Genomic DNA, 140272 nt, shown 5'->3' on the forward strand with positions numbered 1-140272 from the left:
TGTGGCTGTCTTTCAGTATTTCTCGAAATGCGTTACATTGCTCTGGCAGTCCGGGGGAATGTGACGAGTCAGTAACATGCTTGCCGTTCCGACTGTTTTCTCACGGGAAAACCGCCCCGCAAACTAAGCAGGCGTTTAGAGCACATGTGTGACTTCTCCTTATGTAAGGGCCGTCCGTTTTCCCGCACGGAAAAAATGAGCCAGTGTAAAGCTATGATACATTTCGGAGGGGGTTTGTGCAAATATCACAGCAAAGATATAATTTCCTCTATAAGATTATTAGTGCTATCATGAGAAATCAACACGCCTATCATCTTTGGGCTCAATTAACGTCTCTAAATACATGATTAAAATCTTCTTTTGCTTCATATTTCACGACTTTTTCCAATATAATGGGGAGAAAATAAAATTAATTTGATGTTTTCAATGTCCTGGACACATTTTGTACACATCGGTGTTTCTGGGGCTGTTTAGCTGTATAAAACATAAAAGAAATATCAACTTGTAACACACATTTGCTTTAGTTGCTGAAGTTGGATGACACTGAGGAACTAGAACATATTTATAGTAAAAAAAAAAAAAAAAAACTTCCATCTGCTTTAGGGCTTTAACATGATTCCCACAAGAACATTGATTTAAGGAGCTATTTAGCGAGTAGACCAGAAACATAAAGTGCCTGACTGATTAACATGGATAAGATTTTTCATTAGTCATCTTCTGGAGCAATTACTGGAGTCAAATGGACCCAACTGATAAAAAACAAAAAAAAAAGTAAAATGTAAACAATGTAAATTCGAAGGTAACAGGAGGATTAACGTAGCTATTAAGTAGCCTACAGAAGTACGTCACCACAGGCACCACCAATAGAACTAGTATAATATTATGCCCAGACTATAATAACGTGCTCGGACTAGAGAATAACTTGTTAACAGTAGTAGCCAACACTACTAGCCTACTAGCTACTACTACTACTACTACTACTACTGATGATGATAATAATAATAATAATAATAATAATAATAATAATAATAATAATAATAGAAGAAGAAGAAGAAGGAAAGGTAGTTAAATGGCCAAAATGAAGCCTAACCATAGCAGCTCCCTATAAGGTTTCTGCAGAGTATGTTTGAGGGACTTCCAGGAGGAGAAGGATGGAAGTGTCAGACCTGCATGCTGCTCTAAGAAAATATGATCCATCTGTTTATGAAGCCAAGAATATCTGAGAACGCGCACCCGCACGCACACACACTTGTGCAATCGACTGCAGAGTGGCATTTCACAAAGGCCCATATACAGTGCATACTATCATGTAGTGTTGTTGACACGCTACCTGGTCTGAATAGGGTGGTTATTATCTGGAGCAGCGGCTGTACAGGCACGGTCTTTACTAAGGGAATTACAACTATACCGGTCAACTCTTTTAATTTTTAAGTCTTTTTTCTTTAATTTTCATAATTGTTTAATTGTAGAGCAAAGTGCATTGTATTTGATTATATGAATTGTGTTAAGTAAATAAAGTTAGCCGTTTTTCTCTATTTAGTCTATTGTTCGTGAATATAAAGGACATTTTGTATCTGTTTTGTAACAATGGTTTTAGATCTTAAGGTCTCTCTCCCTCTCCCTCTCCCTCCCTCTCTCACCAACACACAGGCACACGCACACACTCGGGGCAGGGGGAATATGTGGGCGTGGTTTGGAGCGAGAGCACGCGTGTCACTCCAGCGGAGTCAGCTGCTGGCACGCGCCCCGGGTGTCTGCGGGACCCGGTGACGTGAAGAGGAGCGCAGCAGACCTTTCCAGCACTGTGTGAGTGTGTGTGCGTCTCCTGCTGCTCTCTTACCAAAATGCATTTTCTGTCACCGAGTCAGCACGCGCAACTTTTGCCTCGTTTAACCCCATCATGTAGCGTGCACTGAACGAAACGGCATCAACGGGACATTTTTTGCGGTTTGCGGTTGAGGAGCGCGCGACGGGCTGATCTGCGGGGTCCTGTGACCGGAGCGGAGCGGCGATCATGCTCCGGCCGTGGGCTGCGCACTGGATTACAGCTGTGCTGCTCTGTCGGGCGGTGGCACAATACTCCAGCGACCAGTGCAGCTGGCGAGGAAGGTAGGAGGATTAATCTGAACAAAAGGTTCTGACTTTCTGCTCAGTGATTTGACAAGAAGGATGGCCAAGGCAGGGCAAAACTAAGCCCCAAACTAAATGATAGGCCATACTATAATGTGTAGTATAGGTGACACAGAATCCGATTGAGTCGCCCTAAACTACTGAGATAAAATCCCTGTAGGAAGAGTTTAGCTTAATTAGTTGGTTTTTCAGTGGGAAATGTACAGCCGACGGAATTTTTCATATTCCCGCGTTCCTGTGTTTCACATATTTGGATTAAAAGACGGAGATTATCTACTTAAGATCTATGAAACGAAAGTTATGTTTGCTTATGTCTCTCTCTCTCTCTCTCTCTCTCTCTCTCTCTCTCTCTCTCTCTCTCTCTCTCTCTCTCTATGCGTGTGCGCGTGTGTGTGTGTATGTGTGTCAAAGAAGGAAAGAAAAAGGGAGGGAGTCTTTGAACTCCAGTCTGTTGTCCATTAGTCGGGATTTCAGATGCCTCAAAGGAGTAATTAGACCCTGCAATGATTTAATAGATTTAATTTAATCCACAGCAGAGAGAGGGGCATCCGGAGGTCAGGGCGTCATGCTGTGCTCAGCACCAACAAGTTCACTTTTTCCTCTGTTTTGAAACTTAGTGCACAGTTGATGGCGATCTGCTGCTTTTACTCGCACCACACATTTTCCTTGTTCCATATTGTGAAGTATTTTGAAATATTGGTTTTGAAAAGTGATCAGTAAATAAAGTTTATTAGCCTATATATTGTTATTATTGTTGCCATGTTTATATTATTTGGCCAGTGATAGGTTAATTGGTTATGGTGACTAATTATTGAGGTTGAAGTCAGATCTGAGTAAGCCAGTGAGGCCCCTCAATAGATTCTATATGAATAATCTTCTCTCAGCCTTGCAGCCCAGTGTGTTTCAAGTCAATAGGAGGAATCCACCATTTGATAAGTGACCACCGCTCTCATAAAATAACTCAGCCTTGTAACAAATGATAGCACTTAGTGAAGACAAGGGCTTAACTTAAATCCTTGATTGCATTTAAGTTAACTTGCTCCTTTATATTTCAGAGATGGCAAGGTTATGATAATTGCTTTTAACGTTTTGGAAATGCATTCCATGCACTCATGATCACATGGACACCACTCCTCCAGTTCCTGTTTTAAGTAAATAACAGCCACATGGCCGCCTTTGATCACTCTGTCTAAATCCTCGAGTCATAAAAATGAAATCCTGTACTTCGCACTTGGTGTTGTAAAGTTTAACGGCGTCAAACTTCTAACAACTTAATAATAAGTTCCTGGTGTGGAGGTATTCACATCAAAGATAAGCCCCCATATCAGTCTAAGTCACAGCTTTGCTGGGAGACAGCTGCACCAGAGTTTCTCTTCGAGAAAAAGTACACACATGCTTCGTGAATAGTTGTATTTTATTTATTGTCCATAATTAAAGTGACTGAAGAAACTGAGTCTTGTATCATAAATTCCTTTCTGTGCTGTTACTTATTTCGTAATAGGTGATATGTCTATTGGATGATGCACAGGAATATTATCAAGTCACTCAGAGCCTGACACCTTGTACCCTTTACTATTAATTGTTTTTTTTTTTTTTTTATTTTAAATGCAACTCCTTGAGGGAGACCTTTAAGGTTAAGAGTGCCATTGAAATACCTAAAATGTAAAATGTTAAAGCAATGTTTGCAACAGCCAACAAACAAGAGTTTTCCTCTCTTCTCATCTTTTCTGCAGTGGTCTGAGTCATGAGTCCCATCGTCGAGACGTGGAGCAGGTCTACCTGCGTTGCTCCCAGGGCTCCCTGGAGTGGCTCTATCCCACAGGGGCCATTATTGTCAACCTGCGGCCAAACATAGAGCCCACATCAGGACGCATGCCAGACCTCCACGCCTGCATCAAGCCCCACACAGAATCCCAGGTTGGTCACATAACTGATATTAACAAATAAACTCCAGCCTTCAGCTCATCTGTTCAGCCTGGGTGAATTGTGCTGTTGTGCTATATATATTATATGTTGATTATTGACAGTGGCGTGCACAGGATTTTTGAAGGGCAGGGGTGAAAATGAAAAAAGGGCACTCTCCCCAGGGGGGTCCGGGGGCATGCTCCCCCGGGAGAAAATTTGAGCGCGACAATTTCAACCAAGAGAGCACTTTAGCGCTGTGTTTTCAACCAAGAGGGCATTTTAGCGTAGCATTTTCAACCAAGAGGGCAATTTAGCCCATCAGTTTCAACTAGGAGGGCATTTTAGCGCTGCGTTTTCATCCAAAAAAAAGGGCACTTTAATGCGCAATTTTCAACCAGGAGGGCAGCCCCCCCCTGCTCCCCCCCTTGTGCACGCCACTGATTATTGAAGTACCAGGGCTTAACAAGGCACTTGTTGCCCCTCCTTGTCCAGGGGGCCCTGGTGTATCTGGAGCAGGCTGGGGATCTGATGCTGCTGTTGGGAGAGAAGGAGCAGGCTCAGGGCATGGTGCAGTGCTTCAGCCTGGCAGAGGGGGCGCTCTTTGTGGAGGCAGTTTCACAGACTGACATCAGCAGGAGGATCACAGCTTTCCAATATGAGCTGGTGCCCAGCCAGGGGCCCGGGGCACACATGTACCCATACCTGCACCCCGGCATAGGTATGATGATTTTATGCACATTTGAAATGTTTTGTTAAAGGTATAGTTCACTCATTTTGAAATATGTGATATTTTTATATTTCCACCCTCTATAAGTTGTAGGGCAGTTTTGATGCTATCCTCTCATCTTTCTTGCCATGCTGGATACTGGCTGGAAAGCCCTAGTGCTAACTATTACCCTCCTGCCATTAGGTAGAGTCCTCACTTTACTAGATTTATATTAGTAAATATAAATGTACTGGTTTACAAGACAGTATTTGTGGACATTTAAAAGCTTTCATTTTTAGATCAAGATCAAGTTTAGATGCCTTTAAGTCTTATTTTGTGGTTAATATGAGCTAGAATAAATATCAGAGCATAGTCACCACAGACATGTCAACTATAATTTATAAAAATAAACTATAATTTATAAAAATATCAACATTGTGCATCTAGTAATTATATGTGGATTTTCTGTTCAGATGTTACTTGAAACTGCTGTTAAACCTTGTTTGAGTGGATTTAGGCAGTTATTTTGAAAGAAAAACCAGCTGGGGGGATATCTAAACAATGACAAGATGCTATTAGTTAGTGTTAGAGCCATCCAGCCTGTGTCCAGCACGGCAAGAGCGAGCCCCACCCTCCCCAGATGGGCGAACTGCCCCTTTAAAGGCAACATTAGCTCCATTCCACATAGACAAAAACACAACACTCTGTCTAATTTATTTGTTTTCTGTGTTTGACCCATGTGTTATGTTTAGGGCAGTGGTCATGTAAGCTAACATGAGGTGACAGACAGACAGAGAAACAGCTCATTGAGAGGGATGAATGTCACCTCCCTGTCATATTAAGCTCTTCACACATGACTCAGGCCTTTGTGTTCCTGGCACAAAGTCAGGCGGATAAAGAACGACTACCAGGGAATGAGCTTGGTTTAAAAAAAAAAAAAAAAGGCTCTCCACACATTTCTCTTTCACACCCTTGTTTCTCTGTCTCACCTACATGCTCCCCTTCTCTGACACTTTCTGCACCCCCGCTTCCTCGCTCCCACACTTTCTTGTCTGGATCAGACTTATGAAAACAAGCAGGCCAATCAAAAGGTTATGTTGGGGTCAAGCACTGGGGTCGACCAATAAGCTCTCAGCTGTCAATCAAGACGGGGCACTTTGGGTCGCCCACCCGTGTCTGGCAGGACACGGGGAGAGGTAGCAGAGAGGAAGACTGCAGCTGGTTCATAATGAGACAGAAGCGAGATACCAAGGGAGGGTTAGGGTCTGTCTGTCTGCATCTGGGCGTTTGATAGCTGTTTTTATAGCTGACTGGGTCAAAGGGGTAATTCTTTGATTACCTCTCTCCCCCCCACACCTGCTGTCCTCATTCACTCTCCCTCTCCTGCTCTCTTTTTTACGCCTCTTTCTCTCACAAACACGTTCAGGAAGGGACTGAGGGTCAAACAAGGCCGAGGGAGATAACTAACACTGAGGAAGGAAAATGGATTGAGAAAATAAGCACTGCACTGAAGTTTGTGAAGTTGCCAAAGTATTTAACAATGCATGTCAGTGGGTCTCATGGTGTTTTCTTTTCATGTTTTTCCGCTCTCAGTTGCCTGTAAACCATGTTCAGATGAAGAGGTCCTCATGGCTGTGTGTACCAGTGACTTTGGTAAATAAACACAACCATGCAAAAGCACACTTTAACTCACCCTTACTGATTATCAGTGAAGCATAGTTGATTTTTATTTTGCCAATTTATTTTATATCCTCCTTGATTTCTCTCTTTCTCTGTTTGTCCGGATCTCCTCAGTGGGGAGTGGCTTCATTCGAGGAGCAGAGGCGTCCTCCTCCTCCTCCTCATCCTCTCCAGCATCAGGTATTAAGGACCACTCCTCTGTTGTGGTGACCCTGCGCCGGCTGTTCCGCCAGAAGAGCGGGGTGTTCGCCTGGGCTGGAGCCAGAGTTAGGGGCTGGTCTGGACGGGTCAATATGCCCCTGCAGTGCGGCGTGCATCCTGGAGGAGATGAGTACCTGTTGACAGGCCCGGTCCATTTCGGCGAAGCCTGGCTGGGTTGCGCACCGCGCTACAAGGACTTCCTGAAGCTCTACACGGCAGCACAGGAAACAGGAACAAACCCCTGTCAAGTGGACACAGACTGAGAGATCTCTGATCCCACCGTGCTGCTGGGTAGGAAGAGGTGGAGCACTTCTCAATAAAACACTGAAGGAGATGCAGAGAGGAACAGGATGAACACTGGCGGATTCACCGACATGGATTAACTTTGCAGACTCTTAGCCATGACAGGCAGTTAGTTGGGAGGGCCCTTTGTAATATTGTGCCTGTACGTTTGATGCCCTTATTGTTATTGTTGCCTATAGCAGCAGAAGAGACATGTCCCCCCTAAACTCTCTTGGTCTTAAAAGTACTCATTTGATTGTGCTTGTGAAGTGTGCCTGTAAATGTGATGGCGTTTGACTTGGGTGGCTGAATGAGGAGCTTTAATGCTGTGCCTATCTGGCTCATGTTTATATTTTTACAAATGTGTATGAAATGCTCGTGTGATCATTCTTGAAATGAAAGTTTGCTTTGTAAAAAGCTTTTTTTTTGGTAAAATTTAGAAGCCTTCTGACAGAAGTGTACAGTATGAAGCTCTGTGAGTCCTTGTGTATGAGTGAGTGAGTGTGTGTGTGTGTGTGTGTGTGTGTGTGTGTGTGTGTGCATGTGTGCCTGTTTTTTTTTTTTGTTTTTTTTTTTGGCTGATGAGTTGTAAATGGTCTTTGTTTTTGCAGATAATAAAAAGCTGTCCTGGAGCCTGCATTTCTATGTGATTCCTCTCACTTTCCCCATCTCTCTCTGTGAATGTGCTGTTATGTACTGCACCTCATGAGATGGGAACGCCACATTATGAATTGGTAACTAACTTGCATGTGTGTATGCCACATTTACCACACAGTGGCCTAGTGTGGGTTATGGTGGTGCAGATAGCTGGAAATGACTGACCAACAGGGGAAGTGAATTGTGAAAATAAAGCATTTGCTCAATAGAAAAGTAATAAGCCAGACTGCGGATTTGTTGCGACTGCAAACAAATTGATATTATTCACAAAATAAGCCAAAAGAAAAACCTTTATGAGTGTTCAATGGCCGTTGGTTGGCAGGAAGGCAGCAGTGCGTCAGTGCTGGCGTCGATGCCCCTGTGGAGAAGAACTTTGAGAAGCCATTTCTTCCGCGCCAGGTTGTGTTGTCACATGGTGTGTAAGAGTGTGTGTGTGCATTTAAGAGCGAGAGAGAAGGAGGAGGACAGCAACAAGCAACTTTATTTCTCAACATAGCCAACCAGGTCGACAGCCAACATTGTATCCCTGGGTTTTTAAAAAGTAGTGTGGGAGTATGCATGTGGGTGTGTTTGTGTGTGTCTGTGTGTGTGTCCATGGTGTTGTATGTGTGTGTGTGTGTGTGTGTGTGTGTGTGTGGATTTCTGCTCTCCCACAATACTGATCCCATCTCATTTAAAAACAGGCCCTCTTTCACACAGCTGAGGAAGAACAGTTTGGTACAATTTTATAATCAAAAATAAACCAAAAACGTAAACCTTGTCATCTCTGAGCACAATATTATCAACATATATTACTGTAACACTTATCAGATAAACATTAAACATGTTCACACCTGAAAACATAGAGGATTGGATGGATGGATGGATAGACGAGAGCATTACAGTGTAAAGGACGGAAAGTTGAAAGGGGAGGTGGATGTGTGGATGACCTCAGAGGGGTGTCTGTGCACTTCTCCTCCCCAGAGCTGTCAGCAGTTGTGTGCTTTCCCTCTTTCCTCAGGAAGAACAAGAATGGGTGGAATGTCCCCTCCCACACACACACACACACATCTACACCCAACAGCAGACAAACCACATGTGTACAATGGTATAGTGAGTATTAAGTCACTGATTCTCTATTTGTGAAAAGCAGTAGAGCAGTGCAGGTGTGTGACATGTGTGTTAGAGCCAAGAGCTGCGTTGTTTACCTCCCAGTGGAATGGGTGGAGGGGTGGGAGGGTGTCTGAGAAATAATTAGTATGATTGAAAACACAACTTTAAGAACATCTGAGAACATGTTTTCTTGGTTTGCTTACTTAATTGTTTGATTTATTACTGAACTGACCTGAACTAAACTGAATTGAATTCAATTGAACTGAACTCAATTCCGTTCAGTTCAATTCAATTCAATGAGAAAGACAAGGGGAGAAAGTAAGTAAGAAGCAGAGAGAGAAGTTACACATACCTTAGAGGTTTAAGATACTGGGGGCCCTAAGGACTTGAGAGGGTCACCTATATATAACGTTGTCCCCCCTTCACACAAACACACACACACACACACACACACACATGCGCACACACACCATCATTCTTTTTGTGTGTGTGCGTTTGTCTTGGGCTGTAGTTTGAGAAGACCACAACACACGCGTCCTGCACACCGCCAACATGCAAACAGGCCACACAGCAGAAACTCAACCTCCCCCAGCAATACCCGACAGCCCTTGGCAACCCTCCCTGGCAACAGCCCAAGTCCTCTTGGCATCCTCGCTAATTTGGGACACACTTATCCCTCCACACAGGGGCCTTAATGTTAACCTTTCAGTGTGAGAGTGTGTAAGATGTGGAAACAGTTTGTGCTGCAGTATGCAAGAGGCACAGCTGAGCAGTCAGCTGGAGGAGAGGGAATGGCTGAGCTCAGGGAAAACACACACACACACACACACACACACACATACATACACATACATGCATACACATGTACATGCCGACCTACTGGTATTTTATACTGCAACTGCCATGGTTGGGGCAAATGTGCTTTAAAGACAGGCACAATATTTAGGTACTATCTGTCTCAGTGTTGTTCTGGGAATAAGGAACTGAAAAAGTTGACACACAGACACAGACTGAAATGTCCTAACCCTAACAGCTTGTAATGGAAATAAAGGCTAAATTTTGCTTACAAATGAGCTATATATGAGCAACAAGTGAGGTAACATGCATGCAGCTGACAGTATTTGTACTATCTGACACTTTTTTAGTTTCAGTTCATCTTGAAGAAGTCAAATACTTGTGGTAGCAGCCGTTGAAAAGTTGGTTTCACTTCATTTCAGCTCAGTAATTCATTGTCCCAGGAGGAGAAATTCAGCTTGCAGCAAAGTACAATAACACGATACAAGCCAATCACACTAAAAGCAGCTGCAGAAATGCAGTGAGAATCAATATAAATACATCAGTGCCACTTTACAATAAAACCAGCCAAATAAAGGGTTCATGAATGGCTTATAATTAGGTTATTAATTAGGTTGCAAACACCTCATTCATAAACAACATACATCGTTCATAAACAGTTATAAACAAGGTATAACACAGTTTTCATACAATGATGTAGACTCACTATTTGGCAAGATCACGTAAAGTAAGCTAATCAAATCGAGGTTTGACAGAATAGATGCAGTGCAGCAGCAACTTGATCTTGCCAAATAGTGAGCCTGCATTGATGTATGATACTTGTCTTGTAGCTTATTTACAACTCTTTTCTTTTTTTTTTTTTTTTTTTTTAGCAATTTCTAAACTATTCACAATCTAATTAATAACATATTTATAAGCCATTCATAAACCCATTATAAGGCTAGTCATATCATGATGTGCTACTAGTGCATCAAATAGATCTATAACTTCAATTCAATAAAAATCCATACAATAAGCAAGAATGAATACCGGTCCTAATACTAGCATATTCAAACACAAATCAGAGGTGCTATCACTTATATAGTGTGCAAAATAAGCATATTGATTGCATGTTGTTTGGAAGTCTCTAAAAAAGTACATCAGCTCATACACATTAGTTCTGTGAGTTCATGTCTCTTGGACGAAGCTGTTGGTCTAATGGTAGATGTTTGGGTCAGGGGTCTGTCCTCCTCTATACGGTGTGAAAGGTGATTATTGAGGAAACTGCCATCAGGCTCCATATGAGGTTACTGAATAAGACACATGGATGGAAAGAGCGCCCCTCAGTGGCAGTGGCACAGGCAGCATTTGAGAAAACAAAGTGTATGAGCATTTTTCTGAACAATAATGACCCACCGTTATTTTATATGCTTCATCTCTTCATCAGCACTGATCGCCGACTGTTTAACATGCCTCAAGGCAAGAATCGCAAAAGCTCCTCCTGACTCAATATCCATTCTAGGTTTTTATGTCATGTTTCCAACACAGTTTAATAATCCAGTCCAGTGAGCTAACCTCTCCCTGGAACAAATCCCATCAATATTTCAGATGCACAACAGTGTCTGACACATAAAATTGTAAATCCAGTGCACATTCCAGTCAGTTTCCAGGAGGCTGCATAAATCATCTAACTGTAGTCTGTGACTTGTAGTATTTCTTCACTTTTATTCAAATTTGAAAGCAATTCTGTAAACACTTCAGGCAAGTATTACTTTTGCACTTGGCTGGGGGTGTCTCTGCACTCGCTAATCAAATCAAACACCATGTGAAGAGTGTTTATTTGTCAGTATGTGTAGAAACCATAATCCTAGATTATGCAAAAGAAGAAATAGCCAATCTATGGTTTCGCTTGAGCACACACACACACACACACACACACATACAGAGAGAGAGAGAGAGAGAGAGAGAGAGAGAGAGAGAGAGATGACGCCCAAACCAGAATTAATTTAAATAAGAGGAAGTCTGAGTGGTGTCAACTATTTTGAACTCTCTGTTGTAGTGTCTCTGTTAATCTGAAATGTATGAAGATGTGGAGCCTGCAGAAAACACTGTTCATCCTCTGCAGTAAGTTCTTTTGATGAGCTAGTTCTACAACAATTTCATTACATAGCTATAACAAACTAACATTAATGTCTATATGATAAGATACAAATCTTATATCACTGAAAAGCAGATTTGCAAATTTCCCCCATCTCTGAGTTTTACATATTTATACCTGCACAATTTTACACTGCTAAACTCAAAACTCAGATTTCAACATTATGTTCAACTTGTGTTTTAGATTTCTTGTCTTTTCCTTGTAGTTGCTCTGAAATATTCACCAAATGCAGCAAGCGTGATCCACGTATTTGGATATGAGGGGAGAGAAGCTGAAGTTTCCTGCCGTTATGACGCAGGATATGAGTCTTACTCCAAGTACCTGTGCAGAGGAGAGTGTGACTACACAGACGTTCTCATTGAGACTGGACAAACTAAGAAGGGCAGATACTCATTCTCTGACGACAAAAACAAGAGAATCTTCATCGTGACCATCTCTGACCTCAACTATAAGGACGGTGGGAAATACTGGTGCGGGGTGACAAGGACTGGCAAAGATCTCTACAAAGAAGTGAAACTGCAAGTGGTCTCAGGTAAGGAAATACAAAACCAAAGATAAGATAAGATAAGATAAGATATTAAGATAAGATAAGATATTCCTTTATTAGTCCCACGGTGGGGAAATTTCACGCATCACAGCAGCAAAGTGGATAGCAAGATACGAAGCACAATTTACACAATAAACAGTATATACAGATAACAGTACCAAAGAGCAATATAAACACTGTAAACAAGGAATGTAGAAAAAGAAAGAAAGAAAGAAAGAAAGAAAGAAAGAAAGAAAGAAAGAAAGAAAGAAAGAAAGAAAGAAAACATTCTTTGGTTGGTGTCAGCAGTGTTAACTTTCATATAATATCTATTACAGAAATGTTGTGACTTACCCAAAGTAATTCTATCATATTTCTGTCATTTACATATTCTGTATTGTTTTATGTTGCAAAATTTTGTTGTGATTCAAGCCTTTGTTACATTGTACGTCCCATGACTGAATTGAACCATTTATCAAGTGGCATTTTTTAAAGACGTTCTGCCATATTTTAATCTTCTCTCATCACTATCCTCAAATCAAGCATCTCCTTGTGAATATGTAATGAAATACATATTGCTTTTTAAATGCAATACAGCATACATCAAGGTCACTTCAGTCTCCCACTGTATTTTAGATCAACTTTAACTAAAGAAACAGTTTGAGATGTATGGTAACATCATTTGAAACATTTTAAACCTGACTTATGTACTACTAAATGATGTGTCCATTTATAGCCAAAAGTTTATTGACAAAGCACATGGAGGGTGTGGTGTTTGATTTCAATGTATTTCAGCTGTGAGTTTCTTCTCTAATTTCTCTGTGGTCATTCTCAGATTGAGGAAGAAACCGTATGGCGAATTCTTTCATTTCTCTTTCTGCAGAAATGAAAATTTATTTTTTCGTAGTTCTTGCATTCGCAGAATACCAAACACAACACGTCATTTTTCAGTTGGCACTGCTGTTAATAAAATTGATTCATCTGTCTCTCCACACTTCACTATACTCGAAAGAATCGCATTTTTGAGGCATCTGCACAGAGTTACACAAAATGCTGATATCAATAAGGAAAGCAGCAAAATCTTTTTTTTTTTTTTAAAGGTCATGATTAAGTGGAAAAGCAATAATAACTTTAACTCAATGAATTATTCAATATGTAGCAGAATATCTTAAAAACCTACATTATGGTGAGACAGATGTATCGCAGTGTGCACTTCACAGTTTCACAGCGTAGGTTTTATGCACAAACCAAAACGGTGACCAACTAGCCGCACACCCACTGCAACATGGTAACTAAGTTTTAAATGTGTAATAAATGAAAATTAAAATAAAAACAAAATTTAAAAAAAAATATATTGTACTATATTGCATTTTTGGCTAAAAAATTGTCCTTACAATGCTACGTTTTCCATGAGCAGGTCCAAATAATTGATGAGAATGGGAAATGTGGACTTCAAAAATTTAGGTTTCAATTCTTTTTATTTTTCTTAACTTTATTTAAGTGTTATTTAAGTGTTCAGTAAGTCATGTTTTTGGTAAGGTTAGGAGTATGTCTTAATAACACATTAGTTTATCAGCACTAGCATCTTATTGGTCTATTAGGAAAATGTATCACAAGTTTTACATTTCATAATAATCCTTTTCAGCTCTTTATTACACACACACACACACACACACACACACACACACTACTTATGTTGTCTCTTTCAGATTCATTGACATTGAAAATTTTGAGGTCTTTTTTGTTTTTATGTTTATTATTGTTATTATTTATTTAATGATTGATTGATGTATTGATTGACTGTAATCACTCATAGACTGTGGGCAAAGAGGTGTTCAAACATTAAAACAATTTATAAACATGAAAATTGGACAAAGCTCCTAAAATTGCTTATTTTCATGTGAACAAATGGTGTCAGTTTTGCCATTTTTCCAGATATTCTGTAGCTCTTGTCTCTGACTCTCTCTGGTGTTTGGTGTTTTATTGGCAGACATGTGCTGCGGTGAAGTCTCCACAGCCCAGGGTGAAGAAGGAAGTCCCATGTCCATCAGCTGTCCGTATCCTCCTGAGCACCAGCACAACCTCAAGTACCTGTGCAGAGGAAAAAGGCCCTCCACCTGCCTGCGACAGGCGGTCATCACCTCTAACAACAGCTCCAGAGGACGATTCAGCATCCATGATGACAAGGTGGCAGGAAACTTCACAGTGACCATCTCCAGGTTGACTCCAAATGACTCTGGCTCGTACCTGTGTGGTGTTCATATTACCAACGGTCTGGATGTGTTCTCTGCTGTTGAGCTGGAAGTCAAAGGTGAGATTTCACAGTAAAAGAGCTGCTTTACTGCTCACAGTAATGGTGTCATGCTGTGGGATTTTCCCTGATGAAGTCATAGTTTCTGCAGAACAGAAAGTCTGACTAGTGCAGGAAATCTGTCTCAGTTTGTCAAAAGCTTTTCACTGTACTGCGCTGTACATTTCAGGACCCTCTTCAGACCTCAGTTTCAGTTCTTACACATCAGAAAAAATGTCATTGTTCCTCTGACCACAAGGCCTCGGGTGTCAGGTCTTTGTCTAAAGTTTAAGGTTTAGTTCAACTTCACCTCAGACAAAACAGACCAGGCAACTTTCTTTAAACATCAAGCATTATCACAGGCGAGGCATAACATTGCCAGCTGTGTATGACATTTGCTTATCTGTATATAAGTTACAGACTGGATGTGACAAGAAAGGAACAGCGGTTCAATATCAGATTTATTCCCTACCATAAAATAATTAAAACAAATAAACAGAAGTTAAAAAGTCTTTTAACTTCAGTTCAAATTGTTTAGTTTCAGTGATTCAAGCTGAAGTGGTGGTCTGGTTTCAAATGGGCTTGCTTACTCTTTTTTTTTTTTTTTTTTTTGACAACTGGAAATCAATCACTTGTAGCCGTTGTGTTGTGTGTGCTTTAATCCCATAAATAACGTGCAAGTTGAATGACAACTGACAGTGTCAGTCTTTTCCCCCAACAGCCTCTTCTCAGCAGACCAGCAGCATTTCTCCCTTTGTGACACGCAACATCTCTTCACAAACAACACAAACAACAGGCACGTCTGGGTCATCTGTCAACACAATGTGTGTGTGTGTGTGTGTGTGTGTGTGTGTGTGTGTGTGTTTGGGTTGTGTTATATCTCACCTCAGTAATGTGTTCTCAGCTCTGCTGCTGTCTTGGCTGCTGCATGCTGATGTGTGAAGTGTGAGCTACTCATGTCGGCTTTTTTGAGCCACATCGTTTATTTTCTGCTCTGTTTGCACTTCCAGACGCTCTACACGTGAACTCTGTCGTTGTCATTGTGCCTGTCGGCCTGGCTGGAGGCCTGATACTTACAATAGTGATACTTACCATTGTTTGCAAGCGGAAACGTGGCAAAATACAAGGTATGTTTTTCTTACAGCATGTGCACACACACACATACATGTGTATACATACACAGGTGCATCTCAAACAATTAGAATATCATTGAAAATATCATTTTTTCTGTAATTTAATTCAAAGAGTGGAACTTTAATGTGAAATATTTCAAGCCTTTTCTGTTTGAATTTTGATGATTACAGCTTACAGTTCAAAAAATTCAGTATCTCAAAATATTAGAATATTGCATAAAACCAATCAAAAAAGGATGTGAAATACAGAAATGTTGACCTTCTGAAAAGTATGTTCATTTATGCACTCAACACTTGGGGGTCCTCTTGCATTAGTGACTGCATCAGTGTGACACAGAGGCTGATAGTGGCCGTCAGCTCGTCACATACACACATACACATTTACACACACACACACACACACACACACACACACACACAAACACACACACTCAAAGATGCTATCTGTTGTGCTATGGTGTGAACTTGTATTGTTTCAGATACTGGACTGAGCATGAACACAAACACAAGCAAGACCGCCAAGGTAAGAGGAGTGATGGATCCACACGCATCACTTTTATAGACATATTAATTAATTAATTAATTAATTAATTCTAAGTTATTCTAGATGTAACAGAATTGCTAATCAGCTGTTTGCAAGATGTTACCCTTCACAAGATCTTCTTTGCCGCTGTGCTCTCTCATGTCTGATAATTAATTTTGTTGATTTTGTTATTAATTCCTCTTTTGAGATCAATAAGATTCGGGCAGATGTGGCATGCACAGAGCTGGGCTCCTCCAAGCTGCAAAGCGGATTCCAGCACAATGATAATTCAGACGACGAAGAGCCGGATTACCAAAACCTGGGTGTCGAGGACGACATCTACTGCAATCAAGTTGTCATTGAAAAGCAGAAAGTCAGGAGACACTGAGAGGTTTTCAGATCTGCGGGGGCCAGTTTTATCTCCGGGAGGAGCTAACCAACACACTCTCCTGGGTTGCTGTGGTTTTTAAACAACACTCCCACTGTCTCATTGTAAAATACTTGAACTTTGAGCCAATTTACACACATTCTTTTTATTATTACCACCAGGTGTATTTTGCATTTTAAGGCATATTCATTCATTTTGCTCTGGACATCCAGGGGATCCTCTCATGTTAAAAGCATTACAGTCCTGAACTGTTAGCTATAACTATAATTATGATTTATTTTTACACTGTGGCTTTCACCTTCACACTGCTTATTACTAGTTACTTGCAGTGTTGATGATTTGAGATGAGAGTAGATAATCCTTTGTTAGTCCCACAACTGGAAATTTGCAGTGTTACAGCACAACAGCAAGCAGCATCATTGAAAAAAAACATCAAAAATAAGATAAAAAAAAAAAAAAAACATCAAAAGCAAGACATAATAAATCAGTGAGTAAGCAAATAAACAAAACAAAACAAAACAAAACAAAAACAAGATATTGTAAATGAGTAACCCTGCTGAATGGCTAGGTTCACATTATTGCACACTGTAAATATTGATATTGTACAGTTAATACATTGATATTGCAGAAATAGGCGACAGTGGTATATGTGAAGTGGCTGAATTGTAGCACTGATAATGAATAGTACATACATAAACTAACTATAGGGTTAAATTCACATTGTTGCACATAGGAGGTATCGATATTGCACTGTTTATACATTTATACTGTATTGCAATTAGAATGAATGTATTTTGTAAACCATATGCTTACAGAGCACTCTCAGTATTACAGCAGTACAACAGGTACTGTTTTGGCTCGGCTTGAAAATCGGTGTGAGAAATCTAGCAGTTTATCTTCACAGGACATCATTTCCCACTGTCTGTTGAATCCACACAGCCGGTGGGTGGATTTTAATCAGAATGCAGCCGGGGCATATGGTGAACATCAGGTGTGTGAGTGTAGCAGGATCCATACACAGAGACAGTGTGTGATGCATGTAGTCTGTGTCAGTTTAACACTTCTCGTCCAGCTGATCTCCATCTTTGTGATCATGTGGTTTCCACCTCAAACGTGACTCTGACCTCGGTCCAAATGGGCCTGTCTACAACCTCAATGTTGTTGTCCAACTCAGTGAGTCAAATAAATGCTGTAAAACTTTGTACTGAAATACACCAGGATGATAGAGCACCAAAAATGTGAGGCCGCTATATTTCAGATAAAACACAGAATTTAAAGTGCTGAGGACCCCTTTCAGTTTTTTACCATCATCTCCTACAATGACTGTGGTCAGACTTACAGTAACGCTGACCGCCTCTCTGTCCCAGGAGAATTGTGGGTAAAGGTATATTTACCGTTGGATAGAAAACCTCCACAGTCTAGGTGGTAAAATAAACTCTGAAGACATAAAACAAAGAAAGAAAAGCAGCATGTGGGTTTGTAACAGATGAGTGTTTTATATATGAAACCTCTAGATTTTGCCTAATTGAAGGAAAGGGAAGCTGGGAGAGGGTTACATAAAACCGCGGTCATAAAACCTCAGAAAATCCTCCCATCCTGTCGCAGTTAAAACAGGAAGCAGGAGTTTCTGCAATGTGACTCTGCCTCTGAATCGTCTGAGCCGTGAAGCACTAAAAGATTACACTAATTACATTTTCAAACTTCATGAGGTCATTCCCAACACACATCGTCTTGACATGAGGTGTACGTGAGCAGTCAGAGGGGAATGCAGGGCTTCATACAGCCCCACTGTCTGCATGAATATCTGTTTCTGATTGTGGAAATTTCCAAACCAACATTGAAGCAGCAAACCCAAACTTGATTATTAACTTAGCAAAAACAAAATTGTTGTAATTATTTTCCAGCAGTTGACACGAGCACCAACACTGAGCTAGATATGTAGATATGCCCAGGATTTAATCTGTTTTTTTTTTGTTTGTTTGTTTGTTTGATTGTTTGTTTTTTTGTTTTGTTTTGTTTTTTTTGTTGTTGTTGTTGTTGTTGTTTTTGGAAATTCATTATGTGTATGTTGTGGTTCAAACTTTACAACTTTTCAAAGCATATCACTCCCCAAATTAATTGATCTCAGTAACACACACACACACACACACACACACACACACACACACCTTGTCATGGAATATCATTTAAGCTGTCGATAAGACTTTGTACATCATCAAATTTATGTTTTGTTTTTTTTTTTTGTCTCTTTAAATATTATGTGAAGCATTTTGAGTTGCCTTGTTTTTGAAATGTGCAATACAAATAAACTTGCCTTGCCTTAACTGTCTCAACAATTCAGCTCTGTCCAAAGTGAAGTCATCAGCAGCAACAGCAGAAGCATTTTTTTTTTTTTTTTTTTTAATTTCCTGCCACCACTTGAGAAGTGGGGAGTTTGCATGTTTCTCCAGGGTTGTTGTCCTTCAGATGCTCGTGTCCTCCCACAGGCCAAAGACATGCAACTAGTGATGTCCAGGATGCTTCCCTGGAGCCTAGTGCATGCTGGGATAGGCCCCACAACCCCACATTTTTTTTTTTTTTTTTTTTTTTTTTTTACAGAATATGTGCAATTGCATATACTGACTATTTCAATATTACATATGATCATTTGGGTGACTTACATTTCAGTTTTAGATAATAAAATCTTTACTACACATTCAAACATAGGTATTATTACAGCAATGCAACTTCATGTAATACATTGAACAGCAGCATTATCTTCTCTTTGGACCGTGATATGACGCTCTTCCTCTCATGCTACACCAGTTTCCTTCAGCTACACCTGTTGCCTCTATCTATAATCAAATATTTATATCTGACATGTTCAGTGTGCATCAAGTCCTCCTCCTTTTTATATGACTGCCTCACACCAGACACGTTCAAATCAGCTCAACCACCACAATATCACTCTTTTGCGTTCAAATGAGATGATAAAATTTTCTTACTTAGTTCCATTTTGCCAGGATTTTTCTGGTCTGTTGCCTGCAGGCAGAATCATGATTTAAATATAGTTTTTTCTGATAAACCTATGTGTATACATTACAGTAAATGATCATGCACTATGTCTGCATGACTGACAGTATATAGAGAGAGTGCATGTGAGCTCTGCTGTCAGGTGGCCTACACATACATGTTTCCCTGGATCAAACACAGAACCACACATATTTATATCAATGCTACACAGTTCATTCTGTCTCGTGGAGCTCAACAGGAGGACCCAAATGCAGGAAACGCAGGTATGATTGCTTGAAGTGAAGACTTACTTCAAAATAAACAAAAGCAGGCGACACAAGAAAGTAGGAACTATGGAAACTGGGGAGACACAGGAGAAACCGGAAAAAGAGCCTGGGAACACCAAGAAAATAATGCCAAACGGACATACAACACAGCAAATAACACCGAACAGGTAAACACAATAGGAGCTAAAAACCCCAAAACACAAAATGCCATAAACCACGAGTCCATCAGTGAACACAAAATCCATAACACCGAATCATGACAACAAGAAAGGAACAGAGATTCAGCATCAGACTTATTCCCTGTCACACAATTATAAAAACAAATAAACTATTTAAAAAAAAAAAAACAAAAAAAAAACGGTTGTCACTTGAGTTCAAATTGTTTTCTTTCAGTGATTCAAGCTGAAGTGGTGGTCAGGCTTCATCTAGGCTTGCTTTGTCTTTATTTTATTTTATTTTATTTTATTTTATTTTGACAATTGGAAACCAATCACTTGTAGCCAGTCACTTTATTCTTCACACAAATCATGTCCAGAGTGACGACTGACAGTGTCAATCTTTTCCTCCAACAGTTTCTCTTTGGCTAACCAGCATTTCTCCCTTTTTGACACATAACATTTCCTCACAAACAATGTGTGTGTGAGTGTGTGTGTGTGTGTGTGTTTGTGTGTGCATATGTGTGCGGTGGCTTCAATATCTGATAAGCGTGAAGATTAGCTTTCAGCGTGAAAGGAAAATGTAATAATCAGATAGTGTGATAAGTCTCAGCTCTGCTGCTCTCTTAGCTGGTTGTTTTTTTTGGCTCCTCTTCCTCATTCTGCTGTTTTTCACCTCTCCCCTGCTGTTCTCACTCGCCAGCTTTGTGTCTTCAAGGAAACGTAGCATCACCCACCAGCAGACTCAGGAAATGCATTACTTTCAGTTTAACCCCCAGCAAAGTCCTCTGCCAAATTCTTCTCTTTCTTGTTACCATGTCTCTCTCAGCTTTGAGAGGAAACCCGACTGCACTGCCGAGCCCAGCTCCTCTTTGTTGATTATCAGCATCAATAAAAACATTAAACAGCCACTGTCAGTCATTTGCTCAGACCTTCTGAGAAGTCTTCAGTCAGTAATGTGGCTATATGGAAGGATTTATGATCCTTACGCATTTTTCTTACAATTACAATAAATCTTTTTTTTTAATCCTGATAAAGTTTATTCCTTGAGATAATTTTGCTTATTCTGCATCACTGTGTTAATAAAAAAAAAAATGTTGTTACAGTTGTGTTAATGGGGACAGGACACTCTTTCTTTATATGAGGTAACACTTTACAATAAGAGTACAACAATCAACGTTAGTTAAGGTTAGTTAATGCCGTAATGGTTAATTAACTGTTAGTTAATGATTATTATGGCATTTACTAATGTTAATCATATCTATAATAACCCTTAAATAACATAAAATAATACCTTATCATTAGTTAACAGTTAGTTAACTGTTACTTAATGTTTATTACCTGTTACTTAATGTTTATTACGGCATTAACTAACATTAATTGTTGTACTCTTATTGTAAAGTGTTACGAAAAATGACGTGTCTCATTTAGTTTCTGAGCTGAAGAGAGCTTTTCCTTGCAACAGTCTCTGTTATTTAATAAGGGGAAAATTATAATTGTCCATCAGCCACCAGATTGATTCAGTATTCACAGCCAAAAACAGAAGTCTCCCATGAATTCATTTCACATTTTTTTCTGAGGATTATCAGTTCAATGAGTGTATTTTTTTGGCAAACCCATTATTCTCAAAATAATCAAGAGAAATTCAGACTGATGCAACTGAGTGTTTGATTTTGCTCTGCTGGTTGGCATCCATAAGAACTATTTTAAAAGTAACCAACTAGCAAACTAAATGAAATGTCTAATTTTGCACAGAATCTTTCTTTTTTGTTGTAGTTCAGGTTCAAGTTAGATCACTGTTACAAGTCGCAAGGAGCTTCTAAAAAACGACATAAACAACTGGTCTGCCTCTTTTATTTCTCTGCATCCAGCTAAATCTGAAGCAGGTGAGGAAGCGGCTATGACAGCAAAGTGGTGGGAGGAAGGAAGCCGCAGATGTGAGATAAGCATTAGTAAAAGATAGTATGTAGTTAAACTGAAGCATTAGGACCACACCATCCCTAGAAATAAAACATCAGCTGTTGCTTGCTCAAATAAAATCACACAATAGCCGAGTGCCTCAAAGATGAGAATCACCGTGATCACCATCATATCCATCATCACAGGTATTTTATTCCTGATAATTTTCTACAGATGTTTGATAGGTTTTTTTTGTTGTTGTTGTTGTTTGTTTGTTTTTAAATCTATATGACGCCACTGATCCTGCTACATGTATTTACTGTTGATGAAGACATCAAGCCGATACACAGCTACAACAGATGTGTTATGTATTTGCATTCTTCAACTGGTAGGATGTGTGAGCTCCCTCGAGGTGAGGGCATACTCCGGACGTAAAGTCATCATCAACTGTCCGTACTCCAACACTGCTGGAGACCGACAGGAGAGAAAATGCTTTTACAAAATCTCAGAAAACGAGATGGGGTCTGAAGACAACCGGAGCATCTATAAGTCGCCGTGTCGGTTCTTGCAGACTGACGTGGAGAACAGCCTCAGGGTGACCATCAGCGCCCTGCAGAAAGAGGATGAGGGGGCTTACAGATGTGGAGTGAAAAATGCTGCCACTCAGACCAACTACACTGAAGTGAATTTACACATAAATGATGGTAAGAGGATACAACTTTAATGATAAAATAATTCAAAAGTTGAGTCAGTGAGCGATGACCTGTTTTCTGTGTTTCTGACAGGTCGATGCTGTTCAGACAAAGTTACACACACTGCTTTCACCGGAGGAAATGTAGACATAATGTGCAACTACTCAGAGGAGCACCGGGACAGCATCAAATATTTCTGCAAGGAACAAGCTCCAGTGTGTGATTTTAAAGTTGCCAGTGGAAAATGCCCCTACCAGCTAGGCAGATTCTCTCTGTCTGAGAGTAGAAACAATGATTCCTTCACCGTGACCATTAGAGAGCTGACTAAAACAGATAAGGGGTCCTACTGGTGTGGAGCAGTAACACAGACAGCTGAGGTGACTTACATCGCTCTCATCACCAAAATCATCCTCAAGGTTCAAAGTAGGTATCTTACTTGGTTTGTACCATCAGTAGAAATTTGACATATTTTCTTGTTATTGCTACGAGTCAGCATGTGTGCGCTAACACTCTGCCCCTATCGATTTTCCACATTAATTTGCAGACTGGAAAGATTACAGTTTCCAACCAATCAGATTTGATGCTGGAGAGAATGCCACTTTAGGGTGCCCATATCTAGATAAATATCAAAACAGTGAAAAGTTCTTCTGCAAATCAGAAAATCCTCATTACTGTCACCCCACCAACATTGTTGCAACAACGCATCAGAGGGATGCAGCGGGACGGTTTTCTCTGGAAGATGACTCAGCAGCGACACTTCTCAAACTCCACATCAGGAATGTGACGAAGGAGGATGCTGGCATCTACTGGTGTGGCACCAATATCAAGTGGACCCCTGAAAGTCACAAGGGATTCAACCTCACTGTAGGTGAGATGTGTGGCAAAATCAGGATATATATTCCTTGCTTCTTCCTGAAGAACACAAGAAAAAAATATTGCATGGTGTACACAGTGTTTACTTATGGTATTTAGATGTCGTCATGAATGAGGTTATGTCATGTGACCACATCTTGCTTAACTGCTCCTTCCCCCTATCAGCCATTTCCTCTCTAATACTTCTGAGAATGATCTCATGAAAGATGACTGTGACATTAAGTTAGGAAGCAGTGTTCTAGTGTCAGCACTGAAGTGACTAAAAATTGCATCCTGTTATCTCATCCTGGACCACATGAGCAATTAAAAACAAGTACCCTGCCACCCACATTTTACAAAGACCAGTGTCAGTATATTCCTTGATGCACAAGAAACCAGAAAATGATGTTTTGTTAAGATTAGTCACAGTCCCAGCTCATTCTCACCCTTTGTTTTCTCTTTGACGGCCTCCTGCCTTTTGTGATTATTTTTCTCTTCCTCTTTCCCAGATTTCTCAACAATATATTTTCTGTTTTTTTTTTTTTGTTTGTTTGTTTGTTTGTTTTTGTGAGTGTTTTTACAGTGTAATTATTTCATTTACCAATGATGAATTTTAATAATACAAAACCTATTAATTTCAGAATTGCTACCTAGAGGAAGGAACTCATCTTCTCTAACGTTATCACCTGCAGCTCACGGTAAAGTAAAGTTTGTGTTTGTGTTTGGTTAAGTTGATTTAGTAGCTGATTTAGAAAGCTCACATAGTGTAGATGGTACTGCTGTGTATCTTTAATTTATTTATTTATTTTACAGATAATAGCCGGTTCAGATGAACATGACTAAATTTCTATGACATTTCATGGTTTGTGTATGTTTCAGGCACTTTGGGTGTCATCGCTGTGCCTGTCAGTTTGGTTGTGATGCTGCTCGTGGCCGTCCTGTTTTTCAACTACAGACATCAGAAGAAAAATCATGCTAAAGGTGAGACGACACACACCCATATGCACAAAGTGCATATTTTTCCTACATATCAGTACACACATCCTCTAGAGTCATTTTATCTGCCTTACACTGAGGGGAATAAACTGCAAGGCCCTGGTCCAGTGGTTGAATTATCTCAAATAGATCACCTCTGACAAGTTTTGAAAACAGGAAGGTTGAAGTGTCAGGCTGCTCCGCTCCTCTCTACCATGTAACAATCCTGGTTCCCTTCTGTTTCTCTGATGTCTTTGTGTTTTGTTTCACAGAAATGGCTTCACCAACACACGGCTTGTATGAGGTCATTGGCAACAGGCAAGAGGTCGGCGTCCATGATGACCTGTAAATATGCAAAACCATTTGTTCTCTTCCCTTCTAATATTTCTGTTGCTCCCCCTCCAGGGCAGCCACAGAGAAAATAACTATGAGGACATACACCCCACGCAGCAAGGCGCTAGAGTTGCTTTGTCCTCTGTTTACACCAGTGCCAGTTTTCCCAGGAATGCTTCTGCCTTCACCAACATCAGTTTTCACAAAAACTCCTTAACTAGTAGTGCCACCGTCACTAACCCTGATTGTTCATCTGTTGAATATTCTACCATTGATTCAAAACAAAAGCCTGCCCACTCGCCTGTCAGTCTGCCACTTCCTTCCCCTTAAGACTCTTGCAGTACCGCAGTAGCCTGATAAATCTAGCAAAAAGAGACTTCGGTAACACTTTAATATAAGAGTACAACAACTAACGTTAGTTAACATTAGTTAATGCCGTAATGGTTAATTAACTGTTAGTTAATGATTATTATGGCATTTACTAATGTTAATAAAATCTACAATAACAATTAAATAACATATAAATTAATACCTTACCATGAACAGCATTAGTACATGATTCTTAGACACATTATTTAACATTTAGTTAACTGTTACTTAATGTTTATTACCTGTTACTTAATGTTTTTTACGGCATTAACTAATGTTAATTGTTGTACTCTTATTGTAAAGTGTTACCGAGACTTCATCATTTCATTCAAATGTCAAATTATCAGGATTAACTGATTGAAGAGCAGATGTTTGAGTCAGAACCCAAACATTTCATGATGTACAAATCTGCTTTATAATAATATTTGCATAAATGTATTTCATTTTGTGCAAAGCCGTTCTCTATAAATACAGAACAATAGACATGATTTCAACTTTGCCATCATTTTGCTAACCATCACTTAGCTCTCTGATACTCCATGACTGCTGTCCCTTTGTATAGCCCAGATTTAAATCAAGCAGTAAACAGCTGTAAATTATTTACAGCAGCAAAGTATTTACCAGAGTATGTACAAGATAATGCTTTATTTTTGTCATTTAGCCCATTTATACGGTCTAAATTTAGCCTAGATAGGACCCATGTAGACATCTTTTAAATGGCAGGGGAGTGTAAAAATACTTAGTGGGTTGATGCATGGCATTCAGTCCGTTATGACATTTTTACTTATGAAGACGGACTCTCATGCCCAGGAAATCCCCCTGTCTGATTTCCTCTCAGTTCATCTGTCTATTTATAGATACATCACATGACATCACACATTTAAATCTTAACTTTGTGGAAGAGCCCCGTGTGCATTCATCTGTAGGGGCAACGAGTTTTAAACTACGGAGAGAACAAGAATTTATAAAGTGAGTGATTTCCCTTCATGGAAACTGTTAAATGACTTATTTGCTCATCTTTTCATGTGTTTAGAAGTTTGACATGACTGTATTATTTTGTATATGTTGTTCTTGTTGTTCTTCTATGTTCATTTCTTGCATTTTTTAAAAAAATAAATATATATCAAATATCTGTGTCTTTAATACATTTGTGATTTACTTCCTCTTGAGCATGAAGCTAATTTTTGGGGTACTTTTTGTATTTTTTTTTTTTTTTAAGTCAGTCATTTTACTTTTACTTATGTATATTTTTGCTTAAGTATTGTACTTCACTAAATTTCAAATCACATCCATTACAGAGAGCAAATGATCAATCACAGATTGTGGAACCTTTCACAATTAAAGCTCAGTCAGCACAGATGAGAGAGGAATCTGATTCCATTTTGTTGGTTCTACTTTTTGTCATCTCCAAATTTCGCAATAAAAGCTGCACGATGAAAAACTGCAGATGGCCAATGGGAGCGAGGACCATTTAGACTCAACTCGTGGAATGTGGAATATGTGTAGAAAAAAGGAGGAAAATATCAGAGAGTCGGCCTGAAGAGGAGCACGTCGGGCAGATCCTCCAAAGACGATTGATTCTTTGAAATCTATTGGGAAGTCTACAGCCATGAAGTTTGGAAAGCACATGCATGTAACATGCATGTGCTTTCCAAACTTCATGGCTGAGAGCATGCACCCTGCCAACTTTTCCTCTGGCGCCAACCAACAGGCCCAACATTTGACTGGGCTCAGCATATTTTTAAAGATAGGGGCTGGATTGCCATGCAGTTTGCTGAGTGGACTTCATGCAGCTACATTCAAACACTTCTGACTTACATATTGAGGTGGGTGGAGTTTAAAGTTGCTCTGCAGCCAGCCACTCCCGAGAAACAGACGACCATCTCTACCACAACTTATGCGCTGGATTACATAACTAGGTTTTGGTCCCTTTTTGTCGGCTTGGTCCCAAACCAGCAGCTTTCATAACCCGGCCTCTTGGCGCTATTGCGTTCATTTTGGTTTCAGCAGACAAGAGAGAGCACTTGGTTGTCCTTCTAATCTGATGATCAAACAAGATAATTTCTCATTCAGAGCAAAGTTAGTTCATACTGATCTTGTCTTGTTTTGATTTATCTTATGTAATGGAGAACTTGTCCATACACATATATGGGCAGGTTTGTCTAATTTTCGTTCAGTTGTTTTCTCCAGTGACCATCAACAGCTCGTCCATCTCAGCTTGATTATCTGCCCGGCTCTTCCTCTTCCAAAAAGGACAACTGGACATCTTCCTTCCATGTGACTTTTTGTATATTTGTTCCAGTGGCATCTGTAGTGAATATTACAGAACACTGAGTACAACACTGGCAGCAGTGTTGTAACTGGATGGAGCCTTTGGGTAATTGATGCTAAGATTAAAACACAAACAAAAAACACACACTACTCCCATCCAAAAATTACAGCAGGACTATTTCAAAACAGAGGATCAAGTCTAATCCAGTGTCAGTATTTTGTCCAACAAGGATTTACATTTCCTTCTAAACATTAAAATGCCTTTTTTCTCATTTTTTTTCATTCTGTGCCACAAATAACTTCATGTTGGAATCACCATATGGGACTAAAATATTTAAATAATGTTTACAAAATAGCTCATTTGGACAAAGTTATGTAATTTGGAAAGGCAAAAGAGTTGTATTAACTCAAGTCTAACGAAAATAAAGTCTAACATTCATGTACCTGGACTGTCAATATAACGCAGATCACATACACACTGTTTTTGATCGTGACTATCGTTGTAGGCCTATTATTCATTTGTGAACGTCTGTCTATCTGTCGTCACTGACAGTTTTCTGGGTTTGATTATGAAAATAAACAATATTGTCCAAAACAGGACATTACCCAAAGCGATGCATATTTCCCAATAAAAATAAAGGTCATTTCCTTAATGAAGGACAAACTGTTGCACCTGCTAAGAGGACAAAAAAAAGATGTTTGAGGACTTGGCCAACTACAGAAATAATTTACTCCACTAGAGTGAGCTCTTGAGCCTCAACGTCTCCTGTCTGGTCACATCCCATAATCAAAGTGTTTTCCTCCACACAGGCAACATGAAATGTATTGCAAGCCTTGGAATATTTCTCCATCGTCTAATACGAATTTATGCACTCATATTAAATTGTTACAGCATGTCGTATATTTGCAGTATGCATAATGAAATGATGAGTTTTAAAGACCCATTATGCATCATTATCCCATTAGCAATCAAGGCTTTGACTATCTCTGGCTGCTGAGACCTGGGAGAGATCAGAGAGGGACATGTTGAGTCAAGCAGTGCAACCTAAAAACAAATAAGTTAAAAAAAAAAAAAAAAAAAAAAAAAGGCACAGGTCCACATAATGAAAAGCCATTACGGCTGGTTGAGATTTGAAATACATTTTTAAAATTGACATAAAGCTTTGCAAACTTAACATATTTGTTTCACAGTTCTTTGTTAGTTCTAGTTTTGACCTACTGAGGGCAAAAACATCATACTGTAGCAGAATCTTTTAAAAAATGTACGGGTACTTCATCGTTTAAGTGCAAGCCATCACTCAGCTCTCTTCGCTCAAGGATCTCGCTTCACGAGAGAAGGTGCCACGACTCTAGGCGTTATGAAACTTTGCTTTCTGCAACGAGAGAGATTTCATACAGGCAGTTCCACTCTTACTGGAGAGCACATACTCTATTTCATGACACCACTAATTGTGGGTATGCCAGTGCTGTGTGTGTGTATGTATGAGTGTGTGCGTGTGCATGTGTTTGTGTGTGTGTGCGTGTATGTACGTGCGTGAGCGTATTATTTTACCATTGCGTGGGATGGAAATGCACCTCCTCTCAGGCACTGGAGAGGAAAAGGTTATTTTTAGGTTAAGGGATACAATTAGAATTAGATTTAAGTTAAAGATAGGATAAGAGTTTGGGGAGTGAATGTACTGTAAGTTAATGTAAGCACATTGTGTGTGTGTGTGTGTGTGTGTGTGTGTGTGTGTGTGTGTGCATATATGTGTGTATATGGAAGGAGGAGAGAAAAAGGGCAGGGACAGAGTCTTTATAAAATCATGGCCTTGTGTAAGTTGAACTCACGTGTCGCTTGCAGGCAGACCATGTGAACAGCCTGGCAGAGTGAGGAGACTTTAGGAGTTTACCTGCTCCAGAGGTACCAGGGTACACAGACAGGTCAATACTGCGCTATAATGCTTATTAAGCCACCAGCGCAATGACTAATTGGTTTTCTATTGTGATTGCAGGGGAACTTAAGTAGCTGGCTCATTCATGTTGTATAGCATTTTTATAAATTGATTTCTGCAGCCTATTTTCCCTCTGCAGATTTTCTTTGATGGGTGATAGATGATCTAAAGGACAAAAGCCAAATGAAAAAAAAAAAAAAATTAAATTAAAAAGGCTCTACATGAAAGAAAATGGGAGGGGATGGAGAAAGTGGCAGATCTGAGGGAGTGACAGAGAAAGAAAGAGGGAGGGAAAAGAGGAGAATAGAGAGACAGCAGGACCAAGTCTCACTGCCTTCTTTTCCTCTAGTACTCTCTCTCCCTTCTGTTCTCCCTGTGAAGGGAAGATATTGACTCTGTAGGCTGAGATCAGCAGATCAGGTGAGTTCAACTTCACCATTTACTCTTCTCTCCACTGGATTCTTTCTTTGTCTCACCCTTTTTAGTTCCTTCCATTTTTTCCTAAATAATATGACACTATTTCATCAGCCATTTCTTCTCTACATCATTCTCCTTCACTCTGGTGTGCTGTTTTCATCTGAAAAGATACCTTTACTATAATGTGATTTTCTCATTCTCCAGATCTCGTCTCCCTCAGTTTTCCTCTTATCTCCCCAGTCTCTTCCTCTCCAACAGGGGAAACTCTTTGAAGGGATGAACCAAGGATGAATTCATCATTGCTCATTGACCACAATGTCTCTGCCAGAAGCAGACCTGATGTCGTATTTATGTGTGACAGGCATTTTTATGGTGGTGTTTATTTGCTTATGTGTCTGTTGGCTAAATGCATATAGCTTCGCTTGAGGGTTTGTGGATAGCCAAAGTTTCCGTGGGCTGGCTGGAGAGGCTACTTTTAGCGTTGGTTATTACAGTACTCTATTACCCTGACTAGTTCAGACTGAGGGCCACGTTCTCATTTTCACTGTCTCTCAACTTTCTGACTGTCCTTTAAATGGCTGGGATTTGTATGAACGATAAAAGCATCAATCAATCTTTCATTTTACTGTGGAATGTCCCATTACGGTTAGATGTGCCGTTTCTAATTATATGTCTTGTCAGGAGATGGAATGCGAGTTTCATGGTTTCGCATGATTTTGGGAGTTCTGTGGCAGCGTGAGCACATTTGTTCACAGTATTATAAAGCAAAATTTCCAAAGCACAGCTACAGTATATAAGAATAGGTAAACAGAATTCATTTGTATGAATGTATTTAAATTTAAGATAATTCCAGTGCTATTTCGCAGTGCAGAATTTACTGTCAAATACTAGAAAAGCTCTATCTCATAAAAATCCAGTGAGGTACATTACAGGATAGATTATATTTCTATGGTATTTTGTGCTGATGCATCTTCCTAGACGTTGGCTTTATTGTAAAGTGAGACTGTCTCTTTAACTCTCCAACACATTTCACTTTTTCTCTCTTGGCTACAGCTTCACCCTCTATTTTCTCTGTTCCGTTTTCTCTTTTCCTCTTTACCAAATTTGTCACCTCCACCATTCCATGTCATCCTCCTCCATACACATTAAGGCTTACTCACTCTTCAATCACATTTTTCCACAGGATGTTGGGTCACCTGTTGTGCGCGCGCTCCCCGTCCACTCTTCTCCTTCTGCTCCTTCTTTCCCCTGCCCTGCTATCGGCCCAGGAGAGGATGGTGCGTCTGGCAGGAATGGGTCGGCGCAGTGCAAGTGAAGGTCGTATAGAGGTGCTCCACAATGGAGAATGGGGCACGGTGTGTGATGATGAGGTGGATATTAACCTGGCCAATGTGCTGTGCCGTGAGCTGGGCTTCCAGCGCAGCTTGAGCTGGGCACACAGTGCCAAGTTTGGGGAAGGACATGGTATGTACGGCCATTAATATTTTGTGAAGACTTTGCTTTCAATTGCTTAATGAGTGCTGTACATGAATGAATTTTCAATTTTCAGTGAAAAACTATCTCAGTAACTTTCTAACTTATAAAACTGCTATTTTAACGATTCCATGGCTAATCACATTTCCTTACTATCAGGTGTGATCTGGTTGGACAATGTCCGTTGCAAGGGCACAGAGGTATCTGTGGCAGACTGTCGCTCCAATGGCTGGGGAATCAGTGACTGCACCCATGCTGAGGATCTGGGGGTTATTTGCAGCTCTTCGAGGAGACCTGGCTTCCCCCCAGTCTCCTTAGATCCCCCCTCACCCCCATCCTCTAGGCAACAGCCAGTCCAACAGCGAGCAAGAAACCCAGATCCCCCAGGTCCACCTGCGAGCCAAGTCTCCTCTTCATCTGCAAGGGGTCATGAGATCGCCCTCCACCGCAACCCAGCTGCGTCCCGTCGGGCCAGCAGTTCACCACAGCTCCAAGGCCATGAGATCCAAATCCTGCGACGAAATTATGGCAATCAAAGGGCCAGCCAGCAGGGCAGCCCAGCTGTGCCACAAGGGCACGAGCTACCATCCCGCCTGGCTAACAGTGCATCCTACAGGCAGAGACAGGAGGCAGAGAGGACCAGTCCACAAGCCGTGAGACGGGAGACAGACGGACAGGTGAACAGGCAGTCCCAGCCACAGCCACAGCCACAGCCTCAGCCTCAGCCTCAGCCTCAGCCACAGCCTCAGTCTCAATCTCAGCAGCGATCTGACAGGAATCGACAGCTCAGTGGGAACCATGTAGAGCCAGAGGCTAATTTCATAGACACGGGACTGGAGACTGATGCACACTACATCCAGGTAAGAATCTTTTGACTGCACATGTCCCTACACAAACTTCCCCTATCCATTACCACAGTGTCCTGATCTAGTCTCATGCCAACTTGCACAAATGTCAATCAAAAAGCCACAGGCAAGAGGGCTTGCATAATTAAAGACAAACTTAAAACCAGCCCTCGTTTGAATCCAGTTCATGTTCACCAGCAGGGCCTGACATTAAACACCATCCACCAGCTGTCGAATGGTCCCAACTCTTCAAACCTACCACTAATTCAGACCAAGAACGCTCCATGGAAATAGCAAGGAAACAGCAAGACATTTATCACTTGTGCTTGGCTTTCTAGTTTGTAATCTTGATGAGTTTACATATTTGTTTCCATTTCGTAATCATGGTGATAGTCACCCTGACACATTAAATGCACACCCTGTTTTCTGTTAGTTTCCTTCCTGGTGCCTATGGATTGTGGATGATTAGAGGGTATAATGATTACAGACATACCATTTCATCTTATCATGTTGTTGTTACCCCACTGGTATGTCGTCTGCTGACGACGTACAATTGTTGTTTCAACTAAGATGAGGTAATGTTTATCGACTCAGAGTAATCCTGTGTTAGGCTGCACAACAGAACCTCTATTGATGCAGGTTGAGGCTGGAGTAAAGACATGCTAAAGTGTAACACATCCATTTACATTCCTATGCCAGAGCATGTTTAAACCCTCTATTTAAAGATAACAAAAGACATTCACATGTAGCGATGGCTGCAGTGCTGACCGTTATATCTTTAGTGTGATAACTGCAATTCAGAGAAGATCCTATGTCCTCTGCACAGGGCTCCAACAGCGTACGACTGGAGGAGGTACGTCTACGGCCTGTGCTGTCCGGCAACCATGGCGGTCTGGTGACAGAGGGTGTGCTGGAAGTGAAGCATGCTGGGAGGTGGCGTCATGTGTGTAGCCATGGGTGGGACCTCAGCAGCAGCCGAGTTGTCTGCGGCATGTTAGGATTCCCTGCTGCAGAGCAGTTTGACCAAAACGCTTACAGGTGAGCACGTGAGAGTGGATGAGGCAGAGAGAGAGAGGAAGAAAAAAGAGAGAGAGAAAGTACGTCTGTGTGTGTGTGTGTGTGTGTGTGTGTGTGTGCGTGTGTGTGTGTGTGTGTGTGTGTGTGCACGTGCATGTGTATGAAAGGGATGGAAAAGTGTGGTGGGGTTACACATCCCTTCATGGTTTAGGTGGACCTAAGCCTGGATTGCTGTTCCTTCCCCCCCTGTAGTAGAGGTTAACCACGACGGCTGTCATTAGTGAAACCACACATGGCATGACTCCACAGTCCACTGCAGCTCTAGCCAAGCCAGGCCGTCCGCCAAGCCCGTCTGCCCCATTGGCTCAGTGGGCCTCGTCACAGCCTTTTAAAATAGTCTTGAGGAGTGTGTTATTAATGTCAGAGCCAGACTTCAAGATTATCATCATCATGGTGTGTGTCTTCATATGAAACCTCCCTTACATATCTTTTAATCTCATATAATTACGAAAGTCATAGTCAAAACTGTATGCGACAGCACTTCCTGTTGCAGAGTGGTATACAACTAAAACTCCCTTGACCTTTAATTCAACAAGCAAGCAGTTTTGGCCTCTGTCCCTCACTGTATATCTTTGTCTATACCTCAACTAAAACTTGCTATTTCCAGTCATCTGGCTGACCTTTCTCCAATTTCATCCATAAAAGCTGTTTCTTCGCTTGAGTGGTAAAAAAATACAACTTCAGGCCAACTTGTCTGTCTAACATTAGCCATAAATAACCTCTAAAGTACCAAAGACCTAACCTTCAAAGCCCTAACACACACACCATCAAAACCCCAATACCATAACCACATACACACACACACACAGACACACACTAATACATCCCTCCCTCCGCCCTCAGTGCATAACATGAAAACTTGCATAAACTACCTACATGCACACACAGAGATAAACAAACACACACACATTTGCACACATTTACACACACACACACACACACACACACATACACATAACCCTCTGTGTGACTGTCTGTCTGCCCACAGAGGTCTTTTTATGGCTTGGCTAACAGGACGACTGCACTGACCACTGCAGTGCCCTGTGCCATCTGTCTCTCCATGGCTCCAATAATTACACCTTGTGTCCTGCTCTGCTGAGCCCGGGTAGAAACGCTGAAGGCTGCTTCTCCCTCCTCAGCTGCCCTGCTCACCGTGCCACTGCCACAGCCCAGCACCAAGCAGCTCTCGCTCTGTCAGGCTCTCAAGATTTCCTCCAAGTGTGTAGTTCAGATGTGCTGACTTGGCATTGGAATGTTAAGTGCTTAATGACTTTATGAGGGGAGCAAAATTTCACAAGTCTACTGGTTTGAGTGGATGACTCCTTTAGCTTCCAACTGGCTTGCGTAAACATGACATATCTACATGTGTTGATGTGAATAGGGGTCAGCATTCAACCTAACTTGGTTACATTTTTGTACTTGTGCACTTCCGCTCAAGGGAACACTGCAATGTTTTGGGTGAAATATCCTTTTTACAACTTACCCAACTTACTGAGACAAAGTGTCTGATACCATTTTCACCTCTGGTTCTGTTCCTACGGATAGCATTTTGTGTTAGTAGCTGTCTTACTTACACAGTGTATGATGTGTATTTGAAATACACTTTTTGCAATTAAAAAGGAGAAGGAGAAGCTGAAGAAATGTAGTGGTTGAACACATTTATCCTTCAATCAGTTGCATCCATGCACTGCTGAAGGTATAGGAAGATCCAACACTAATGGTCTTCTTCTAAAATCTTGTTTGTTTTGTTTTGTTTTGTTTTGTTTTGTTTGCTTGTTTGCTTGTTTTTTATTCCAAGGCATGTATTCTCAAATGCATGATACACTGTGTAAACAAGACAGTTTTGGAGTTCACTTTGACAGAGCTAGGCTAATGACTCCTATTGACTTTAAGTCTTTATGCTAAGCTAACCCAAACATAAAAAATATGTGTGTTTGTATGTGTCTGGGAGGGCAAAATATCAGTTTTCAAATCTGGTCTTGTCGCCCCCTTCTCAAGTGGAAATTACACCCATGTTCCTAACCATATGTTTGATTTTCCATAGTACAGAGTATTATAATGTGACGTTCCCACCGGTATTTCTCACCAAATTTGTAATCGCGTTCTAAATCCATTCTAAATGGACTTCTAAGTGAACAACACTAACAAATACATCTGAGGTGTGTAGGGGAACATTGCATTCCCATGCCAAGTCTCCATGCAGCAGCTTGTTTGAAGACTGGACGCTGCCAGAGAATGTTGTTTGTTTTCTTGTCAGCCTCCACCAAACCACAAAGGAGATGAATGAAGTGGCCCTTTCTGTCCCACAGTAAACAGCTGGGGGGAGGTTTTTTTTTTCAAGTAGAAAATCTTATGTTTATTATTTGGTGCTTTATGCGATGAAATATTCTGAGGCATATATTTGTGCTAGCGACTGCCCTTTTGAAAATGTTTTCTGAGGTTGAAAGCATGACGTACCTTACACACCAGTGACAGCAGTAAACACCCATGATCAGAGGGTTTTTGTGTATGTGTGTGTGCGCGGATCCACATGATAACAGTCACGTCTCCTGGTCCTACCCAGCATGCTGGCAGTCATCTGTGCCTGGTCTTCCTTGGAGGTTGTGTCCACTGTAATTATGGTCTGCGAATGGGAAGAGCTCCTCTAATCTAGAATATTCTCTTGACTGAACCTGCTGCTTTTTCTCTGCTGTGTCAGCACTTCCTTCCTCTGGCCATGTGGCTCTTGGTGTGACTGCCTTTGTCTCTGCCTATTAAGTTGCCTTGTCTAGTATAACAGATGTTTAAATACTCCCCCACTTTGCTCGGCGTACAAAGGACAAATGCTAAAGCCATTTTCCAGCTCTCTTGTTTCATCACATCCACACTCCCCGAACTTCTTAATTGACTTTCACCCCCTGCTCCTCGTTTCTCCCCTCCTCAGTTATAGCTTTGGTTTTTTTTTTTAAAGGCCTATTTTATGCATTTTATTCCTTTGTGGCAATTATGCTAAAAAAGCCACATTCCATGGAAAGCACTTTATTATGATCCTATGAATTCTCTTTCTATGGAGAATCATGTAACTGACTGGAGAAACTGTTGTTGAGTTATTTCAGGCAGGCGGCTTTGCATTCATATAATAACAGGTTGTCTCTCCTTTCCTGTCAGTCACTCCTCTAGTCTCCACTTTGGCTCATGGTATTGTGTGGTCAGAGTTGCATAAAAAGCAGGCATCGAGCCAAAGATCCTGAGAAGTAAGACAGGGCCATAAGTCTTTCCAGGTTAGAGGGATGCAGTTGTGGTGCAGTCAGGACCTGTTTGTTGTGCCTGTGGAATGATGCTGGTATTTAGTCCGGCTCTTTCCTCCCACACAGATGAATGAGAGGGCTTCAACTCAACTGCAACCTGTGTCTCCCCATCCATCTTTCCTCCACACCCCCACAGCTCACAGAGAACCAGAGTCATGTGTGTTACGGTCATCTCTGAGTGGGGCAATTTAAATGTGTGTTAAGGTCTGAAAAGCCATGAGAACATGCTTTTCCTCGTCTCGTGAAGTTATGTGAAGCCCGTAAAAGTTGCCCAGTTCACAGAAACTGCAACCTTACATCACTCGCTCCGTGTTTCCCAGCATCCAGTCCTCAGTCGTGATGTTGGGTGACGAGGCTGGGGTTTTTAAAGAGCCTTCTTTTTTACAGAGGCAAGGCAGGGAAAGTTGATATGTACGTGCATATTTCCATGTCTGGTGTGTGTGAACCAACATGCTACTGCTCAACCGCACAGTAGACACTGCCAAGTAATTCAGGCAATTATATGGGTAAGCGTTCCCTCCTCTGTCATCCTCCCCTCTCCCCCCTCCCTGCCCTGTGAACTAACACCCCCTTATAGTCTGCCTCTCTCATTTTAATTCACCACAGAGTTATGAAACGTTTGAAACTGCCACATAAGCGTATAGATGCGCATATAGATGGGCTGACATACATGTTGATCCTCAGACGCAAAATCAAGGAGGATACATGCTCATTTGCACTCAGAGAAACACACACAAGGATGATTTACACTGGCTTTCAAATTGCAAAAGTCAAGGATCTGTTCCCACTAACAGTCTTCAGTAGTTTGAGGGAGTAATCCACCCGAAACTGTAAAAAAAAAAAAAAAATGCAAATGCACCTTGCATTTGCAGGCCCCTTTTCTTGTTTTTTGTTTTTTTGTTTTTTTTCTTGATTTTTTCCCTTCCCACAGATAACTAATAAAATGTAGAACTGCTTAAAAAACTCAACTCTCTAAAACAGCAGCTGAAAACGTTTGGTGTGTCAGTCAGAGTCAAGGAGAAATAACTACTTTTCTTTGTAGCAGCAACATTCAGCGGTCATACAGGGAGAACTTCACCGTACAAGATTAAAAGATACCATTAGAGACTAAAAGACCATAGAAAGTAGACAAGTGGCTACCGCACTTCATCACAAAATGCCTCACTGAGTATTGAGGGTGGAATTTTCACTCAAGTGTCTTGATACAAAATGATCGGTGATTTTTTTGGACCCATTGTTTCATTGAACATGAAACATTGAAACATGAAAAATCATCAGTACTATTTTTTTTTTCTCAAAGCAGGTGAAAAAATGTATTCCATTTGTTTGACGCTGTTTCCAGATTTTTTTTTTGAATTTAGTACAATTTTTTGATCATCTGTCTTATTCTACCTTGCTTCAACATCACTTGTTCCCAGAAATTCATCTTGAAACACATGAAACAACACTAGAAATGAGAGGGATTATCTCATCCTACTGGCAGAACTTTTTTTTTTTTTTTTAATTAAGACAAAACTAAACTAAATGACTGTAAAACTAAATGACTCATTAAGATAGAGATTTTGTGCAGTGTATGTGTTTCTGCCACAAAATTCTCCATAGCCTGGGTTTCCTAGTGTGGTTTTCCATTCCTTGAGTTTTCCTAACAGGCTCTCTCAGCCCCATCCTTCTCATGTGCTGCTGGGAATGAGTACAATAACCTGTGGAATACTAGGAGACCGGGGTTCTCCTGGAGAGGAAGTTTATTAGTTTGCCAAATATTTAATGCAGTATGGCTGTACAGCGAAGTCCAGTGTATTCTTGGTGATGTGACTCATTTAGTTCAGGCAGATTCATGAAGGGCATCAGTCACCCTGCACCTGCTTGTGGTTATGCTCTGTGATGCAAGTGGTCAGCTCAAGTGTGTGTGTGTGTATGTGTGTGTGTCTGTGTGTGCAAGTGGTGCATGTGCATTTGTCAATAGGCATGCATGTGTCGCAGAGGGATGCTTCCCAGACTCTGCCTGGTTTGTGAATCATGCTTTTTATTGAATTCTCCAATGTTTTCCTTCACAGTTTTAGGTTTTACTTCAGCCGCTTGCGGATTGGTGCATGTATGTGTGTGTGTGCATGCATGCGCATGTCCACATACAACCCCACTGGTGCAGGGGGCCTCATTTTGTACATACACAGTGTTTACATTTAGGATTTGATGCTACTTGAAGGTTTTATCCACGAAACTGGACACAGTTTTCAAAACTGGCAGACCTCAATAAGACTGTTAGCAGGGATTAATGTAAGGTACTTCATGTCTATTTATAGTTTTTTTTCCACATGTACATATGTCCAAAACCAGACATCCAGCGTAGACATGCAGACAAACATTAAAACAGAAATACATATGAAGGAATGTTCTAAAAAGGACATGGAAAGCTGGAGAGAAAGGGGGTTATGTGATACCTCATTGTGAATCCCTCTCTCTGTCTCTCTCTCTCTCCCTCCCATGAGGGTTGTGTTTAACCACAAAACACACACACAAAGCCACACACCCTTTTCCCGCCTGTTGTGTCTCCTTCATATTTATAGTTTTCAGCCGATTTATTTGAGGCAGACAGAACAGAAGAGTAGGTAGGGTAGGGAAAGACAAGACCGGGCAGGACAGGGACACAGGAGCAGGTGTAGACTGACTAAGGGATAAACATGTGGGGACAGCAAATAAGAGTTTGAGTGAATTTTGAACGCTAAGTGATTGTTTGCCATGTAGAGCCAAAGGCAAAAATATGTTCAGGGCTAGAGCAGCATATGTTCATATCTTATATCTTATTAAATCTGGTGTTCCTTTTTGTGTCTTTCAGGAAACAGTGGGACTCCAAGCTCGCTGATCCATCTTCCAGGTAAAATCAGCATCTTCTCTTTGGAGTGCATAATGTTAAACCTTGCATTTATAACAGCAGCCTACTCACAATCACAGTTATGGCTGTAATGATCACAAATCTCTCTTACTCATCCAGGCTGAGGACCCAGTCCAGTAAGAAGGCATACTGGGTGGAGAAGGTCCAGTGTCAGGGTGCAGAGAACTCTCTGGCCCAGTGCCAGACCCAGCTGTCCCTCCCCAGGAGTGACATCCCATGCCGTGGAGGTATGCACGCTGTGGTCCGCTGCGTCCCTGGATCCCAATTCACTCGCTCCGGCAGACCCCCTGCACCACCCGCTGTGCAGGTCAGTGTGAAGCAGTTTGTTTTTGTTTGTTTTTTTTTAAATATACAGAATGTGTGTGGAGCTTGATTGAAATGACAGATCATGCTTTCAAATAGTATATTTGGTTTAACTTCTTCTGCTGCTGTTTTTTCTCCTTCTTCTGCCATGCTGCACAGCCGAGCTTTGTTCAGTCCCACAGAACTTTATTTTAAATTCTAGGGGAGATCCTAAAGTTTCCAAACATACCAGCTGCTGAATTACAGGGAAATGTGCATAAAATGATGCACAGCACATCTAGATAGTTTCTATGTGATGTAATGAGGCATCCAGAAAACAATGGCTTCTTGGCTTTGAATATTTCACTCAATATAAGTGTGATGGTGCTTCAGTGAAGCACTACAACCAGCAGATGTACAATATATGTGCGACACTGCTGTCAGTGACAGTCAGTCTAGTGTTCAGTTCAAGGGGTTGGAGGTGTTTAGTAGCCTACTCCAACGCTGAACTTACTGTAGAGCAATAGCATCAAAATGTCGGTTAATTACAACATTAAAGGTGACTCATCCTTTCTTCCTCATCCTTCCTATGTGATCTCACCTCTCTCCTCTTCCCTCCAGCCGGTGGTGCGTCTGAAGGCAGGGCCGAGGCTGGGTGAGGGCCGCGTCGAGGTGCTGAGCGAGGGCAAGTGGGGCACTGTGTGTGACCACCTCTGGGACATCACCGCTGCCAGCGTCGTCTGCAGGGAGCTGGGCTTTGGATCGGCCAAAGAGGCCCTGACCAGAGCTCAGCTTGGACAGGGTAAGATAAGCCATCAGCTACAAAATGCACTGGTGTACCTTCCTCCAGATATAAGAGAACACATCTCACACACCTACACACACAAATGCACATTGTAATCTCAGCCTTTCTGCTGCATTTCAAAACGTCATTCAACTTTGGCTCACATGGCTCGGACGGGTCATTAATGGAGAAGTGCGTATATTTAAACCAAACTGGTCTCCTTGTCCAAATCAGATCAGATAGTTTCATTCATAAAACGATAGCCTTTGTTAGATGACTGTAATGAGGACCTGGCCACTGATCAGGAACTATAATTAGATTTGCGTTGAATGGCTGGGACTTTGGATCAGCGCCCGAGTTCACCATGCACCCGTAGCATGAGATTGGTTTGGTCAGTGATCCCTTTAGACTAAACATAGTGTCTCAGACTAAATGTCTGTTCCTAAACAGAGATGCACAGTAATCCAAGAGCTGGGCCCATGTGGACAAATAAACGCAGTGAAAATGTTTACAGCTTGGCTTCTGCTTCTGCCTGAGAAGCTGATTGTTGTGGAGTTATACCCATGACCAATTAAAAGAGTGTAAACTGTGCTGGTAGGTTCCAGCAGCCAAAGCAAGAGCATGTGTTGTTGTCAAAATAAACCTGTTGTTTGTGAAACGCTGGTGCAGCTTTGAAACCAGGAGGTCAAGCAATCAGCAGGGTGCACACTGTGGCCAGCGCAAACATCCCCCAAGATTGTGATAACTCTGTGGGCATGAGCAGAGCTGCTGAGCTGTCTAATAATAATAGATTTAAATTTAGACCCTACATTCACACACTCAATTAGCCCCTTTTTTTTGTTGCTGTACCTCAGCAGTCATTCTATAATGGCATTCATTTCCTGCCATTATCTTTCTGCCCAAGTGAGCACATAGCATGCCCTAACAGTGGTTTAATTTCCTTCACTCTGCTTTTCTTAATGAAGTAGCGTATGGAAACTATTTGAGTCGTTCGTTTAGGGCTCTATTAAAGAAGGTGCTATGGTAATTTTTTTAAAATATCTAAACAATGAATGTAATTAAACGTCAAGATGGAGAATTCTGGCTATCCAAGTTCAAGTATGTGCAAGAATCAGATGAATCTGTGCATGGCAGTGACCATGTGAAGGCTGATAGGTAACACAGTCAGGAAAGACTAGAGCCACCAGCTGTAGTGAGCTTCACTTAATGACAACATCAGCTAGTTGAGCTCAAATTATAGGCCGTTAATCTGGACCTCACACACCTACACAAAAACACAGACGCGTTCAAAGATTTTCCTCCATTTTGGCATCTTGGTATCTTATTTTAGAGTATAAAACATGCTCCCGACGTGCAATGTGAAGCATACAGTGTAATTTGAACAGAGAGCTCTCTGGCTCTGCTCTGTTACAGAGCCACATCAGAGCCTCCGATCATGTCTGGACTTTTAATCTCTCTGCGGTGATCTGTGGCTGCCAGTGGCCCAGTACAAATAGCCACCACATTTTAGAAGCTTGTATGTGTGTGCGTGAGTGCGTGACTACATCCCGGCATTCATGTGTGCGTGCAAGCATCCCTTCGTGCATGTGGCCCATCTTTAGCGACACACATATGTGAATCAGATCGTGTTCACTGCCCTCCCTGTAGGTACTGGTCCCATCCACATGAACAGCGTCCAGTGCACAGGCCGGGAGAAATCCATCATGGAGTGTCGTTACAGACCTGTGCCGCTCTACAGCTGCAAACACAACCAAGATGTAGCTGTCCGCTGCAATGTCCCTAACACTGGCCTGCAGAAGACGGTGAGAAATGGGCCCACACATATATTCACATACTCATAGACCAAATGTGGCACTGCCCTTTATGATAGCCACTCACCTCTTTGCATACACTTGAGGGAAAAATAATAAATTCACTTAGAACTGCAACAAAAGCTGAACAGATCCGAGGGGATGTTATTTTGATGGCCTCGCTCCCTTCCCTCCACTTTCAGGTGCGGCTGGCAGGCGGCAGGGATCAAGCGGAGGGCCGTGTGGAGGTGCTGATAGAGGTGAACGGTGCGAAGCGCTGGGGCTCCGTCTGCAGTGAGAACTGGGGCATCAATGAGGCCATGGTGGTCTGTCGACAGCTGGGCTTCGGCTTTGCCTCCAGAGCTCACCAGGTAAGAAAATATTAGAATAGAATAGAATAGAATAGAATAGAATAGAATAGAATAGAATAGAATAGAATAGAATAGATGGCTGGTTATTTCTCTCAGTTTTGGTCTTTGTTGTCCCTCTATATGTCCTTCTTTTAACTCTGCCCTTCTCTGTATCTCTCTCTCTCTCTCTGTTTCTCTCTGTTCAGCTGTTTGTGTGTCTGCTGTGTTATTACTGAGGCCTGAGGTAATTATAGGCCTCTCAAACGTCCACTTCCAGTGCAACAAAAATAAAAGAGAGAAAGTGAGGCAAAGAGACTTCGGGAAAGGGAGAAATCCAGAGAACAAACAAACTCAAAATAGATCTGTGCTTGGAAAGGGCAGTGTGAATGTGATCTGGGGATTGAGGGGGGGGGCATTTTACAGGCAGTTTTAAAACCATGAAAAGGAGTGGAAAATGTAATAATGTGTACTGATAGTTCCTGTAAAAAAAAAATGGGGTTTAATTGGTTATAACTAGCTGCTGTTTGCCTTCAACTCTGACAGGTTTCATGTGTCCACTAGTAGATGCAGAAGTTTCTGTGCTGCTCACAACATCGCTGATCACTTCTCAAGATTTTGTTTTGCATGTGTTTTCTCTTTCTCTCTCTCTGTACAGGAAACTTGGTACTGGCCTGGTTCTCAAGATGCCAGCCAGGTGGTTCTCAGTGGAACTCATTGCATCGGTACTGAGATGTCCCTGCAGCAGTGTCGCCGCAATACAAATGTCTACTGTCCCAGAGGAGGAGACGGCAGGGCCGCCGGAGTCACCTGTGTGGAGAGTGAGTCCAAAATCAGCAAACACAGTGACACCTTCCTGCTAACAGTGACTGTCGTGCAAACACTGACCTTTGACCCTCCCACAGCGGCTCCTGACCTCGTACTGGACGCCCAGCTTGTCCAGGAGACGGCCTACCTGGAGGACCGACCCCTCCACCTGCTGACCTGTGCCAATGAGGAGAACTGCCTGTCGTCCTCCGCTGCCAGGATGAACTGGCCTTACGGACACCGCCGCCTGCTGCGCTTCTCCTCCCGCATCATGAACCTGGGCCGCGCCGACTTCCGACCTCGGGCCGGCAGAGAAAGCTGGACGTGGCACCAGTGTCACAGGTAAGATGAATGGTGGGAAAGCAGGAGAACAATGAGACTGTACAGGAGCCAGGTCGTCCCAGACACCAGACATGCTATATGGTCTGGAAGAAGAACACTCAAAGGTTTAGAGGGAACATAAAGAAGATGCTGTAATAAGTGTTTACAGTAGAAGATGAATGAGAATCTTAAGGTTTGACGAGTGATTGAGGAGTGTGGGGACAGTACAGTGGTACAACTGAGATCTGTACCATAAATAACCTAACAAATGACATATAAAAGTCTGTTATTTAACACAATGAGCACTATCTGGTATCCACTAAAATGATGTTTACAATAAACCGTCTTCTCACTGGTCACCCTGTTGTTACAGTCAGAGCCATGACTGCACTCCAACCAGCCTGGCTTCTTATCTCCGCGGTTGTGGTTATGGGTCCCAAAACGAGAAGTACAACTTGAGCGTCTCTCACAGCCGCAACCCAGTCACTACCTCCCCAACCAACAAATATATGGTTGAACTTTCAGTTTCAGTAGATTCTGTTCTGGGCATGGTTTCATAACGAGAGAAAGAACAGAACCAGACTTGTGTCCACTAGTGTTTTTTTACTGTTGCTGGCCTTGCCCATTTAACGCCCTCACAGTAACGTAACAAAAATGATGGCTGTCATATTTCAAATAAATGTTTGGGTTTCTCTTTTCTGTAAGTCCAGGGTGCTCTCTTTCTGGGAAGATAAACAAGAGCAGAGCAGCTTAAGGGAACCAAAAAAAAAAAAACAGCAGCAACTGCATTTCTATCTTTTTTTTTTTTTTTTTTTTTTTTGGTCATTTTCCTGAACTTTCTTCTCCTGATTCAGGCACTACCACAGTATCGAGGTGTTCACCCACTATGACCTCCTGACTCTCAATGGAACCAAAGTGGCTGAGGGTCACAAAGCCAGCTTCTGTCTGGAGGACACCTACTGTCCCGATGGTGAGACATTTTTTTACACATTCTTCTTCAAGAGATAAACAGTACATAAAAATGTAAAATGTAAATGTACATACATAAAACTACAATCAAGACTACATAAAAATACAATGGTGGGGATCACATTTTGAGCATTCCCAAGGTAGCAGAAGACAGCCAAGCCCTAAATTGACCTTGGCCACACAAAACATAAAATAGTCTCTCTTTGAGTCTTTCAAAACATTTTTGATTTTCAACTCACCAAATTCAGTTCTACAGGGACTGCTCGCAAAAACAGCAGGAACATCATCTTCTCAAAAAAGGAACAAGTGAGCTACCTGGAATGAACATAAAGGTGTTAAAGACCTCATGAAATTTTATCTAGTTCCTGTTGAAACAGGACATTTGAGCGGAACACAGGGCAGGGAAGGATCATTCACAAGTGCAAACCAATAGGATTTCAGTTTGGGAGGGGAACGCAATTTTATTTGAAAGGATAGGTGGGTGAGAGGAAATGTTTAAAGATTTGTGAAGGTTTTATTGGCTGAAATTTTAATTAGTAGAAGTCATGTGAGGTCACTTCATGGGGACTGTAATGAAGCATATGCATAACAAACAATGTGCATTTTCAAAATATCAGGCACCAAATAAATGCAACATTTTTCAATCACAAAGGTTTTCCTTCTTCATAATATCTCTCCTCATGTGTTTCCATCTGCTTTATCTCCCAGGAATTTATAAGCGGTATGCCTGCTACAACATGGGTCAGCAGGGTATCTCAGTTGGATGCTGGGATACGTACCGGCACGACATTGACTGCCAGTGGATTGACATCACAGACATACGTCCTGGCGAATACATTTTCCAGGTCAGTAGGCGTCATTTATAACAAGACTCCCTTACAGCACAGAAACAGGCCTATCCCAAAGTCAATTTTAAAGTTATTAAATTTATATGTTTATTAAGCCAGCAATAAATTGTTATTATGTTACAAGCCCATGAACAAAAAAGGAGAGAGGAAAATAATACAAAACATCATGGCAAAAAAAGCATCTCATAATTTCAGTAGCTTAGACTGCCTCTTAAGTTGGGCACAAAAAGCTATAAATAAGAGAGAGCAAACACAAGGGTTAGTGTTTCAACATTTGGAGGCGCACATGAGATAAAAGCTGTGATAGAGACTATAATTTCAGCTAAATGGTTCTTGGCTGGGTTTCCAAGAGTTCAGGTAGGGGCCTATATGTGCGTAGTTTCAGGGTGTGTGCATATTTAAGAATAGTGGATTTAGCCTGCATTTAAAGAGAAAGTAGACCTACTATTAGTCCACCAAATCAGACAGTGTCAGGTTATTGGCAAAGGAAAGGTTCTGTCAGCATGTTGCATCTGTATAGATTAAGAGGGTTAAATCTGGGGGGAAAGAAAGAAGCTCATGTTGTTTTTCATCCTCACATCTCTATTCAACTTGAATTTTTTTTTTTTCTTGACACTATGTGGCAACACACTCTGTTGTCCTTGTCTCCTCCCCGTCTTTTGTTTTATTATAAGAACTTAGCAGCAGCACAGTGATCCATTTCTCAATTACATTCTGAGTATTTATGAGCATTTATCTTTCATTATCTTCCATTATGTTTCATTCACAACTATTTATGTTTCATAGTGTGTATGTGAGTGTACAAACCATATGCACAAGTGGTCGATCCCTACTGGATGGGCCCGTGCGCACATGCTGACTCATGCCTTGAGCGATATAATCATATACATGCCATAAACATCCACTGTTGCCATGACTACAATGGCCCAGCACCACTTTGTGGTTGCAACAGTAGTCAAGTTGGTCATAAATTTGTGTTAGAAGTGAGAGATTGAGGGAGTCTGCAGATGCTTGCTTGTCTCTCATGCAAACTGGGTGTTTCTTTGACTCTTTACCAAGAAACGCAGGGTAGCAGCCATTTTTAGGACTATGCATTTAAACCTATGAGTCACATCCACCTCAGCTTGATTGCTCCTGATTGCTCAGTCATTTAAAAATCAGCAGCACAACCTCACAGCCTTTTATATGACAGTGACAACCTTTCATTGTACTGTAAAACAGGCTGTGGGCCCTTTGTTTTGCATTATTGCAAGAACTTTTAAAAGGCATCAGCTGCTACCAAGTTAATATGGTGTTTTACACCGGGACTGTAAACTATGTGCTGAAATCATTTGTCTCTCTAAACATGCAGTGTTAAATGTATATGAAATGCCTGACACAAATTGGACAGAAAAATGAAAAAAAGAAAGAATCATAATTATGAATATTTTTACATGTTTCTCTATAAATACAACCAGCGCCACAGAATTCATATGTAAAAAAATGAAAGAGTGGCTTTATTGAATATGTGGTCAGGTTATCTGTTTGATGTGTGTATCAGGAAAATTCATTTGTGTGCTTTTTTTATATACAGCAGACAGACAGACAGGGTGGAAAACAACAAACCATGGCAACCAGCCGTGACTATGTCCTAATGATAGGCTGGAACTTAAATCCCAACCAAAACTGTCATCGTCATCTGTAGTCTTTTTTCCCGTCAGTCTTTCTTTCTTTTCTCCTGGAGTAAGATAAGATTAGAAAGTGATACCATGCATTTCTTGAACCCCCCACTTTATACATTGTGAGCCATATAGGAAAAAACTAAAACAATAATCCTGCGGCTTCCCAGTCTGTCCCATAGCAAGTCAGCCGGCTGCCAAGTGTCTGCAATGAAGTGACACTTACTCACTTGTTCCCATGCTTAGGAGACGGTCTCTGTCTTAGTTTCTTGTGATTTGTGTGAGAGAGAAACAGCACTTTACATAACACAGCTTCTTTCTCGGCTCTCTATAATGAAGCTGTTCCTCATTATCGGCCGGGAAAATGACTGGTTTCAGTCTTGCAACGTCTTATCTCTGGTCTCTGTCCCATGACAGGTGGAGGTTAACCCCTCGTTGGACATGGCTGAGTCAGACTTCCACAACAATGTGATGCGCTGCCGGTGCAAGTACGACGGAGCACGAGTGTTCATGTTCGGCTGCCATGCAGGTACTGTATGAAAACTCCGCCAGTTCCACAAACCTCACTCCTCTGCTGCTGTCAGGATCAACTGTAACACTTTGTGCTTCCTCCCTCCTCTGCCTCTCCATCTACATTCATCAGGTGACGCGTACAGCGCCGAGGTGGAGGACTTGTTCGACCACCAACGTCAGATCAGCAGCAACTTCCTCTGAATGAAGAACTCAGGACAGAAGAGCTGAACAAAACCCTCACTACACCTCAACAAATCAGGGGAAGGAGTTTGAATTCATAAAGAATATTCAAAGAGGGAAGGACATAGAAATTTTTACATTGTTAAAATGTAAAATTCCTGCTTAGAATATTCCTTGCCAGTAGAAAGCGGGTGAGAGGGAGGGGGGCATGAACAGGGGAGAACAAGGGGGATTTAGTGCAAAAGGGCAAATTGAGATCCCCAAATTGCCCGGTCATATTGTCACCACCGATGACTGTTTTCTGTTAGGGAAAAAGTGGGTGCATGAGGGAGGTATGTTGTAGAAGGAAAATAAGGAAAATAGGAAAAAGAAAATGTGCAAAAGTTGCAAGTTAATCTGGGACCAAAGGAAGCAGTCACAAGTGTCAATTTGTCACCATGATAACAAAAAGTTAGAGTAGTTTACGGTTTCAAATACTTGTCTTGAATTTTAAAAATTTTTTTTAAACTCCCTATATCAAAATATAACCACAGTTGTAAAGTAATGGCATGAAGGCACATGAGTACAACACAACCTTTATGTTTACAGTGTGTCCAGAAGCTGTCATCGCTATGATGCAACAGGCTGTCTGCAAAACTCTGTACAGCTCCACGTCTCTCTGGAGTCGTGCTTCCGGTGCTTCCACTGTTCACAATTCCAAATGCAGTATTTACTGTACAAACTGTGTGTTGTTGTTTTTTGGTTTTGTTTTTTTTTTTGGTTCATAATGAGAATCAACTGTTTTTTCATGGTGCTATTTTTCCTTATTTTAATAAATATTGTAATGTATTGCAAATGTATTGTCATGTACAGTTTTATATTACCTCTCTGGAATATTGTTCTGTAGGACACTAATTTATGCAGAATTTTTATGTACTTTTGACTTGATTCTTGTCCCTGTGTAGCTGTGTTTTGCATTGTTAATTTTATTATGATTCATATTTTTACTTGTTTGTTCTTTATCTGTCAAACCTCGGCAACATCAGACGGCATTTGGTTGTACCACGGTATTGCGCCTTCCACAGTACTTGGGAATAGTAGTGAAAGAATAAACACCAGACTGTCAAACTATATGGTTATTTGGGGCATGGTTATTTGATTGCAAAGCTTGCTAATGTAGAAGATAGAGAGAAAATATTACAGGAGTTTTAGGCAACATAGCCTTTTTCCAACTCACCCAGACTGAGACAAGATGTTTGACACCATTTTCACCTCTGTAGGTCCAGTAGTTCAGTTCCTACAGGTAGCATTTTGTGTTAGTTTAGCATAAAGACTTGAAGTCTATGGGAGTCATTAGCCTAGCTCAGTTAAAGTGAAAAAATAAATGTAACTCTGAAGCTGTCTCGTTTACATAGTGTATCATGTATTTGAATTGGATAAAAAAAAAAATAGGAATCATTTTAGGAGGAGTTAATTTGTGTTGGATCTTCCTCTACCTTCAGCGGTGTGCAGATCACTGTGATAGACAAAAACATAAACGAGTGGTGACAGCTCCATCATCTAACTTCATCTAACTTTTCCTGAAAACAAGTCTCTTTTTTTTTTATTTTACAACCATGTATTTCAAATACACATGAAAGGCCTATACTGTGTAAATAAGATAGCTTTGGAGTTGCTGTAAGGTTCGTTTTTTCACTTTGACTGAGCTAGGCTAACAACTCCCATAGATTTCTAGCCTTAATGCTAAGCTAACACAAAATGCTACCCATAGGAACCAAACCACTGAACATACAGAGGTGAAAATGGTCTTGTCTCAACCTGGGAAGACAGGAAAAGGATATTTTGTCCAAGACGTTGGAGCATTCCTTTAAAAATACATTTTATTCAGCAGCTTTAAGGGTCTCTTTAAATAAGTTCTATTAGTAAGGGTGAATGATTTTCTTATTTATCTAAATACAGAGTCTATAATGAAATAAAATGTGTTACCCAAGCCACAGATTAAGCTCTTTATGCCAGATGAACTAGTTTATGCAGTGGGTCGTCTAAGGTCGACAGCCCAATCCTACAGCATTCTTTTCTGCTTGAAATGTCCATTTAAACTACTGTTGGCTTCGACTCTCCCAGAGACCGAGTCACAACCAGCAACTGGCTTTCCCATCCTTTCCTAGGGAGCCTGAGCTAACCCGTGTTTTACGGTTGTTTCCAACCTCACAGCCACTGATGAACACAAACACACCACATGCTGGAAGCTCGCACAGCTGCCCACTGTCACTAAGTAACACAGACTACGCTTTAAATATGTTACTTATTTCGGACTCACTTTTTTCCTCATGTGAGTTGGCACATAATTGCTAAATGAATGCTCTGAGTCTACTGGTAAAAATAAAATACACGCCAAAATAAAGAGAAATTTTCATGAAATGGGGAGTTTAAAAAGGTGCTTGGTATGATGTGGAAAAAAGGCCTATCAACATTTCTCATTGGTTTTATAATGCCAAGAGTGTGTATTCAGGCATGGTTTTTGGCTTCTTACTTTGTTGAGGCCTGACATGCTGTTTATTAAAGCTCAGTAACCTCCCTCTTGAGTATACAGAGGGAAAAGAGTGTACCTGATACCGTCTCAAAACCTTCTATATCTAAGAAGGAGACTGGTTAGTGGGAGCTCTTGATATCTTAATATTTTCTGCTTGATATGCTGCTGCAGCCACAGAGCAATGACATCTTGGGTTTGGATATTTCACTCGGTTTAAGCGTGATGTCACTTCAGTGAAGTGTTGAAACCAGCAGGTACAGACTAAGTATGAGACATTGTTTTACAATATGGGGCGGGGGAATCTGACTTTGAAGCTACTTAAGGGGACATTTACAGAAAAATCAGAGTTTAAGGGGTTAGACTGCTGCTTTATTTAGACCATACCTTCTATGTGTCATCCTAATATTTCATTTGCTCCATGATAAAACCGCTCTTTTACGCTGCAAGTCTAGAGCAAAGCTGGCACTTGAAACCACTATGGGCTTAGTAGTGGTTTGTGTTTGTGTACTTAACCTAATGATTGTGTGTGTGGCACCCAGCAGGCAACTCTGTGGTACCTCACCTCCTCATAAAGCCTCAGTAAAGCTTGAGATTATGGGCAGGGCTCAGATCTCACACGATGCTGGGAGAAAAGTAAGGAGCAGCGATAGGCCAAACAACAGGGCTGAGGCTGGCTGTGTGTAGCTCAACTGGACGAACACAGCGGCACGCAGGGAGGTCCACTCCTGTCCTGGCTGACTCAGTGTGAAAACTGGTGCACGTTTGCTCACATTCCCCATTGGAAGTCATTTTTAGACACAGGCTTATGAAGGAGAAAGCCACATGTGCACTGAGAGCCAGTACTGTTGTCCCACCTGCTAGAATAGCACAAAAATAAATAAAGAAATAAAAATAAAAATAAATAAATAAAAATGGAGGTATTAAAAAAAAAAGCATTTATTAAATCCCAAATTAGAGAAACACATCAGACCATTTTTTGTTATCAAACATTAAAACAGAAACACAAACAGCACTTCCAAAACATTTCACAAATGTTATGTTTCAACTGCAAGCTACAGCAATGACAAATCAGCACAGCAATTTTGGTTTTCATTCTTGGTTTCAATGACTGGTTTTGGTGACTAGACATAAAAGAAAGCTGATGCTTGAAAACAGACCTTGTTAGCTGGCCATGGATAAACACACACACACACAAAACAAAAAGCTCTTTTCGAACTGATCAGAATGATCATCAATATGGATTAATCCTGAATGAATGACAGAGGTGATCAGGAACCAGAGGTGAAATCATGTGCCCATATAAAACTTGACTGTCATGTAGGAGGTAAGCCAGTCTCACAAAATGTTTCATGACAAAATGACTGTAATTGTTAACGTCAATGCATTTAACACAATCTGAAACACCTGTTTCAACCATGTGACACACGACTTCATGATGATACTGTGCAAGTCTGCAGAGCTGTGTCTGTGAAGTTGGAGGTGAAACCTGCTGCAGCCACGACCAAGAATACTTCTTTGGAATGGTGAGTGTATGATAAGAGACTGGTGCAAACAGAATGTGTATTTGAATTGCATAAAACTGAATGTCAAGCTCATACTGAACTGATTTTTTTTTTTTTTTTAAATAGATGTGTTGAATAAATGAAAACACTTAAAACTTGCAGTGCATCTATTTCTTATTTTGTTATATAAGGTATACCTGCTGTAATCTACATGAACCAAACAAATTTCCCCTTCACACTGGCCTTGCATATTTTTTGCTCCCCTAACTCATGGCTAGCAGTTTGAATACAGCTTTCAGGTCCAGGTTATTAAACTTGAACTGAATTTGTTTTTGTGAATGAATCTAAAGACTGAAGCAGCAGACAGATTACTGTCCGTTGGGTTGTCTTGTAACATCAACATGGCGAGCCAGCAACACTGGGCACTACATTAATTATAGCTTCCTCCATGTTCTCCACCATTCCCAAAACAGACCGAAGAACAGCTTGATTCTAACTGGCAAAACTTACGGCAAGGAATCTGTCTGTCCAGAAAAAAATGTATTCGGCTGAAGTCCCTCTCCATCGAAAGGGGAAAGTTTCCAGTGGGCATGTTAGTTCAAATGACCTCAAACTGGCCTGATGGAAGGATTTCGGTTCTTCCTTAGTGATGGTAGCCAATCAAGATCAGTAGTGAAGCATTTACTTAAAAAAAAAAGGATGCCCTCAAAATGCAGTAACTTAAAATTTAATCACCCAAACAAAATTAAATTTTATGGATGTCTTCACTAAACATTTTTGAAAACATAGTTATATTAACATGAGACATTTTTAATTCATGTAATATAGGAATTTCACTCTTGAAAATGTAGTACACATCAGTGCGCTGTTATCACAAAACACTGAACACTGTATGAATCACTAGTATGGCAAAGATAGAGAGGTCCAATTTTAAAAACAGAAGTCCTCTTACATACATCCTTTAAACACAACCAAAAAGTCTTTCCTTCCTAGTTGCCTTTTGCAGATGGTTTGGGTATGTGCTTTATTACAGAACTTGGTTTCAGTGTTAGAGACGTAAAAGCACCTCTGGCCCCAAGTCAGTGTAGACAGTGTCGGCTACAGTTGTTGCTTCAGCTCAGCCCCTCCACCCCCCCACCCCACGAGTCTGCATGGCCACCAGTTAACAGTCCCTGAACAAAGTGTGGAGATAAACGTTGAGGTACCAGTGGGACAATATGTTCATCTTGCAATACTGAGTAGGAATGGGTCATGGTTTTCAAATAGTCATTAATTTGTTAAAAAAAAAAAAACAATACATCGACATTTATGATGCGACTATTGTCTTGTCTTAAAAAATCTATTTTCCACGTATTTACCGGCATCCGATAGGAATGCTTTTCTACCGCCAGAAGGTGGAGATAATGCACCTAACAGTTGTTTGCCAACCACCATTAAAATAACAAAAAGAAGATCATCTTGTAAAACGTTGGCTCGTTTCCGCACAAGGGAAGTGTAAGCTTAGCATTTAGTACAGCACTGTGAGATCTGTTGCTGATGCTACTGTACAAACTGGAAAAACATGCAAAGACTACTGAAGCCATCAAAATAAAAAGACTGTGCTGTGAAATGTGTGAATGGCTCGCTTTCTCCCTCTGAGTGCAAGTGTAGGGTGGTGGTGGAGGGCCCAAGTGAAGATAGTAAGGTTTCTTGAAATCCCCATCCCTAACACTGAGAGCCAAACTGACAATGCACGATGAGATGTTCACTGGCAGTCGGTGAGGCAGGATAACTTCCAGCTCTTGGGAAGAGCTGTGGTAAGAGCGAGTGGCCAACCGAGAAAAATAGGAGAGCAGAAGGCTGTCCTTTGTCGACTCTGAAGGAAAAACAGGGACGTCTTCAACCTCTGCTGAATCAAGGAAACACGGGGTGGAGGGGGGTGGCGGGGTAGGGGGTGGGGGGCGGGGTTCAGGGGGGTTCAGCAGGTGTCACTTCCCCTCCCAGGCATCTTCCCTCTGTTTGGCTGCCAGGCGCTTTTGTTCTGAAAGATAACAGATCGCAGACAAATTAAGCCGACATATAAATCTGCAAAACCACCAAAACAACTTGTGGTTTATCCATCTCAATTCCGTCCCGTATCACTTTTCTTTCCACCCTGGAGAAATTTTATAAACTGTAACGCTAGCCATAAATTAATCCCTGAGTAGAACGCTACGTGGCATCTAATTTGAGCACACAGCGTTCAGCATGATGCATTTCTGCACTGACATTTGCTGTGCGTGTTGTGATTTTAAATAAAGATCTCGACGGTGCACTCATGCCAAGAACAAAGGGCCCATTTTTAGTCTGTTCTGCTCACGGCTCCGACTTTACTGCTCACTAGCTGTTCACTGGACAGCAACTTGTGGTTTTTTCTTTGCCTATATACTTACGTTCCAACTGTGAAGGGAAATGACTGCTATACTGATTATAGACTTGTTGTGATCTGCATGGCAAAACAGAGCAGGAGGGATGGAGAGCAGCGTCAACTAGCAGCCCTACTTGCCGTTTTCTCTGTAAAGTTTAAAAACAGGTCCCTCTTGTGGTGGAAACCCTGCAATACAACTTTGCGACTATCCTCACCAGCAGCTGTACATACTGTACAGCTGCTGGTGAGGATGCTGACCCTATAAAGGCTATTGAATGTTTTTTTAGATATACCTTTTTTAATAAAGCTTAAGAAGCAGAACATCCAAACAGCAAGCTGCTCTTTGTCCTGTGTTCCGCTGTTTGGCCAAAGAGCGGTTTGACCGGGTTAACAGGAGGTGTTGGGGCAAAGAAGAGTATTTCTCAGCTCCCTTTCACAACACAGCTTCTCCCTTGTGGCAGGCCATGTAGTCCTAAGCCTAGTAAGATGTCACTGTGCATTAGGTACCTCTTGCCTCCTGGAGTTTCTTCCTCTCAGCCTCGCGCTCCTCCTTCGTCTGCTTGCTCTTAACACCCAGTGCTCCGATCACCAGCCTGCGGGCCAGGGCGGCGCTGGTCTGGGGTCGCTCCTTGGCAGGCAGGAGGTAATCTTGGATTGGGAGAATAGAATAAAGATGGCTAAAGTTAAATATTAGAAAAATATTTGTTTGGAGAAACACATAGGATAATATTGATACACTCATATGATACTGATATGCTCAAATTCACAAACAAACAGATGGACAGCAATGTTTCCTCTGTATTCATTTAGCAGTGGTGCACCACAACAGCAAGAAAATTACCAGCACTGCAAGAGAAAATGTGAACTTCAACACTGTAATTTAGTTTGACTTTAATCTGAAACTAAGATAGCTACAGTCCCGATGGTTTAGAAGTAATTATTATATTGTAATTGCAGACATCTGCAACAACAGAACTTCAACTTGAAACATAACTTAAGACTCAAACAGTGACAGATACGTGGCAAAACTAGAATCATCACTCAAAGCAACACAGCTGCATAAAAGATTCAGAGGAAACACTGGACAAGTGATGGCAGTGTGTACCTGAGCAGCTGCGGACTTTGGCCTTAGTGGCTGCAGAGGATTTGGAGAGCGGTCGCACCTTCATCAGTGGATGTTTCGATGTCAGGGCATCGCGGGCTGAAAGGGGAAAAAAGAATCACGGCAACAGTCAACATGTTAACACCAATAAAATCATCTTAATTCCTTGGCTTGATGCGAGTGTGCCTGAAGTAAGCCCATGGGGCTCCTCCTCTGAAACTTATCATCTGTTTGACTTAAAGAGCACCTTGCATTCACCTGGAGTTTACTACCTAACAACTGTGAGCACCCAGTATTTTTTTCTAGTAACATGCTAACTCTATCTGTGTAAATCCCCACAATAAAATTTGTAAGATGATTTTGCAAAACAGGATCAAACTGGGTGTAAGAAAAAGCCCCTTTTTATGTGAAGAAGTGCTTCACTAACCGGCAATAGGGCTGGAGAAGAGGCCCAGGGCATGGGTGTCATCAACCCACTGGATATCAAAGCCTCTCTGTCTGCACACACACACAAACACAGACACACACAAAAACATACATAAACACATAAACACACAGTTGGTGGGTTCTGATGTAGTGTCATGAAAGCTGAAAACAAAATGTGAAGAGCACAACAGCAGGAAGCAGGAAGATTACACCATGAACCTAAAGTTGTCTAAGATTTCCATAACCTACGCCAGGCTTCCCAAAAGCACTTGGATAGCAAATTCAAGGAATTTCAATTATTTTCAAGTTCTTGTTCGGTGAAAAATCAAGATCTCAAAAAAAGAAATCCTGGTTTCATTGTAACTGCTCTGTCAGTATTAAGTGTAAAACAACCACTATCTCAGTGCAAATATCCACCACAGGGTCATTGCTGGGATGATAAAAGTTGATTCATGAGAGCTGAGGCATTATGATGACTAATAATTTTAAGTGCTACATTTCTGTTTTTAAAAATCATATATTTTCAAAGACTTTTCATAAACTCTGAAGGCCAAGGTTTCCTACATATTTTCTATTTCAAAATTCCACTTATATTTCCAGACATCTTGGTGGCTTTTTTCAGACTGTGTTTAATATCACAGACTACTGACTAACATGTTTATCATGCATGTAAAGCTGGCAGCTTCATCACTTGTTGGTCTCATGTTGGTGAGTTGAGCAAATGATGAGACAATGCTGATGATGAATTTTGCTATACGACAAGTGATGGTTGCCTTGCTCATGTTAGAGATGTCCAGTGATTTCAAACACAGTTTGCACCATGTTTTTTTTTCTCTCTTTTAGAATGCTTCAATCATTTTTTATATTTTTCAGATTTCTTTTTTTCACATTTCTCAGAAAACCTGAATTTTCCCATCCGCAGAAAGTGCCACAGTTGGTTTGCGTGCTGTAATATGGACAGGTGTTTGAATCGCTCTGCCCACCCACTCAGTGGAAAACATATTCAGCTGTCCCATACTCTCTGCTTTTCCATACATATCAAGACCTAGAAATTATCATCATTTTCCACACATTTTCATACTTACAATGTAGGAACTCTGAAGGCCGTATTGTAATTTCTATAAATTAGTTAGTACGTACTGATAGGACTGAAAAAACTTGAGGAGGTCCTCTGTCTTAAACTCTGGAGGAAAGTCGTAGATTTCTATGATGTGCGACAGCTCGTCCTCTCGGAGGTCAATGTCTCCATCTCCATCTTCATCTCTGTCCATGCTGTAGTAGTCAAACCTGGGGTCCTGGATTGACTCTTTCTTTCTACCTTCCTTCAAAGAAAGCTGAAAGGATGAGGGAGGCATGACAACAGAGAGGAGATGAGGGAAGCAGAAAGAGGAAAAAATGGACATGGGAATTAAGAAAATATATTTAGAGGTATTTAAGTTTCGACGCCATGCAGAAAGAGAAAGAGGACTCTGCTTTCATGGGCAAAAATCCCATTTCATTATTGGGGGGGACAATAAACAGCAAAATTTCAGAGAGTAATTCCTGGGGGGGACATGAAAAAACATAAAATCAATAATCCTCTAACCAAATTTCTTTGCTCACTGTTCTATTTCCACCACAGTCTATCAAAGTAGCTTTACAAGAACTAGAAACTCAAAATAAGCTCTAAAACTAGAGGAAATACCTTGAATAACCCAACTACATCAAACTATTCTTCAAAAAACTTATTTATTGTAGTGTCAACAAATAACAAAGCAAGATATGGCATCAAATAGTGACATACAGTATATGTTTGAGCTGTACACTGTCCCTTTTAGATAAAATAAGAAAATGCAATTAAACTGTGCCACAAAATAATTCAACTTAAAATGCAAAAAAAAAAAAAAAAAAAAAAAAAAAAACACTTATCTATCTAGAGACAAATTCAAAATATCAGTAAAATATGTAAAATATGAACTATATCTTACATTAATATCCTGACAGACTTTTTGAAAAACTTGGTATTTGCTCTTCCTGTGGTCTGTCCTCTCTTTCCCTCACTTAGTGGGGCGGCTTAGCTCAATATATCACAACAATTGTTAATTTTGTGATAAAAGCATAAAATTTGGTAGATGTGTTGGTGGATATATTTCAGACAAATCTGGATATTGGGCCGTCACAAAATCGCCCCCTAGTGGCCATAGCAGGCATTTGGTTTGTTAAAATGAATAAAAATATTAAAATGATTCATTAAAATATTGTAAAAATGTAAATACACATTAAATTAAGAAAAAATACAGTTATACACACTCAGTTTCTCAAACATTTTCTGCCCCACCACCACAACCACCACTGCAAGCCAGCTAGCCAACGAGCTAGCTTCCTGCGACAAGCAGTGCAGTGGACAGTCCATCAAGGTAGGCCTAAACATTTTATTTCAACTGTAATAATTATGAATAAAATATGTTAGTTTTTGGATGTATACATTTTGAAGATCATAGATAAAGGCTAAAGAGAAAAAGAATTATTGTGGGGAACAGTGGAGAGGTAAATTTTTAAGCTAGCAAAACTAGGTAGTTGAGCTAGGTAGTTAGCTTGGAGCATGTAGCTAGCTTAGAATGTAGCAAGTATGTAGCAAAGCTGTAGCTATGTTGTATGTAGCTATGTTCTGTTCTGTTACATTGTAATAAAGCTTTTTCCCACTTTAAAATGTCTCTAAATTATATTTGTGGTGCTGAAAACACAAAACAATAGCTGTAGGGTAGGCAAAGCATTCCATGCCAGTAACTACTGGCAGCCAGTTTTAAAAATGGCTGCCACAGTCATCAGAATAAAGATTTGCACTGGCCCAGTATCCATATTCATTCAACATATATTCAGCAATGAGTGTACCAAATTTGGTGCTTTTATCACAAAATGAACGATAGTTTAGCTATGCCGCCCCACTAACTGTGATGCCCTGTTAGCTTAAACAGTGAGCAGAAAGAGGCAGGTTTTGGACCAAGCAGGGGGAAATTTTCATATTACAGCCTTGTGCTTGGTGAACAAGTGGTGTGATAAATGACTCACTGGCTTTCACTTAAGGAGGTTTTCTCGCTAGTTCTCGTTAGCCTGCCGCCTCTCAGGCTGACGGACTGACTGAAAGTTACCGAGCTGCTGCTCTGCCGGTAGCTGCCGGATGTGGAACAAGGGGGGATCATAACTTTTTAACACTTAAAAACACACTTTTTTACATTTATAATTACAACGTACGTAAGAACGTTCTAATTACGAGAGGTGGAATAATAAATTGATAATGCAGCATATGACAATACTTCCTCTTGTGATTGATGTACTTGTGCCAAGTGCCAATAGTTGAGTTTTCAACTTAATTTGCACAGGTAGCGCACAAAGAGGCTAAGCGAGATCTGTTCCCTGCCTTTAGGTATTTTAACTGAACTGTTCTCATGTACATGTAACATGTATCAGGGTATTTTTTCTTCTTCAGTTACAGGTATTGTAATGTACAATAGCTGATTGTCTTACAGTGAATTGCGTATCACAGAATCACCTGTATTGTGATACCATCATTGTTGTGGGTAAAACATTGTGATAGTATCATATCACAAGTTACCCAGTGATTCCCATCCCAACTAAGTATATACTTTTATTGACACTTCCACCCCACCAGATGAAGAGCTGAAAACCCAAGTGCGATAAAGACAGGTGAACTGTTTTCACACAGAACCCAGAACACTTCACACCATTTGCATTCAAGATGCACAAGCTACCTCTCAGCACTGACCTCTTCCAGCAGGTGTGGATCCAGGCAGTCCCCGTCATCGTTGAACAAGGTGTCCCAACTTTCCTCCTCTTCTTCCTGAGTGGCAGGCACTTCCAGCCTTGAGGTAAGCTCTGTGTCTGTTTCCTGATTGGCTGAGGCAGGCTGCCCATCACTCGGCAACTCTGCATCTTGTAAGCGATCTCCTTTTCCATCAGCCTCGGTGTTACCGTTCTGTGCTACACCCAGATCTTGTCCTGCATCAGACGCTCCCTCACCCCCTATTTGAGCCTTGCTCTTCTTGTTCTTGGCATTCTTCCGTGCCTTGTCCGTGTAGCGAGGTCTGGGTCTTGGTTTTACTCCTCCCTGAGCTTGGCCTTTGTCCTGGGAGGCCTCTTGTCGTTTCTTGGGCGTGTAGAGAGCTTTATCTGGCCTCTTTGACTGGGAGGGGGTCACAGTCGAAGGTTGGGCTGGAGCACTTTCCTCCTTTGGCTGCTCCAGCTCCATTTCTGTATGATGCTATTAAAACATCAGCAAGGAGAGAAAACTCGTCAGCAAACAGAAACTACTCGAAAATAAATAATCACAACAGCTTCGTTTAAAGCGAGTACATTCTTCTAAGAACAGTTTTGCTGTTGTTAAATGACTACATAAATATCCTTTACGTCTCGACGACGACACCTGTTTACTGGAGGGGTAAATCTGACAGTGCTAGCAAACCTTGGAGGCAGCTTAGCTAACGTTACTCTGAGCGAACTGCATGTAAACTCTGACAATAGTACGGTGCTCTGTCAATGGTTTTCATTCAATGGTTAAGGTTATGCTTCAGAAGATCACTGTATTGGTGTCTTTTCAATTCAGTACCATGTAACCAAAATATAACAATCGTTTAGCTTCCCTCTCACCAGTGTTTGTTTCAGCAGCAGATTTTCGTCGCGCAGCTGACGCAGTGTTGAATGCTCGCAATGGATTCTGGGAGTTGGAGTTTATTCTATGGCGCAGTCAGCAGAATCAGAATCAACTTTAACTGGCCAGCTTAGGCACAGAGGGAGTTTGAAACCTGTTTACAGTAGCCTAGCCTCAAGTACTTACATATATAACAAAAAAAGAAAAAAGAAAGAAAGAAAAAGGAAAGAAAACAACAGCAAAAAAGAAAAAAAGAAATAATCAGGAACAATAAATAGACTGCTGGAGGGAGGTTTGTATGCACAACAAGGTCTGTCACAACTGCACAGGGCTGTTGTTATGGCAGTTGTGTTACAACTGTACATTTAAATTGCACATCTTGGCTCATTACTTTTGTACTGCAGGGCTGAGTTAGTGCACGACAGTGATGTGTGAGTGTGAGAAGACAGTGTTTCCTACTAATGGGCTGCTAGACTGCAGAGGTATGCACGTGATTGTGGTGCTGGTGGGATAGGGGGTGGGAGGATGGGGTATCTCATATGTTTCCCAGGGCTATTTGCAATGGGCTATTTGTAATGATATAACACATTAAAGGTGTGTGTGAGAGAGAGAGAGATAGTGTGTATGTGGGGGAGGGGTTACAGTTTTGTATATTACCTAAGCATATATTTCAATGCTGTCGCTTGAAGGCACTCTTTTTTACCTCCAGGAGGATACTGTCATCCTAGATGAGGCGGGGCAGAGGCGCCTCTGGAGCACATGCCCGGGGTACCGCAGGCCAGCCATTGGTCAACTGCATTAATTATTCAGACAGATCCTCACTGATTGGTCAGTCACTTATGCAAGCTGTTGCATAGCCAAAGTTGTGTAAGGTTGAAGAAAAAAACATTGTCCGTGCCAGAACTGTTGTGAAGATCGGGAATCGCTGCAACGAATCAAGCACATTTACTCTCCACACTCTATTATCAGGTAAGCCGGATGATCATGGTGTAGTTTGTGAGGGAATCGTTATGCGAGTAATGAAACCCGTGCACCCCAAGGCGACCCTGCCCTCTGCGCCATCCTGCACCCAGACTATGCAGAACAGCACAAGTTTGGATGCCAGATTTTATGCAAGCGCTTATGTAGCCTTCCATTTGAGATTCATTACAACTGGCAGCTCATTGTGTGATAATGCTATTAATATGATAACCTTTCTATTAATGGAACAGAAAATGGTAATTAATAGGCACTGTGGCTGCTGTTGTTTTATTTCACTGATATATGAATGGCAGGTGTAAATGCTCCATTTTCATGATGTAATGCATTGAATAATCGCCAATATGCGATGCACACCTGTCACCTATATAATAGTTATATAACATATAATAATTAGCCTATGTTGCTACTTGTTCCTCCAGTGGAAAATTTATTACATTATCATGAGGGCATTATTATAGTGTGTTGATGATAAGTTGTTACAGTTTTTTGAAATGCTGAAAATAATTGTAATACCGTGTTACCAGTTGTAGAGGCAGAGGTTTGCACTCTGTTGAATAAAAGTCTGCGTCTTTGAGTGATGATTTGGCTCTGTTGAAGAATGCTAATAATCAGTCATGGCTGTCTGTCAAATTGTGCACATACCTCTGTTGGTATAAAGATAACAGGCTGTAGGTGCACTGTGCTCCAGGACATAGTTTCTCCACATTATGAATCCACTCTGTCCTTTACAAGCTATGTGATGATTCTCATCTGCATCTTGAATTAATGTGAATGACCCACCTGTGCTCATGTCCCTCCAGGTTGCAGTGATGTGGCGTTCAAGTCTGTGGCTCCTCCTCGTAGGACTGTGGCACCAGACCCTCGCTCAGAGCTCTGAGCCCTTGTTTCAGGTCGTGACAGACACCGTGCTTCCTCCTGACAGTTTGCACAATCCTACGCAGCTCAATTATGGGATGGCTGTTACAGATGTCGATGGTGATGGCGATCTGGAAGTGGTGGTGGCAGGGTGAGTGTGAAAATGGTTAATGACTGCAGGATAGAGGGACTGGCGAAGGGGTGCAGCTGTTCCGGTCTATTCCTTCTTCATGTTCACTTTGTCAGAAATTCAGAGGAAATAAAAACAAAGTAAAGTAAGTGCCTCAGACTTTTTGACGTCCTTGTTCTTCCTCAGGTATAATGGGCCCAACCTGGTGCTGAAGTACGACCGCAATCAGAACAAGCTCGTAAACATCGCCGTGGATGACAGCAACTCTCCATACTACGCCCTGAGGGATACAGCAGGGAACGCTATTGGAGTCACTGCCTGTGATGTGGACGGAGACGGGCGCGAGGAGATCTATTTCCTCAATACAAACAACGCCTACTCTGGTAAACAGTGATAGAATATTATATGCATATTGCATGGCACCAGCAAGTCACTTCAGGCAGCTGGGTGTCTTGATCTTATTATAACTGATTCATGTCTGCGGCAGGACGGGCAAGTTACTCAGACAAGCTCTTCAAGTTTCGCAATGGGCGCTTTGAGGATCTGCTGAGTGACAACATCAACGTGCTTCGAGGCGTGGCGAATCGTATGGCAGGACGATCTGTGGCGTGTGTGGATAGGAAGGTTAGGAAACCCACTCTGTCTGCAGAATTGCTCACTGCGTCCCTCCGTGTCAATGTTTTCTGATGTTTCAGCGGTACTGTCATCCTCTTCCTGTTCCCTCAAGCCTTTTAAATCCCACATCCTCATAAGTCTAACCCTCTGTTGTTCCACTCAGCTGTCTCCAGATTCCTTCTACTAAACCTTTCACTTGCTTGTCTACCTTTTGGTCCTGCAGGGCACAGGCCGTTATGCAGTCTACGTTGCCAACTATGCCAGTGGCAACGTCGGCCCCCACGCTCTCATAGAAATGGACGAGGCTGCTAGTGATGTGGCCAACGGCGTCATTGCTCTGTCTGAAGTGGCTTCTCAGGCCGGAGTCAACAAGTTCACAGGTCTGGGATCAGGATGTCACGCATCTTGGGATAACGAGGTGTAGAGTGTGATGTTTTCAAATCGGATAAAGCGCAGCTGTCAATATTTGCTTATTGTACAGGTGGGCGTGGCGTGGTAGTGGGACCCATCCTCAGCCCAGTGATGTCTGACGTGTTCTGTGATAACGAGAACGGGCCCAACTTCCTGTTCAAGAACAATGGAGACGGGACTTTTGTTGACATGGCCAAAAAGGCAGGTGTGTGTCACTGAGGAGGGAAGCAGGTAGAAAGCCTTTAGAGTTAGAGTCAGGGGTGGAAAGTGCTTTCAATTAATTATGATCACATGAATATGCTTTTCTGTGTTTCCAGCTGGAAAACATAGAGAAGCATATTCTCATTTACTGTTAGTTCATTATTATTTGAGAGTTTATTTTTTAATGTGTGCTAAGATGCTAGCTGTTTTGTAATGTCTACCCTTGTGCCAACCTTTTAAGGTGTGGAGGACAGATATCAGCATGGCAGAGGAGTAGCACTAGCTGACTTCAACGGCGATGGAAAGACAGACATTGTCTACGGCAACTGGAACGGCCCACACAGACTTTTCCTGCAGGGCAGCGACAACAAGTTCAGGGTAGGGAAAGGGGACACTATAGTGGGGCATGGAAACGGAGAGGGTGGCAGATAAACCGGGGTTAAAGGGAACAACCCTAATATAACATATGACTTGACTTGATGTGTTTTTGTGTGCAGAACATAGCCACTGCAGCATTTGCAACCCCCTCCCCTGTGCGCACAGTCATTGCTGCTGACTTTGATAATGACAAGGAGCTGGATGTGTTTTTCAACAACATTGCCTACAGAGGAAACGCCCCCAACAGAGTCTTCAGGTAACAACACAATTACCATATAAAAAAAACAATATATGCAAACTGATCAGTTCCAAAACACCCAACAATTAAAAAATAACTGGCACGTATTTTTAAACCAAATGGTGGCATGGGAGCGATTCTGTAGTATTGCTTGCATTATAAGCTATTCTCAGAACTATGTGTGTGTTTGTGTGTGTGCAGGGTGTCAAAAAGAGCCGGTGCAGATCCTTTGATCCAGGAGTTGAACGTGGGAGACGCCGCCGAGCCGCAGGGACGAGGCACAGGTCAACACATCTGTCTCTGATCTCGTAACAGATGGCAGCAGTCTCAGATTTAGTTATGACAGCGCTTTTTTTCTTCCATTTTTTATTTTTATTTCCTAAGATGAATAAATACTCACTGCGAGACTCGCTGTACTACCTCGACCTTTGGGGACAAGCTCTCTGGATTAGATTAACACTGACATAATGGTCAGATAAACAGCAGAGTGGGGCTGTTATGTAAGCCAGTGCACTGAAAGGTCTCTGTCTGTGTGGTGGACAGGTGGCACTGTAACAGACTTGGACGGCGACGGACAGCTGGACCTACTGCTGGCACATGGAGAGAGCGCCTCCCAGCCTATCTCTGTCTTCAAGGTCACACAGGTGTGTGTGTGTGTGTGTGTGTGTGTGTACTTGTAAATACTACATAGGGTGGACCAGAATGCATTTTTCACCAACAGAGTGGAGACTTTTTTGGGAAGTGAGGACATTTTGGCCGGTCCACACAACTACAAAAGCAAATTTCAGATTATCAGTTATGGTTAGGTTTAGGGTTAGAATTATATTCAGGTTAAGGTTAGGGTAAAGGTTTGGGTTAGGCATGCTTTTGGTATGGTTAGGATTATGGAAAGGCTGTAGAAGGCTGTTAAAAGTTAATGGAAGTCAATATAATGTCCTCTCAAAAACAGATGGTAATGTGAGAAAGAGAGACAGAGACAGACAGGAAGAGAAGAATTTGGGGTAATCCATATTAACCGGGCTATTACGTGCAAACTTAAACTTCTCTGTTCTCTGATCTCTGATCTGCTCAGGGCTCAACTAATAAGTGGCTCCGAGTGATCCCTCGCACCCAGTTTGGATCTTTTGCCCGGGGTGCCAAGGTGACAGCCTTCACCAAACAGAGCGGAGCTCACACACGCATCATCGACGGAGGCTCGGGGTATCTGTGTGAGATGGAACCCGTCGCCCACTTTGGTTTAGGTACTTTCCCCTTTTTCTTCATTGACTCCTAAAAAAAACTTCATTATATGTATATAAAAACATACACCCTGTGTTATCAGTGGAGTGTTTTCCTCTTGTGGTGCAAGTATTTTCACTGACTTGGGATCCTCTCGCCACCTTTCTCCTCAAAACGGACAGGAAGTGATGAGGTGACTGTACTGGAGGTCTCTTGGCCAGATGGCACCTCAGTGGCTCGCCCTCTTCTGCCCAGCGAAATGAACTCTGTGGTGGAAGTAGCCTATCCAAAGGAAGGGGAAATGCCTGTGCTTGCCAATGATACGCAGGTACGCAGCATGGATCAGCGGCATGAGCTATGATCACGGGTAACATCTCAGCCAGTTCTACTAAAGACCTTATTCATTTAACCAGTCACCCCAATCACTCTATTGGATTTCAGAGTCAGCCTTTACAGGGTGCTGGGTCTGTCTCCCGTCTCCATTTCAACATTCACTCAGTGACGCTGTTGTGTAAAATCTGAATCGACAAACATATTTGCTTTGAGTATCAATTAAATTCCTCTCACTTTTGTTTTTCAGTGTGGCAACGGCTTTGCTGTCAACAATGGCCGCTGTGCAGGTAGGCAAAGCTTTGTGCAATAATGAATGTTATACATGCTCTCAACATTAATAACACAATTTGACATGAATTATTTATTTTATTTCCTATGTCTTTCCCTTTTATTTTTCTACAGGCATTTGAGTGCACTACTGTGAGATACAATTATTTTTTTTTTCTTTTTTTTTATGTGTGCAGGTACATGATTATCATAGAAAACATGGCTATAATTTTTTTTCACTGTTGTTTTTTTCCTGTGTTAAGATGCAGCTTTGTCATTTCTTTACTCTATGAGTAGATTGCCTTATATTTTATGAATGTTTTATTCTCTTAAACCTTCATTGTTCAGATTTGTTACTAGCCTATTGTTGTCTTTTATGTGCTGGGGCCCAACTTCTAAATAAACTGCTTCAAATCAATAAGTTGGGTGAGTCAGATTATCATTTCATAAGTTAAAAAAGAAAAAAAAAAAAAAAACTGAAGTGTCTTATATATTTCTTGCCATTCCTCCTCACCTCCCACATACAGCCTCAGCAGTCCACCCAAGCTCTACTATCCTACTCATTCAGATAATAAGCACAAACAGGTGCTGCCTGTGTGTCATAACAACCACGCAGTTTGTGCCAGCACCTACATCCAATTTAAGTTTGTCCCAACAACAGGTGTGCTAAAGGGCAAATGTGTGATCAGTGAGGATGGAGGAATACAAAGGAAAAGTCAAGACTTGAATTCTGTGGCTGAAAAAAAAAAATAGCTGCCAGCAGAAAGGAAAAGATCATCGCTCTTTTTAAAAAAAAAAAAAAAAAAACAACAACACTCAAATCTCCAAATGTCCCTGTAAAGTAGACTAGCTCACTTCTCTTCTGCCCTCCTCCTACACCACCCACTGCTCTTATTCATTCCCTTTACCATCTTTTCAGCCTTCTGTAGTGAACTCAGTCTCACCAGACTTTTATCCCTCCTTTTCCATTTCTTCTTGTACTCCCTTATTCTCTCTCCCTCCATGCAGCCTTGGCTCCGTTTTATAACTGGGTCCGCTCCGCCTCTGTCTCCACATTTGAAGCCTTCTGGTGGGCAGCTGTACCACAGTGTCTGCTGGTGTCGTCTACGCTGGCATATCTGAAGCGATGGTAGCCTTCGGGGTAATGACACTACGTGAACACAGTATTTCTTGAGGATTACATGAACGCTATGCTGTACAAAACTCTGACTTCGTCATCCTGTCATGATGTGACCATCTGTTTTAAGATGCCGCATCATTTTACAAAGTGTTATCATATCTGCCTGTCTCAATATCCTGTAGTCTTGTGTATGCTATGAACCGGACACTTTATGTTATAAATGAGCTCATTGATAACTTGGATTGTGATGAGTATCATGTCACCCAGGTGAATCTGTCACAGTATGGTATATTAGTAAGATGAGCATGTGTGGGAATATTTCCTTGCCTGCCTGACCAAGGCCTGTCACAAAGTCTTAGCAAATTTACATACTGTATTTTCACTGTATATAATCCTCCTCCCCCTACTAGTACTACTAATAATAAATTCAGTTTTGTGTTGTCATCTTTATTACACACACGCACACACACACACACACACACACACACACACACACACACACACACACACACACACACACACACACACACACACAATGCCTCTAATATTGGTTCTTTAAAAGATTCCATAAAGAATCATCATCTATTAAAGAGAATCACTTTATTTGTCATGTTTCCTCATTGGGGGGAAAAAAAAAAAAAACATTTGAAAAGGGTTCTTCATGGATTCATTGGGTGTTTCACCTCTGGGGATTCTTTGAAGAACTATTTAAAGAAATGGCTCTTTAAAGAACTGGTCTTAAAGGTTACTTGTGGAATCAAGAACGGTTCTCCTATAGCACCACCATAAAGAATTATATTCAGTAGCATGAATGCCCGAATCCTGATGCCTGTACTTTTTGTTTCAAAATGGGAATGAACTGCTATTTCCATGTACCTTTTTTCTTTTGTCTGTAGTAACTATTGCTGGTTCCTCAAAGAGCATTTTTGTGCATGTTTTTGTGTAGGTTCTACAGTGGCATTCCTCTGAAGAACCATTCCAGGTCTCAGTCGGCACCTTTATTTTTCTGTGTAGAATAATGAATAGGATTATGTGTTTGCGTCCCTACTCCAGTTTATTATCTGAATGTTGCTATGTGGAATGTAAACATAGGAGAATGCACATCTGCATATCAAGAAATGTTTTCTCTTACACTCATAAACATGTCATAAACATGTCAAAAACAGATGAGCTTCATGTGGCTGTGATGAAACAGTATTTATTTGACGCTAGTAATACACCGCATTGCCATGTGTATCAAACAACAAGCAATATGAAAGATTGTTTCTTTTCTTTTTGCACAACTACAGAATGTCACCAAAAAATAAAAGACACATTCACATTTGTGGGGCAATTTTGGCAGTTGTTGTTGTTCTTTGGAGGTTTGTACAGCAATTAAGGAAGCGTTTGTGTATTTCAAAACACAATAGGTGAAATTCAGGAAGACTTCTGACTCGTTCTTTCTCTACACCCTGCTGCACTTAATGCCGAGCAGGTCATTGCATAATCAAAATTTTGGAAGAGTTGGTCCCGCTCAGTGAAACCAAGAGGTTAGTATTTCATTGTGTGTGGGTGTGTGCGCGTGTCTGTCTAATAAGTTAAATACAAGCTTCATGTGAGAAATACTATAGTTCTGCTACATTATATACATGGATGGACTGAATTACATTCATCTGCCACCAGACAGCTGACATTTTAACAGTTTTCCATCAGACGTGGGAGGATTGGCTCCTTGCCTTTGTATTTCTGGCTAAGTGAAGGTTTGCGAGACCCTGCTCAGATTGTCATACATCCTTGAATTTGTACTTTTGAGACCAGTGAATTGGAGAGATTGCAGCATGCTCAAACAAGTACAAATAACAACTGTAAAAGGATGTGCCGTAGAGCCGTTGTCTGATGTGTGTGAGGTTGGAGGTAATGAGCTCCATTCAGTCTATGTCCGTGGTAGGCTGACTCTCAGCGGGTCGGGTGCGGTCCGGGTGAGGTTCTGGCTGATCGGCCCTGCGCGGTGCAGCTGAGGTGGCTGAGGTGTGAGGTTGGGTCAGGTTTGGGTGTCTTCACTCCTGTTTCGATACTTCCTCTCTCCTCCCTCCATCTTTTTCTCCCCTACCAAATCACACGTGTATGACTGTGATAACTTTAAGAATGACAGAAAGGCAAATAATGGTACATTCACACAAAGTGTTACCAGCAAACTGTGTTTTTAAAAAGATATTTTCAGTGAGACATTGCATCTTAGCATTATTGTACGAGCACTTGCACCTTGCTTTGCGACATACTATTAAAGTGCATGTTTTAAGCGTTTGCTGAGGAAAAGAAGCAAGTACAGCTTTTCTATGTGATGGAAGGTGAGGAGCAACATGCCTATCTGTAATCTCACATGCTAGCAAAACCCTTTGTGTGAACGTAGCCTTGGGATGTGTGAGCTAAGTGTTGGGACAGGAGCTGCGTATCATTGTCCTTGGTTCTCCAGGCTGACCTCCAGGGTTGTGAGTGATTGGGGGATGTGGTGGCGATCAGCACCCAGTCATCGGGCGGTGCTACCGGACATGGAGCTGCTCCCCGAGCTGGACCCGCTGGAGCCCCGATCCTCATAGATGGAAATCTCAATCTGAGGACAGAGGAGTTAGGGACCAAGCATGTGCTATTGAAGTATGGTAGAGTTAAGTACACACAATGATACATGCTTATGCTTTTGCATGCATAAACACACAGCCATGCACACTCAAAGGATACAACGCGCATCCCCCTTTCTATGGGATCAGTGATGAGCAGACCCCTGGGAGCATAGATCTTCTCATTCTGCTCCTGGATGTACTTGGCTATCTTCTTCAGCACCTAAAATACAGACACAACCAGCAGACAGAGGACAATAAGAGGTCGCACGTGGGTTCAGATTGGTTTCCAAAGCAGATATTAAACCTTGACCTGGATTGTTAAACAAGTGGCAAGGCAGACATTGCCAGTCTGACCTTCTCATAGCGTGTTTCCATGCAGAGGAAGATGAGATAAGCTGTAGCACAGGCCAGACATCCCTCCAGGTAAGACTGGCCTCCGATCTTCTCTGCCTCTGCGTAGTAATTATTAAGTGTCTTCACAGTGTCCTCAAACAGTGTGCGCTCAATCTGGAAACACAGGCCGACGTGGGTAATGTGACACTTGTAAACAACACATGACATTCTAAATTTATAAGTGCTCTATTATGTCTCTGGTATGTATTCTGGTTACAGATACAGGTGAAAAAATACAGGATTACTTTTGGGAACCACATTGTTACAAAATGTGTCACAAAAGAGGATTTTTGTTTATGCGTGAACCTAAAGTAACCGTATGTAATTTTTATTTATCTGTTCCAGCAGCTTAATAAAATAAAGTAATCTGAAAGTAATTTGAGTATACTGCTGAGTATGTGTAATCCTTCAGATTATCTATAAACAGCAGCAGTTTGACAAGGTAATTAGTAACTACAAACAATTTTTTAAAGTAACCTATGCAACCATGGTGAGTAAAGACACTTGACAGTGTCAGGGATAGGGGTTCAACTCTCAAAGGAGTCACCTCCAAAATAAAATTATACCGTAAACAACATTATTGTACTTGAGCTGTCTAATGTTCCTCCATAATCACAATATAATAAATATTTAGTGACAGCAGCATGGTTATTAATTAAGCTTTGTAATGCAATAACTGGTAACATACTATTCTTCGCATAACACGTAGGTGGTACTAACATGAACTCAGTATATTAAAGCATTAAGTAGAGAATGAATGAATGAGTGCATGAACCTTTGTTGTTACACAAGGAGTTTTTCTTGCACATAAATGCAACATTAAAACATCAAAACATTAAAGCACTGAGCGACATATAGCAACATTGAAACAATATTAAACAATGGACCCAACAGGAGGTGCACAGACCGGTAAGTAAGTAACTGATACTTCTGTTTAGAGGTTGTATGCTCTTTGGAATAAAATAGACAATGGTTCTTTGTTTGTTTCAATTCATTTTAATTGTTTAAGTGTTTTAATTCATTTGTCTTAATTTATTAGAAACTGGTGACCAAAAGGGAGGCGGGTGTGTTCTGGGGAATAGTGTGTGAGATGGATCATCCAGTAGCCATAGTAGTTTAACAATAATCAGTTTTTGTTGTTAACACTCAAATTTATTCAGCTAAGTGCTTCAAAATCTTACCAGATCATCTAAATAGAGGGTTAGTATGAGGTTTCTATCGTCCTATTATTTTTGGAGTTACTGTGTTCATCTACACACAGACGCACAGCTCCCACCACGATGACATAATGTGCTGCACTGCATGAACCATGATAGTGGGATGTGGAGCTGCAAATGTATGTGAGGTACTTTGGATGAGCCTATCCACCCACTGACTCATGTTAAACAGACACTCACACACACACACACACACACACACACACACACACACACCATCCTCCTGTCCTCACCCTGCTCTCCAGCTCAGAGGGGAACTTGGTCTGGAACTTGCAGGTGGTCCCCTCGCTGTAGTCCCTCTGGATGAAGACCTTGTTGGCCAGCGAGGCACTGTGCCTCAGTTCCTGCAGGTTGTGGAACTACAGAAGACAGATGACACACACACACATACACACACACACACACAAATACACACACAGCGATGATGTTTAGTAGACTACCCCTTTAGTCCTGAGGGAGAGTGATACACCCTGTGGCTTTGTGTACCTGTTCAACAGTAATGCATACAAACAGTGGCTGATGCTGTGGTCTTTGGGGGTATAGAATGATAGGAAAAAGCAGACAGCATGTGATCAATCACTCCAGCTGGATGTCTGGACTCATTCTGCCTTGTTGCCTGTTGGAGCCGAGCCCAGCACTGGACATACTATCTTATCCACACAAACACTTTCAGTCTCTCTCTCTCTCTCTCTCTCTCTCTCTCTCTCTCTCTCTCTCTCTCTCTGGTATTACAAAGAAACAAGCTGGAAGGCGAGGGGACAACATCTCACTACAGCCCACAACAGATCGATGTGGCAGAAACAGGACTAAGCAGAATAGTAAAAGGAGGACCTTTTTTGAAAGCAATTGTACGCTTGACTGTTATAAAAAAAAAAAGTGCAATGAAAAAATAATCTTATATCACATCATCATTACATGTTAAGTTATTTTAACAACCATAAAGACGGAAACAGCAGCTGCAGCGTGGAGTGGTCGCTGTCCACGGTGCTGAACATTTTGCCAGTGTGCATGTGTGTGTGCGTGCGTGCGTGTGTGCGTGTGTATGTGTGTGTGTGTGTGTGTGTGTGTGGCCACTGGTCAACACGGTGGCCTGCCACAGGATTAACGGGGCGTCTCAACAGGCAAAAAGAGAGCTGCTTTACACCAAAACAGCTTAACATTACGAGGGTTGCACGATGATCCGCCGTTTCTGCCCCATTTGTGTCTCCATGAAGCGCGACTGAGCTTCAAAATCTCTGTTTAGGGCTGTTTCTTTCAAAATGCCCATACACTCTCACACAAAGCGGGGAAATGACCAACCTTTAATCGAAATTGGCAAAAAGGCAAGCAAAAAAAAAAAAAAAAAAAAAAAAAAAAAAATCAGAGCACAATGATACGGTCGTCAATCTTGATTCAAGTGAGCCACGATTGAACCAGTATTGCACAATTTAACCTTGTGCAGCCTAAATGCCCCCACTGACCGTGTTCGCTACCCCCGCGCCTGGTTTTATTCTAAAGATAATAACAATCCACGTGCTGCTGACGGACACCACAGGAACAGAAAAATAAATACAAGAGGGTATAAAATCTGCTCTGTTCTCACCTCCGTCGCCATGTTGCCATCCGTGGCCGTAGGGACGAGTCCCTGCGCTGAAATCGCTTTAGTGGGACACAGGGACGGATTGGACTGAAGGGGGAGGGGAGGGGGGAGGAGAGCAGAGGGATGGTGGAGCTCGGGAGGTGGGGCCATATGGGCGGGGGAAAAATACACGTTAACGATATTTTAAGGCTCTAAATGTCATCATGTTAGTATTTCAACCTTTCAGAAATTGGCTTATGTTTCTGCTTAGAGGCTGTATTCTGTTGGTCTAACACAGAGTGAATAAGTTTGGATAACATGAAAACAATCTAAATCTCATGTTCAGGGAGGGAACCAGTCAAAAAAAAAAAAAAAAAAAAAACGAAAACACACCATTTTTGCTGATATCACATAATGAAATCATGATAGTTTATTATTTCAATGACAGCATATTTCAACCATAAACTGGGCAAAATATACAGAATTAATAATTAGGTCAATGTTCACTTTCAGGGTTTTTTTTAAATTAAATATATTAGATACAGTAGAACATTTTACAGTAACAATTTATATATGATTAAAATAAAAAGCATAGCGAAAACAACTACAATCATCTGTGTCTGAATCATGATAAAAACTTTGCCTCAGGAATCCACTTTTTGGGTTATGATGTTTGCCGTGACATCAAATCCTTTTTTTTTCTTGTGCACAACAGTCTCAGCATTACAGTACAATTAAACTGCTACACAGGGATCCGTTTACGACATATCAAGACTCAGGTGGAACCAGCTTTATGGAAGTGGATGAGTAAAGCATGTAAAAGCAGAATACTCCACACACCGTGGGCTTGTTTGCCCACAGGCGACGCTACCAACCTGATGTTGGCCACTACCCAGCATGCTTTTTATTTTCCTCTGCTCAGCAAAGGGAAAAAAAAACAAGGTCCTTAAATTTTGGAGCCACCTCAAGAAAGGTGATCAGTGCTCTGTAGTAAGTCTCATTCATCCAGAAGGTCCAGCTCTCCAATATGACTGGAAGCTGGAGTTATGGTATGGTTATATTGTAACATATAATGACGTCCCTTCAGTCTTTTCACGCAGTACAACAACACAAAAAGCAGGTAAAGGGGAATGCGGCTGGAAAAGGTCGTGAAGGGTCTTGGACAGAGGAACACATATTATCTTGACAGACATAAGTGCCTTTACTTGAAAACCAAGGCATTTATACAGGTTGCAGGAGCCTGGTGAAGCCAGGGGTGTGGGGCGATCAGTGAACAGCCTCCCACTGGCCACTGGGAGATAAGATGGACAGATGTCACACCGTTTCATTGTAACTTGATGAGGGAGGAATTACAGGCAGCACAAACAAAGACTGTCTCTCTCTGCGCCTCTGGAGCTAGAGGAGAAACAAGGAGAGAGTTAGAGAAAATAAAAGCAGGAGTAAGAGAAACAGGAAAATATGTCACGGTGGTGACACGATACGGTAATCATGCAAATTTAGTGAAAACATGTAAATACACCCCACCCTGCCTCTCACCTGTTGCACCCATGCAGGATCTTAGCACCTTGTAAGAACAGCATCGAGAACAGAAGCTGTTGCCACAGTTACTGCAATTCCTCTGCAACAGAAATAGACATCAGGTTGGGACTTGTGCCATTTGAAATCTCTCACCACCAGAATGAAAATATGGTCTGTGGCATAATATAATGCTTAATTATGTCCCTAATTTTTGTAAAGGTAGGTTGGCAATCTCACCCTTTTCTTCAGCACTGAGAAGACAGCACTGCAGTTGGAGCAGTTGCCTGTGGAGAGACAGAGAGGGAAACAGAGAGAGAATAAAAAACACTGCCATAAAATGTATCTGTACACAGAGCTGGGAGAGTTTGTTCGTCACAGGAGTGGACTGAGAAATAAGCGTGGGAGCAGACTGACCTGTGCTGGCGGTGGGGTAGCGCTTACGCAGTTTCTCGGTCAGCTTGGACACCTTGGCGCGTATTGGTTCGTTGCGACTCAGGAGGCCGTTTTCGGAGACGGTGTCATAGTCTGGAACTCCCAGAGGCCCGTCGTCATCCTCCTGAGGGAGAGTAGGGAAGTGAAAGAGGGTGGAGGACAAAGAGAAAGACAGAAAGCAACAAACTGTTACATGTACAGTAGTTCATCATGGACCTGTTGCTTTGGTGTATTCCAGGAAACCAAGCCAAACCATTAGCCCAACAGGTAAACCAGATGAAATATATAATAAAAAATTCATGTGGCCCAGCTAAGAGATGTTAACTACACACAGCTGTACTCCATTTGCCATACACAGCACACCCAGCCACCAGTTAGCATAGCAATGAAAAGCAACCACCTACCAACTGTATCTATACAGATGTAATAATCTCACTTATGCCTCCCATAGTCTTTCTCCACATTTTATAATAAGGCATATTCCCTTATTCTGGGGGAAAAAAACAGGTCAATATGACCGAATCCACTGGGAGATAAAAACCACTTCATGTGACACCAGCAGGAGGGTACAAAAGGACCACAGAGTAAGAGGACAAAGAAGAACAGAGCAAATTTCTAGAGGAGGATGAGGAGGATGAAGGACCAACAAAACCAGCCACCGCTTTACAAACAGGGCACTTGGACGAAGGGGCACCTTGTTCTCCGCTCGCTTGCGGCTGAAAGCGTGCAGCCAATTAACAGAAGGCAACACCTGCATTGACAACACACACTGTCAATCAAGTAGTAAAATAATTTTTAAAGGCTACTAATGCATACCAAGTAATGTAGACATCACATATTCTCATATAATAAAGTTTGAAATTAGTCTTTGCCTCTGTGGCGCAGAGTACATACATGCATTTATAAAAAAAAAAAAAAAAAAAAAAATTAAATAAAAAAAAAATCCATGTGTCAATAATGACAAAAATGACATGGGAGAAAAGCTGATCCAGGTTGCACAAGAGCCAATGTAGGAAGAAAAAAACAAAATTATGGAGCTAGGGGAGTAGGGGAAATATTCACTGAAAAAACTCAGAATTTCTGAGATTAAATTTGTAAATTTGCGAGAAAAAAATGAGATATTCTTTGAGATTAATGTTGTAAATTTACCAGAAAAAAACTCACAAATTTATTTAAAAAAAAAAAAAAAAAAAAAACTTCTATACTATCACATTTAGTAACAAAGAAATACTTTTTAGCCAAGAATCACAATATTATCATCAGCATCCCGACTCTGGGGAGATATTGTCATGACTTGGACCTTCAGAAGAAAACAATATTGTGATTCTGGTTTAAAATCACCAAGATTTCCTTCATACTAAATCCAATTGCAAACTACAATGTGATGATGTCATCAACTGCAGGCATGACACCCAGTAAAGTGATGGCATCAGCAGTGTGTGGTTTTCCGAGTTTTTTTCTCGTAAATTTGGGACTTCACAATCTCCAGATTTCCAAGTTTTTTCTATTTTTTCTGAATATTACCGTCCTCCCCTGGCTCTCTAAATGTTTTTTATACGCCGTCGTACAGATGCGTCTGCTCTTTGCTCATGCAAAACACCAGTCGTGCTGAATACAAGTCCCGCTGAGAGGATGGAGCACCTCTTATAGTCACCATTAGAGACAAGTTTACAACAGGAATTATGGGCCTACACATTTGGAATGTAACATATCAGCACCGCCTTTGCAACAATGACTCTTTGTTGCCTTCTGTAAGAAGCCATGCCGGGGAACCTCGACATGCTGGCAGGAGAGAGCAACGGCATGGATGGATGGATGGATGGATGGCGATGGTAAATCCACTTACCACTAAGACCAAAGGGGTTTCCTTATCAGGGAGCAGAGTAACAAACAAGAACAATGTCATCCACAAGCACTGATATTAACTACTGCAGGTGGATCAACTATTGGGGTATGATCAGGTATGATTGTAGCAAGGCACTTAAGATCGTTGCAAGTAAGAATTTTCATTCTCAGAAACCATTTGCACATGTGGATCCTAGATTTGAATTCAGAGAAAATATTTGACTGAATTGGAATAGCAACTGCAAATTACTTTTGAATCAAATTCCCTGCAAAACGTGCATGAAATTTTACTGAAATACATGTACTTGAATGTACATGAATCACCTGGATGCCAAATTTTGCAGTGACTTCTAGCTATAGGCCTGGTGTAGCTGTTGCACAGTGTATGTACTATTTGCTGACAAAGAAACGTAACATTAACTTGGAAGACTATTTTTTTTTTTTTTTTTTTTTTTTTTTAAATAAGGTGTCTGACAAAACATTCCCTCCATGAGAATAAAATGTATTGGTCTAGCAAAGTGCCAGCTTTTAACTAAACAAATCTGAAATGGGAATATTAAGGAGGACAAGCTTGCAAAACTGAGGTTTGTATGATGGAAATTGTGTCTTTTGATCACCAGGATCAAACATGAAAAGCTGCCTTACAGCTGTTCTCATTGGTCACATAATCGCTGCTTCGCACAGCTTCACCATTTGTGATGCACGAGACAGGCATCTGATAAGCTGCAACAGCAAATCTGAATAGTTGTTATTGTGAAGTTGCATTGTACTCAGAATACATATTAAATAAAAAATAAATTTGAGCAAATATATGACAAGTTTGTAGCTTATATTCAATTCTTTCAAATATTAACATCTTCCTAATCAAAACAACACAACATACTTTCAAAAAGCAAGGAAATACCACATCATAAGGTCAATCCACAAGCACACAGCACATGTAGCACTGCTCCATGTGTCAAGCAGTTCCCTAAAAGCAAGGTTTCATGGTGTCAGTGTAGTAGCCTCTTCAAAACAGAGGGGGGCAACACTCACCTGCAGGGAAAGATTGTGCTCCTGAATGCAGAGGTCAGCAGAGGAAAAAACAGGAAGTAAGTCAATGAGCGTATGAGGCTGGGAAAGCAGAAGCAGTGGAGGCTGAATAAGAAGTAAACAACTGACTGATGATTTGCAAAATTCACCGACCACTTTTTATAGCCACCTTTGGCTGGATGGTGTGGTGGTTACCTGCCAGAGTGACTGGCACATGAAACATACTTCAAAATCTGCATGCTGCAAGTGTTAATTTCTTGTCCTAATTATATGTCTCACAATCATGAGGAAAAAGTGAGGGAGACAAAGAAAATCCGTCAGTTTCGTAATGGGTTCAAAACATTAAACCTCTGGAAATGGGAAGAAGTCAGAGGGACTGAATGGGCATAGATGCTATAAAAAGTAAAAGCACAGTATTGAAGAGAATTATAGAGGCAAAGAAACACTGATAGATTGTCACGTTTTTCATATGTAAGAAGCAAAGAAGTCAAGATATGAAAAGAGCAAAGTTTTATCATTACGGAGAGAAGTCTTTACCTCGATGGCATCTTTAAACTCATCGTCAGGCTCTGCCTCCTCAGCTTCCTCCACACTGCCAGGAGTCAGGTCCTACTCCCCACCCCCACCACATACATACATACACACACACACACACACACACACCAGAGAACATCATCATATACATGTATGGCAGAGCATGGGATAAACTACATAAGCAGCTTACCGTGCTGGTCACTTTTAATGTATGTTGTTGTGTTCCACTAACATCTACCCCCCACATGTCACACCATATATCCTTCACTCTCACACTTAACCAGTGTTTACAAGTTACTAAGGGACAAGTTACAGTAATCAGATAAGTATTTTGCACTATATAATTTTAATTCATAATCAGTTATTTGTTACTTTTAAAAACATTACTTTTGTCACCTTTTTATTTGAATCCATGAAACTAAAAAGAACATCTCATGCAGCGGGGGTACATGATGTATTCGTAATGAACTGGCAGATTGTTGACTTTTTTATTTCAATCATTCAATCAGGATTGTCACATGTAATCATATAAGGCACATTCAGAGTGAAATTTTAGCATTTTTCTAGCTGGAAAAAAAGTGTAACATGTAAGCTAGAAGTGTTGTGTAGTGCCAGTCATGCTGCTATGTTGTTGTTGTTGTTGTTGTGCCTGGTCTCTGGTGTAACAGGAAATGGGCGTGCATGTACTAACTTGCACCCCATAGCATTTACCCTATGCAAGCGTGGTGTGTTTTTCTACGAATGGAGAATACATCAATTCAAAGTGCTGCTCCTCCTCACCTCCAGACTGGTAGGTGTGGGGGTCCTGTCCGGCAAGCTGCTATGGTCCAGCTCCGTGTGTGCTTTCTCTCCCTCTGAAGCCTGGGCCCGGCCCAAGTAGAGCAGCCTTCTAAGATCCAGCACAACTGAAGCCACAGGAGAAACGGCGACATTTCATGTCAACTCTACATTTTTTGGCATTTCTGCTTTAGTGTCAGTAGAGAGACAAGAAAGGCAGGAGAGAGACAAGGGATGACATGCAGGAGAGGGGATAAAACCAGGGCCGATATGGCAAGGACCGATGTGAGCCACATGCTCCACCAGGTGAGCCACTGGGGTGCCCTGATGTCAAAACCTTGAACATACCAATACTAGTGTTTTTAGTATCAGTAGTTTTGACACACCTTGATAGCTCACTCTGTAACTCAAGTGTTTTTATTCCAATGTGGCTTCAGCAGGTATGTTTGAGTACTGAAACACTTCAAAGTGTGCTGAGCACATACATCTAATGATGCTTCTGGTCTTCCAACATCATACGCTCTCCTCCAGGCGACCCAGCCGGGGGTGATCAAGCCCCGGCTCGTGACCAGATGGCAACCTCACCTGACTACTCAGACCTCCATGGATCTCCTCTTTTCAGCCATAGCCACCTTGAGGCTCGCTCTGCCGCTTTGGTGGTTTTGCAGATGGCTGCCCTCTTCCTCACTCCTACAATACCCAGACTGCTGAAGCCCCTGCATCCGACCTCCACTGGGAGGCACCTTGCTCTCCAACCAGCTTGCTGGCAGCTGCTGACCAGTCCCTCGTACTTGGAGAGCTTCCTCTCAAAGGCCTCTTCCAACCTATCTTCCCAAGGAACTGTCAGCTCCAACAAAACCACTTGCTTGGTGGACTCGGACAGGAGAACCATATCCGTCCTTAGGGTGGTGGTCGCAACGTGGCTAGGGAACTTCAGTTGTTGTTGTGACTGAAGTGTTTTTATTCCAATGTGGCTTCAGCGGGTATGTTTGAGTACTGAAACACTTCAAGTGTCAGTCATGTTTACAGGTTAATCAAAATGAGAGCACAGAATCACACCATTGCATTTGTTGTTACAGCAAAAGACATTTCATACACTTCCTCCCATTTGAAATTAGTATGTTGTTGGGATGCTTTGTATTCTACTTGAAGGCTGCATGCCACAGTTGCAGTAAAACTCAGTGCTCATATTATTATGTAGCCCATATCTGAAATACTTAAAGGGTCTGTTTTCTGTGTCTGTGACTGTACAAAGTTTTAAGATTAGGGAGTGTGTGCTGGGATTTCTGATTTTGCTGTGGCTTTGAATCAAGAATCAAGAAAAGTGGAATTTCACTGCAATTGGTGTCAACTACCAAACTTATTCCTCTAACTTGCTATTGTGACATCCCTGTCAACAGGAGTGGGAAGTGTTGCATGGTCCATGTTTTGGAGCAAGTATCCGTGTTGCCACGTGACAGGTTGAACTAACCTCTGCAGAAGTCTCTGTTCCACAGGAAGAGGGCGCTGTTGAGCCCAGCTAGTACCCAGCCAACAGGAACCGTGTAAAGGAGACACATCACTATTACCAAGCCCCCATAGAATCTGAAGAGAGGGATTACAAAATTTAGGTCATATGCAGACATGGACACACACAAACACACAAACACAAACAAAAGCACATTTTTCAGTTTAAGTCATTCATCTGCTAATACATTACTGTAGAATAACAAACGTTGAGATCTAGCCCATAAACTCTTCATAATATAGTGAATGATATTAAAATATGGGATGATCCATGCAGCATGTTATCAAAAGATAATGACCAGGGTGGAGGCGAAGAAGGTGTTCCTCCACTAAGGTCATTATTTCTTGATTACAGACTTTCATCAAAGTGGATTATCCTGTTCATTATGAAGACTCGTTTAGTGGTCTACATGCCAACATGACAGCAGTAAAAGAAAACAAAAAACGATAAACCTTTTTTGGAGGCTGGGCGGTGCCGTCATGTTTACATTTCAAGTTTGCCAAGTGGCTGAGTTAGTCAGGTTGTCGCCAGTCAGCTACTGAACTGACCTCTTTCTGTGTGTGCAGCGAGCTTTAAACCCAAATCACACAACAGCAAGACTTACTTTGGTGAAGCATTTATTTGGCATGAAAAGGTATACTGACGAGGTCACGGCATGACAACAGACTGACTTACTGACTTACTGAGAAATGATGTCCTGCAGAAAGCTTTAATTGATCAATCAGAATCAAGTATTCAACACAGCCGTGTAATAAATGTAGAAAAATCTATGAGCTGCTACACCTTGCATGATACTGTCTGTGTGAATGTGTGTGTGTGTGTGTGTATGCATGCTGATAGTGTGCATACCTAGATGACTTAGAGTGACTATCCCAGTAGAGGACTTTATAAACAGATTCTGCTGACAGGCAGGCGGAAGAAAGTATGTCATCCAGCTGCTTTAACCTGTTGAAGACCAGACACACATAAGCGTGCTCACAAACACACCCACATACTCAGTCACTCAGTCAGTCCAATGACACACAAATTGGTATGATTTACTCCATGACAAATTTTACATCATGCCACAAAAGTTGTGAACATTACCAAGTCCTATGACAACGCTGAGACTTACTTTCAAGCAGTCTATATGATATGATTTTTATTGTGGTGCCCTTTATGGCAACCTCCACCCATCTGCTAATCCAAGACATTTAAACAAAGGCATTATTTGCAAACTGTATTTCATTTAGATCTGGCACTTGTGTATGCAAGGACAAGCACATGCTCAGTTTCTCACACACTCGCACACACAAACACACACCCCACCCCTGAACTGTCTGTCTTACAGGTCTTTGACTTCCAGCATCGCCTCCTGTTTGGTGAGATGTACTGTCTGCAGGTCTCTGCGGTGAACGGCATGATAGCGCCTCCTCTGGAGCTCAGCGTCTGAGGCCCCGCCCCCACACCTGTCCTGCAGGTAACCCAGGGCAGCAGGCACAGACACCCCCAGCACACACACCAGGAACCAGCCCACTGATACAAGAGGCAGAGAGAGCGAGTCACTGAATTATTCAGAAGCCTCTTTTAGAATACCATAACAGGGTAGAGCGATGTTGGCACTTTGATGTCATCTTACCTTCACTGACAGTGAAGAAGAAGATATTGAGGAGTACACAGACAAGCAGAGAGCACAGGGGCATTTTCCACCTGAGAGACAGCAAATTAAATGTCATTACTCAAGACTAATGGTGATTTTTCCTCAGTGAGTGTCTTTACAAGCATATGAGTCATTTACATGAAAACATGTGTGAACAGTTAATTAATTTCTGCATATCCCAGTAAAACACATTCAGGTTTCTCACACTCAGGATGTGGCTTTATACTTGTGCTAGATAATATATCGAAATCCTACCGATGTTGTGATATATGTTATGAAACTATATATCATCTGGGATTTCAGGTATTATAATATCGTGATGTGGTGTAAGTGATGTCTTTCTCTGGTTTTAAAAGCCACATTACAGTAAGTAAATGCAATTTCTGCATTTACTAGGCTCTCCTAGTTGTTGTATTATTTGTCTCTACCTGCTTAGTCATCATATTCACATTAGTGATGATTATTTAGCAAAAATCTCTTGTGTGTAAATATCTTAGGAAAGCACAAATAGTCATCCCTACAATATCTTCACAGACATCAAGGTATTTGGTCAACGATATTGTGATATTTGATTTTGCCCATATCACCCAGCCCTAGTTTATCCCTATTACTGTAAGCAGAATATTGCACTAACAGGCAGCAGCTCATAAAATGAATATCTGAACATCCAAAATACAGACAAAATATTATTCTGCATGTTAAAATGCTCACTGGGAAGCTCCTTTGCTTTTGAATAGTCCAATATAAATGCACTTTAGCACTGTTACTACTGCTGTTACTCAAGGCTAACAGCATGTACTTTGTTTGATGTTCAGACAGATCACAAACAAACACATCCTGTATGGATACACACCCAAGCAGGAAGCGGGTCAGCTCCACTGCATCTATAACCGGCTCCAGAAACAGCACCATTCTCTTGTAGGACACGACCATGTTGAGGAGGTCAAAGTTCGGGACAGACCGGGGGCTCCCCAACTCAGAGGCATCCGGGGACCCAGGGGTCTCCTTGGAGGACATTTGCATCAGGTCCCCCCGTTCCCCTGCCCCCTGTGAGGGGTCCTGGGACGCCGCACTAGGCATCATCATTACTGTACAGCTTGGGAAAGAGAAACGCAGCTCGGTGTCAAAAAGTAAGATAAATACTAAACTTTTTCATGTCAAACAGATCCACTGGACCACCAAGTATCCCAAGGAAACCCTGTGATCAGGTATGGCAGATAAGTACAAAATGACACTCTCTATCCTGTAGGGGGGAATAGCGTGAAACTGGTAATGAAGTCAATCACGCTTGCTCACACACTCTCTCCCATTGTAATTCTAATGAGGTTCATGGTAAACAAATTGAACTCGTGCTAATTTTACTGTGAACAACGTGCAGAGAAACCCCGGAGGGATGGGAAATGTCACATCTACCTGAGTCAGACACACAAGCACTGTCAGGAACAATGAGTGCGGTCAAATATTTTGGCCTGCGAGATGTTGGCAAACAGGAAAGTTAGCTTGAGTTGGCTTGTTGAGCGGAGGACAACAAAGCGTGACGTGCCGTGTGCGAGGACATTTTTCTGATGTAATCCGGCTGAGATTACCTGACGAGAATGAAGCCAAAACCTCCAGCTGGGTGTCCGACAACCAAGTTGATGCTGACAGGAGCTAAAGGCGTAGCTAGCGAGTCCCACCGAGATCATTTGGCAGAGGGGGGAAGAATCGGCTTCCGAAACGAGCCGGTCAGCCTCCCCGCACACGCTCACATGACAGCAGCCCCGGCTCCTGCGGTGGCATCTGCGCCTTAAAACGAGCCTGCTCACAAATCTCTGGATGTCTCGTCAAGAAAACTTCTGTCGACTATTCCGTTTCGGACGGCTGGTTATCGCAGCTATTGGCTAGCTGTGGTCTGAAGGCGCTTCCTTGTGTGATGCAGGATGACTAATCGATTGCGGAAGCGGATTTCCGATGTAGTCGATTACGGCCGTGAGGTTTTAGCCTAAAGTGGCACCAAATTTACAGCTCAGCTTGTACGAGTCAAACCCCAAATGAAAATATCTGCCATGACATTATTACTAGTCATTTCCATAATGTAATTGTTGCTTGCATTGCATTTGCAAAAAAAAAAAAAAAAAACATTGGCGTTTGTAGGTTTACTGCAAAAAGCATCGTCAAAAGTTGAATTAAAGATAATTCGATCAGTCGATCAGTCGATAAGTCTTTGGCTGTTGGGCTGATCAAGTCATTCACACTAGGGAGGAGTTGAATTCAGGGACCAAAGGCACTCCAAAAATGTCCCCCCAAATATTGCTGGAATATATTAGCAATTCAATAGCAAATTCAATATCTGTCCCCCCCAATGTTGAAATGGTGGTTTTGGCCCTGGTTGAATTTATTATTTATTATGATTGTTGTTAGAAACATTTTATGATGCATTTTAAACTTGAAATTTATTTACTGAAATGTATGTTGAAATTAAGACATATATGCTATATGCATTTTGGCAAGTGAGAAGCACTTTCCACTGCAAGTGCTGACTCTATTGAAAAGATAACACTGAGCTGACATACTGTGAGTTCAGCCTGTATTGTTTTCTTTGTTTGAGTCATGAAGGACATGGGCGCTGTGGGCTTTTTACTAAATGAAGAAATACTCTGTGAATCCAAAGACTCGGGTGAAAACCTCTGCTTCAGTAGGGAGCAGAATGTTTCCTCCGTTTTCAAAATGTGGAAATGTTTCTGCCTCTTCAGGAGATTCCCTGATCTACTGAAACTTTTTAAGAAATAAAGACTACATTCTTTATTATCCTGAAAACGTTCACATGTAGTTCTTTCTTCTGTCCATCAGATCTTCTGCCAGGTGAGGGGAAAACACCAAGGATTTGGACATTCTGTGAAAATCGTTACACCAGCAACAAGTTATTTCTGGGAAAGACTTAACACTTGTTTACCAAATAGGCCTCTGTTTTCTCCAATAGTATAGGAAGATGTTTGTGACTGAAAAGCCAATATAGCCCGCTTATCTATAATTAAAACTAATTCCCTCGTTGGTTCTTTGGCAATCTTCGGCAGGCCTTTACTTTGAACTGTGGCGTCAAATCACGTTGTGTTTTAATGGACAGGTGGTTTGGGCTTTTATGATCAGCCTCTGCTGTGAACTATAATCCTCTACTGGAGAGTCAAAGTGAAGTCATCTGCCTCTGGAACTGGTATGGATTCAGTGTCTTGCTCAGGGGCACTACGGCAGGGTGCAGCAGGTCTTTGTGACTGATGCGACTTATTCTTTTTGAAGTTTTACAGCATTAATTGCACTGATCAGAGGTGGCGCTCACACTGTCGTTGTATTTGATGACAATAAAGGCTTTCTATTCTATTCTATTCTATTCTATGTTCAAAAGTCTTGTTGTGTTAAACTGACAGGTGGATTTTTACACATTCACAGTGAATATATGAATAAAATTATACTGCGTTCGGGGAAAAAACAGATAATTGGAAAAAAAAAGAGAGAGAGAGAGAGAGAGAGAAAGTCACACCTGTAAGACACACACGCACGCACGCACGCACGCAGCAGCGCCTCCACGGCCACCTGAGGCAGCTGGAGTCAGTGTGCGGGCAGCAGCGGGGACTGTGGCAGCGGGACAGGCTGGCTGGCGGTGCCCGGACTCACAACAAGTCATTAACAGTCTCGTCTTGCGGCTCCACAAAGCGGCTCTTCATGGCCGCGGGGAGAGGAGGTTTGAATTAAACCGGCGGCCGCTCGGCGTTTGCTGTCACTGAGTCATTGCAGCAGGATACCAAAAGCAAAAGAAAAGAGGAGGATTTGCACAGTAATTACAAATACTGAGGGGACTGTCTGGAGTTTCAACTGCCTCAAGCGTCTGAATCTGGCGAGGTGAGTGATTTGACAAAGATGATGATGATGTGTGAAGTGGCTTTTCGTGTTTTCTTTGTCCTGTGTGTGTATGTGTGTGTGTGAAGGTTTTTTGTTTGTGCTTATGCAAATGCCTGCAGTCAGTATCCTAAACGCAGTTGATTGACAGTTATTATGCTTGGTGGTGATAAGGCTTCCAATGAGATGACAGTCTCTCTCTCTCTCTCTCTCTCTCTCTCTCTCTCTCTCTCTCTCTCTCTCTCCCTCTCTCTCACTCTGTAGATGAAGTCTGAAGGTGTGTTTGAGGGAGGTGGTCTTTTCACAGCAAGCTACTGTAACATCTGCAATGCCCAGCTCATCTCCGAGTCACAGCGCATCGCACACTACGAGGTGATACAAAACAATCAAACTACAGGTGCTCTCCACCTCTGCAGGTTACTCCTGGTTGCTCTGCAGGGAACTAGCAGGCTATGCATACTATAGCAGGTAGAGAAAAGCACAAATACAGCCACAGGGTGAGGACGTCTGATGCTGTAAGGCACCTTTGATGAAAGACTCCACAGGCATAAAGTGTGCAGTAGATGTGTTTCTTGGCAATCTGCATATAAATTACAAATTCCAGGTCTCATATCAATAGTTTGAAATCACTCTTCAATGACATCTGTATGTGTTCTAGCTTAGTTTCCACCTATTTCATGATGTTGCCACAGAAAAGACGGCTATCTATCTATCTATCTATCTATCTATCTATCTATCTATCTATCTATCTATCATAATGTTTTACTGATTTTTCCAGGTATTCATTACTTTATGAGCCCTAAAATCCACTGTGTAACATGTCTGAGTGCTTTCCCCTGTGGATTCTCCTCTCTCAGAGCAGGAAACATGCCAACAAGGTTCGTCTTTTCTACATGCTTCACCCCGAAGACGGAGGACCACCCTCCAAGAGACTGAGATCTGACAACCCTGTGAGTGTAGTGTGGATGTGAGTGTGCTGGCGTGTGATAAAGTAGGTCAGGAGCTCCTCTGGGACTCATCTCACCTCTGAACACCAGAGTCCAGGGTGCGAGAGAAAGGTGACATGCCAGCAGCGCTGAAAAATGTCTGTCAGCAGAGAAAATCAGTTAAGAAATATCTTCCACTTCCTCTGCTCATTGGGGAAGTGGAAACAGAGACGCACTGCCTCCTCCACTGTGAGAAGTTCTCCTCACTTAGAGAGCTGCATTTCAAAGAAATAAGTAGTAAAAAGCCAAATTCCCCCACACTGAGTGCTGAAGAGAAGCTGTCAGTTCTCCTCAGCTCCTCTAGCAGCCAAATATGTCTCTGCCTGCCACAGCCTGAGGGACTCACACACTGCAGGATCATCATTAACTGGCTCCTAGTAATTAACTATATATTGATTAACTGTGTTAAATTGTATGAATATTGTAATGTATATAATCTACATAAAATATATATTATTAACTGTTCTCGTGAAATTCTTTGGCAACAACATGTCATAATTGTTCATGCCAATAAAGTAGAATTGAATTGAATTGAATTGAATTGAATTGAATTGAATTGAATTGAATTGAATTGAATTGAATTGAATTGATTGAATTGAACTGAAATGGGGTTGCAGCATATGTGTATAAATTAGAGTAAACAAGAGGAGTGACTAAGCTCAGATTTAGTCTGTTATGATGCAGTAATGACATCAAAGAAATATACAGGCCTGATCATCAGGGAATATTAATCAAGTAGGCATCTGAGTGTCGCCAGTGAAGCCTTCTTCTCTGTCCGGCCGCTATTCATTTGAGACTAATCAATACTAGTGACGGTTAATTTGATTTTGGGAAATTTTACCTGTTTGCTTTCATGTTAAGTGTTACCATGTAATCATCAAAGAGACACACAGGGGAATAGGTTGTTTACTTTTAGAAGCCCCACATACATGCTCTCCTCTAGTCATTTTGCAGCAAACACATTTTGTACAGCTGTTTCACCCTGATACTGTCCTGTCAGTCATCAGTGGAGACAAAAAGGGGTCTGCTTTGTAAATTTCTTGTTTTCTGTCCTACATTTTGGTTCCTCTTCACTTCCTCACTATTTTCATTTTCTCCCTCTTCATTTCTTTCTAACCTTAGCTCTCTGTCAGTCTCCTGTCTTGTTTTCTGCCTGTGCTTTCTGGTTTACATTTTAAAGAAGAGCAGATACTCTCAGCAGCTTTGGCAAAGTGTGTACAGAGTTTCAATGCACTGCCTCAACAAACTCTCTCTCTCTCTCTCTCTCTCTCTCTCTCTCTCTCTCTCTCTCTCTCTCTCTCTCTTTCTCTCTTTCTCACTCGCTCTCTCTAGGACAGTGCAGACAGTGTCATAGACAAAAATAAGTGTTGCACGCTGTGTAACATGTTCTTCACCTCAGCTATTGTAGCCCAGTCCCACTACCAGGGCAAAACACATGCCAAAAGAGTCCGACTGGTACTTGGTCCTGTGGCTGGCACTTCCCCAACAGGTAAGAAACACACACACACATGCGCACACATGCACACAGATACACATGCTCATTTACATTTCACCACACTTTTCATTTTTTTGGTTTGTCAGATTCCTTGCCCTGTCCGCCCTCATCGCCCCCTGTTGTGTCACCGCCTCCTGTTTGGTCTCCTTCCTGGACTCTGACCAGCGGGAAAGCAGTTTCTAAGTCATGCTGCCTGTGTGGGGCATGGTTCAATAACCCTGCCATGGCCCAGCAGCACTACGAGGGGAAGAAGCACCGCAGGAACGCGGCCAGAGCGCGTCTCCTGGAGCAGCTGGCAGATAGTCTGGACAGCTGCCAGAGCCCAGGTAGAGTGGAGGGAGGGCTGAGTCAATGAGGAAAAAGTCCTGTATTTTGAAACGACAAATCCAATCCATCAGTCAGAGTTTTCCCTTGTGATCAGAATTGATCAGAATTGGCCTCACATGATTCAGGATTGAGAGCCATACAGTATAGAGTGCACAGTACACATACACACACAGAGGGGAGGAACACTCAAATATTAAGTGCATTAGGTTTGTCACACCAGATGGCAGCACCACAGGATCATATTCGTTTACAGGTACCTGCCCTCTCTGCTGAAAATGGCTGATCCTGCTTATACAACACCACAAACTCCAGCTACATACAATTAGTGACCCCAAAGTCAGCACTTCCCCGGGCCACTCATCATTTCTGTATGCAGCCACTGCACATTGGAATGAGCAGGAAAAAGCCCTGAGATTGGACAATTTTGTGTCAGTCCATTTTTCAGTCTCTTACCGTGGGCATTTTATCAACATCGTGTTCCTGCTGTACTGGATGCATGATTATAACACCTATTTTCTCTCTAATCGGTGATATGTTTAAATCGCTTCTTCAATTTTATTTCTCCTATTTATGGTGTCTTTTAGTCTGCTGTTTATTTTTATCATCTCTGCTGTGTTCAGCGTCACAACCAAGCCATCACTGTACAGGAGAATTTGTTCTCAGTTATGTTAAAAATTGGTTAAAGGCAGACTATGTAGCTTCAAACAGGAGGGCTGAAGAAGAGTAAAACCCTTAAGGTTCATGCAAATAACCCATAGAATCAATGTAACACATTTAAATGCCTGTCTTGAATTAAAAGTTTGGATGTCAAATGTGAACAAAAACATAAACAATTGGGTGACATGATCTAATATTTTGGATTTTGATGGAGTAAAAGGGTCGTATTGAACTTCCGAGGCATTTTCAAGTTTTAATCTTTTGAGCATTGAGTGGCATTCATCATTCTTTACCACGCTATGACAAGGGGGGCTGCCCTCCCTTTTAAAAATCTGCCATTAAAAAACATAAATGTCAGGTGAACTGTTATCATCAGTAGTGAGTTTCCTGTCATGCGTTGTGTTTGTTATGCAGGATTGAGGAGCTGTTACACCTGCAGAGTGTGCACCATGACCCTGAACTCTATCGAGCAGTACTACGCACACCTCCGGGGGTCCAAACATCAGAACAAGTTAGCCCCCTCTTCCTCCTAAATATCTAAACTGTGTTTGTGTGTGTCACTGTGTCTCATTCTCTGTTTCCATCTCTTTACACTCATCTATGTATCCAAGTACCCTGTTTGGCACTAAAAAGTCCTAAAATCAAAACGCAGTGAGATTCATGTGGCCAATGAGACGTGGCCCGCTCCATTGACATTCACTGTAATAGGAAAGGATTGCCACAGCAATAGACCAAACCAAATACATTATTTCAACTTGGTGGGTTGCCAGTTTGGTAAAAACAGGCAACAGTTTGTGGGGGATTTGGGGAATTATGGGAAAGCAAGCCCACTAGGCACCATCTCAGCGTGGTGTCTGACACAACTGCTAGGTTGTGCACTTGATCAAGACACAGTAATCACATGCAGAGGGGTGTGTAAGAGACAGAAACAAGAAAACTGTCGGTCCCGTCCACAGAGGTGTGCTGGGAATAAACAAAAGAGTGAGAAAAACAGCTAACCTAGCATCTTTTCTTGCTTCTAATTTCATATTCTTCCACTGGTTCGATCTCTAACTACAGTCTGCTTAATGGAAAGTACAGCAGGGGCTGTTTGGTAAAGGAAAACAAATTAAAGTCAGCAAGCAGATCTTTACAGGGCTTCACTCCTTGTATTGACTGCTCTCCTCCCATTCAAACCTGCTGGATCTTCAATATATAGCTACTCTAATGGAAATGGGTCTTACGATATAAGACCAAACTAGTTTTGTGTCTTTATCTAAAATAATGTAGAATAATATCCCACCCCCAGATACCATCAAGGTTATTTTTTGTTCTAGATAAAGGTTTTGTATATAGATCAAAGGGGTTGTTTTTTTGTTCTAGAAATATCACAATGAGTTATCTCATATCCCTCAATCATACATCTCTTGTTGTTTACAACTCTTAGTATCCCTGCCTTTAGCCTCTAGTTTATGGGAAAAAAGGCCAAGGCTTTGAAATCAGTCCACGATCTGATCATCCCCACTGTAGTGCCATCACACTGATGTTTGTTAAGACACTTTTAAGGGAGAGCTGAGACTTCCCTTGGGTAAATGTCAAACTTCATCATGTCTAAGGAGCCACAGTTACACTCAGTCCATTTGGCCAATCCAAAAACTAGATGGAAGATGATAAGGGATAAGTCCTTCAAAGTCTATTGACTTTTTAACAATCTGCCTGGAGAGTTTAGGCAAGTATCACTTTTACTCTTTTACATGTGCTTTCACATGACCCATTCTTCATTTAATTTTACTTCTGTGTTTTATGTTAGCCTACTTTGCACTTTGATTAGTTGTTATTTCTTTGTAACTGTATCAAAAAGTATTTTTCAAATGAAAACAATGATTATGTATACAGGAGATAAAGTTACTTAATAGCATTCCTACTGCTGTGCGCTGAAGGATTAATTTTAATGTGCATGCAGGAGTAATTTATTCCCATAGTTTGTTAATTGTTCCCACAAGAGCAGGTGTGTTCATCCACTTTTCTTAATCTGCACTTAGTGAAGTTCATATACACATTCACTCATTTATGATGGCATGATAATTGTCAGAGTGAGGACCGATCTGATCCAATGTTGGTATCGAGTGCCGATTCTGACTCTTTGGATTCACTCATCAGATACTGTACTGATGTTACCAATTCACGTACTGATCGAGATTCCATAGACATTTTTATGAATTACTAGTGTGTTATAATACAATTTTAAGCCCATAACCAAAATGCTGTAGCACGTAAACAGTAATTAATCAGTTCTACAAAAAATTTCCTGCAGTGCCCATATTTTTTTCTTTTCCAGAATTATATGTGTTTGCTGTTCAGGCGGCGCTTGCACTGGACCACTGAGCTAGTAAAAAGCTTAAATGATGAAATTGACCAAACTCAGATCTGGAAGCCTAAACAGGATGTTGTCATGCTTTCCTGCGGCTCCTGCTCCCATACCAAAACTGAAATGATGATCTCTGGCTCCTGTTCCTCTGCCCACTTGTATGTGTTGTAACATATTTTAGACATTTTTTTTAGGGTGCACACAGTTTGTGTTGCTTTTCTAATTGTTGCTACGAAGTGCATTAGCAGTTTACAACAGCCTCATGCAACCATATACATAATAATAACAACAATACGAAGAACAATAATAAGAAGAAGGATATAATTATAATCATATTCAAGAAAAAAGAGCTCTGATATCGGTACTCGTATCAGCAGATATCCAAAACCAGATACTGTAATCTTGTCAGACCTGAAGAAAAGTGGATCGCTGCATCTCTAATAGTTGTGCTTTTTTTGCAGCTTGAAACAGAACCAGAGATGTGTTAATGCAGCTGTTCAGTGATCCTAGAGATCCTCTGTGGAGCCACGGCCACGTGCGTGAGCAGCATCACGGTCGTCAGCATGTCATGTTAGTGATGGAATTGTGTTATGTCACAGTGAACACTTTGTCTTGGTAACGATGGAACTTCAGGACTTTGTCACAGTGGGCTGTCTGTGATGTCACAGCGAAATGTAAATGTCACAATCTTTTGTCAAGAAATAATACTTACATGCACATTAATTATCTCAACAATAACAATGATAATAACAAACAATAATGCAATAGCAATGTCAGTAATATATCCAGATTGATCAACCGATCATTAATGTGCATGTAAATACAACTGTTTGTAATAGAATCAATTAAAGCTCACGTAAACAAATATGGTGTCACAGAAACTTTGAAGAAATTCTACACTTCTGTTCTAAAATCAGATGAATCATCCAGAGAAAATGAGTTTTGTACAAACTTTAAGTTACTGAAATCTGTCCCCGAAGAACAATGTGGAGATGTATTGGTATGAGACATTAAAACATGTTGCTACTTCATCTGTGTCTCCATTCATTGACTCAAAGTTTTCAGGCATCACACATGACAGCCCATCTATTGAAAATGAAGATTTGAGCTGAGATGGAAGAGTATGAGAGAAGGACATTGGCACACAAAGACAGGGAGGTTAGTCTGGGCATTGAGTGCCAAACTGCTTTTCACACACAATTTGCTCTGAGGACCATTAGGCATATCTGATTGCACCCACCAAACCAATTACCTTTCAGCCAGAAAGTGAAGATGAATGTGTGTGTGTGTGAGCATGAGGAGGGGTCCATTAAGCTTTCAACCAAACCGACACTGACATCCTCAAACAGCCATTAAGGGCTTCATAGAAACACTTAGGAGTTCCCCCGGGTCATGGGCAGCAACAGGCCAAACTCAATTATACAGCTTCAGCTTGTCAAAGCCTGGACGAGGTTGCTCTCTGAACCTTTAAAGGACTGCCATAACTCGGGTGCCATTCATAAAACTTCTTTGTTTTTCGATGCTCCAGTGGTTCCTGATCAAATATGATTCCATAGCATTGGCTCAAACACAGCTGCCATTTCCAATACTCAATCTTGTTCAAGTGCTTTTGCTCCATACTTGTTCTGTGTTTTTGAAGTTAGCCTGTATTTCTGACTTCTCTACCATCGTGTTGGTAAATACAGCAACTGCACTGACTGTGTTCAGTTTGCAGCAGAAAAGGGACACTGGAGTTTGCGACTCATACTCGAGTCACACTTAGTCACATTCAAATAAACTTCAGACTTGACTTGCAACTCGTCCCTTGTGACTCCATCAGACATTAACTCATGAACAGTAAGCGTCTTTCCTTGATCAAACAGGCACTGTGTGTGAGAGTTACTGGAAAAAAAAGTTATGTATGTAAGTGTGAGTGTGTGTGTGTGTGTGTGTGTGTGTGTGTGTGTGTGTATTATTTATCCCTCCACCCTTCATCCAGTGACGCATCTCTACATGCGCCTACTAGTGCCAGTCTCTAGTTTGTGACATCAAGTGATATAACACAGCAGCGGCTTTGGTGGCAGTACCACACATCATGGCCCTCAGCTACAGGGAATACAAAGTCCTTGGATTTAACAGATAGTCTGCAACGTGCAAAGAATGTGGTGGGAAAATTAAAGATGCTGGATCGAACACACTGAACTTCATAAGGCACCTGAAAACACACCCGAATAGGTTTGTTTACTTGACTTCAGCGACAGTGCAATGTCACTGTTGTTGACGTCTCCGCGAAGTTGCTCTGTTCACATCAACACGTGTTTCATTTAACATTCATGTTATAATTATTTAAGACGGTTGATTTGCTACATTGGGTGGCACTTCTCACAGTAAAAGTTGTACCAGACATTCATTGCAGTTAGGCTGACAGATCAGTTTAGATGGGGCCCAATGCCCATTTCATGATTTCATGAGCTGGAAAAAATACTTGGTAAGTTCCCCAGAGTTAGAACTGTTGCTGGCAATTCCAGTTACATAAAATATATACATTGTTTTGATTTTGATGTTTATCTACAGGTTCAAAGCATTCAAGAAAAGAAAATCTAGGGTGGCCAGTGACAGCAGCTCAGAGAAACAGAGCAGTCTTGTGTCTTTTTTTTAATGCAGAGCAAAAATGTCCATCTTGTGTTTGTTTGGCAATGAGTTTATAGATCTAGTTTAGAAAAGATTTTCCCCTTCACCAGAACAAAAGTTATATTGCTTTCAGTCTCCCCTACTTGAGAGCTGTCTCATCTCATTGTCATTCTCTTTTGTTTAGAGACAAAAAAAAAAAAAAGGTTTAAATTGAAAAAAAAAAAAAAAAGCCAAGACCAAACAGAAATTGTCAAGTTGGACTCAGAGGGTTTTTTTTGTTTTGTTTTGTTTTGTTTGTATGTTTAAAAGAGAAAGAGAAATGTGTAGTATCAAAGCAGAGGACATTTTAATGCCTCAAGTGGCATTCATCTTTTTTTTTATATTTGCAGTCTTTGTTTCTGTGAAAGGCAGTTGAATTTATTGGGTTGAACGTTTTGTTGAAAACACATGTATTGTGTTTTTTCCACTTCTGAACTACAGTATATATTGTTCTTTAACGTTGCAATATGTGGTTCCCCGACACACCCGATGTAGGACAAGAACTTAGACTTGTATTTGGTGACTTGTGAACATTCCTAGTTAGCAGCTCAAATATGTTGGCCACAGTCATCATCGATTTCTAATTCTGGAACAACCAGGATAAAAAAAAAAAAAAAAGCTGAATCTTCAGTTACGGACATGCGTACACGGCCCTCAGCCTCTTTGAAGGCAAGCTCTCAGGGAACAGCACTCAGCCAAGATCCTCTCATCCTTTTGTGCTTTCTGACTTTGGTCCATTATAAGATGCTATAACACGTGACGTGACTCTAGTAAGCTTCTTGTAAAAAAGCATTGTTGAACAAAATGCATTTTTGTAGACTAGAAGTGAATAAAGATTTATTCTGATATTTATTCCCCTAGGCTTTGCTTTCAAAGGGATTCTAGTGCAACAAGCCAGAACTGTTTCATTTATTTATTTATTTATTTACACATTTGACACTGGATACCTACATTCCAGTTTCTGAGATAGGTGAAGACTATTTTGATTTCATTGTCTGACCTTACTCAGGCTGCAAGAGTACATGGATTGGAACTACAGCAGATGGAGGACAGAGCAAGAGAGAGAAGCAGAGGAGACACAACTTGTAGCAGCAAAGCTAAAGACTTTTGAATTTTAAAAAAAAAGCTGTTGCGTTTACCGACAGACACCATGGAAGCAAAGTCAGAATTACAGCCTTTACTGTAAAACCAGACACCTCCTCTCTGAAGACATTAGGCCACTTCTAGAGAGACTAAACAGGGATGCTAGTGTTGAAACTCTGCTTGATGTCCTTGAGAGCAGAGATATGAGGATTTTAAAAGTAAACCTTCAAGCATTCAGACAAAGAGGTGTGAAGGAGCAAGAGACACACTCTCTCTCTCTCTCTCTCTCTCTCCCTCTCTCTCTCTCTCTCTGCAAAGACAACGGAGACACAACGGATCAGCAAAATAACTATTGAACTCTTTCACAAAGCTGGTGTCTCTGGCCTACATGTCGTGTTTATATCGTAATAGGCTTCATTTATTTGCTCATCTTCTCTTCATCACATTACCATTTAACACATCAGCAAATTTGTTCTGGTCTCAGGGTTAAAACGGCTTAAAAATCCCTTCCCCTCTGTTCCCTCCTTGCTCAGCCAACTTAATCTTTTTTCTCTTCTCTTCTCTTCTCTTCTCTTCTCTTCTCTTCTCTTCTCTTCTCTTCTCTTTTCTCATCTCCTTGTTATGCTCTCTTTGGCATCATGTCATAGTTTTCTTCCTGACAGCTCAATCTTTCTCCTAAAAGCGATCTGTAAACTCCTCATTAAATATTCATTTCGGCTGAATGTCAAGTTGTGATATGGCTTATCATCACCTGCAGTCTGATGGACAGGCCTATCATGGGTGCCTAATGTGAGGTTGGACTGGGCTTGCGGAACTGAAAGCAATTTGTCTAGAAAGTAATTTTTCCCTTACTTTCCTTCTAGACTCCGGTCCTCTCTGTGTCTTTTTCACTCTCTCTCTCTGTTTCCTCTCCTCTCTGTATTATTCACAAACACAAACACAGGCAAAGTGCTGTGATTCTCCTGGGGCGTTGTAATTTGAAACAGAAAGGAGCTGCTAGACACGGACACTCAAGGGAATTTTTAAAGCTGTAAAAAATGTCTCTTTTTTTGCCCCCTGTAATTTATTATTATAAATGCTGAAGGTGCTGTGAATCACTGAAGTCTCCATCTAAAATCCAAAACTGCTACAACAAAGGTCTTTGAGGATTGTCTGAAACAAATGAGCAGAGCTGAACTTAAGTTTAAAAATAAAAGCTCAACTGTCAAAGTGTTGTTGTTGGAGTCGTCCTGCCAGAGGCGTTCCTCTCCCACAGGACAGAGCAGCGTTATGTTCAGCAGCTCATGGGCCTCTTTGATGGGACCTGTGTTTACTGTAATGATGTGGAGCTTCCACATCAGCACCCTCCGTGAAGCACATTTCCTCTACCTGAGGACCCCATGTCTCCTCTGGCCAGGTGAAAGGGAGAGCCAGGGAGATTCACAGGAGGGGAATAGAGAGGACATAAAGAAAGCAGTGAGAACACTCCTGGATAAAGTTGTCCACCTCACTTTGACATTATCCTGAACTCTAACCTTAAAGCAACTACAAGGAACTTTCATTTTGTGTTGATTTTGGTGCCCCCTGTGGACAAAACCAGCGGTGTTTCTCAGAATGGAGACTGCATTTCCCATGAGTGCCACAGCCTCCTGTAGTAACAATCTTGAAGAAAGGCGTCAACACAGCGCATGAGAGGAGATGCTTCTGTTTACATCCTTGGACCATGCTAATCACACCCAACACTTGAAAAGTTGTCTTAGCATCACTGAAAAGGATAACGGCACACCAAAATGCAACCCAGTGAATAACTATATAGAAATAGCCAATCTTCTCACTGATGGTCTTGTTTGCTCATGTAGGTCAAATCGAGACATCAGAATTAAACTGAGACTGTTTCATAACCAGTTAAAAACTTTTTTTAACCAAACTGCTTTACTTGCTTGAGTTAACACTAACCTTAACCAACACTAATTGCAACCAGTGATTTGACTCAACACTGTTTTCATGTCAAAAAACTGACAAGTGTGAACAGGGCCCAAGGGCAGCTTCACTCCTATACACATAGAAACAGAAAGGAGAAGGTTATGGAAGGTGATGGAGTTAAGTGACAGCAAACCTTAATAACACAGGATATAGACTTCTTAGGTTATTCTAGCTTATTCTATTCATTTGCCAGGACCACAGAATTGTTTGCAGAAGGAACCATTTATTGGATCTGTCAATATCTCAAGATCTGTAATTTGTGCTGAAGAAGAAATTAAACACACACACACACACACACACACACACACACACACACACACACACACGTTTAATTATGTCACTCATATCACTTTGGGGGACATTACATAGACTTACATTCATTTTCTGGAGATGTACCCTAACCCCAACCATAACAGCTATGTACCTAAGCTTAACCACTGACTGCAAAAAGCAGCTTTTTCCAAATGAGGACACAGCCTTTGTCAACAGCTTTGGACAAGCCATGCCCAATTACTGGGTGTTAAGTCTGGTGTGTGTCCCTGAAGGCAGTCAAAAACAGACACGCACACACACACACACACACACACACACACACACACTTGCAGCTGCTAAACTGCCAAACCACTGATGTTCTGTTTCCGACTGCAAAGTTCATCCTGACTGACTCCTTAAACAGAAGGAAGCAATCACTGCCCACACACACACACACACACACACACACACACACACACACAACACCACCTCTACTACCCTGCTAACAGGTCTAATCAAACTGACAGGCAGGTAGGCAGTGACAGAAACTTGACTGTCTCTTGGGGCAAACTAATAATTCGGTTAAGCTCTAATTAAAACTCATTAGCAGCAGCATCAAATACACAAGAGTCACCTTAGTCACACATCTGTGATAATACAACAGCAGTGCAGCTTGAGCACATACAGAAGAGAAGGTATGAGAGGACACACTACAGAGAGAAAAAAAACACAATATTTTTCATTAAACTTTTGCCTTAGATGCTTTTCAGTTTTACCACACATTGTTTCACAGGGCAAACCAAAAACTTCTGAGGGGAATGCAATCAGTGGCGTATTGCATATTCGATGTGTCCTATAGGCTACTGTTGAAAGGATCGAGTGAAACTAGAATGAAACTGCTGACTCGACAGCTCACATTCCTACAAAGCAAACAGTGGGTGTGTGTGTTAGAGTCGCGGGGGAAGTGTGGACGAAGTTACCTGTGAGGCAAAACGGTGAAATCAGATAGAGAGTAAATCAATATCCTGCTCTTAGCTAAGTGTGTTTAGCTTCTTATTTGTTTTGCTGCAGAAAATCCATGTACAAGTGGCTGTTGTGCTGGCGGGGCAGAGTTGATTCACGGCATGGAATTGGACAGGACTGAGAAAAGTATAAAATGCCACATACAGAGGAAGATAAACAGTGCACTGGCAACTACTATTACAAATTTCTTGAACTAGAATTTGTGACTTACAATGTTTTCTGAACTATATTTGTGCTAAAAGTAGATTGAATTTAAGTTCCATACTAAAAATGTAAGAAAAGTTATGGTTAGGTTTTTGGCATATTTTTTTTTTTTTATTTGCAGTAAGTGCTCTATTGACATACAGTAGGATACATGCCAATACAGAATTAGTCTATCACTCACTGCCAGTCCTGGAGTGGCAACATATTAGTGCTGGTAAAATAAAATAAAATCAATCAGCAGTTGCATCAATGGTCCTGTATTCTTGACATTAATCGAGCATTTGCGCTGGCAGTATTTTATTGTGAAAAAGATAGACAATGATTTACTGTAAGCTTGTAATGGCACAGAGATCGTTATTGTCTCCACAGCAATTGTACCAATAGGTCGCTTATCATCTGCCACACAGGCCACTGCTGACGGCATCAAGAAAAGTCTGTTGTCAGCTCCTTTGCACAATGCCAACAAGTGGCTTCAGTCCAGACATCATTCACTCTGAGCAAGTGAAATTGTTAGTTTGGTTTGATTGCACAGAATGGAACAGGGGAAGAAATCGGTTGTTTCTCTCTTTACAGCTTGAGAGCTGCACCTGACTCTGTGAGGCTGCCAATCATTTGACTAAAGTGTAAATGGAGGAGCAGTTTGGCTTCATGGAAAGCGACCTGGGATCACTTTGTGATTTCTGAAATTAACATGCTACCCTGAGATGGGAGCTGAGATGAAAAGTAACCTGGAAACTAATATCCTGAGCTTGATATGGAAATCCAAATGTTACAACCTCAAGCGCAAGGTGAGTATTCAATACTTCCCCAGTCGATCTTATTGAAAGCAGTTCAATAAGGGATTTAGCCCTGCTTGCTCTTGTCCGTTTGCCAATGTTTGGGACTCTGACATTGGTCAGTCCACATGCACAACTTGACACAACTTGACAGCCTGAAATTCACATCCTGATGTAATTATTTCTAACCAAGTTTGCTTCATCTGAATTGCAGTTGCCCAAATTTATTTAAAAAAAAAAAAAAAAGATCTTGCAAAAATAAAATAAAAAAGCTTGAGTTATTAGAGTCCTTTCCCAGAAGCACTGAGTAAGACTGTGAACTAAAAAAAAAAAAAAAAAAAAAAAAAAAAAAAAAAAATCCAAGGGGAACAATCACTGTTGGGGGCTGCCAACACTTGGAGACGAGTACTGCACCCTTCACCACCTCTCAAGTAACACCTTTACTTTTTACAGTCAGTACTCTTCCTGAGGCTGACATACATCAGGAGTGAGGAAAGATGTCCTTCCTGCTTGGCAGTGGAATGCACAATAGGGGAAGTTGAAGTGCATAATAGAGGATGGTACATTTCCAAAAAGTTAACGTGATGAGCACAGAAGCAGATTTATGATATAAAAGTTGTCTATTTGAAGAAGGCTTATTGCCACAAGGTTGTACATTTTCCCAAAACCAGTAGGGAAAAAACCTCCCAACCAATCTAGTGAGCGAGTACAGCTGAAGAGCCTGAACCGAGTCCCAGCAGTGGACTGTGGTGCTTTGCACCTTCAGATGAAAAGCATTTTAGTCCTTATTCCCCCTGAAAGTACTCCTGAAGACTCAAAAATAAGAAGGTCTTCTTGGTCAGCAATAATTTGTTGTATTGGCAATGTCATTTGTCCTTAATGTTTGTTTGTTTGTTTTAATGGTTTTAATCACCCATTTGCTTTATGTTTTATCTACTGGTATTTTAGTTCATCTGCTTGCCCATTTTATTCCTGTTCCATGAAGCAGGACCAGCAAATTAGCCAGATTGCTTTAAAAAGTTTCTCTGCATATCTTTTTAAAATTTTGTCTGCTATTAGTAATTAGTAGTATCTTCAGAAACAACTGGGTCATTATTTCAAGATCAAGATCAAGATACTTTATTGTCTTTGCACTGGTAAACAATACAACAAAATTTCGTTTGGCATCAAAATCAATCCATATAGCAGCTTATGTGTTTCTATTTGGATCACTATTCTAAACCTAACATTCAGACTTTGATTTACAGATTCAGATCACTGTCATCAGCATAGAGCATAATCTTTTCCATAGTTATCTGGCTAACTTTCTAATCCTGCTTTGTGGAATACACTCCTGATCTTCCACTTGGAAAAAAATTCAGCAGGGACATAAGTGAGTGAGCACAATAAAAATTTAATTGTTTAATTTTTTGTTTTGTTTTGTTTCATGAGGTCTGGTTTTGATAAATGCTATACAAGTATTCGTTCATTCATTCATCTTCTAAACCGCTTATCCTCACTAGGGTCGCGGGGGGGTGCTGGAGCCTATCCCAGCGCTCATAGGGCGACGGCAGTGAAACACCCTGGACAGGTCACCAGTCCATCGCAGGGCGCTATACAAGTAAACATTATTATTTGTAGTAGTGTTATCATTATCAGCAATAGCTTTTCTTACTAACGAGAAATCTGCAGTCAGGGAGTGCAGTGGGGTCTGGAGGCTTCAGTGGTCAGACATGTGCACTTCTCATGCATACCACTGGACACACTTGCAGACAGACACACAGACTCACATCAGAGAAGTGTTTCAACCGATGAGCCATGGGCAGAGAGGTGTGCTGAGTCCAGCCAGGCTGCTCCATGATCTCTCTGGAGGCAGATATCCATGCAGTGCCTGGGGTTCAGAGTACTGCCAGGGGCTCTGCTGGTTCTCTGTCAGTGAACTTGTAAGTAACCCCACAGTGTCTCTGTAACATGAGGCCAAAAGCTCTCTCTCCCCCGCTGACCCTACCTTTCTGGTTTATTTTCTGTTTCTGCTCTCCATGTTTTCTCTTTCTGACCCGATCCAGTAATTTCCTACTAGTTTTTAAATACCATGTCTCCATTTTGACTCATTTCTCTCTTATTTCTTGTCTCTTTAGAACCTCTTCAACCCTGCCATTCACATCAACGGGTTTCTTGTTGCCATGTGCCCAATCTTTGTTCAAACCCTCAGAACTTTATTTTAAATTCTAGTGGAGATCCAAAGACATCAAATACGTCCTGCTGAATAACAGGCAAATGTGTATAAAATGGTTCACAAGACATCTAGATGTTTTCTGTTTGATGTCATGGTGCAGCCATAAAACAATGACAGTTTGGCTTTGAATATTTCACTCAGTATAAGCATGATGCAGCTTCATCCAGGCGTTGCAACCAGCAGATACAGAATGTTAGTGACATTATCATACTATATGGAAAGCATGTTTTTTCTAACTTTAACTCTAACTCAGAGTTAAGGGGGTTTTCAGTCTGCCTTCCTTCCACCTTTAGACCACCAGTGGAAGGATTTCTATTCAAAGTGTCTTATTTCCTTTCTGAACGTGTTTCTTGAAAGCTGATCAGTGCCTTGCACAATTCCATCCTTCATAAACCTTCTCTCTAACTTAACCTGGAAAGTATGGCATATGGGTTTGGTTCCTTTCTTTTTACCAAGAAATCCACCCTGGAAACCTGTAGCTATATAAAAGCAGAAAAGCAGAAAAATACAAAATACACCCCAGTTCATATAACTGTTTTTTTTTTTTTTTTTTTTTCAATAGAATGGGAATTGTTGTGGAAAAAAGGATAACAACATTGAGGATTATGTTTTCCCTTAGACCTCAGAGAGCTGTTCTTATGAGGTCTGCCTATATCTTCTGCTGATGGAGTCAAGAGGTCTGTGCATCCAAACATCCAAACAGCTAGATAAGATAGATAAACACACACACACACACACACACACTCACACAGGAACCCCCCCATCCCCCATCCCCCACCCCAGCATCCTGCCTTGATCTGATCATGAAATCCATACTGCCTCCCTCTCATTTTGTGTGTGTGTGTGTGTGTGTGTGTGTGTGTGTGTGTGTGTGTGTAAGATTGTTGATTTAAGCTCAGTAGCCTAATTAAAGAATTTGACCCACTCTTTAACTTCAAGCTGACATGCAGTCTGGGGAGATTTCTGGCAAAGGGATGATACAGTCCATGTTATGAAGGAGTTTTTGTTTCATTAGTCACTGTTAGCTTACATTTGTGGATCTATTTATCTTTTTTCTGTCTGTCCTTCTCTCTGTCTGGTGTCAATAAAGACAGAAAGTGCCCGAGATAGACAGAGAGAAAGGAAGAAAAAAATGCTCATTCTAAAATTTGCCATCCTCTTCAATTCAACAAATCATCAGTGAAGGAAGCTGCCCACATGATAACCCCAATCACTCACGTACACCGACCCACCTGACAGCTAAAGTAGCTGCTCAATGTTTATGACGGTGTAGTCTGATGTTTTCCATGGTGCTCATTTGTGTGGTTGTATATCAGTTTGTTAAACTCTGACCTGGGCCTCTGTATGGATCCTCACATCAGATTATGACACAAGAGATAGTGACAGCATTTCCTGTGTGTTGCTGTCTGTGTGTGAATAATAATGCTTTGGCTATACATATGTATACTGGCCTTTATTTGTATAGAACTTTTGGTACAGAAACAAAGGAAAGAGAGGAAAGAATGAGGAGGGAAACGGATAAGACAAAGTCTTAACAATGGTGGGAGTGGGATACGACTCCTGATTAGGATGGGAGATGGCAGAGATGACTACAGTCATATCAGCAAACAAAATCTACATTTAGAAAAGACCAGAAGGCTCAGGAATCTGAGGGATCAGAGGTCAAAGCTGGCCTGATCAGCAAAATTGTTAAAACTGATTCTGAAACAACGTGGTAACCAGTGCAGTGATGCCAGCCTCCACTGGGAGCCACTGCTGTCATTACCATAGCTAGGGCTCCATCTAGTGGCAAACCTTATGTAAACGCTCCCTTATCCAGCTGACTCGTAAGAAGTTCCAAGTATCATCATCATCATAATCGTCATCATCATCATCATCATCATCATCAAAGGAATCCAAGGCAGTCAGATTCGGTTTGACTAGATGCACCTTAGGAAAAATGGGTTAGTGCAGCGGCAGATGTAAGCAGATAAGAGAGAGTAGGCTACTGAACTCCACTGAAATCTACACAAACTAAAGTGACTCACATTTACCCACCATTTTGGGCTGATGCATTTTTAGTGTATCATTTCACAGCAGACATCATAGTAAATAGAGTCAAACTGATGTGATGGGTTTTGAAAGGAAAAAAATAACTTACTGGTGCTTTGCTGTAGGCTAATCATAGCCTTATTAATATTGGTAGGCAAGTTGTTATGCGTCATGGTTGTTATTTATTACTGGCATCAGATAAGCTGAAGACGGAGCAAGAAGAGCGACAAAGGGACATATTGAAGTTAATACAATAAATACTGTAAGACATACAGAGCGCAGCTGCAGTCATATCATACTGGACTGTTGGATTATTAGCTGCAGTGGGTGCAGGGGACAGGCAGGGCAGGGCAATGTTGATGACTACCTTCAGACAGGGCTTACTCTTGCGTTAAGGAAAGCACTGACGTCAAAAGTGGATTAGGCTACTCTTTGATTAGACCTGGAAGTCAGGCCGCGGCCAAAGCGGCTGACGCGCCTCTCCGCTCATTCAGTGGTCGGTCAGAATTGGGTCGGCTCGGCATTAGCGTCACTGGAAAGTTGTTGTCACGACCCTTAGTGTTGGTGTTGTTGTTATTGTTGTTGTTGCTGTCCACAAGAGTATCAACAGTGTGGAGCTGAAGACGCGGAGCAGAACACCAGTAAGTCTCCATGCATGCCTGGAAGTCACGGCGGGCTTGTGTTTTAGGTCTGATTGTTGTAGAGAGCTTTAGTTTGAACGGATAATTTAATCAAAGTGGGGTTAGTAACATATTCCTGTAGGTTAATTGATTCTGTGTATTGTTCTCCTGCTAAGGCTGAGGGTGATTTTATTTGGTCAGTCACATTTAGATGATACTGTATTTTCGAGCAGGAGTGCCTCTATACCGGTTCAATGCTATGAGATTGATTTATGACGTTAATAAGTAATTATCCTACCCACGTCACCCGGATTGAATCGTTGGTATAAAACCACGTTAAATTAGGAAGAAAATACAGGCTTTTAATATAGTTGTATTCTTTTTTAATTGTGAGACGGTTTCTTTTTTTATTCTTATTAGTTTAACAGATATTTCAGTCACCTGCTGTATATTAGCCATGTACTACTGTCAAATGCTGCGACGTATATATAGAAGAAATCGCCAAAAATCAGAATCGTAAGAAGTCATTCAGTCTCATATTTAGTGTTCTTGTTTTACTTAAAACAAGACGGAGAAAAAAATCTGCAGGTGGGATGAGACTATCCATTTTTTTCCAACTCTGTTTCCTTGGTTTCAAGGTTTTTTCAAACATTGAAACAAAGCAGAATAAGGCAGATAAGCCCACCGTTTTCAGGAAAATAACAATTAGGCTAATTCAAGAAACCTCTGGAGGCAAGTTGATTCGCATTGAAAGCAAGTGGGATTATCTCGTCGCACTGGCAGATTTGTTCACATCAAATAAGATTCTAACACTGAATATGAGAATTAAGATTACTTGAGATGGAGATTTTTTTTTTTCAGTGTTAACACATTTTTCTGTCCATGTGGACTTTGGAGTGTATCCACTTGTTCTGAAGGAGCTTCATGAGAATTTTCTCTACTTTTAGAGGAGGATGGAGTCCTTATTGAGGTTAAAACTTGGGAATTATCAAATTTGGAGTGACATGTTTTCATGTGGGTAGGCCTACATAGGCTACATGTGAGTGAGTGAGTGTGTGTGTTGCCTCTCCCTGTGCAGCTGACCTGAGAATAATGAGATGAGACCAAGTCATTCAGAGTGAGGTACATTAAGGTAACTAGGTTAGTTGGCTGCAGCAGAAGTGTGTTAGCTGGCGGAAGTCTAATGCTGGCTTATTTTTTGTGTGTTATCTATTTACAGGTGTGTGTTTAGTTGGGCCACTTAGGCCTTCCTGTTTTGCTCCTCTTCAGTCATCCCTTCCTCTCCGTCCACCTCTTCAGTATTGTCCTCCCCTCCTGCCACCTCCATCCTCGCACCATGGCTGAAGCCCCGGCACCCACCTCCACTGAAGATGGTCTGTCGGTGCTGTGGAACCTCTCTGATCGACGGAGCAGGAAGTCAGGCTATTCCAACATCTTCACAGGGGTGAACCTGCACCAGCTGCACAGGCTGTTCAGGACAGCAGGAGACAGGGACGCGGAGCATCGGGCCAAGCTGGTGTGGCGAGGAATGGACGGCGAGATTGAAGGAATGGAGGAGGAGAGGGACGGAGAGAGGGAGGAGATAGAGGAGGAGGCCGGGCTGGCCCAGGCCTTAGTGGGACTCCGAGTGCGAGCCAGGAATAAAGCAGGCATCAGGGCAGAGGGACACAGAGACCACAAGACGTGGTTCAGAACATCCGGATACCTCAGGTAAGAGCAAGTGGAGGGAACGTGTGAAGAGAATGTGAAGAGGAGGAACTGGACAGGAAAAGGAGTAATAAATTCTCTTACTCCCTCAACCACCTTTGTCAGTGCAGTCAGTACAGGGACAGAAAGAGGAAACACAAGCGCTTATACCCATGTAATATTGAATTATCAGTAATACAATAATCTTGTCCATGATGTAAATTAACTCATTTAAACTTCCCGCGTACCTTTAAATGCAGTCATACAAACTGTCATGTGCCTTCCAGGTCACAAACTCAGCATGACCTCTCAAGACTCTATCTTCTTTTGTCCTGTTGCCCTTAATACACACACACACACACACACACACACACATACATGAGCACACATAGAGATATTTTGTCTTCCTTTGCTTTCCCCATTCCTGTCTCAGACAAAGTCAGATTTGTTAGCACTGGCGTAAGTGGTGTAAACTGGTGGTGTGAGCACTACAAGGCTGTGTGATAGAAACGAAATGCTTTAATACAACAATCCTTGTCTAACATGGTTTCAAAATGACTAACCTTTCTCAAAAATGTACTGTGTGTTCTGGGTAAAAGCCGTCACTTGCTCTGTTTGGATATAAAGAAAGAATTTTTTGGAAGTGCGGCTACGAGTATAACTCTGTAACTCAGTAACTCTGTTCTCAGACTTTGCACGTGGACAAGTCACATTCGGTAGTAAGCTAATTCATGCAGTTTCTTTCGCAGCTGTCAACACAACAGCAGTTTTTTTTTCACACACACCCTCTGTTTTGCTTATGGTGTAATATTTAAACGTCATATTTCTGCCAAACCAGAGAGTTATGTCTCTGTGTTTCAGTGCTGAGGAGACTCTCTCTGGCTACGCTGTTGGGGATGAAGAGGCCGGCCTGGCGCCCAGTCCAGAGGAATTTCTCCTGGCAGCTGAGGAGGGTATCTCAGAGAATCAAAAACCCTCCAAAACTTCCTCCTGGAGGTTTGGTGTGGCAAGACAGGAGATGGTCAAAGATTCAGACCGGTACCTTCACCATGTCCTCCACTGAAAACTGACTGGACACTGAATGAGTTCCACTGGTTGGAGACAGGACGAAACTGGACTGAGCAAATACAGAATTGAGAAGACAAATGGCTCCAAATCTGTTTGGAAACAGTACGAATGTGCAAGTGTCCTTTGATGTATCCAGCATCGTCTTCTAGTAGTGACATGTGCTGACCCCAGCCCAGTGAAATATTAACCTTTGAACTTTGATAAACCTGTTGAAACATGCACTGTGTAAAACTGCACTGAGGGATCCTTTAGAGTTCACAAAAAAAATGTGTCCGTGTAGGGTCTCAGTCATCTACAGTAGTTCAAGGTTAGCCACATATCCTCACTTATATCTGCCCTCAGTGTTGCACAGTGTACCTTGAAGTATTACTCCACTGGCCTCCATTAACTATTGTAGGAAGGAATGTTTGTAATGAGTGCAGGCTGGAACGAGCTGAATTTGCAACAAAAACTCTCTGTGCATGTCATGCCTGAGATGTGATTACTGAGATTGGTGTGTGCAGCGGGTACGATGAATCAGTCCGCTGGTGTAAGTGTATAGTTTGCGTGGGAACTGGCAGAGCTCATTGTACGTAATCATCGATGATCAGGGACAGGCTGTGATGATGGTGGTGGATTTCTCAATGTCTTAGGATCACTGTTATTGTAATTCCATAGAACGAGATATCAGGATATCATGTACTTTTTTCTTGGCTGCAGTACAACACTGAATAAATGAGGGAATGAAATGGCAAAATAAATCGATTTTCATTTGACATGATTTTTTAGATCAACACTGTTTTATAACTAGAGGTTTGCCTGAACTATTGTTTTGATATTTGTACAGCATAAATCTGTCTCACTGTGTACTTTATTCACCTTTTTGGGGAAAGACACAGGATCCGGTGGTATTAATGTAATACATTTTAATTATAATCTGTCATTAAATATTACATACAAATTATACAGTGCATTGTCACAATACATTTCATGTCAGTTCGGTACAGCAGGAAGTTACTTTGTTGTCATTTTTTAGGTTTACCTCACTTGCCAGAAAATTAACAGTGATCAACATGAGCTGTTCCAAGTCAAACAGGAGGAGCCCGAGGACTGAGGTACACCTGCAGATGGGATCTTCTTTCCCCATGCTTTGTTATACGCTTCCAAGCCACGGGGAAAATGGCAACTTCTAAAATTATGTGTGACTTCATTACCGATGATTTAACTACTGATGGAAGAAGGAGAGTTAGGCAACCCAGTCATACTTCTCTGAGGAAAGTGTGTTTCTTTTACCAAAAGTACCCCTCTTTCAAACATTGAAAAAAAAAAAAACACCTGCAGCTCCTAATCTAAGTAACAGGGGAGGGTGCCACTGAACAACTGAGACTGACGCACATCATGGCTTACGTTCTCCATGTGAAGACACACAGGACATACCACTAAGAGCCCAGTTCCTTATTCTTCAAGGCGTAACCGAAATGTAAACCTCTCTTCCCTCATTACCACAAAAACGCTGCCATCAACTTGTTTCACTACCACTTTCACCAACCTGATGTTTTTATGTGTGTGTGGGAGGAAGTATGCAAATGCATATTAGAAAGCGAAGGGGTGTAAACAAAACAAAACAAAACCTGGAATGCAGCACCTCCCGTCCTAACAAAAATGCGGAAGGCTTTTGACTGGTGTGTGTGTGTGTGTGTGTGTGTATGTATGTGTGTGTCTGCAACCAACAGCTCAAAAGAAATCTCTGACATTAACATTTCACTGAAATCTTTCTTTCAAGGCTCTTTCTTGCAGGGTACATAATCTTCATCTATTCCATTTAGACATTAGTCTTCACTGACATCCACACAAGGCACAGAGGCAGACAGGGAAACATAGCTATCATGAAATCCCTCTCCTTTTGGCCTCATCTTTCCATCCCCTCACTCACTGACAGTAGTCAAAATGTCCACAAGAAGGAGAGGAGGGAAGGGTGATGATTATTTCCATCTGGTCGCCCCTGTTACAGTCTTGCACCCCCAGATACTGTCCTCTCTTACATCCACACATGGACGCATTCATTCCTCTCCACACTCTTGGCTTCCTGCTGTTGCTCCTCTACCACCAGGTGAAGAAGGGTCTTCTGCTCTGGAAGCTCTGTGTGTACGACTCGCTGTTGGCTCTCTGAGGCGCCCGGGCTGTTTCCACGATCACCGGGGGCATCTGCACCAGCTGGAGGGGCGTTTTACCGTCCTTCAGGGCCTGGCACAGGTTCAGGATCTTTGGGTGGAAAAGTGAAAAAGACAGGATCCACATTTAAGTAAATAAAGTCACTTTTGGCTACTTAGCTGCAGAATTAAAAAAAAAAAAAAAAAAAAAAAAGTAGGGATGCACGATAATATTGGCACATCATCAATATTATCAGTGGCTGTCAAATAAAGCAGAAAATGCCAAAAAAAAAATCATCTTAAAAAATTGCTCTAGTTGTGGCGATTGTGAGTCCTGTTTCAGTAGGATGAATCTTACAGTTTTGTTTGAAAGAAAAGAAAATGATGTTATATAAAAATAAATACAGCATATTTTACATAACCCAAGTTTAAATAGTTCTCTTATTTTGCCCAGTGAATGTGTACATTTTGAAAAGCAATGCATTTTATGATTTCATTTACCAGTAGGCCATCACGATAAGAGTAAGCATAATAATATCACAATCTACAAAAAGAAGTGGAAAATATCAGCATATCGGAGATTGGCAAAAAAAAAAAAAAAAAAAAAATCTAATACCAAGCATCCGTAACAAACATAATATCAAACAAAAAAAAAACTGTGAATTTCCTTCGGGATGAATAAAGTATCTATCTATCTATCTATCTATCTATCAAACAGCAAAGCAGCACCAGAAATGCAATGCAAGTCATCTTTATAAGGTTTGTTTTAAATAGTGTTAGGCTGGAATTTTCTTATGCAAGTAGTCAAAAATATGTGTGAATTGGTCAGTAGGCCTAATATTCACTAGAAAACAACAAAGCAGCAGAAACTAAACACAGAGCAGGAATGAAATAGATGAAATTTTGTTGTGCAGCATGTTGCACAGCCCAAGCAGAGGTAGTTGTTTGACAGTGATGGACTGGAAGCCTCTGTGTGTATTGTCTAAATGCACAGTATTAGATTTCACTGTTGAGAGATATGTTGAGAATAGAGTGGACTGGACTCACCTGGCCCCTCATTACAGCTACTTGCTTGTGAAACTGTCCTCTGTCAAACCCTGGGTCTTTCTGTAACAGACACATAACACAGATTACATTCACAGAACCGACAGAAGTAAAGCTTTTTCTTAACCCTTCACACTCCACTTCTGTCCGTAAAATCGTTCTTCCTTTCACAATCCATCCACCTGATCCCTCTAATCATCTTGTACTTTCACTTGTTTTCATTTTGACACCTTCTTCTCAACAGCATTCCCACATTCTCTGCCCTTCACATGACTCCTCCATCTCTATCCTCCATTAGCATTTTGCTGAATCACTACACAAACTCACTTCATACCTTGAACAATTCGTAAAGATCCTCTTCAAGGTCTTTGATGAAGTTTGGGTCGGACAGCTTGGGCAGGACCAGCTCTCTGATCTCCTGGGAAAATGGGACTTTGGCCTGGGAGAGCCACGCCCAGTAGAACGGGTCTGTTGATTGGTTAAAGAAAAGAGAAAAATAAAATATCTTAGCTATCATTAAGTGAAAATGCAAGGTAATTATACACTAAAATACATAAGTATTGTCTTGTGAAAACCATGTATCTTGACAACTGACTAAAAATCGCTAAAATTGGAGATGTAGGATTTTCATTGGACGGCAACGGCATGTGACATGCTGCAATAATCAATAAATTCTGATGCAAAGAATCCAAAAGTAATTAATACAGTGAATGACATCTTTTCCGATTCAGCAAGTAAAAACAAACTAATATTTGGCCTCATCATATGTATACATTTTTTTTTTAAATTGACCTCTGTAATATGGTCAAAGTAAGGAAACAGCAATTTATTTGTTTATTTATTTATTTATCTAACAGGGACAATGCACACCAATCAACATTTCAGTTTCCACATCAATGTAAATGTCAATGTAAAATGAGCTAACTGTCATCCATAGTTCCTATGCAGGTTATGACAAATTAGTGACCTAAAGTATCATCTTTGTGCAGAATAAAAAGCATTTTGGAGCAACTTTGCACACGAGAAACTAGCATTCCCCATTGTGTCAGGTCTGGTCTGTTTTCTAAATACCTCCACAGAGCCTGTGTGTGTGTGTATATGAGAAAGACAGAGGGAGACTGGTGAGCCAATAGCCTACAGCAGCTGAGCTCAGGTCTGAATTATTAACCTGTAATTTGTATGCAGTGCTCAACTCTGAGATGTGAACAAAATAACATTTATCCAACCTTGGCCTGTTTCTGTTTCATAAGTTTGGACTGAATAATGATGGAAAAGAGAATGGATATCATTTTCTCTTTTTTATTAATTATCTTGTGGTTTCTGTCTAGTACAATTGTTTTTTTTACTGTCCAAGTTTCATATTTTAGAGGTTAAAAAACAATCAGAGTAAAGGAAAAGCCCATTAAACCACTTAAACTCTACTTGCTAACATACTACCCATAAACAAAACCAAATTAATTGCATATAGTCAAAATTGATAGAAATGTTATTGTTTTATGGCCTCAACTGAACATATGTTTTTGTATTTTGTCATTTTTGTCATATTCTCTACCTGTTAATCATGTTCATTTAAAACCTAATATGAACAAGCCGTATCATTTACACTTTTTTAGAACAATCAGTGGTCCCAGTTAATGGCATGGAGGGTCACTGGTTCTGTTCACTGGCTTGCACAAGTAGCATTAAAGCTGAGCCAGGAAAAAACCCTGACCACCTTGTAAAGTGACACCAGTGGCATTTTGAGCACTTTGATATGTTTAACCAGCTTGGCATATGGATTACAATTTGAATAGAGCAGATTGTGTAGATGCTGATGGTAGTCAAAGGACACAGCAGTAAGTTGGCATGTGTGTCATAATAGATAAATAATATCAGAGGCATGCCTGGAACAATAACTAACGTGGACTTGGAGCCTCAAGTATAGAGTGTGAAAAGGACATGACCAAATAAAGCGTGGTGCTGTGGAAAAAAAAACTAATGCAAGTAACACTGTCATGAATTTGAGAGAGATAGTGCATAAAGTAAATAGGAAGTAAAGAATAAAAGTAGACCAGATAAAAACATATCCGGCTCAAGTAACAGTGATGTCTGGAGAAAGGCGAAAAGTGGGCTGAAAGAAAGTCAAAGAAAGATTCAAATCCCCTAAAAGGCAAGCAGCGACTGGTTAAAGGATGTCAGCGCAGGTGCTTACAGGCTCTCCAGGAGTCGGGGTGTTTGAGAGGGAAGGCTAGGCCGTTGTCTATGGCTGCCAGCTTGATGATCGGATCCTTTACTACAACCCAATCTGTGTCCTTGAGAAAAAGAAAGTGAGGAGGTATCAGACTGCAGCTTTAGATGCTGATAAAAGCAAATTATAAACACTTACATCCAGAGACACACAAACAGAAAAAAAGGACACAGAGAGTGGATCAGGACTTTTGAAATAGAAAAAAAAAAATCATGTGAAGATTCTGACTGTGTGTGTGAGGGTGTGAGTGAGTGAGTGTGTCCTCACCCTATTACCAACGGTGTCCATGGGACAGTCATACTTTAGCAGCCAGTTGTCATTTCCTCTGTCTGGAAGAGGAAACAAACAAGTCAGATTCAAGTACATATCAGCTCTGATCTACCCAGTTGTGACATTATGGGCTGTGATAAACACAGCAGCTGTTTTTCTACAATGTTTCTAGGCAAGAAAATTTCGGCGTTGCCTGTACACATCTCCCTAACAAACAGGTAATAAATTAGTGAACACTGTTGCACTTTGCTGAGGACATCTCCTAAAACGATGCCCAGTGCGTCACAGCCCTGTTTAGTGCTGACCGGAGCTGCTACATGCCTGTGTTCCTGATGATGTAATCAAGGACGACCAGCCGCTCAAACTGCATCTGCAGCTGCCGGTTGGTATTCTCCGGCAGGGGCTCTGCCTCAAACCGCCGCAGCCAGAAGTCTGCATCCTTGTATCCATCAACAAAGAGCTGGAATGAACCCACCTGGCAACAGAGGCAACAGAGCTTCAGCATCCTGGATTTTTGTTTTATTTTCACTGTGTAATACCCACTAGTGTTATCCTTAACACTATAAATTATTTTTAGATGGTAAAACCCACCATAAAACACTGTTACACTGTTAATGAACAGCCACCGACGGTGTTTGATGGAAGAAAACAGCTCAACTTTCAATTCTTCTTCAAATTCAGAGCTTTTTTTTTCTAGATTCACCACTTTGCACCAACATTCAACAGCAGACACAATACGGAACATGATTTGAGTCACTGGTGCCACTCCTGGCATTTTGCAACTGGAGAAAGGGTCACTGTCTTATTCGCACTCTGTTATGACCTCATTCTCTGAGGATTTTTGAAAGGCATTCTGGGAAATATAGGAAATCACTAACTGAAGTAACAGAGATGAGTCATGGTGAAGGAAACTGGACATGACCAACAAGATAAAAGCACCACCCCAAATAACTCCTGGAATGCACTGAATATCGCAGCCTGATAACTGTGTAAAAGTATCGCAGGGTGGATGTTTCCTTTAATAATCCTTGAATAAATACACTCTGTCACCCATACACACCTTAGTGATTTTATGTATTCTCATTTATTAACTTTATTTTTAAAGTTGGTCTATACTATAGGGTTTTGTTTCATTTCTCACTGTTGATAAATGAGGATATAGTTTTGAGGAAAGGCATGCTGAATTTCCATGTTAGGTTACATTACTTTGTAGCATTCAATTGATGTTTTTATGTTTATTCTGTGTCTGTTTACATGTGAAGCACTCTGTACCCATAATTTCTGTATTGTAATACACTTTGAGCAACATTTGTTGTATGAAAGGTGCTATACAAATACAGTTTATTATCCTCATTATTATTTTGAAGTAGCTAATGAAATCCTCCCTTTCCCACTTGATGAAGCTGATTTTTCCCTGTGTAAGGCTACAATCGGCAGATTACCTTTGGTGGCAGTCCGATCCTGTGGAAGCGCTGTCCCACTTTGGGCACCTTCTCGAGGGCAAGCCGCTTTCCTCGAGACTTGACCCTGTCTATGGCACTGTAGTTGAATGTTTCACTGGCCAAGTACACCACCTAGAGGGAGGAGGGTTGAATGAGGGAGGGAGAAATTTGCTGAATGGGTGCAAAGCTGGGAAGAAGTATATGTCTGATCTTGTGCGAGTTAAAAGTTGTTTGCGCCTTTTTCCTCCCCACCTTGGTCCTGGGAACGATGTTGAGCTCTAGCTTCTGATCTACCAGACTGGCTCCGGCCTCTGAGAGGTAACCCTGGTTCAGGACCAAACAGTCGCGGCCAAAACAGCAGGGACAGCACAGTTTCTGGAGCCACTTGGTCCACTTGGGGTTGAGCTGGCCGTAGGGCTCTTCGTTCTTCGGTTTGAACACACCTATGATCTTCTGTGGAGGGAGGCAGAGCAGGTCATAGAGACTGGAAACATGACAGTATGCAAAAGTTAAGGAGGAGGTGATGAATGAACCATAACAACAAGGTTTGGTTTTGAATTAAGAGAATTAACAGTTTAAATCCAAGGAGACTGTTGTCTTTAGCAAGCAGAACTGCATTAATGTTTTTATCTCAACCTTAGTGTCACATTTTATGACTTCAAAGTTGGCTACAGGTTACTACAATAGCTTCTTGAAATCACATGTTGTATTACGGTAGTATGACACACACACACACACACACACACACACACACACACACACACACACACACACACACACCGATTACAGCATGAAACTTGGTCATAGAACAGAATATCCTTAGAAAGAGGTAGCACATGACTACTAAAGCACACTGGTGACTGTAACTAAAGAGACTGTGGTGGTGGTGGTGGTGTGTGTGGGTGTGTGTGTGCGTGTGTGTGTGTGTGTGTGTGTGTGTGTGTGTGTGTGTGTATGTGTGTGTGTATGTGTGTGTGTGTGTGTGTGTGTGTGCTGGGGGGAGGGGGGGTTACTGGGTCAAAACCGTGACACACTCACATACAGCCTTGAGTATGAATGACTCTTCAAATAGACTGCACACTAGACACACAACTTGGAGCCCTGGTGCGAAATTTCTCATCAGAAGTGAAATTTGTGAGGATAAAGCCGCAGAATTTCGCACTTACAGAGTCTGTAGACACACTTCCCTTTTCAGCATTGACTGGATGCAAACCAATACATATTGTAGATGTAGAAATGTTGGATAGACAGTGTGGGTGTGGGTGTGTGTCGGTTGATCAAGACCTCTCCAGGCCTGCATCAGTAGAGCTGATCAAAGTTTACTATCACTAATCTGGCATGGCTGCAAAGTGTCACGTGATACTGAAGAAACTGATAAATGTCAAGTATAATATAGCTGTGTGTGTGTGTGTGTGTGTGTGTGTGTGTGTGTGTGTGTATTGTTGCCAGTATGCTTTTCTCAGCTTGTCTTGAATGTGAAAGACTTTGTAAACTTAGATAAGGGGTACACAAATAAAGTGATTCCTATTTTTCAGGTTATTACAATTTATGAGCAAATTCAACCACATCTGCTCCACATTTGCCTGCCAACTTTGACAGGCTTTTCTTTGTCATCAGCCCTCAAACTAGACCTCAACAAAACACAGCAGCTTGACATCAGATTTGATATCCAGCTATCGGTAAGAGTGTGTGTTGCTGGCATCACTGCTAGGCTGGCATACAGACCACCTGCCCTGGTGGAAGGATGACACATCTTAAAATGATAAGCAAGTGCCAGCGTGAATGAAACCGAAACTAGATCGCAAAGTACACGGTAACAAAGCAAAAAGAGCTTGTTTATGTTCCAAGCAGTAAACAATAAGCTCGATTTGTGTTGCCGATGTCTTATAACCTATTTGCCAAGTCATCACAGGCTTGTTAGAAGTTGGAGGCCTTCCCCTGCGCTCTGGAGTAAACACACATCACTGCAGCTGCATCACCACTTGAATCTTTACTGAGGACAGTTCAGTCACAAGCAGAGGCAACATCGTATCAGCAGGCTGTCTGAAGATCGGTTGACAATATTAGCAGCTCTTACCCCCTGTGAATCTTTGACAAAGTAGCTTCCACTGGAGCCCTGGTAGATCCTCTCCGGGTAGATTCCCTCCTCTATGGCTCGCTCGGCCTTCCTGATGATTTCTCTGAACTCGGGATCCTCCGGGAACTCGTTCCTGTGCGGCTCCCGCGGTGAGCCGCCGCGGTCCCGGGCCAGCAGCGGCTGTCTCTCCCGGCTGTGTCCGGGGCTGCCAGCCGGGATGCGCACGACGGAGCCCGGCGTGCCTCCAATCGCACCCCGGGGACTGGTGGGCTCTGTGGGGCAGTAGCTGAAATCTGTGGAGTCACGGAGGGGAGAGACAAGCGGACTCGTCTCGTCCATGATGTGACCTGAGGGGGCGACGAGCTGAGATGTGGACACAAAAGAAGACGAAGAGGGAAACAAAGTGGGACGGCTTGTTGGCTAGTACCGACGCTAGCTAACAAGGAAGGTTCTCACAAACAAAAAAAATAATCAGATGACTGTCAGCTTCCGGGAAGAGGCGGGACCTTCTGAGTCTTTTGGTCGTTAGCCAACCAGCATTGAAAACACTACTGTCAACAACCCGATATCACGCTCTGATTGGACAGAATCATTCCGCCCACTGGAAACATGTGACAAAGGATCATGTAAATTGATCAGAGCAGTTTATCAAGTTAACTCCTTATCTGAGAGTTTTTGATAAAACTGAGCATGTATGTAAGTGCATAGATAGATATAGACATCGACAGAGATAGATACATAGATGGATAGATATTATTGTTGTCAAAGGACTGAGGAAAGAAGACTGAAGAAATGAAGAAATATTTTGCACCCCACTTCAAATCTACAAAATAAAGTCACATTCTATAAGCTTCACATCCTATGAAATGGCAAGTAGACCATCTCAGACATCTTTGACTATATAAAGCATATTAACCCCAGCACATTTGTCCATATGGTGTGGTTTCCTTCATTTTAGACAGTTTAAATGAATGTAGATTGTCATCTCTCATTCTAAAGGGAGAGACCAGTAAACCAAGGCTTCAAGTAATATTACCAAGTGACAGCATGACGAAAAATAGCACTGGTCCCTTGGCAGTACTTCAGAATGTGATTATGAATATTTATGGGGAATTTGTTTTGGCTTCGGCATCCAAATCAGGGTGGTTTTCTTAATTTTCTCATTGCACTTCATCTGTAGTTGACTGCTGCTCAAATAAGGGTCAACAGGACTCAAAGTGCTATTTCGAATACTTCCTTCTTATGTAGCAGGGCAGCTCACTCAGTGTTCATGAAAAAAATGTCCTAATAAACTATAAAACACATAGACCAATCTATGATGTTCTCAAAACTGACCCACTGACACTGAATGTTAAAGTCTTGGCAAACACTTTCTGTATTAGGATTTTTAATCTTCAAACGTGGTCTACATCTCATTAAATTTTGTTCAGTGAACCCCAAGTTTGAAGAATGGTTCTTCAGTTTTGTTCTGAAAAGTACCTGACTGCACCAGTGCCCTGAAAATAAGACAAATAAGATGATTCACTCTTAATTGTCGATGAGCATATTCAAAGTTAAAATTCACTGTCATTCTCCTTTGGTAATATATGAATAGTGCAACATAGGATCCTTGGAACAGGGTTTCATGCAGAAAAAAAGCCTTGAGGCCACTGTAGGTAGCTTAATGGTGAAAAGCTAATTTTGGAATTTGTGATGACTTTCTGGGTTTAAGCAATAAATAGCTCAACTCACTCCTTGTTCCCCTAAAGCATCAGCAAATGGATATTAAAATTATTATTATAAAATTAGAACTAATTAATTATAGTTAACAAGAACATATAAATGGGCAAGTGTTCTGCATACTTTGAGTTTGTAAAGTGAAACTTTCAATGAGCATAAGGTGTACAGCAAGGTGAGAGAGGGGAATGTGTCTTTTTGCTAAATATCATGATTGTAAAAATTTTAACATTCCAGTTTAATTTTAGTTTTGTTATCCCTGAGATGTATCATTTTTTATTCCCAAAATGAGTGAACTGCAAATCACGAATACCTTTTCATGGTTTGTGAGACATTCTGATATGCTTCAGGCACATTTCCCTTTTTAATAATAATCACAAGAAAAAAAAAATCCCTTCTCACTTGCTTCCTCCACAGGGAGGTCAGAGGCTAAGGTCAGCTAAAAACTGGCACAGATTTTGTGTCATGTCCAAGAACATTTCAACCTGTTGTGGGTGGAAAGGACGTGATGTCCACCATTGCCAGCAATGCAGCTGCAGTAGTGCTAGCAGCATCTGAAAACAGCTACAGGGTGGTATGACCCAACTTGTCTCAGTCTGGGATTTACTTTACTTTACTTTGACTGGGCTAAAGGAAGAACCGAGGCCACAATGTGTTCTGTGGAATTCTGAGCAACAAACATTGCTCAGCATCTGAAGTGACTCTTGACTTCAAAATATGCACTTTTGAAGGATAAGAGTAGGTGTGAAAAGGTCTCTTAAAGATCTGAGACAGGCCAAATCCACCCTGTGAAACAAAGCTCAAGAGCATCTCACCACACCAGCCTGTGGAAGAAGAGAGAGAAGGGTTCAAATAACTGGCCTTAGCTTTTTTTTTCTCTCTCTCTCTCTGCTGTGTGGAGTTTCTGGCTTGTTGGATGTGTGTTTGAATCTGAGCACAAAGAAAGTGATGCACATGTAATGTTTGACGCTGTGGCGCTGTGTTGTTCCCTTTGTTAATTATCATTGGTGATTACTGATGGTGCTGCTCTGTCTTTTTCCTTTCTTGTTTTTTTTTTTTCCATCTTGACATGACATGCGGCACAGCTGCAGGTCTGCGGGATGTGCAGGCTGTGTGGACGTGCTGCTGTGCGCATCCTCCCGCCTCCCTCCTCCTCCTCCGGCGACCACAGCGCGGCCTGTGATTGGCTGGCGCCAGCAGGAAGAGGACTCGGGCCGTGTGCGCTGTCAAGTTCAGACGGACCAGCCAACTCTATAAACCCGCTGCCACAGTCCCATCATTATAGCGGTGCGAATACGTCGCCAGCTCCTTTGTAGCTCTCTGCGGGCCTGCAGTGAACCCAGGACACATCCGCGGAGGTTTCTGCCGCAGTTTGGGAAAAGTCCTTCAGCCGTAACTTCCCGGAAATACAGCGCAGAGGGCATCGGTGTGAGGATGGCCGCGTACAGGCTGGTTCTGATCCGTCACGGGGAGAGCTGCTGGAACCAGGAGAACCGCTTCTGCGGATGGTTCGACGCGGACCTGAGTGAGACCGGGGTGCAGGAGGCCCAAAGAGGAGGACAGGCCCTGAAAGGTGACGATGCCTCAATCTCCGCTTCATGCACACGATCAGATAATGTCACAAGGCCTGTAATCAGCCTTTCTCTTGTCTTTGGATTAAGTCACTGCAAGCCCAGCGAGTCGTGATTATGCAACTGTAAGTGTACCGGCGGCTGGAGACGAGAGGCCGGCAGGCCGCTGCGTCAAGCCCGGTGGGCACAGGCTGCAGTGGGCACAGGGAGGGAGATAACACGGTGCTCTATAGCATCATGTTCAAAACGGGCTTGTGCTCCTCTTTTCAATTAAACAAGTACCGTTCAGCATTTCCACAAGAGAACTGGTTTTGAATCAACCTCATTGACAAGTTACCGGTGTTTATTCTGTAAATTGGGGAGTTCACGTCTTAGTTTAAGTCCCTAAAATTTCCATTCATGTCCCACGAGCTTCACTTCTCTAGACATCAAGATCTTGTATCATCCCTAATAATTATCCATTTTAATTGTGACTTACGTCCCTGTTAAATTAAGCCTATGTCTGTGTCTTCCTCTATACTAATTAAAAAGAAAACATTAGTTAGGCTATTTTAACTGCATTGCCTTTACAACACCATGTGTGTCACAGGAAATTGTGTTCGGAGGAAGGCTAAGAGGGCATGTGTCACCAACATCACCTACAAGACCACTGGATGAATTATACATGGCACACATTCTAGTTTCATACAAAGTAAAATCAAGGGAATAATGTTTGGACTTTTCATCATGTCAGTCTTTGTCACATCCCTTCTCCTCTCATCAAGTTTTCTTTGTCAGGCTCACCGTGTGCACTGAAAATGTCAAAATTAGGGAAATTCACAGATTGCCCCATTATTTGTAGTTGACACAGAACTGTTAGTTTTACATGACTGCTTCCTATCTATGGTTTGAGTAATAATGATAAATATGAAGAAGTGCCATTCGGACACAGGAAAGAAAGAGCCTGCAGGCCAGCCTGCCAAGCAAAGTTGCCTTCTTTATCAGTATAGATTATTGCTGTTTGCACTGTAAAATTTTGCAATTCATGGTGCTGCATTTTTAGGGTTATGTGAAGGGAAAAGGGGGGGGGGTCAGGCTAGCTGTCTAAACTTTCCTCCAGGTATATGTCCTCATGCCTTTGTGTGTGTGCATACACTCTTGCTGGCTTTCTCTCACCCACAAACAAACCTCCAGGAAGGTTGCCCTTGTGCAGCTGACACACCCTCCATTGAAAACTAGTCACAAATTCCTCCTCTCTGACAAGTCTGTGCAGGACAAGTCTGCAGAGCCCACACTGTGCCAACGTAGCACAGCAGCTCTGTATAAACCACTGCATAAACAAATGAAAATACAGAAATGTATGATTACTGATAGAGGAGCAATGTACTGTGGAGATCATCTCCTATTGTGTGAAATGAAATTATATTAGAAGCATTTTCTCCTTTTAAAGTGGTGAAATGAATTTGTCATGTGCATACTACTACGTTAATTTGTTTATAAACTGTTTTTACAAGCAGAAACAGTCTCTCTCTCTTGCTCTCTCTCACACAGTCATGAATTTATTCATCTACTTTTTTTTCTTTTTATCTCTCCCTCTTTTCAGACGCTGGTTATGAATTTGACATATGCTACACCTCTGTCCTAAAGCGGGCCATCCGCACCCTGTGGCTTGTTCTGGAGAGCATTGACCAGATGTGGCTGCCCGTACACCGGACCTGGCGCCTCAACGAGCGCCACTACGGTGGCCTGACTGGGCTAAACAAGGCAGAGACAGCAGCCAAACATGGAGAGGCCCAGGTTAAGATCTGGAGGCGTTCCTTTGACACCCCTCCCCCACCCATGGAGGCAGACCATGACTTCTATAGTGTCATAAGCAAGGTGAGACAGCAGATTGTCCCCCTACCTGTCTCTTACACACACAAACATCTTGTTTACATCACCTGTCACTCTTACATCACTGTGGCTGCACCACATTTAGCAGCATTAACATTCTGTTTTGGGTAGGACCGGCGCTATGCTGACCTGACGGAGGACCAGCTTCCTACCTGTGAGAGTCTTAAGGACACCATTGCCCGGGCGCTGCCCTTCTGGAACGAAGAGATTGTCCCCCAGATCAAAGAGGGGAAGAGGGTTCTGATTGCTGCCCATGGCAACAGTCTCCGTGGCATCGTCAAGCACCTTGAGGGTAAGCTGGAAGGATGGAGGGACAGGGGATGAGGTGAGGGGTGCAGGAGTGAGGCGAATGAAGGGGTTCCAGAGTAATGTGAAAATAAATGGCCAGATAAGGTTGGTAGATAAATGTCACATGAGAAGAAAAGGAAGATGACGTTGTGCTGGATACTGACTGAATGGCCTCAGGGCTAGCTAATTAGCCTCCTGCAACTGGAGATAGCTGATATCGCCGTGGTTAGCTTCATTCTATTTTCTGATATTGTCGTCAGCTTTGGCTGTTTAGTTCAGACTGATTTCAGAATGGGTGAACTATCCCTTTTAAATTGACAAATGGAAGCCATTTGCACATCTCTGATTGTTTCCAGGTATGTCAGATGAGGCCATAATGGAGTTAAACCTTCCCACGGGCATCCCCATCATGTATGAGCTGGACAAGAACCTGAAGCCCATGGGGCCCATGCAGTTCCTGGGAGACGAGGAGACGGTCAAGAAGGCCATGGAGGCCGTGGCTGCTCAGGGCAAGGCCAAGAAATAGGCACCCCACCTCTTGGGCTGGGCTGGAGTGCAGATCAATCATATGCTGTTCTGTTGTAAAGTTAAAGCAAGGGTATTTATGTATCATCATCCCATGCACATACTCTGTACACAGTGTGCTCATGCTCACTTCAGTTACACACAGTTTTCACACACAGCACACACAACAATACAATCTGGTGTTTGATTTGATTAGTCTATACTTTTGTGACATACTAATACATTTAAACTACATAGCTTTCAGTATTAGACAGTGGGGACCAGCTATGATATGGACCATAAGCACCAACCAAAATACAAAATTAGGGACCAGCAAATACGAGCGATCTTAGACTAACCTTGTAAGGCTTTCCCAAGTATTCCTATTTATTTCCACATGTAGATGAAGCTCAGTGGGAGCACCAAGACAACACTGGCTACTGTCAAAAAGGGCAAGTTGATATGCTCTGCACTGCTGATTTTTGTTTGCTGTGGCATTGTGTGAAAATGAATAAATATTAAGAGACAATATGTGGATGACTCTTTTATCAGTGTCTGACAAATCACTTCACATCAAGTTTGCAGGCGGTCCTGTTGGAGCACTCCTGTGTCTTCCTGCCTTGAGTCACATGGTGGCAGGGCACTACTAACTATAGTAATCCTATGATACATTTTAATGGGATACTACAGTTAAAACATTGCAGCTAACTTATAAATACAACAATTTTATACTTGAAACACAAAAGATGGGATAAACTATCATCAGCCACAATGAGGTCAATATAAACATAAGTAGAACATACAAGAGTTCCGATTAAAAAAAAAAAAAAAAAAATGCTCAGTTTCCTTTAGAGATTGATGCTCCTTAGATTTATACGTCCCTTTATCATAAAGCCACGTGTATTTTGTTTTAATGAAATCATAGTTTCCCTCATGAGGCTTAGTGAGACTCGCATGCCTCAACAAACATGGCGTTATGAGCCGTCCAAATGAACGGCCAATCAAATTCGACTCCCGCATGACGTCACGGCCAATTGGCTGAGGACCATCTGCTCTTGAAAACATGTCGCCCATGAAGCTGTGTGTTCCAGGTGAGTCCCGGAGTTTTATATGTAAATGTGCCTCAAATGTAGTCTCATGTGGCTTCGCTTGTTGTGTACTTATTAATCATCAGTATGAGTGCCTGCGTTTTGCTAGAAAACACGGTTGAGGTCCAGTACGACAGTGGGAAATGTGCGGCTAACCAGCTCTCAACAGCTCCCATGCGCTCGAGCTGTTGACGATTAGTTTCCAATCAGATGCCAATATTTTGTTGCTTTTATCTGAAGAAGCAGCTACCGCGACATTATACACCGATTTTAAACAAGTTAAAGCGTGTATTTTGGGGCTAATATCTAATCATGCCATGATAAACTTGTAGTTTATCGGTCAGGATATGTGTTTATCAGTAATTTGTTGACTCATAACTTTCCAAGGCAGCGTTCATCTGCAGCCTCTTGACGTGCCCTGCCCATCGCCCCGGGCGGGACGGCAGCGCTGCCTAGCATTCCATCTCTCACTTGTTTAGATTCACCCCTCCTGTAAAACATGACAAATGATCTATTATATTGTGTTTCACATGTCACTGATTGTGTTGCAGTGCTTGTGCCAGCATCAACAGGCTTTTAAAAACCAGCCGCAGCGTTGGCTCACACTGGTTTCCACTGGGAGGAGAAGTTGTAGACAGTAGTCACCTGGGATTGTGTCAGTCCTCTGAAAATATCACTGATACAGGATCAGCTTTTATGTGACTTAATGGTGAAGAAAAGTGGGTCAAAGCGATCAGCTGAGTGAGTCGAGATCCGAGTAATTATAGGTATAACAAGCTAAATCATATCATCTGTTGATGAGTTTGTCACGCAGGAGGGGTGCTACTCTTAGTCCTCATATCTAAGCATGTTCTACAGATTTTGAGGTGGAAATACTGGACAGATGTCATGTAAATATGTCACTGGGAAATCTGTCACTTTACTCCTTTACTGCTGCTAAAGATGTTTGGAAATTCACGGATACGTTATCTTCTGCTTAATATCTCCCCCTTTTAGTTTTTCTTTGACCATCCTGGTCTTTTTCCTCTTGTTTGTACCCAGGTGACAAGCTATGCAGCACAGAGGACTGTATTCCTGGCACAGGCGTGTACCTCCGGCACGGCTACATTTACTCCTCACTAGCAGGCTACGTGCTGAGGAAGAATGAGGGAGAGGAGGTGAGGGGTCACGGGGAGGGGAAGAGAATCATAGCTGTAGCAGAAAGCCACAGAAGAGGTCAGGTGTGCTGGAATGCAACATTTCTGCTATTGCACAACTTTTCGGAACATGACTTCATGAAAATAGGGTTGTTCAGCGCCTCGGAGAAAATCTGTGTTATGCTTTGCATGACAGGTCTTTTCTTCAGGCTGTTGTCAGCTGGAATCATAACTGAACAGGTTTTGTGTTTTTCTGTGTGTGTGTGTGTGTGTGTGTGTGTGTGTGTGTATGTGTGTTTACACATTCATGTTCATGTTTTCATCTCTTTGCAGTTACCAGTGATCTCAGTGGTGAGGGAAACAGAAACACAGCTCCTGCCTGATGTAGGTGCAATAGTCACCTGTAAGGTAAGGGTCAGCCTTCAGCCACTTGGCACATACACACGTGTTGCATGAAATCTCCAGAAACGTCAAGTTCCAGCTGCATTATGCACACTTGCTAACAAAGCACTCTAATCTGAATACTGTGAAGTTGAGTAACTTCCGGCAAGAGTTGGGAAAGGAATCTGTAAATTTTGCTGATAAGGCACATTTTTTAATAGAGCAAGCTGTAACAACCACTTGGGTGCAGAATGTGAGAGCCTTCAGTGATAATTAGATGATAGTCTGGTGCCTATTAAAGTAAAAATGGACATTCTTGAGAATCAGACTGTTTGATGTTTATTTTTTAATGCCATGCCATCTAGCATCAAAACCCCTGTTGACACATTTACTAGACTTTGTATCATCACAGAGAGCCACATTCATAGTGCCAATAGGTAACATTATGCAGATGTTGTTATACTGACTGATTCAATTAAAACTGATCTGGCAGTGCAAGAACAGGTTACTCCAAGTCTGATTATGCCATTGGGGGTGTTTAGTGTTGACCTTCACTATTCTTTGATTGGACAGGTGACCAGCATTAACCCCAGGTTTGCCAAGGTGCACATCCTTTATGTAGGCTCCACACCCCTGAAGGACCGCTTCAGAGGCACTATCAGGTAATCACAAAAAAACAAAGGACTAAAGTCAAACTAATGTCATGATATTTCCTTTCCTTCTTTTCATTTTGTTTCTTTCTCAAAAGTAAGCTGACACTTTCTGACTTTATAGAAAAGAAGATGTGCGAGCGACAGAGAAAGACAAGGTGTGTGTCGATTAATGTACTTATTCAGGATTTTCCATTGACCTGTGTGTAGCTTCTTTTTTAGTTATGAAACCAAGATATCACAATTTGAGTGAACCTTTTCTTTTCATTGCTTATAGGTGGAAACGTATAAAAGCTTCAGACCTGGGGACATCGTCCTGGCAAAAGTGGTATCCTTAACCTGCCCTGGAACAATGATAAATCTATCTCAGTGAGGTTTTGGGTGTAAGCACTGCATTTTTCCTCAAGCTTGAGCATCTGAAGTACAGTTAAAATCACCTCCTAAAGAGTTATACAGTGTGGTGATGTCTGATTCATTATCTGTAGTATGAATGAATATCTCCTGTGTTTGTTTGACTCTGTGTTGCTGATCCTTGACTTGTGATCTCAGATTTCTCTTGGTGATGTGCAGTCTAACTACCTGTTGACTACAGCAGAGAATGAGTTGGGGGTGGTGGTGGCACACAGTGAAGCAGGTAAAGCATATTTCTTCCATTAGAGAAGACCTATTTTAACTTTTTTTGTTCTAGAACTTGTAAAATTGTGATGCCACATTGCACTAATAAATATGACGCTGTTTGAACACAAGGTGGTGCAGCAGCTGTCTAAATAAATGTGGAAGGGAAAAAGCCATGCCAAATTAGAGTATTTTAAATGGCTGTAGTTTTCAGTGCATTGATAACTGTACACTGATTGTTTCAGAAAACACTTAGACGCAGACAGGGCAGAGCCATCTGCACAGTGAGAGTGATTCACTGCCATGTGTCCTCAAGCATCTTGCACATGAAAATGGAGTAGATATCTGTCAGAGGGCGTGTTCAACTCAAAATAATATGGAATTTGAGAGGTGGCATTGGTAGGTAGTGCAAAAATGGATATGCTAAAAAATTTTTCTGAACCTACGCACATAACTGCACATGGTATTCAACGCCCAGGGAGGACAAATCTTAATTTTTCACCCTGAGAAAGGCATGGTTATTTTTGTACAAAGCAGAGTTTGTACGAGAGCCAGAAATCCTTGAAAACACTTTATTTTTAATGTGGTATTTAAGGTTTGAAAAGTGGTTGAATTTTGAATAAGGTGTTTGAAACTGCTTAAATTATAATTTCATTACTTCTGGAGTAAATTGCTGGGTCCATGACATGTTCAAAACTTAAAACTTTGTTGTGTTTTCTTTTTAATTTGTCTTCCCACTGTAAAAAGCTCTCACTAAACATAATTTTGGTTGTTTATAGAACAATGCGATCTGATTTAATTTGATGAAGAAGGGAAATAACTATTTTGAGTGTATATGGGTGTGTATGTATGTATGTATGTATATATTGTAGTGAAAACAATATCTTGGCCCATATTTCCTGGGCTCAGTTTCGTTGTTTTAGATAGCAACAAGACATTTTCTGTGAGAAGTATAGCTCATATTTGTTGATCCTCTTTCCGTGCTGGACAAACGTCATCTACAGGACAGTCACCCATTTTTTTTTTTAGCAACACTGTTCTCTTTCTCTGACTCTGTTTGATGCCAAGCTTAACTGAATTTGCCTTCCGTTGTAAACCAGGTGCCCAGATGGTGCCAATCAGCTGGTGTGAGATGCAGTGCCCACGAACACATGCCAAAGAGTTCCGCAAGGTGGCACGGGTGCAGCCAGAGTATCTGCAGGCGTGAGACGGCTGCAGCTGGTGCCTGAGCCCTGCAACTTCTCTCTCATCCACAAGGAACACACAGCTTCCCCTCTCCCCTTCACACAAATAAGTCCTGTCCTCAAACAGCTTCGTAACCCTCATTTAACATGTTGATCTTAAAGAATGGATCATGTGCATGACCTTGGCTACTTCCTGCTTTGATGTCTTCACGTTTCGGTTTGTTTTTGACAGCTTAAAAACATGGAGGCAGCATCACGCTTAAAGGAATACTCCAACGTTTTGGACAAAATACCCTATTTCTGTCTTACCCAGACTCAGACAAGATGTTGAATACCATTTTCACCTCTGTATGTCCAGTGATTTGGCTCATATGGGTAGCGTTTCACTTTGGCTTAACAAAATTCCAAGACGTCTATCTCAAATACACATGAAACAATGTGTAAATGAGACAGCTTCGGAGCTGCTGTAAGGTTTATTTTTTCACTTTGATGGAGCTAGGCTAATGCCCCCCATAGACTTCAAGTCTTTATGCTAAGCAATACAAAATGCTATCCAGGGGAACTGAACCTCTGGATGTACAGAGGGGAAAATGGTGTCAAACATGTCATCTCAGTCAGGGTAAGTCAGAAAAAGGGTATTTTGTCCAAAACGTTTGAGTACTCCTCTAACCGCAAAATTCCATCAGGGGTTGTAGCAATGCATTTACTGTTTTCAAGGCAGTTGTAAAAAAAAAAAAGTTGTAATGTACCAGCAAGGTTTAAGCCCTCCATTTCAACGGTTCTTTAGCACTGACAGTACAGTTTGAATAAATGAGTTTTCAAAATGTCTGTTATAACCTGATTTAAACTGGGAAAAAGGTTTACTCAGGATATTACAATGCAACTACCAAACTGATCTAACGTGAGGTAACTGTGTTGCTTATTTAAAAAGAAAATCAGCACATATCTTTGATAATAGCATAAGGGAGTTAACACAGAAGTATATTTTCCTTGTGGTGTTCAGGACTGTTTGGTGAAGCCTGCTAGTGTTAAAGCAAACAGCAGCTCAGAGGCTCAAGCAGTTGGTGCAGACTGTCTGTCATATAAATGTATTTGTTACATGTCAGCCCTTCGATTGGCCCCAATTGCGAGTCATGCAAAGAAAAGGTGACTCAGCTGTGGTTTTTAATCAGCAGCTGTTTTGACATGAATAGCAGGTGTGAAAAAACAGGTGCTATTAATGACATTAATTCAGGTTCTGTTCCATTTAGGTTTAACAGAGCCATGGGTCCTGCTGTTGCTCATGCTAGATCACTGGATGGACTGTTACACTTCAATCGTAATGGTGCATGAATTAGTGTAATTTCTAACACCTTTGCTTACCTGCTGTTTCATGTCAAAATGGCTGCTGTGGAAAATGCATATTGGCTGAGAGAACAGGAGTAGCCAACATATTTTGTGCACATGGTCCATTTGATCAAGATGATGGAGCAACAAAATCTGTCGCTTAGGTGAAAGTTAATTGGATCTTCTGAAACCTGTTTTTCCTGATTCCAGTCTGACCTTTACTTTAGGCAAATGATTGTGATTGATAGGCCTTTTGTTCAACAATTATAATTTGGACATGAAATATTGAAGTGCAACTCCTGATAGTCAAATATGTCCTTGCTTTTTGAAGCATATTACTAAACTGAGTATGAGCCTGCAACAAACAAGGAGAAATATTATTTGCCTTTTAGCTATTGACCGGTTTTTGCCTTCTTTATTCTGTCTTTTTAACTGAGGGCATGTGCAAGATTTAAATAAAGTGACTACCAGAGCCCCTAACATGCGTTTTGCCTCTTTTTATCTAGACTGATGACAGTCAGTAATGAAAGCCCCCCTCCAACACACACTTTGATGATGCACAGTGCAGGGGCACAGCCTTTACCCTCAGGGTTAATCTCACTGAACAAGCATCCTTTTTTTTTTTTTTTTTTTTTTTTTGTAGTAACAATTAATATAAAGTCATCAGGTGTTAACCTGACACTGCATGTAATGAATTCAGATATTGCCATAAAATCTGGCCAGAACTGAACAGTGTTGATCAAAGGTAGTAGATGTCACGTGGTGTTTAAAACCCACTGTATTTCCTGCTAAGTATGTGGAAACATCTGCAGATCTTAAGAAATAAGATAATTTTACTTCAACAATCCTGGTACAATCACTGACCCATATGAAATCACAAACTCTCTTGAGGGCTTGACGTAAAAAGGCAAAAACATGTAAAACTCATCTCCACGTCTGTCTTTTGTTTGGTGTCCCAGTTTAAAAGAAAAAACATCCAACTTCAAACATTTTCAATTTTTCAAGCATTTAATCTATACAGATGGCATCTCTGGCGTTTAAAGTTTCACTGCCGAGTTTGTTTTAAATCAGTCTTGGTTTTCTGTTGGATGTGTGGAGTTTCGGGCTCTCCACATAATGTGAGCAAAAACAGTTGAGACATAAAAACATATGACACAACTTCCATTCAACCACACACACACACACACATTTATTCAAGCCTAATAAAATGCCCAACTTTGATCAGTCATCAAAACGGACTGATCGACGTGCGCTGATGTCAATGGCGAACTTCTTATTGGATGGTGCTGTGAACCCAAGTCCTGCGCCCCTGTTGCTGAAGTCCATGCGGCGCGACTGAGCACGCTCAAACTCTCCCAGAAGCGCTTGCTGCAGGTTCTGCTGCCCCTCCTTCCCCAGGGCCATATTCTCTCGTGCAGCGCTGGCTCCAGCGAGCTGCCCGCCCTTTTTGAAGCCACCCATCAGCCGCAGGAACTTCTGCTGCTGCTCAGAGCTGTCAAACTGGGCAGTGCTCCACTGGCCAAAGCCCTGAGGACACACATACAAGGGATTATAAATGTTTGGGATATAGATTAAAAATTACCGAAGAAAAAAAGTTATTTGGAGATTAGATTGTATTATTGTCTTTGCAAAACTTTTAGTTGTTGACACGAACCGAAGGTTTAGCTTGTTTTTGAGGCTGAGATGCCTTTTCAATCTCCATTTGCAGAGCCGGTCTTCTCTCCTATGACAAACAGAGGCTGGGTTACTTCAATTACAACTCCTAGTGCATCATTTTTGTAAACCACAGCACATTTGATAATAATCCAGTGTTTCCCCTGCAGTTGTACAGCACCCACACCAAGCCAGCAATATCCTTTATTTATTGTTTATCAAAAAATACCACTGAGCACTAAAAAAAAAAAGAAAAAAAAAATACTGTGCCATTCAGAGCCTCGATGCCAAATACCCATTCATTTGAAAATCTTTTTTTTTTTTCCATGAATGCAACGATGGGTGGCACACAACACATTATTGCTGCTGATAGCAATAGAAATCTACTCTTCAGGCCAATTTAATAAATACAGCCAAATTTTGCCTTGTTGTAGGTGAACCCTACAAGGAACCAGCTACAAGAGATCATTAGGAATCCTGCAGGGAGATTTAAATAAATAGGCCTCCTGTAGTTAAAAAAATCCCTATTATGGTGCCATGATTTTTTTTTTCTCCAAGCCTTGAAAGAAAAAGTACAGCTATGAATCATGCACATGGAGCTCCTATAGTGCAAGGCCTGAGGATTATTTTGTCGTTCACTCTGCTGCTACATCCTATTTTTATACATTAAATGTGCAGCTTATTAAGCGTCCTCTCTGAGTGATCACTTTAAGTCTTGAATATAGAGCCAACAAAAATCTGAACACAAACAAAAAACAGCCTGCTGTGCCCTGCGACTGAAGCCAACTGAACCAACATGCCATCCCGCACGCTGAGTCATTTTGGGGTTTCTCTGGTGCGTAATGACAGGCATGATAACTAATCTGGGGGAAATGCTGTAATCTTTACCAGCATTTTTCATCTTACCGAGAGCTTCACAGAGAAAAGAGTGGCAATTGAAAAAAAAAGGCAGTAAATACAACACAGAACGAGATGAGATTTTAAAAACCTCTGCAAATATATGTAGGAGAAAGAATCGTGTGCAAATAAAGTCGATTATCCACTGATTTCATATGAGGGACACATTGCATAACAGTGACATGATGAGAAAAACTGAATTTAGGACAGAAATGACAAAAGATCTTGGCAATCTGTGCGGATATATTATGGATTATGTGTATGATTTTCACACGGACATGTACCTGGTTGATGGTCACCTCGTCTGCATTTCCTGTCTTCTCAGACAGGAAGACCACGTCCATCTGAGGGGCCGCCTGAGAACCACACACACAACAACCGAAGGTCACTTCTCCCACAAACACAACCCGACAGCATCATATTGCAAAACCTCTGACAGCACACACTCACCGCTTCAGCTTCTTGTCCCAGCTTGATCTTCTTCTTCCTCTTCTTCTTCTTCCTTTTTGCACCCGTTTCTGTGTCCTCCGCTGTTTCTCTTTCACCCTCCACCTTTATTTGTACCTCAGATGAGCTCTTCTTCTTCTTCTTCTTCTTCTTCTTCTTCCTTTTCTGGCCGTTTGTGTCACTTTCCCTGCTCTGCACCTCCTCCTTGACTTCTTCTGTCTCCAATAATGGTTCCTCCTCCTCCCCCTTTGAGCTCACCTTCTTCATCTCCCTCTTCCTCTTAGGTCCCGTCTCTTCCTCTCCACTGACTTCGACAGCTGCTTTCCTCTTCTTCCCCTTTTTCTTTTTGCTCTCTGGCTCTCGCCCCTCTTCGGCTAAAACAACACCGTTGATGGATTTGTCCGTCTTCTTGGACTTCATTTCTGTCTCCTCGGTTTCCTCCTTCATTGGAGCTCCAGGCTTGTTTTTCTTCCTCTTGGTGTTGTGTTGGATCTCCTCTGTTTCTGCTTCTTCTTCAGCTGCAGCTTTACGCTCAGTCTTGGCTTCTTTTTTCTTCTTCTTCTTGTTCACAGTTATTTCTTCAGCCACTCTATTCTCTCCATCTGGTGTTACTACCGTCTCTAATTTCTCAGCTGACTTCTTTTGAGCTTTCTTTCTCTTTAACTTTGGTCCATCCTCTGCTCCCGCTGCAGGTTCAGCAGTGTCCATCTCTTTCTTCTCGCTTGTTTTCTTTTTCTTTTCTTTATTTTGCACCCCTGTCTTTTCTGCACTTACAGTTAAAGCCTTGGCCTTTTCCTTCTTGGCTTTCTTAGGCACATTATCCGTTACTTGTTCTTCCTCTTTTTCTCTTGTCTCTACCTGTGCAATCTCAAACTCGGCAGACTTCTGTTTTTTCTTTATTTTTTTCACACCCCCTTCTTTGTTTGCTAAGGCCTGTTTGGTTTCCTCTTCATTTTGCTCCTCAGCCAGCTGCTTCTTCTTTTTGCTGGCTTCTGATTTTCCTTCCAGCTCCTTGGCATCATGGCCATTGGCAGTTACAGAATCAGTGACAATATTTTTCTTCTTCTTCTTTTTCTCCTTCTCCAGTTTCTCACCACCTCCATCGCCATTTGAAGCCTCCTCTAAATTAACATTTGTCTCACCTTTCCTCTTTTCTTTCTTTTTCTTCTTCACTCCTCCTGGACCTTCCTCATCAACAGCACAGGCTTCTCTCTCAGGTGCAGTAGTTTGTTCTGTCTTGCTTTTCTTCTCTTTCTTTACACCGTTCTGCTTCATGCTCTGCTCATGCTCCTCTGCAGCCTCCATCTTATTTTGCACCTTGGCCTCTGGCATCGCCACAGAAAAACTCTTCTGGCCTGCCTGTTGGGAGAAATATGATCGCTTTCTCAGAGATTAAATGAACATATCAGAGTCGAAGGATGCTCATATGTATATACATATACGTGTGTGTGTGTGTGTGTGTGTGTGTGTGCGCAGCAGACACTAACCAGACGTCTGGCTGCTTGCTTGGGCTGGGACTCTCGATCAATGTCTTGCTGCAGCGCCAGTCGTTTTGCCTGCAGGGAATGGAACATTAACGTAGTCAAAATGTCATAAAGCTAGGATAGGGAAAAAAATGTATTCACTTAAATATCACAATTCTTTTTTTAATGACTTTTTTTAAATTACTGAATCGTTTTAAAGTAAATAGTAAAGTATCATATGGTATCATATGGTTTCATATGAAACTAGATGACCAAAGGAATCCATTGGTACCAAGAATATCATGTTAGGTTGTTGGCAACAGGAAAATCACTCCAAACTTAAGCTAAATTTTGGTGAAGGAAAAACTGTCAAGTCCACTTTCAAAGGGGTCCCATGACCTCTGACCTCTAGGTATCTGAATGGAAATGGGTTCTCTGGGCAGCCCCAGGTCTCCCCTTTGCAGACACGCCCACCTGATGCTAATCCAATGCAGTTTGGGGCAAAAACAACACAGCCCAAATGTGTTATTTCAACCTGTTGTAAAATGGTGTGTTTGTGCAGACTGGGGCCTAAACAGTCTTGGAGCACCAATTGGGTTTGACTGGAAAGGCAAGCTGAGACTCTTGTGGATTCAATGAGCCACACTGTATTCATGTGTGATGATGTTAGCCCCCATAGTAGTCATTTCATTGTAGTGACACCATTTTTCGATATTTGGCATCACTGTAATAAAAAAAAATAAATAAATAAATAAAAATAAAAATAAAAACTATTGTGACCTTAATAATAATCACAGCCTCATGAAACTTTACATGCACAAACTAAAGGATAATTAAAAAAACAAAATTTGCAATCAATTGTAATGCTGAATCACAACACCTATAAAACTGCAATACTTACGAATATCAGGAAATGAGCATGTAGTCCCAGTCCTGAGTGAAGCAGTTATTAAAAAAGGCACAAGTGATGCTCAGTCATGCTTCAACTTGTGCTCTATACATATGCACTGTCATCAGTTTTCCAGTTATCTATCAACCACGTTCTTCCTGCACATCTTATGGTTATACATAATATTTTTTTAGCATAATCTGCTGATTTGCCACCCTGGCAGCTCGTGAGAGTCCTGCACTGCTGATGATGTGGATGGCACACCAGCTTGTGGCAGAGCAGGTCTCTGGCCTGCACACACTGTACTGTTAGGTCATGTTTAGTGTCCTACAGTGCATGTCGTGATGCAGCAGTGTCCATCAGCCAGGTCAAAGCAGCTGCAGTCTGATCTGTGCTCCTACAGGTGACTGAGTACCTGGTCAATGGTGATGTCCCGGGACTTGAGGAGAGACTTCTCCCGCATAAAGATCACGTCCTCATCGGAATCCGTCTGAAATCAAACATGAAAGACATGTAGTCTTGTACATTATAACATTAATAAACAAGCATTCAAACCCACCGTGCAGGAAATTTACTAGAATATCATGAAGTAGCACTGAGGCTACGCGAGGCTGCTCTCTTTTATTATTATTACTATTCGCTAGAGGTAACAACTACAATGACAAGGTTAAATCACTTTAATGCGATGTATTTATTTCACTCTGAGCTCCTCACACAGCAGTGCTGCTGCAGCTAGCATTAGCTTGCGGAAAGCCGATTAACAAAACACTGATCAACATGGAAATGCAAATAAACAATTAGCAGGGCTGGTAGCGCTACACTATATTTTGTGGACAAATGTCAAAGCAAAGTTTATCTATGAAACTGTCTCACTCACTTTGTGCAATCTGATAGTTCACGTGGAAGCGCGTTTACTGTCTTGCCCCGGAAGTAGTTTCATTCTCTTCCTGTTATCAAGAGTCTATGGCAACCACATAGCAACCAAGGACCTCATCCCCTTTCTCTCTCTCTGTCCAGTTTCTGGTGTGTGTGTGTGTGTGTGTGTGTGTGTGTGTGTGTGTGTGTGTGTGTGTGTGTGTGTGTGTGTGTGTGTGTGTGTGTGTGTGTGTGTGTGTGTGTGTGTGTGTGTGAGCATAAGCTTTCATTTTTTTCCTGTTACCTCCCCCACCACTGACAGCTGTGTAACTCTATAAAAAACAACAACATCTCCATGCACTAATGTCTATCTCTGATGGTTAAAAAAATGCGCCCACAGAAATGACACAGTGCTCTGTTCTGGTGTCATTTTTTATGTTACATATAATCCACTCAATCTGATCTGTCATACATGGAGATCAGAGATGTCAACAAACACCTGGGCTTTCAGCGTTCAGGTCACGGTGGGCAAATGTTAAAGAGAGACAAAAAGTGGAGCGCATTTGGAGGATCCCACAAAACTTCTGACATGAGTTTCCATATGATACTTCAAAGAAAAACCTCCACAACATTAAACTACAAAGCCGTTTAATTTATTTTCCAAAGCAACATCATATCCGGACTCTGAGCATCTGAGCATTCACAGTAGTGAGAGACTGTGTACTTCCAAGCTGTCTCTGCAGGGTAACACACCGGGCCTCCGGGAAAGTGCATCTAAGGCCAGCGCACCACCAAGGTTGGGAGGCTGAGGAAACCTTAAATGACAACAAGGTATTTACCAAAACAATCAAGAGCAAAGAGAATGTGCACCAATTTATTAGCCACTTTGTGCAAATAACATTACAAACATTCATTTTATGCTGCCATAAAAGACTTCTGAGAGGAAAAATACCAGTTTTATTCACATTTGGGTTAATTACATAATCGTAACCCTAAAAATCCTATGAAGAAACATTGAGTGCACATCCATAAGCCCTCTGGGCAGGTGCTCAGCCGAACAAGATAAACACAGTGAGGAACCAAAGACGTCCGCAGACTGTTGCTCCTGTGATGTTTATTTATTCAGCACCCAAAATAAAAGACCCAGGCTCTTTCTCGGGCTGAGGAAGAGCCAGACGCTGCAAACGTCTCTTATTTTGGTGGCTAAATAAATAAGTACGACAGGTCCTATGGTGTGCTGACCTCTTTTGTACCTCGCTAACCATAAAAACCCTGCAGCTGAAATATTTTGTTACATTAGCAAAATATCATAGGATGGTGTACACATGCACATACAAAAGCAGACTTGGCTGCCAGTTGATTTTCACGGCAACCATTTGGATTTTTTGGAGCTCTAACTTAAAAAACAAAAACACAACAAACAAACAAAAACAAAAACAGTTAAACATTTTTTGGATTGGATTTACTTCACCTCAGGAGACTGAGACTGTTGGAAAACTGCCAATCCACATTCCAGTATATGTTTAATATTATCCACAGGGCATTCCCAACTGTATGGCTTGGTATGGCTTTCATGATGACATGGTGAAGGATTGACTCAGATCTCACACACTGATGACACTGTAAGCCAGTGCCAGCTACTAAACAACATGAACTTGGTACAAAACCTGAGAAGTATCACTAGTATTGTATGAATTAGGTGACTGATGTAAACAATGCACATGGAATGTAATATCAACACCATCAGGTCAGATCCAAAATGTATTGCTCAAATTCAAATTCACAATGATGGATTATTGGTTTGGACTATGGTATATTATTGAATTTTAAACTAAATGGGGTTCCATGTATAGATAGATACATAGACTGATAGAGAGAGAGACAGAGAGAGAGAGAGACAGACAGACAGACAGACAGACAGACAGACAGACAGACACTAAAACTGGTATTTTCCTCAAAGATGTATATCAAAATTCTAGAAAACACTGAAAATACTGAATATTAATCGTGACACAGCACAGCATATCTTCAATCACTGCTGTCATCTGAAAATCCTGTAACTTTTGAGATTATAAAATCCTTAGAAGCCCACTAGAAAACAACAAAAAAAAACAACTCAAAGATGCACAATGGTCTATCTGAAAACAAGGCGGGTATTTTTTAAAAGCTGAAATATGGGAGATACAAGATTTTCACCCGACAGCAACAAAATGTGCTTTTACGTGCGTTCAAATCTCAGACGGTCACGTTGCCCAGACATGGTTAGAGCGAATAAAGTGCAACTTCACGACTTCAAAAAGTAAACCTTTTACTGCAGTACACACATATATATTGCAGTATTGAATAGCTATTTACTATATTCTCATTTAAAAAAAAAACTAATTATCTGCATGCATATCAAAGCTATGAAGTTTTATTTAGCCTTTTAAATCATCTCTCAACACTCCAGAGGTGAAGAGAAGCTCTGTTAAGGAAAACACGGATTATATCCATTAGCACTTAGGTTTCACTTCCGTCCGTACTAATATAAGAGAGATCTGAAGAGGAAAAACACTGCAAGATGTCCTTGAGGTCTCCAGCATGAGACGAGGGGAGCAAGCAAGCTTTGTGGGCGTATGGAGGAAATTTACAAAATGTCGTGAACATCTTCCTGTAGCACAGTTTCAAGCCAAACAGAAAGGGAAGCTATAAATATCACAACACCAAAGGTATGTTTTACACAGCTAACAGTGCAGATGACTGGAGATCAGATGGTTTAGAGGCTTGCTCTTGCAAAATGCTCGGCTGTACAGGAAATGCAAATTAAAGGCCTGACTTCATCACTGAATCTGAATCAGTTGCTTCCCTTCAAATTCATGCTGGACACACCAGTATTTGATCTTCGTCCAAGACAACAAAAACCCCTCTCCTCCTCAGTGTGCTAAATTATTACCAAAAAAAAAAAAAAAAAATGGCATGTGCAGAGGTGTGCTGATCAAAACAATGCACAATAAATGCCTTCAATTCATGTTTTAAATCAGGAAAGCAATGTCACTTTCAGCTTTACACTGTCAACTTGAGATATCTTGTCCAGTCTCCTGATATAGAGGCAATCAAGAAAACCCAGGAAGGTACCATTATAATTATTTTTAAGGATGGAAAATGTATGGATGTGCGCGGAAACAGCTTTGTCTCCCATCACAATCAAGAGCACATTCAAAACAATGTCTTTAATGCTTCCTTCTTAGGCAACAGGGAAATTATACTGCTATCACGTCTGTGACATCAATGTATCCTCTTGTCTTCCAGCCTCATCTCCAGTTACCACAACTGTCTTCCAGTGTAGTTAACCGGGGCTGTAGGTATCTACAAAAGACAGACATGTAGCCGGTGAGTATATCATGAAGTGGTGGTTACTATGCAGTCAAACAGAATACGTTCAAATAGATTTGAGGACAAAACTATCAGCACTTCTATGTTTTGTTACAGGTAAAATTAATTTTTTGATTAAAATGCGAATCAACTTATGTGCGAATCCAAAGGTTTTGTTTGCAAATACAATTTTTTTTTTTTTTTTTTTGGAATCAAAAAGTTTTGTTTGGGCTCAAAGATGTTGAGCTGTCACTCTAATTGAGACCGGCCAATAGAGTCGTGTCTTACATCTTTCAGTGTAGGTCCCGCCAACAAGATTCAGCTGAACAGGGAGCAAAATTTTTGCAATCCCAAACAAATGTTATGGATTTTGCAAACAAAAATTTTTGATTCTCATTTTACTCACAATTTTTTTTTATCCATAATAAAACATTTTTGATTGCAGTGTTGGTAGATTTGCTCTCAAATCTCATCTTTGATCGCAAGCGTATTCTGTTTGATTGCACAATAAAGAAAAAAGTCTTCATAGTATGCAAGGCCATTTGTAAGAGAAAAAGAGAGAGAAAAAAAACTGTAATGAGTCTGTTTCTGCTTACTTACTGTTCCACCGTTCATGACCAGGGCCATCTCAGTGGGTTGGTACACGTGACCTCTGAAGGGGATGCCAGAGCGGATGCTCCCATGGCCGCTGCGGTATGTTCCACCCCGGAGAGCTGGGACACCAAACAGAGTACAACCATAGAGGAAAGTCAGTGACTTCAGCAGGCAGGCAGACAAGGTAAGTACACATTACGTTAAAAGTGTCCTTCACACAAGCAAGCATTATTGTCTCTGCAGTAGAGTCTAGTTTCCCAAGGGATAGTTCACTCACAATTAAAAAGAAACATTTTTACACTTAGCCCTGGCGCACTCTGTCCATCCAGATAGTTACTGTGCGATTTGGTGAGGTTTCCAGTCTGCCACAACCTTCCCTTCCCTGTCTCCTGGTAACCAATACAACATGCAGGCCTGTCAAAAAGTCACATGCGAAAAACTCAACAGCAACAGCAATAACACCCGACATAACCCACAAAAGAATACCCATAAAGCCTCATTGAGGCTCATACAGAGAAGATTGTGACAGACTGGAAACCTCACCAAAAAACACAAAACTAGCTCGATAGATAGATTGCACTAGAGGTGAGAGAGAAAATATCTTTTTTATATGTTAGGAGAACTGTTTCTGTAAAGAGCCCCCACTATAGATGGCTGTACTTGTTTGAGCCAAATCAAAGGTGCAGACTTGAGTTTGAATATTCCCACCAGAGGAGTTATTTTAACAGCGTTCTCTGTGCTGTTATTAATCCCTCCTCCCTTGTGAACAATGTACACCCACCTGCTTAACTTTAGAGTTATAGGCTTATATCAAGGCTGTATTAATGGATGGGCTACAGGCCAACCGGTTTTCTGGCAATCACTGCTCTTGTGGGTATGCCTTGCCCAGAAGTGGAATTTATAATAATGGAAGTTCTCTAGGTCTGTCACACACACACATCCACGTGCAAACACACACACACACAAACACAACACACACACATACAAACACAGGCGAAACATACTTGCACTGTGCTCCTCCATGGAGAAGGACTGGTTATCTGCAAAGGGGCGGTTAGTGTGTGAGGAGAGCTCCTTTCCAAAACGTGGTGAAGGAGTTCGCTGACTGGTGTCGAAGAGGTCCTGCGTGCTGGACGATGGGGGTTTCCACAGACACAAGTGGGTTTCTGGAATGGCATGGAACAGCAACAGGAGCCAGCCCTGAATGACCAGGGCTACCGCCAAAGCCGGCTCGTCCAGCACCTTTACACCCTTCCTCCCCCCTGACCTCTCCCCTCTCCCCTTCACCCTCA

General features: G+C 41.6%; 13 protein-coding genes across 21 annotated transcripts in view; 7 read left to right on the plus strand and 6 right to left on the minus strand.

Moving 5' to 3' along the window:
• Window positions 1–1753: 1753 nt before the first annotated feature.
• On the plus strand, window positions 1754–7649 carry metrnlb (meteorin like, glial cell differentiation regulator b). The gene is made up of 5 exons (XM_030064959.1): window positions 1754–2109; window positions 3864–4047; window positions 4528–4753; window positions 6335–6394; window positions 6536–7649. Exons 1-5 carry the CDS (start codon window positions 2015–2017, stop codon window positions 6883–6885), a joined length of 915 nt encoding a protein of 304 aa, XP_029920819.1. The 5' UTR covers window positions 1754–2014; the 3' UTR covers window positions 6886–7649.
• A 3850-nt stretch (window positions 7650–11499) lies between these two features.
• LOC115362327 (polymeric immunoglobulin receptor-like) lies at window positions 11500–24645 on the plus strand. Its single transcript, XM_030056215.1, has 12 exons — window positions 11500–11551; window positions 11791–12117; window positions 14102–14422; window positions 15412–15528; window positions 16014–16057; window positions 16266–16430; window positions 22349–22481; window positions 22563–22892; window positions 23014–23337; window positions 23963–24019; window positions 24201–24302; window positions 24569–24645. Exons 1-12 carry the CDS (start codon window positions 11515–11517, stop codon window positions 24643–24645), a joined length of 2034 nt encoding a protein of 677 aa, XP_029912075.1. The 5' UTR covers window positions 11500–11514.
• A 4912-nt stretch (window positions 24646–29557) lies between these two features.
• LOC115357458 (lysyl oxidase homolog 4-like) lies at window positions 29558–48087 on the plus strand. Its single transcript, XM_030048912.1, has 15 exons — window positions 29558–29623; window positions 30804–31084; window positions 31253–31953; window positions 32765–32976; window positions 39136–39174; window positions 39292–39499; window positions 40096–40276; window positions 41906–42060; window positions 42252–42419; window positions 43054–43216; window positions 43301–43544; window positions 44378–44493; window positions 45201–45337; window positions 47416–47527; window positions 47642–48087. Exons 2-15 carry the CDS (start codon window positions 30805–30807, stop codon window positions 47710–47712), a joined length of 2787 nt encoding a protein of 928 aa, XP_029904772.1. The 5' UTR covers window positions 29558–29623; window position 30804; the 3' UTR covers window positions 47713–48087.
• Window positions 48088–51127: 3040 nt separating this feature from the next.
• Window positions 51128–60342, minus strand: r3hcc1l (R3H domain and coiled-coil containing 1-like). Its single transcript, XM_030048946.1, has 7 exons — window positions 60264–60342; window positions 59383–59877; window positions 56760–56953; window positions 55621–55691; window positions 55197–55292; window positions 54599–54739; window positions 51128–53725 (listed from the first exon to the last, which is right to left on the minus strand). Exons 2-7 carry the CDS (start codon window positions 59863–59865, stop codon window positions 53673–53675), a joined length of 1038 nt encoding a protein of 345 aa, XP_029904806.1. The 5' UTR covers window positions 59866–59877; window positions 60264–60342; the 3' UTR covers window positions 51128–53672.
• A 160-nt stretch (window positions 60343–60502) lies between these two features.
• Window positions 60503–66309, plus strand: crtac1a (cartilage acidic protein 1a). 2 transcript variants are annotated; one of them, XM_030048935.1, is made up of 16 exons: window positions 60503–60574; window positions 60669–60746; window positions 60974–61233; window positions 62046–62251; window positions 62417–62613; window positions 62718–62854; window positions 63069–63225; window positions 63327–63461; window positions 63699–63835; window positions 63955–64091; window positions 64275–64357; window positions 64617–64717; window positions 65146–65314; window positions 65474–65619; window positions 65872–65911; window positions 66027–66309. In XM_030048935.1, exons 4-16 carry the CDS (start codon window positions 62055–62057, stop codon window positions 66032–66034), a joined length of 1644 nt encoding a protein of 547 aa, XP_029904795.1. In that variant the 5' UTR covers window positions 60503–60574; window positions 60669–60746; window positions 60974–61233; window positions 62046–62054; the 3' UTR covers window positions 66035–66309. The 2 variants fall into 2 exon arrangements, with proteins under 2 accessions (XP_029904795.1, XP_029904786.1); XM_030048926.1 differs by having other exon boundaries at window positions 60527–60556.
• A 1880-nt stretch (window positions 66310–68189) lies between these two features.
• Window positions 68190–72891, minus strand: golga7ba (golgin A7 family, member Ba). The gene is made up of 5 exons (XM_030048958.1): window positions 72801–72891; window positions 71452–71577; window positions 69963–70115; window positions 69727–69828; window positions 68190–69601 (listed from the first exon to the last, which is right to left on the minus strand). The coding sequence occupies exons 1-5, from the start codon at window positions 72810–72812 to the stop codon at window positions 69518–69520; spliced, it is 477 nt and encodes a 158-aa protein (XP_029904818.1). The 5' UTR covers window positions 72813–72891; the 3' UTR covers window positions 68190–69517.
• A 296-nt stretch (window positions 72892–73187) lies between these two features.
• On the minus strand, window positions 73188–83992 carry zfyve27 (zinc finger, FYVE domain containing 27). Of its 5 annotated transcripts, none has more exons than XM_030058269.1 (14): window positions 83647–83992; window positions 82914–83156; window positions 82040–82110; window positions 81750–81936; window positions 81271–81366; window positions 80386–80498; window positions 78918–79042; window positions 78141–78212; window positions 77607–77627; window positions 75421–75477; window positions 74709–74850; window positions 74532–74578; window positions 74313–74394; window positions 73188–74171 (listed from the first exon to the last, which is right to left on the minus strand). In XM_030058269.1, the coding sequence occupies exons 2-14, from the start codon at window positions 83144–83146 to the stop codon at window positions 74101–74103; spliced, it is 1317 nt and encodes a 438-aa protein (XP_029914129.1). In that variant the 5' UTR covers window positions 83147–83156; window positions 83647–83992; the 3' UTR covers window positions 73188–74100. The 5 variants fall into 5 exon arrangements, with proteins under 5 accessions (XP_029914129.1, XP_029914145.1, XP_029914137.1 ...); XM_030058285.1 differs by lacking the exon at window positions 75421–75477 and adding an exon at window positions 76573–76593; XM_030058277.1 differs by lacking the exon at window positions 77607–77627.
• A 2202-nt stretch (window positions 83993–86194) lies between these two features.
• Window positions 86195–92246, plus strand: LOC115362335 (zinc finger matrin-type protein 4-like). Its single transcript, XM_030056227.1, has 6 exons — window positions 86195–86302; window positions 86788–86880; window positions 88249–88405; window positions 88498–88737; window positions 89810–89906; window positions 92204–92246. The coding sequence occupies exons 1-6, from the start codon at window positions 86195–86197 to the stop codon at window positions 92244–92246; spliced, it is 738 nt and encodes a 245-aa protein (XP_029912087.1).
• A 15953-nt stretch (window positions 92247–108199) lies between these two features.
• pi4k2a (phosphatidylinositol 4-kinase type 2 alpha) lies at window positions 108200–116974 on the minus strand. Its single transcript, XM_030060775.1, has 9 exons — window positions 116501–116974; window positions 114676–114876; window positions 114424–114555; window positions 113303–113456; window positions 112979–113040; window positions 112676–112775; window positions 110819–110952; window positions 110488–110547; window positions 108200–109552 (listed from the first exon to the last, which is right to left on the minus strand). The coding sequence occupies exons 1-9, from the start codon at window positions 116837–116839 to the stop codon at window positions 109391–109393; spliced, it is 1344 nt and encodes a 447-aa protein (XP_029916635.1). The 5' UTR covers window positions 116840–116974; the 3' UTR covers window positions 108200–109390.
• A 2425-nt stretch (window positions 116975–119399) lies between these two features.
• Window positions 119400–122993, plus strand: pgam1b (phosphoglycerate mutase 1b). Its single transcript, XM_030060825.1, has 4 exons — window positions 119400–119789; window positions 121370–121644; window positions 121771–121951; window positions 122304–122993. Exons 1-4 carry the CDS (start codon window positions 119651–119653, stop codon window positions 122471–122473), a joined length of 765 nt encoding a protein of 254 aa, XP_029916685.1. The 5' UTR covers window positions 119400–119650; the 3' UTR covers window positions 122474–122993.
• A 476-nt stretch (window positions 122994–123469) lies between these two features.
• exosc1 (exosome component 1) lies at window positions 123470–129311 on the plus strand. Its single transcript, XM_030060829.1, has 8 exons — window positions 123470–123542; window positions 124581–124696; window positions 125009–125083; window positions 125630–125718; window positions 125831–125864; window positions 125984–126034; window positions 126256–126340; window positions 127422–129311. Exons 1-8 carry the CDS (start codon window positions 123515–123517, stop codon window positions 127526–127528), a joined length of 585 nt encoding a protein of 194 aa, XP_029916689.1. The 5' UTR covers window positions 123470–123514; the 3' UTR covers window positions 127529–129311.
• A 333-nt stretch (window positions 129312–129644) lies between these two features.
• knop1 (lysine-rich nucleolar protein 1) lies at window positions 129645–135145 on the minus strand. Its single transcript, XM_030060763.1, has 7 exons — window positions 135058–135145; window positions 134596–134670; window positions 133316–133384; window positions 131832–133187; window positions 131666–131737; window positions 130486–130554; window positions 129645–130358 (listed from the first exon to the last, which is right to left on the minus strand). The coding sequence occupies exons 2-7, from the start codon at window positions 134641–134643 to the stop codon at window positions 130053–130055; spliced, it is 1920 nt and encodes a 639-aa protein (XP_029916623.1). The 5' UTR covers window positions 134644–134670; window positions 135058–135145; the 3' UTR covers window positions 129645–130052.
• Window positions 135146–135666: 521 nt separating this feature from the next.
• Window positions 135667–140272, minus strand: part of gprc5bb (G protein-coupled receptor, class C, group 5, member Bb) — an 11168-nt gene continuing 6562 nt past the window's right edge. For all 4 annotated transcript variants that reach the window (XM_030060796.1, XM_030060787.1, XM_030060805.1 and 1 more), the window contains exons 3-5: window positions 139985–140272; window positions 138987–139099; window positions 135667–138380 (exon numbers count right to left, since the gene is read on the minus strand). The exon at window positions 139985–140272 is cut by the window's right edge and continues 811 nt beyond it. In XM_030060796.1, coding sequence (XP_029916656.1) covers window positions 138336–138380; window positions 138987–139099; window positions 139985–140272 — 446 coding nt within the window. In that variant the 3' untranslated portion in view covers window positions 135667–138335. The remainder of the gene's footprint in view (window positions 138381–138986; window positions 139100–139984) is intronic.

Source organism: Myripristis murdjan, chromosome 1 (assembly GCF_902150065.1).
Source record: "Myripristis murdjan chromosome 1, fMyrMur1.1, whole genome shotgun sequence".
In the NCBI taxonomy this organism is placed as follows: domain Eukaryota; kingdom Metazoa; phylum Chordata; class Actinopteri; order Holocentriformes; family Holocentridae; genus Myripristis; species Myripristis murdjan.

Coding starts and splice junctions, on each gene's coding strand:
- pgam1b (XM_030060825.1), top strand. CDS start 119,651: ATGGCCGCGTACAGGCTGGTTCTGATCCGTCACGGGGAGAGCTGCTGG. Junction 119,790..121,369: donor AGGAGGACAGGCCCTGAAAG/GTGACGATGCCT, acceptor CCCTCTTTTCAG/ACGCTGGTTATGAATTTGAC. Junction 121,952..122,303: donor CATCGTCAAGCACCTTGAGG/GTAAGCTGGAAG, acceptor GATTGTTTCCAG/GTATGTCAGATGAGGCCATA.
- crtac1a (XM_030048935.1), top strand. CDS start 62,055: ATGTGGCGTTCAAGTCTGTGGCTCCTCCTCGTAGGACTGTGGCACCAG. Junction 64,092..64,274: donor GCCCCCAACAGAGTCTTCAG/GTAACAACACAA, acceptor GTGTGTGTGCAG/GGTGTCAAAAAGAGCCGGTG. Junction 65,315..65,473: donor CGTCGCCCACTTTGGTTTAG/GTACTTTCCCCT, acceptor CAAAACGGACAG/GAAGTGATGAGGTGACTGTA.
- LOC115362327 (XM_030056215.1), top strand. CDS start 11,515: ATGTGGAGCCTGCAGAAAACACTGTTCATCCTCTGCA. Junction 22,893..23,013: donor AATCATCCTCAAGGTTCAAA/GTAGGTATCTTA, acceptor ATTAATTTGCAG/ACTGGAAAGATTACAGTTTC. Junction 24,020..24,200: donor GTTATCACCTGCAGCTCACG/GTAAAGTAAAGT, acceptor TGTATGTTTCAG/GCACTTTGGGTGTCATCGCT.
- pi4k2a (XM_030060775.1), bottom strand. CDS start 116,839: ATGGACGAGACGAGTCCGCTTGTCTCTCCCCTCCGTGACTCCACAGAT. Junction 113,041..113,302: donor TTACATCATCAGGAACACAG/GCATGTAGCAGC, acceptor TTCCTCTTCCAG/ACAGAGGAAATGACAACTGG. Junction 112,776..112,978: donor TGGACACCGTTGGTAATAGG/GTGAGGACACAC, acceptor CTTTTTCTCAAG/GACACAGATTGGGTTGTAGT.
- LOC115357458 (XM_030048912.1), top strand. CDS start 30,805: ATGTTGGGTCACCTGTTGTGCGCGCGCTCCCCGTCCACTCTTCTCCTT. Junction 39,175..39,291: donor CTCGCTGATCCATCTTCCAG/GTAAAATCAGCA, acceptor TTACTCATCCAG/GCTGAGGACCCAGTCCAGTA. Junction 45,338..47,415: donor CTGGCGAATACATTTTCCAG/GTCAGTAGGCGT, acceptor GTCCCATGACAG/GTGGAGGTTAACCCCTCGTT.
- golga7ba (XM_030048958.1), bottom strand. Junction 70,116..71,451: donor CCTCTGAGCTGGAGAGCAGG/GTGAGGACAGGA, acceptor CTGTGTTTCCAG/ATTGAGCGCACACTGTTTGA. Junction 69,602..69,726: donor TAGAAAGGGGGATGCGCGTT/GTATCCTTTGAG, acceptor CTCTGTCCTCAG/ATTGAGATTTCCATCTATGA.
- exosc1 (XM_030060829.1), top strand. CDS start 123,515: ATGTCGCCCATGAAGCTGTGTGTTCCAG. Junction 124,697..125,008: donor GGAAGAATGAGGGAGAGGAG/GTGAGGGGTCAC, acceptor ATCTCTTTGCAG/TTACCAGTGATCTCAGTGGT. Junction 126,035..126,255: donor ACATCGTCCTGGCAAAAGTG/GTATCCTTAACC, acceptor TTGTGATCTCAG/ATTTCTCTTGGTGATGTGCA.
- metrnlb (XM_030064959.1), top strand. CDS start 2,015: ATGCTCCGGCCGTGGGCTGCGCACTGGATTACAGCTGTGCTGCTCTGT. Junction 2,110..3,863: donor CAGTGCAGCTGGCGAGGAAG/GTAGGAGGATTA, acceptor TCTTTTCTGCAG/TGGTCTGAGTCATGAGTCCC. Junction 4,048..4,527: donor AGCCCCACACAGAATCCCAG/GTTGGTCACATA, acceptor CTCCTTGTCCAG/GGGGCCCTGGTGTATCTGGA.
- zfyve27 (XM_030058269.1), bottom strand. CDS start 83,146: ATGATGATGCCTAGTGCGGCGTCCCAGGACCCCTCACAGGGGGCAGGG. Junction 79,043..80,385: donor GAACAGAGACTTCTGCAGAG/GTTAGTTCAACC, acceptor CTGTGGCTTCAG/TTGTGCTGGATCTTAGAAGG. Junction 74,172..74,312: donor ATCCTGCATGGGTGCAACAG/GTGAGAGGCAGG, acceptor TTTCTCCTCTAG/CTCCAGAGGCGCAGAGAGAG.
- LOC115362335 (XM_030056227.1), top strand. CDS start 86,195: ATGAAGTCTGAAGGTGTGTTTGAGGGAGGTGGTCTTTTCACAGCAAGC. Junction 86,881..88,248: donor GACTGAGATCTGACAACCCT/GTGAGTGTAGTG, acceptor CGCTCTCTCTAG/GACAGTGCAGACAGTGTCAT. Junction 88,738..89,809: donor GGACAGCTGCCAGAGCCCAG/GTAGAGTGGAGG, acceptor TTTGTTATGCAG/GATTGAGGAGCTGTTACACC.
- knop1 (XM_030060763.1), bottom strand. CDS start 134,643: ATGCGGGAGAAGTCTCTCCTCAAGTCCCGGGACATCACCATTGACCAG. Junction 133,188..133,315: donor AGCAAGCAGCCAGACGTCTG/GTTAGTGTCTGC, acceptor TTCTCCCAACAG/GCAGGCCAGAAGAGTTTTTC. Junction 131,738..131,831: donor TGGGACAAGAAGCTGAAGCG/GTGAGTGTGTGC, acceptor TGTGGTTCTCAG/GCGGCCCCTCAGATGGACGT.
- r3hcc1l (XM_030048946.1), bottom strand. CDS start 59,865: ATGGAGCTGGAGCAGCCAAAGGAGGAAAGTGCTCCAGCCCAACCTTCG. Junction 55,692..56,759: donor AAGTTTTTTCAGTCCTATCA/GTACGTACTAAC, acceptor GTGTGTGTGCAG/ACAGAGAGGCTTTGATATCC. Junction 53,726..54,598: donor GAAACTCCAGGAGGCAAGAG/GTACCTAATGCA, acceptor GTTATCTTTCAG/AACAAAAGCGCCTGGCAGCC.